Source organism: Magallana gigas, chromosome 3 (assembly GCF_963853765.1).
Source record: "Magallana gigas chromosome 3, xbMagGiga1.1, whole genome shotgun sequence".
Taxonomy (NCBI): domain Eukaryota; kingdom Metazoa; phylum Mollusca; class Bivalvia; order Ostreida; family Ostreidae; genus Magallana; species Magallana gigas.
The window spans coordinates 14931570-15072316 of NC_088855.1; the positions used below are offsets into that span (position 1 = coordinate 14931570).

Genomic DNA, 140747 nt, shown 5'->3' on the forward strand with positions numbered 1-140747 from the left:
TGTTTCCTTAGTTGTTACCTCTCCGTTCTCTTTGTGTATGTCGGATAAACTTTCGACTTCTGATAAATTTCACACTTGTATCTAAAAATTTGTTATCGTTAGATTTAATGTGTAGTTTGACAGATACCGATATTTTCTGAAATATCTCAATACGTGACAATGATCAAAGAAGGTTACAGGAACAGTCTGTGTCCGAAATCTTCAAATTCACGGGTTGATTAAAATGTTTGCTCTCATTTTTAGTCAAACACATGTCTATAATTCGAAAATGTACAAAATCTCACAATAATATGAACACAACAAATACTTGCGATATACCGTATCTTAATTCATCAAATTGTTTTTTAATATATCACATTGAGCTTAACAATTTTATGATAATAAATCGTTATATCTAGATCAGGTATCCATCAAGTAAAAGTATTTCGATAAAACCATGTATCGTTTTTAGTGAATTAATATCGATAATATCAACGCATTTTGAAATATTTTGTTTTCAGAGTGCATTGACTTAGTCTCGATATTAACGCACTTTTAACAACATTTTCAATGTGAATATCTTTTTTAAAGTGCTTTGTAACAATGCACAGACGAAGAGGGGTTAAAATTTGAACCACCCACTCCCTCCTGGAAAATTAAAATAGAGAAACTTATAAATTGTCTATGATGAATTACCAAGCACGATTTTGAACACAGTTGCCCCTGGAAACCTCTCCCCCTCACATAGAAAACTCTTTGGATCCGCTCGTAACATTATTCTTCTATCAGGATATATTTTACTCATATATCAAGGGAACGAATTCCTCCTTATTTCCTTATGAAAAAAATTGGAAAAAATCTTTACAACATTTTTGTACTTAATTTTCTCGTCAAAAATCATGCTTTTCACAATATAATACGTTTTGAAAACCTTTCATGATATTGTCAGAAGGGATGCATGTACTTGTTCTAAATGATAAATATCCTTGTATGTGTGTTTCATATAAAAAATAACCAAGCTTTAATATATATTTGATTATCGAGGAAATTCATTAAATTAAGCTAGGGAACATGTTCTCTCGTTCTTTAGTGAAAATCCGGTTTTGGTAAGCTGTTCAAATAGTGTGGCTTTATAATAGTTATTTCAAAGATGTATATATATATATATATATATATATATATATATATATATATATATATATATATATATATATATATATATATATATATATATATATATATATATATATATATATATATATATATATATATATCTTGAGAAATTACCATTTATTATTTTTTAATGATATACATAATCTTGATTGATAAAAGTGACGGAAGGAAATTAAATGCTATTTAAGTGTAATGTTACTGTTTATATATCATGTGATCTATCGATATAATTTATATGTAAAAAAAGGAAGGTTTTGTTTTTATTTTACAGTTTATTTACACCACTGTAAAATACGATGAAAAGGTGATTGATATTTTCCTGGGTGGTACTACAGTTCATTCCGGATACAAAGGTAATATGTTATAGAATAAAGCATGATTTTGACTATTAATCGAAAGATAAAGATCGGTTTGCTTCCCTTGTGTTTTAATGAACAAAATCATATGCAAATTATTTAAATTTTTGTTCACTATTTCAAAGTTTATACTGTCCTTAATAAAAACTAACAACAATTCTGATTCTGAAGTAAAATAATTAATTTCATATTAAAACGAATGATTCGTGTTTGAATTTAGGTGTACTGGTAAACTTTCCATGCACGAAAACATCGGATATACTCGGCAAAAATTTGCGATATCAATACACTTTATTCATATTCCGTGTTTATATCCCCTTATAATTGCATTGGAAATCTGTGATGTTCAATTGCCTTTGAAAACACTTAGGCGCATGAGTACAAAAATAAACATCAACACGCGTTTCGAATATATTTATTATTGTAAGATTAAATGAAACTTCACAGAACCAAACTGATGTGTACTGATGAAATCTAATGTTATCGTTAAATCATGTCTATTCGTTGATTAAAATTATTCTCGACAAAGTTTCTTGCACATTATTCATAGTTGCGGAAGCCGACTAAATAACATGTTAATATGACTGTTCCATGTATGTTTCGTATCCCTGACTAAGAGCGTTAACTTTATAATTGCTTTCAAGTGACGATTCACAAATGCTTCATACAAATAAAACAACAAAATGAATATAAATAGGGTTGAGCATTGAATGATTATTTTTGAATGTCCTCTGTCATATAATACACCAACGTTGTGCAGACAAATTGTATACCGCGCGTTAGCGTAAACCTTGGTGTGTTTTACAACCGACGACATCCAAATATAAGCATTCAGTGCTTCACTGTAATATTGTTTCATGGTGCCAAAACTTGGCCCCAAAAATTGAACAAAATATTTAAAGTATATAATTTCTGATACCCTGGTAATTTTTTTTAAAAATCAAACTTATCAAATTTTCTTATTATAATTCCAAAATGATATAAAATACATTCAACCCTTGAAATCCCTACCATAAAAAACTTCCTAGACCCGTGCGTGGAAATAGTTATTTTTTTTATCGGGATGAATTGTATTATTATACTAGTATATCAAGAAAACGATAACTTCTTCGTTTCACAAAGGCATGCTTTTACAAAATAATACTTCTTGAAAACCTATTTTTATTTAAACAATATTTTATTATGTAAAAAAAATATTACATAATAGGATTGGGCAGCAGGCAATCTGCCTATTTGAGCCCTCTCCTTTGTATCTATCATGATGTTGTCAAAAGGGATGCATGTACTTGTCCTAAATAATAAATATCCTTGTATGTGTGTTTCATGTTAAAAATAACCAAGCTTTAACATCACAATATTTATGTGATTTTCAAGGAAATGCATTAAATGGATCTAGGAAACATGTTCTCTCTGTTTTGTTATGGTAATCCGCTTTAGGTAAGCTGTTCAATTAGTACAATATAATAGTTAATTCAAAAAAATATATGCCTTATTATTTATCTTGAGAAATTACCGTTTAAACAATGTTATCCATTAAAAGTTCTTATTTCATAATGAAATACCTAATATTTACTGATAAAACTGACAGAATGAAATGTAGTCCTTTTAAGTCTATTAATACGGTTTATATTTCATATCATATATTGATATAATATGTATGTGAATAAAAAAGGTTTTTGTTTTTTATTGTACAGTTTATTTACACTGCTGTTAGATACGATGAAAGGGTGTTTGTTCCTATACTATGTGGTACTACAGTTCATTCCTGATACAATGGGTAATCTAGATCTGTAACTGTATAGCATGATTTTGACTTTACATCGCAAGATGGAGAGACGTGTTTTGTTTGCTCCTTTTATTCTGATAAACAAATTCATATGCAAATTATCTAAAGTTTTGTCTATCATCTTACAGATCATGCTGTTCTAATTTTAAACTAAAAAAAATTCTGAAGTAATATCATGTGCGTATTAATTGAATTTATATTAAAATGACCGATTTGTGTTTGAATTCAGGTGTACTGTTAAACTCTCCATGTACAAAAACGTCTGATTGGAGTAACTACCACATCCTCCGTTGTCCCACCAATCACACGATTTATATCACAAAGCAAGTGATTGAGGATGGATTTACCAAACTGGCCTTCCCATCTATTGGGTGTAGCGTCCGTGATGCTGTTTACTGTGGTGTCGAACTACCAACTAACAACATCAGTCTTAAAAACTACCACATTATGGACTCAGTCGTGAATACGTGCAATGGACGAAATGAGTGTAATCTGACCAGACAGTATTTTCTGGAGGCTGAAGCGGCTCTAAAAAAGTTTTGTAATGCTTCACTACGACCCGAGTTACAGAAAGCAACTTTTCGACACAGCATTGACTATGAATGCATTCAAGGTATGTAAACATGTTGAGTTTTAATAAACGGCACATTTGTATCCCAAGAGTTGGTTCTTACGATGTATTCATCTTGTGTATTTTACATATTTGTAGATTCTCAAATCATAGACATGTGTTTGATAAAAAATGAGAGCAGACATTATCATCAACCCGTGTATATAAAGACGTCGGGCGCAAACTGTTCTTGTAGTCTTATTGGATCTGTATCACGTATTAAGATATTACAGACGATGTCTGTCAAAATACTGATTCAATCCAATGATAGGAACCTTTGGGGTATAAAAATGATGTTTGAATATAGAAACAATATCTTGATCATTTTAAAAGAGTTGGATGTAGTTTAAAAGTAGTTGAAAGTTTTCAGAGCATGAACATTCCTTAGTGTATACTACTTTGATATACCTGTACGAGCAAACAATCTGATGAAAAGTCTTAAGTTTATCTGAGTTGTACAAAAATAAATATGCATATTAGACCACTAATAAGATAACCAGTGCCATATAAATATTGATCAAGTGAAATGTCATTAAAGAGTAATGCAAAAATATGATTATTGGACGGCTAATTAGTAAATCTCCAGTGCCACATTTACATTGACTAATGAATTGTGTTAAGGGTGTAATTGAAACTTTGACTTTTTTTCAAGAGCATCAAAACACTAACGTTGGTTTGTATGGTATTGATATTCCTGTTCAAGCAGACAATTTATTTATAAGAATACAAGAGGGATCAAACAATGGCTTGATTCTGATGAAAGTTCTCGGTAAAGGTAACACTTTCCCTCCTATAGTATTACATATACCTTCTGAAAATATATAAAACCCAAAAAACCTACATATCATTAACAACTGAATGATAGACCTACATTGTAGTTCATTTTCCTTTAGTTAATAATTGCAAAATTGGTAACTGTAAAGCACTAAAGTCGATATTACAGATTTTTAAAAATCATTGTCCTCACGATCTATTATATAATCATAATACATGTAAAGATCTATAAATATATGATATCACAATGTTAAAATATATTTTTTACAGGAAATCTAGCCATACGCTGTTATAAAAACAAAAATGTTCGAAGATCATTGTCGACTGTTAACACTCTTAGAGAAGCATTTCAAATTGAAATGACAGTTGGAACTTCATTATTCACACAGTCAAAAACAAGCATGTTTATTGAAACAACCCCAAACGATCAAGTACCTGTGTTCAAAGAAAAAATAGGTAATTATGAAATTTGAATCAATAACCATTAAAATTCAAACAATACGGTAATGACTGGGTATTTGACATGTACTGTAATGATTCTCAATTTAATTTGAATAGATTTTTCTTTTCTTTGTAGAAAGTTCCAATGTTGTATTTACGCAAGGTGTTTTAAGTTGGATACAGACCTTTTCGATAATATTTCTCTTAATCTTTGCTTTTTTTATTTACTACAAAAAGAGGTAATTTTCTTTCAAAAAAAACTTGATTGTCCAAATTGTCTCTTGAACTATTACTATCATAAAAATAAAAAAAAATATATCGATGTTGGATTTGTTTTAAGAGGAAGAATAATGAAACATTGATATTCATTTAGTTTATAGTTTATCCAAACAGGTTTTAATTATATCATGAATATTTTATTTTATAAATGCGCTTTAATTATAGGACCACAGACCATAATTCAGTCGAAATCAGAATAAAAGACAAACAAGAGAAACTGATACTTGTTTGTCGCCCTAGAAATGAAAAGAAGAAGACAAGTATTGAGATTCACAAAGAGGATTGTATGTGTGCCAGCAGCAATGAGCACAAGGAGACAGCCTCTCAATACACACCGTTACAAATTGTAAACGAAGTCGAGAGTAATATTAATACAAGTAGCAATAATGACTATCTTGACGTTATTTAATCATGTCACAAATATCTTTCAAGTTCAATGCTGAATGAAAATAATTTTGAGGTTTAATTTGCTGCTCAAACAATTTATGGTAAATTTGTTTTTTGAAAACCAACAGGACTGCGCTGGTTCACTGTGATTTGTTTTTATGTGTTTAATTTGTAATTTGATATTTTGGAAAGGTTGTACACTGTAATTAAATGATTACATGAATGGCAAGATTATCTTTTTTGATGATAGAACAAATAGTTATTTTACAAGAGATTGTTTTACATGTAAAATGATAAAAAGAGTTCATTTGTACAATTACATACTTTTATTCAATCATTGCTCTGTCCATGCATATATTTTTTTTGTTTTTAAACAACTTATCTATTAATCTCCATCAAATCTCCATAATGATTTGAGTGTAGAGTTGCTGATTAACTTTAAGGCCATCATGCATGTATACATTTAGAATGAAAAAAAAATGCTGACAAGAAACTGTTTGTTAGATATCATCGAATAATATCAAAATCTTATCTCGAGATTAGTTTCTAACCAAAGACTTTTTGTGCAAATCGATTGAAATTTAAAATGCGCCACTTCTTTTGAACAGGAAATTAAGAGATGGAATTTTTATTTGCAGAATCATTTTACATGTACATAAATGGATTTTTTGTTTGATTTGATAATAATTATGTAAGAACTTTTTGAGTTAAAACGAAACCTTTAATAAAAGTACATTGCACGTGAAATTGTTTTAAATGCTTTTCAAGAAAAACACCAGTCTTTGAGAACATCTTTATATCATGCAACATATGGCGAATGTCCTATCTCAGTGACCAAATGGGAAAATACAATGCATCTGAAGTTGTTTTGAATGTTATACAAGAAAAACACCAGTCTTTGAGAACAACTTCATTTCATGCAAAATATGACGAACAGCCGCAACTGAATATAAAGCTAGACAATCAGAAAGGAAACAGGTGAATGTATTGTAGTGGTTTTGAGAGTTTTCATTGTGACAAAAAGGAAGACGGAAATAATGGTACGACAATTTATGACGATATTCAGTGTAATATCTCAGTTAACCCATACAAGCATATAGGCACCATTCTCACGAACAGACATATTCAATTTCAAGTGATCGATTTGACAATGCAATGTACTTAAGTTACTTTGATCTGTGCACAATACAAAATAAACACATTTACTCCCTGTTACACTTCATGCCATTATAATTAACTTTTGTTTAGGATTAAGGCCGTTATTTATTGAGACTTGTGTGTAATTATTAAGATTGAAGGAAGAAAACATGTATTAAGATCAATCAAGTGGAATGTATGTGTGAAGCCACCAACAAGCAACATGCGTCAGTCTTACCGTCTTTAATTTGGATCACAAAATGACTGAATTTTGCAAATGCACATTTCCTTCTTTTTTTCTCACTTGAATTATCTACTACTTATTTTTTTATATCATCCACAGGCAGAGGCATTATCCATTTAACTGTTTTATTTTTTTATTATGAATATAGCATATCAATTTACAATTCTTACTGTAAACTGTCAAGGTTTAGGAGAAACTAGCAACAAAAATGGTGTTAACCTTTTCAAGGCCAAAAATTACAAGATATACATGTATCTTATACAAGATACACATTTTATAAAATACAAATAAAAAATTCAGGCCCAATGGGGCTACAAAACATTTTGTTTAAATCATATAGATAAAATTCAAGAGAAGTAGCCGTTCTACTCAACAATCATTGTGAAATAAAAGTTCATAGTTAGTTTAATGATAACAATAGTAACTATATTATCATAGATGTAACAGTTGAAACTCTAAACTTTACACTAGTAAATACATATGTCCCCCATGCAGACTCATCAATCAGAATTTTATAAGGAGCTTTCAAATAGAAAATGTTTACTCTCCTCAACATTTGATATTAGTTGGTGACTTTAATTAAGTACTAAGTAAAAATTTAAATTTCATGATTTACATATATTAAAATAATCCAAAGTCTAGACAAGAGTTTCTGATTATCATGGACAATTTTCATCATAAGGATATTTACTGAAGCAAAAACCCAGAATTTAAAGATAAAAATGGAAACGAAAAAAATCTAATAAAAAAAGCACAACTATATATTTTTTTTAAAATCTAAGAATCTTTACAAGCAATTAGTCTATATATAAAATTCGAAAATAACTATCGCTCAGACCATTTATCAGTAGTGCTTTACTGCAAAATAAAAATTGAATAGAGGCAAAGGATTCTGAAAGTTCAACTTCACAGATAAAGATTATGTTAATGCAGTTATGAAAACAATATATGATATCAAAATACAATATTCATTTCATTTCCAGTTTATGATGCAGAAAACGTTTCAAATAGAAAAATGATACAATACAGCTTATTCTCAGAGACCAAACTTTCATGGATATTTCAATAAAAGAAATTAGAAGAGGGAAAACAGTTTCTTATGCAACTTTTTAAGAACAAAAAATAAATTAAAAAGAGTCAGTTTTTAAATAAGGGATAACAAAAATATAACAAAACATAGTGAATGAATCCACAGAATAGCTAACAAATAAACAAATATAGCTGGAAGCTATCAGAAATGAAAAGATGCAGGGGCAGTGTATAAGGGCAAAGATAAAATGCATAGAAGATGTACTAAACCCTTTTTTGTTAAAAGAGCAATCAATAACTCTTAAGATTTAAAGCAATTTTCTGAATTAAATAAATTAGGAATAATAGCTCAAATACCATAGTAAGGAAAATCTAAACAATTTCTGAAAAGATTGTCTGCTGCTGTTGATGGATTTTAAAAGGCTTTCGATTCGATATCAGGGGATTTCATCGATCACTCGACATATTCAATTTAAGTTAACGTATCATAGACTGGGTTTAAACATTTTATAATGATATTAATTCATGTATATTACAAAATGGACTATTAAAAATATTTTAAACTTCAAAGAGGCTGTAGGCAGGGAGACCCAATATCACACTATTTGTTTTTATTATGTGCCGAAATATTAGGAAGACAGATAAATAAGAATATGAAATCTCTCAATTTGTATACAATACATTTCTTGTAATAAATAAATCACTAGAATCTTTAAATGAAATTATTATAGAATTGGATAATTTTGCACCATGTCTTAGAATTAAATTTACCAAAACAAAAATGGTCTGGATAAGCAGTAAAGAATTTTCAAAAGATGTTTGTCATCATTCGAGATGAAAACTGACCTGGGACAATATAACTTTTGATTTGTTAGTAATTTTAATTTTCAGTTAACTTGCATGAAATGCCAGAACTCAATTACAAAAGTAAACTTTTGGAAATTGAACAAATAACCAATGGAAATCAAGAAAACCAACTCCAACTGGAAAAATATCTGTACTAAAAACTTAAATTTTACCCAAAATGAACCATTTGATTTTAACCTTACCACACCATGACCATGAATTTTTACAGAAGTTTGATAAAGTACATGTATTATTCGATTACCTCTGGGATTTAGATATAAACAACGTTAAGAAAAATACAATCATTCAAGATTACAGTCATGGAGGACTAAAAATAATAGATTACAAAGAATTTAGGTTACCACTAAAATCAACCTGGATACGAAGACTTAATTATGGATACATGTACATAATTGAGAAGCTAAAATATTGAATCACGTGTGTACACAGCAACCAAACCCTAATAAATAAGGGCTCACCCAACACGTGCATTGTCTGTTATGAGCATTTTTCATTAAACTGTTCTTGTTTATGCAAAGCAATGATAATACAATACCAGGGCCATTAAAATTGAACTTTGTATAAGGTGTTGGATTTACAATGGTTCCTGCAAAGAACTGGGTACGGTAAATATAACAAATCAGCCCTATTGAAATGTGAAAAATCAAACACTTGCAATCTGTAATCTATCCGCTGAAATAATTCGAGTAGGCTACCGCGTGTAAGGAAATGACAGTCGTTTTGTTAAAATTCACGAGCGTTTGGTAATTTTAGGATCCAAAACCGGACATCGGTTACGGGTTTTGCGGACTGTGTTTTGGTAGCTTAGCTACGAATACCCGGAAGTGACCCGCAATAAGAGGCGGTGTCATTAGTGTGGGCAGATTTAAAATTTACAATATCCAATTACTAATCAAGTTACGCTTGTTCTTGGTGTCCAAGTAGCGTAGTGGAAAATGCACTCGCTTGTCACCGCTGCGACCCGAGTTCGATCCCCGTGATCGACAGTGGTGGTATGTGATAGGGTATGGTGGTCGCCCGCTTGGACACGTGGGTTCTCTCCGGGTACTCCGGCTTCTTCCCACACCAATGACCCCCTCGCGCTAACATCTGTGCCAACGAGAGATATTAATATAAGTTGTAGAACTTGCTTATCAATAGTTGTAAAATAAATAAAGTTCAGTTTCAGTTTAGCTTGTTCTTGTGTGCAGGTGGATTGAATTTGAGAACACTTTCTTTACTTTTCTATTGGCCGTTGTTCCCATTGGCTAGTATTATCGAATCAGATCATTTCTATTATTATAAAACCGGTAACTTTTGATTTTGTTTCACTGTGGGTCCGGCGATATTGTACACCAACACATCGCACAAGGTATTTATTGTATTAATTTATATAACATAACTTTTCTTAGTGTCTACATAAAGTAAACTAAGATTATAATAAAGTTTAAAATTTATTTAAACCGTAACGAATTACTGTGTATAATTTGTATATATATATTTATATGTGTTTATATTTATTTACAGAATTTACATATTCACCTTTTTGTACATATAAAACATCCTGAACACAGAACCTTGTCTTTATTATTTACTCGGTCACATTAGAAACCATGTCAATGTCGTAAATGTAAAGTTAGAAATAGTTTTGATACGGATGCATTTGTTACATAATCTTCTATTTTTTATTTCTAAACTACCAGTTATATAGCTATATTGAGACAAAGTTGTAAAAAGTTATATAATTTCGAATACCATATGCATACATGTAAATTACTGTATTTACATTTAGATTTCATTTTTGGGGTACTGTAAAATTACTGTTCACGCTCAGAAAAAATAATATTTTAGTGTAGCACAAGCGAAAATTCTACCTTTTCTGGAACACCAATGTGGTTTTTGTGAATTAATTTGAAAACTAGCAAATCAAAGCACAAAATTTTTAAATGTTTACCCATTGCTGAGATTAATGATTTATGAAAACAATTGTTTGAAGTTTGAGCTCATATTGTGCCAAGTATAGACCTACATTTTTTAAATACTCAAATTTCTTTTCCGGTACGATAACATAAACGATCGAGGGATCCTATACCCCGCTATTTATACTTTTTTGAGATTTTCTATAAATTGAAAACCAGTGATTCAGTTTGAACTCACAAATTATTGAATATAGGATTCCATTATAACATAAAAGATAAGGGGATCCAATCATACCGCCATTAATGTTGTATTTATGGCGTTTTTTGTGCGAGGTTAATCAAAAGCTCAATAAAGAATGAAGTAGAGAGTAAAATATACACCCGTCATCGGTAATCACCTCCATTTGATCGCACACAATGCACATCTAATTGCATTTTTTTTAATGTAGGAGGATAACGGTGGTGTCAACATTTTTCAATCACACATTTGTATAGTTAAGAAACTAGATCTAGAATTAGGATTTTTACACGAACTATAGAATGTATCATTAGGCATGTATATTTTCGTCACCGAATGACTGATATTTTTATTTCAAGCATAGTTCTAATGCAACCAAAATTAAAGAACGATGACCTTGTATGACCCAGTGTACTACAATATTACTTTTTTCGAAATTATTTTCATTTCAACTACTGATCGAATAAAAGTTTGTCATTAAATATGTCGTTTCATTGTGCAACTCTAAATAAACACTCAGTAAATGTTTCATTAAAATGAGCAATTGCTAATATAGAGTGTAAAATATGTAACTTTAAATTGATGTTCAAAATATGTTATAAACACACATCAAACTAACCCAGCTTTCTGTATTCTCAATGCTTTGGTTCATCATAGGCAGCGCCTTGACTAACCATCGTTTTGCGTAATAGTCTTGTTTGCCCCTTTTATTTAAAAATTTAGAATATACATAAACACACAATCTTCTCAGTATTTCATATGGCGCCTATGTGTGCATTCTGGTACTGTATTAGGAAACTTGAGTCTTTCCGCATTTACTTGTTTTGTAAATTCGTATTTGCTTAATTAGTTCCTTCATCGTTGGGTTTATGATAATAATGTTCTTTGAAAAATACTTTGCAGACGTTCCTATTTATCCTACCAATGACCTCGTATACCATAAGCAGAACTGTATTGAATATTTTCGGGAAGTAAATGAATGACAGCTGAATTTTACATTATTTCTTGTGGACGAATTTTTTTCAGATTATCAGGCGCCATAGTTCATAAAATCACATGCACGTGTCTAATTTATAAAAGCAGTCGAAACTGTATTCTACAAGGAAACCTAACAAATCTCTTATTCCGAAGTTAACCTTACATATTGATTTAAATCATCCAAGTAAACAAGAAGTTTGAAAAATGATAAAATCCACATGTTTTTTTTTAATTTTGTTATGGCGTAGTGAAATATATGTACGACCAGAAATTAAGACTCAACACAATTAAATACTGTAACATTTGATACTCATCATCTTTTATAGGACTGGTTTATTTGCCCTATTATATATGTATATTTTTTTTATTTTTTCATCTTACTCCATCTCACAACGTCAAAGTTTTGTGAAAACGGAACTCCACAGAACGTCTTGACATAAATCGTTATTTAAAAGTCCTGCTCATCGTTTCTGATATGAATGAGAACCGCACTATCATTGGCTCCAAATTGAGACTTGGAACCAATGAAATACGACGGCCTGAGTCCGACTTTTGTCAAGGGCTTGTGTGGAGTTCCGTAATCACAAAGCCTAGACGTCGTAAAGATGATCTTACTCAGGCCAAAATAAAAAATTGATTTTTTATGTACTCTGACCGACCCATCAAAATTGGCCCTACCTAAAAAATGTTCAGTTTTCTGAATTTGATATTTTAAAACATTGATTGTCCATGTCATATTAACAATACATTTAGAGTTTGTACCAATACATATTGAATATGTTTAGCTTTCTAAGTATAGAAAACCAAAAAAAAAATAGTTAGATTATAAGATTATTATTGTTCAAGAACCAAACAATGGAGTCACCTACCTACCCACTATGAAAAACAATTTTATTATCCGGCCTCATAATTGTATATCAATCGTTAAGAAAGTTAAATTTCAATAATTTCTGGGGGATGTCTTTTTAGATCAATATCAAAAAGTAAAAATTGTTGAACAGTTTCTTGAAAACAATCTAATATAACGCAATAAGTTTTATCTTAATACAGTCAAAATATGTTTGAAGAATTTACAATTAACTGCATCGACGAAAAGTTTTACAACGAGAAAGAATTTATAAAAATAAACCAAAAAGACACCACAGTTTCGAGAGTGTAATTGCAACAGGAACGATAAAATCAATTCGTTTTTTTCCGCAGGAAATTATACCATATATAGCAACAGTGATCAAATAGATAGAGTAAGTCGACGGCAATGTCCAACAGTACTATCGCGTCATTCACGTTCAACTCTTCAACATATGAGTTGACTAAAACATCAAATGAGTTGACCAATACAATTGAGTTGACCACTACAAAAAGTAAGTGAACCATTAAAAGTATAGAACTCAAAGAGAAACTAGGTGATTAGATTAAAATTCACAATTTTAGCCCAACTTACAGTACCTGGCCATAATACATAAAATGGCCGCCGTGTCAGTAAAACTTTTTCAGATTTGGAAGATTTGTTTGTTATTTTTTCACATGAATTAAAGAAAATTTCTCTTACCTTATCAGTACTTGGTAAGATATCCTTTTGCCGTTATTACAGCCCTTAATCTTTTAGGAATTGACATATACAGACTTTTTATAGTGTCGGAAGTGATCGAGGCCCATATTTCTTTAACAATGCGAATCAAGTCCTGTCTATTTTTGATTCCATGTAAGCGGTGTTCTAAACGAATCTTAATTGTTCTCCATACATTTTCAATAATGTTAATATCTGGTGATTGACTTGGCCATATAAGTGTATCTATATTATTTTCATCTTTCCATGCAACTGTCTGTCTAGACTGATGTACGGGGCAGTTATCTTCTTGCAACATCCACGGACTGTCACTGAATTCTTTCGCAACAATTGGCCACAAATTGTTATCCAAAGCAGAAATATACTTCTCGGAATTAATATTCCCCTCAACTTCGGTCAAAGTTCCCACACCATTGTATGATAAACAGCCCCAAAACATGGCTGATATGCCAGAGTGGGGGAGTGACTGCTGTACATACGAAGATATGCGGGTTGAAATCGCTCTCCAGTTTTCCTCAAAGCATGAACTTTTTTGTCCTTGCCCAAAACAACTTTCATTTCATCGCTAAAGATGACTTTAGACCAGTTTTCTTCAACTGTCCAAGCTAATTTAGACCGACACCAGGAAACTCGGGATTGACGATTGTTCTTTGATATCGTTATTTTCTTGGAAACAGAGCATCGCTGATAACACTGCTCCTTTAATCTACGTCGAACTGTTCTGCTAGAAACTTGTTCGGGTACAGAATCATTAAAAACACTGGTTAAATCTGACAAAGTCTGTCGCCGGTTTTTCTTAACCAATCTTTCCAAAACACGATCCCCCCTGTCCGACACCAATCTCTTCCTTCCCGATCTTTCCTTGTTTTCCACTGAACCTCTATCAGAATTACGTTTTAACACCTTCTGCACAGTATTTGGGCTAATTCCAATCAACTCTGAAATTTTACGGCTACTTAATCCATTTTTACTCATACTAACAATCGTCTGCTTTTGCTCTGTTGATAGGTCTTTCCCTCTAGGAGCCATTTTGTATGACGTATTTTTTATTATAAGAATAGACTAGTGGAACCCTTATTGCACGTGACGTCAGTTATGACGCTAATGTATGGATGCGTGTGACTGTCAAAACTTGTTACTCTACAACAACCGACAAATCAAGAAAGGAAATTTGTGTATATTTGTTTTGATTTTACGGCGGCCATTTTGCGTACTGTATTATGGCCAGGTACTGTAGGTTTCTGTAATTATTGAACCTTTTATGATTATCATTTTATTCAGCGCCTTCTTATTCGAACGAACCGTTTACACATGGCGATGTCTTGGACGTGATACAGACCCTTCTCATTATCATCTTGATCGTTTTTGTACTTTTCATTTACTGCAAATGGAGGTGATATAATTTATCTTAAAACACACACATAAAATAAAGACTTAAAGATAATATCAAGTATTAAAATATCAGATATTTTTCATATATATAAGCCTGTATGAACAATTCAAACATTTTAAGCCTCTGGATTTTAATGAATTTCATTTCAGAACGTCAGAAAATGACTCAGCCGAAATAAGGATAGAAGATAAAGATCAGCGACTTGTACTTATTTTTCTTCCGAAAAACAGGAAGAAAAAGAGAAATATTGAGATCCATCAAGCTAACTGTATGTGCTCCGCACGAAGAAGTGTTAATCCTCTCTACACTCCATTACAGACTCAAAACGAAGTTCAAACTGTTAACCAAACAAATGAAAACACAACTTATATGGAAGTTGTTTGATAATGTTGCTGCTTTATATTTGGTTTGAAATGTGCGGGATTGTTTTCTCCAAATTTGCGTTTATTTGTTAAAGCTACAGTATTTTGCGCATTACAACAAAGATTGGTTTTATAAAGGAAATAATTAAGCTTACTATAGATTACCTATCAATAGAATTATGAATATTCTTTTAATAAATTGTCATGATATTACATTTTCATATTATTTTGATAGATTAGTTATCGTTTTATATTTAAAAAAAATAGGTGGAATTGAGACTAGTATTCAGATTGCAAAAGAAACAGTCGACGAAGTTAGTTTTTGAATGTATTCTAAGTCCAAAAAGCTAAAAAAAAATCTGAATGATGCAATGTTGCTTTTTCTACAAAGAACCAGTTCTTCAAAATGTTTGTTTTTCTATCAGATGGTCATGGCATGTTTTTATTCTATTTTATTAGGCTATGCTTTGAGGTAATTCAAAATAAGAAATAATATTGCAGGTTGTCAATTGACTGACAGGTTATATGAACTGTAAGTAAAAGGTACTGAATGTAATAGAAACTGTAAGTAATAGAAACTGTAAGTTATAGGAACTGTAAGTAATAAAAACTGTAAGTAATGGAAACTGTCAGTAATAGAAACTGTAAGTAATAGGAAATATAAGTAATAGAAACTGTAAGTAATGGAAACTGTAAGTAATAGAAACTGTAAGTAATAGAAACTGTAAGTAATAGGAAATATAAGTAATAGAAACTGTAAGTAATAGAAACTGTAAGTAATAGAAACTGTAAGTAATAGGAACTGAAAGTTATAAAAACTGTAAAATAAAGGAACTGTAAAAAAACTGTAAGTAATAGAAACTGTAAGTAATAGAAACTATAAGTAATAGAGACTGTAAGTAAAAGGAACTATTAGTAATAGAAACTGTTAGTAATAGAAACTGTTAGTAATAGAAACTGTTAGTAATAGAAACTGTAGGTAAAAGAAACTGTAAGTAATAGAAACTGTAAGTAATAGAGACTGTAAGTAAAAGGAACTGTTAGTAATAGAAACTGTTAGTAATAGAAACTGTAAGTAAAAGGTACTGAATGTAATAGAAACTGTAAGTAATAGAAACTGTAAGTTATAGGAACTGTAAGTAATGGAAACTGTAAGTAATAGAAACTGTAAGTAATAGAAACTGTAAGTAATAGGAAATATAAGTAATAGAAACTGTAAGTAATAGAAACTGTAAGTAATAGAAACTGTAAGTAATAGGAACTGAAAGTTATAAAAACTGTAAAATAAAGGAACTGTAATAAAACTGTAAGTAATAGAAACTGTAAGTAATAGAAACTATAAGTAATAGAGACTGTAAGTAAAAGGAACTATTAGTAATAGAAACTGTTAGTAATAGAAACTGTTAGTAATAGAAACTGTTAGTAATAGAAACTGTAAGTAAAAGAAACTGTAAGTAATAGAAACTGTAAGTAATAGAGACTGTAAGTAAAAGGAACTGTTAGTAATAGAAACTGTTAGTAATAGAAACTGTCAGTAATAGAAACTGTAAGTAATAGAGACTGTAAGTGAAAGGAACTGTTAGTAATAGAAACTGTTAGTAATAGGAACTGTAAGTAAAACGAACGGAAAGTTATAAAAACTGTAAGAAATAGGATCTGTAAGTAAAAGAAAAAGTAAGTAATAGAAACTGCAAGTATTAGTTACTGTGAGTAATAAGAACTGTAAGTAATAGAAACTGGAAGAAAAGGAAATGTTAGAAATAAAAACTGTAGGTACAATGCAGGCTTGAGGTAATGCTAAATGTAATGGTAATGCATTGCAATGCATTGCATGTTTTCAAAGTAATGCTAGTAATGTGTAATGCCACAAAATTAGCATTACAAGTAATGGTAATGTAATTCATTACTTTCCAAAATCTAGTGTAATGCTGGCATTACATGGCATTACTTTGCATTATTATGCTTATTTATGCATGTTCACTTTAAAAAATGTGATGAATAAATGAATAGTTGAAATAGAATTTGATTAAATTTATTTTTAAAGAAGAAAGAAATAATTATTGAGATAAAAATGTTTTAATTGTATTATTAAAAAGATTTTTAAAGATATATTTTTGAATTGTTAATATTACTAAATATCACAGCACAATTTCATAACATTTTCAAGAGTACTAGTGTTGTTATTAAGAGTTTTAATCATTTAATCAATTTACTCTAATTAGTCTGCACTTCAATAAGAAATGTGTCAACAACACACTATGCCCCCCAGGATAATCTAAGTATCAAAACAATCTATTGTTATAAGAAGTGCTAAACACCCCAATCCCCTTCCCTTCACTATGTCCCAATAGAATAGGAGACAGACATGCACCTTTAAAATCAAAATGAATGCACTGTCCATCCATGATGAAAATCAATATCACTTCCAGTATTATAACCCATTTGAAAATATTTTTACTTACTTATTCTCTCTCTCTTTCTCTCTTTCTCTCTCTCTCTCTCATCTTAAGTACATTGTACATTAGTTTGGACTGACAGAAATTTCAAGATTCATGTATTTTTTTCTATTATTGCAATTAATATATTCTAAGATAAAGATCGTCAAACAGTACTTTACAGTCCAAGCTTCGACTGCTCCTGTAAAAATTTATTTAGTATAGCTGGGAAGATTTTCAAACTAACAGGATGCAGTTAAAAGATGAACCCTTTAAAACTTCGATCATTAAGTGCAACGTCTTAAAGTGTCCTCAGAAGAAAGAAATATGATTAAAATACCGTATCTTAAGAAATATAACTGTGAAAAACCATCTGTTTATGAATTAATACAATTAAGTATCCAAAATTATAAAGATTTGTGTAATCTTTAGAGTTATTTTGGGAAATATCTCTATCGAGCTTTTGATAACCGCAACATTATTCCATAAATTGTTTTTGTTATGCATGTAATTCTGTGTCTCTATTTCGTATCCTACATTGTATCATGCCAAATGGCTATAGATATCATTTTACTTATGTAATATGTTGTTCATAATGCCACAAAATGATTGTATATTGAACAAATAAAGAATGACTCTTGTATAGTCATTGAATTTGAACCTGATACTGAACATGAACCGGTAGATATGTTAAAGAGTGTTTTATATTTGAAACATTTGCAAAAACTCTTTATTAGCTTTACTTTTTAAAACAAAGTAATGGTAATGGTAATGCATTACTTTACTCATGTAATGGTAATGTAATGCATTACTTCAAGAAAATCAAGTAATGGTAATGGTAATTTAATGCCCAAATTCATGAAGTAATGGTAATGTAATGCATTACTTTACAATGTAATTCGCCCCAAGCCTGGTACAATGTAGATGGTTGTCTATCGCACAAACGCTGGTGACAAGTTCACCGCAATGACTTTGGCATATCAACGTTTGATGACTGTATCACTTATAATTAGTCAATTAGTTGTTACAATTATTGATTAAAGGAAAATTTACTTTGTGCATTACTCAATTACATGTATTTATTGAAGTATATTTCATTTGTTTTACTCATTTTTAGAAGGTAATTTGATAGGAACAATAGGGGTTAACTTTACTGAAAACTTTCATCAGAGTCAAGCTTGTGATTGGTTCCTCCTGTTTTTCTATTATCAGATTTTTTGCCGTAACAGGAACAGCAACACCGTATAAACTTACGCCAGTGATTGATGTTCGGGAAAAAGAAGTCAAAGTTTCAACTACTCCATATCATATTCACCTGATTAATATAAAATGGCACAGGACGTTAAGGATGACGTTTACTCAGAATGAAAAAAAATTCCACTGATGATAATGAAACCCCATCTATTGTATGCTAAAGACCTTTGATTGTAGTGTTATTTTTCACTTTCAAAAAAGTAGGTCAATGACCTACTTTTTGAGTAAATGGTCATTGAATATTTTTTGAAAAATCAAGAAAAATCCCATAAAATTTTACACTACAATTGATATTTTCTTAATTGTAAATATATTTCAAATAATAAAACACTTTAAAAAATGTAATACATTTTATGAATGGCAGTTGCACTAAATAGGTACAAAACATTAAGATTTCAGCGACAATTCGATAAAATATTCCAGTCCGAATTTCCTATATCAGTTTTCAAATTCCTACCCATTTTTGATCTAAGTTTACAAAAAAATGAATGATGATAATACAAAAACGTTTATAGCATTGAACTACTTATATTGACCTTATTCTGTTGGCATAAAATTTATATGAGGTCAATGATCAAAACTTTGAGATATGGTGTTTTTCATCGTTTTTAAGCATTTTTTAAAATATTTTCGCAATTCGTGCCATACAATTATTTTAATGAATAAGTAAGGTAAAACCAGTAGAAAATATGAAAAAGTATATAGACTAAAATATAAAATCTTAACTTTCAATATTAGAGTACTGCCTAAATTTTTTTAGCGAAAACCAAAATCTCCTAAATTTAGTCCGAATTTCCTCTGTTTGGCTAAAAGTCTATTTTTGTTGGAGCCTAATTCCGTAATAAAGTAAAAATATCAAATGTTTTGTCAATAATAATTTATTTTATTAATACTTTTTTTGTTTTGAACAAATTTTACTCATTACATTGAACTTTATAACAATCCGAATTGGAGAACTCAAACACTGAGTAAACAACACCCTTAACTAATTAGTTGTACAAAATTCATTTTTAATTTTGTATAACTCAGAAAAACTTCCGACTTTTCACCAGATTTTCTGATTGCACATATATATCAACGCCGTATAATCTAATGTCATAATATTGATGATCTTAATACATAAATTTATCTATCAAACTTTTCAAATACTTCATAACCACAGCGTTGCTATCATGAAAGTTGACAAGGATAGGATAGAATGCAGAATACACGATACATGATAGAAATATAAAAGTAAAGATCAATCTTATCCTATCCTTTCCTGCATCCTATAACCAATCAGATTCGAGTGTAAATTTCTGAGTGATTTTGTGAAAACACCGTTACAGCAACAGTGCTTTTACAATATCATTTCATTCGTTTTACATGTTTAAGATATACTATTTATGCAGGCACGTAGCATCAGGGGGGCCAGGGGGGCCTGTCCCCCCCCCCCCCACTTTTTCTCGCAGCAACAAATTTTTTTTAATTTACATATAAAAGAATGAATTATAATGGAGTTGGACCCCCCACTTTTTTGGAAGCAAGTAAAAAATTTATATGAAAGTAAGGAAATGAGGAGTCAAAGTGAAGTTACCTCCCCCCCCCCCCCCCCCCCCCATGGATTAGGAATTTCATGATTTGGAGGGAATTTTGGTAGGGAAGAATTTTTTTTTTTTTGGAAGTATAGTTGAGTAAGTGAGCTTTTCTGATCACCTTTTGTCCGTCGTCCGTCTGTCCGTCTGTCCGTTTGTAAACTTTTTACATTTTGAACTTCTTCTCTAAAACCGCTTATCCAATTTCAACCAGATTTGGCACAAAGCATCCTTATGGGAGGGCGAATATAAATTACAGAAATAAAAGTCCGATCTGTATTCAAAGCGGAGAAAACCTTGAAACTGTAGAAAAAGGGGGGTGCATTTTTAAAAATCTTCTTCTCAAGAACTACTGATTCCAATTCAACGTAGTTTAGCATAATTTATCCTTATGGGGAGGAAAATATAAATTGCAAAAATTAAGGCCTATTTCTGTTTCAAATCTGAGATATTACGAAAATAATAATAAAGGAAAGGCGTGTTTCAACCAGTTTAATAGCTTCGGGTTCGGCATACGATAAAATGGGGCAGGTCTATTGGTCACATACCACTATTTTTACCCCGTGCTCATTGATCAGTCAAGTAGTTCTATTCTAAAAATGTATGTTTTTTTCCAAAAATTCCCAGGGGTGCTAAATGGGCGAATTTGGCGCCTTTTAGGGCATGGATGGAAAGAAGAAGGTTTGAAAAAAATACTAGCTAAAAATAATTGGGAAAATCGATCTTTAAAGGCGCAATAGGAAGGGTGTAAAGAGGTCAATGTTTACAAATATTCCGAAGTGAAAGTGGATATTGCAGGGTAGGGGTTATTGTAGGGGCCATATCTCAGCCCCCTCTCAATTGATTTTCCTGTCCTTTGGAAATGTTGTTGGACTAATGTTTGTCTGTCATTATGCCAAATTTGAATAGATTTGAGCTGGTGGAATTTTTTATATGAATTTTTGTTTTATAAAGGAATAAGAGGGAAAAATAATTGTGGTCTGTGTCCTATTCGCCGGAATGGCGATGTAATATACGTAGTGACATGTATAAAAAGGTCGATAACTTGTGTTGTGTATAAGCTATCGCCATTCGGTTTTCAGTTTTTTCGTCTATGGATATAGGGCTATCGAAATATTTATATATTTATATAAAAATATTTTAGATAATTAAATGTTTAATATGCAAACCTTTGCCGGAATGAGCTATGAACGTAAAAACTAGGCGCCGGAATGAGATAGTCGTCTTCATAGTCGTCTTCATAAAACAGTTAATATCTCAAACATTTTTTCATTCGGACACGATTTTTAAAATTATTTCGAGCATATCCTTGAAATAGGTAAAAATTGAATCCATATGTTTTGATTTGATATATAAAACATTTGCCGGAATGAATTTTTTTCGTTGAAAAAGAATGCCGTTATCGTGCCGTCATTCCGACATAATCACCGGTATCGGTAATACCATCGAATATTTTTTTATTCGGTAAAGATTTTTTTCATCCTGAGATATATACCTTTCAGAAAATATATAGTTTTATATGATAAAGTAACTTTAAATGCACAAAACCTTTGCCGGAATGAAAATTTTACACACCAAAATTTACAAATCTTAATCGATTCACTCAGGTATCGCTCAGGTAAAGAAGCCATAATACAAAGAGGTGTAAACAACGCCTGTAATTAAAATACATGTACAAGATGAACTCTTCAACATAGACCATCTATAGCATCAAGTGTTTAAAATACAATATTTCATAAATATATAAATATGCAAATTTAACATACCCACATTAATGGTGGTTATTAGAATTAATAAAGTCATCATGTCGTTCATTATAAATAATTATCTATAATTGCTTTGCTGAAGTTAGTAGGACAGTACCAAAGCTAAAAAAAAATAGCTGTTTGTCCATGTAAGCCGTGATGATGATTTAATTGTTTAAATATCAAAGTGAATAAGAATGTACCAAAATTAAATATATAGAAGCTGCTTGTCCATGTAAGCCGTGATAATAAGGATCGAATGATGATTTAATTGTTTACATCAAAGTGAATAAGAATATACAAAAGCTACATAAAAGCTGCTTGTCCATGGAAGCTGTGATATGTAAAATTTATGGATAATTAATTGCTACAATTAAGCATTGATGATGAAATATTTCGATGTTCATTGGTTGAAAAGAAATTTAGAATCATATATAAACCCCTGTTAAAGTAAAACTCTTCACCTGCTATTATCAACCTGCCTCTTACAAGTTATAATAGTGCTCTCAAAAGTGCGTGATCTCTTGTGAAATTCTGTGTTTGTGTTAAAGTGAAAAAGTGCGTGATATATTGTGAAATTGTGAGTTTGTGTTAAAGTGAAAAAGTGCGTGATATATTTTGAAATTGTGAGTTTGTGTTTAAGTGAAAAAGTGCGTGATATATTGTGAAATTGTGTTCAAGTGTGTAAAATGTCTGTCTTATTCGTGGGAGATTCACAGCTGAAGTATCTTCACCATGTTCAGCTGGAGGACAACACCGCCGTCCGTTGTACCTCAGGATTTCGCGTGGAACAGATGTGGGCCCTCTTCTCCGGAATCGTCAAAGACCACATCATCGTCCTTCATGCCGGAACCAACAACGTCCCCAGGGAGGAACCATCGACAACTCTTCATCGATACCAGCACCTTCTCAAGATCATCTGGACATCAAACCCAACAGCGAGGATCATAGCGTCGGCCGTCTTGCCCAGGGCTTATAACGTCTTCGAAGGAGCAAGGAACAACGTTGGATTCATCAATGAATGAGAATAATAAACATTTATAAATAGCAACAATGAATATTTGGACGTTGTTCGATTACATTATACATGTACATATAGTTTCAAGTCCAATGTCTAATGTGCTGAACTTAAATAGTATTATCCAAGCTTCAAAAGAGTAATACATGCAGTTCTCTTTAATGATCACTTATATGATGTTATTTGAAGAACAGGACTAGCACAAGGAAAAAGCTGATTGAATGCAAAAAGCTATGGGTTTTTGGAAATGCTTTTTAAAACATTTTATTTTGTGGCAAATTAATTAAGTGGCCAGTTGGTTATATAAATCAGTGTAGCTAAAATTTTCCTGGATGATGGAATTAGACTGCAGTGATAAGAAATTGCTAAGGAATGACTAAATAATGGGGATGTGACATTTGTTTAATCATCGATATACTCGATTATTATTAATTTTTTCTTGATATCATTTTTTAAAGTCATCTTTCACTCTCAATATATGATGATAGAATTGCTGATAAACTTCTAAACCTTTATGCAAAACATTCTGCGATATTAACAGAAAAATATAAAAAAAATTATTATTTAATTTGTAAAAATTAGATTTCTGTGGTGTTAAGTAAATTTAATCCAACCACTTTCATCGAAAACAACATTTTCCTGTGTTTTTTTAAATATATAAATTGACAATGGTTTTTGCGTATCGTTATAATATGGCATTGCCAAATGCCAGCCTTTGGCATTTCGCTTTTATGGTAAAACAAAGACTTAGAACATACAGAACTATGTTACTTAACAGTTAACGTTTGCTCTAGGCTATATCAATCATGTCTAGTCACATAACATTTTCCAAAGTTTGATGAAGAGTGTACAGGGATTTAAAACCACTCATTGCATTTCATTTGTCTTAATTGAGGGTACAAGTAGAAGTTAACGTTGAAGTTAACATTGAAATATGAAGAACTTTTCTGGAAGAATAAATTAGTTTGTTAACGGTAATTGTTGCATATCAGGATTTCAAAATAAATATATGGTACACCTAAATAAGACAAGCATTTTTAGTTATGGTAATTACCTGCAAAAAAAAGTTATCATTATTAAGCAGTTAGCGTCATGATACCAAAACTAAATAAATTTTACGCAACTGGGTGATTAGTAAACACAAAGAATATGGAGATCCAATAATACTGCTATAAATGATGTATTTTTATTCTATTTTGCAATTGAAAAAAGCAAAATAAAAACAGAAGTAGATAGTAAAATATACCGTTTTCAAAGATACATGAATTAAACTCGAGAAAAAGTCGATAAATGCTGTAAGAATAATAAGTAGTGCAAAAAATATGTAAACAAATATGTGCACATTTGGGTTTAACTGAAATGCATTATTTTGTGGTTGTTGTTGTGACTTCGAGGGTCAATCAAAAGATACGAAGACTTTTGTCATAGCTATGTTACTTAATGTCATATCATTACTAAATTTGGTAGACATAATTTAGCAACAGTTTCAAACAGTTTCCAAGAAAAAAAGTTAATGAATTCCTTTATTTCTAAGAATTATTTAGAATCTAATCCTGCAAAAATGAGGTCACGGCGCACGGTCAAAATTTGTGTAATGTCAACAATAATCCATATAATGTTGAAAGTAATATCTCTATAAATTGGGCTTAAAAACAAATTATATTGAAACCGCAAATTAAGTTTTGTCTTGGTATTCTAAGTTCCAAACAATGACAGGATATATTGTTTTGTCGAACAGATATTAGTAACTAAAGACAGATAGTCCTCTTTAAAATTGACTAAAAACATCGACATCGCCGGACGTCATGGCGCAACGAGAGGTACAAACAAAATGGATTTAACCCAGGAAAAAGCCGACACAAGCTGTGAAAATGCTCAATGGTGCAAAAAAAAGTCAACAATTATTTGCAAGTTTGTGTTTAACTGTAATAAATTTTGTGGGGGTGGTGATAATAATTATTGTATTTTGAATATAAAACAGTCCGAAAGAGAGTAGAATATCTGTAAATATTTGGTCAAAAAAATAAGTAACGTCAACCGACTTCTAGGGTTATCCTTGCTGTAAACTAAGAGATACACGGTTAGAAAATGAAAACTTTGAAGAACAGATGTGTGCAAGTAAGATGTTAAGTGGTTCAGTGCCATTTTAAATTGTAAGGAGAAAGGCACAAGAGACTAAGCGTGATATGAAGATTGGGTATATCTATAACCTGTGCGTGTTTAATCTTGACGTCATGTTTTGAACGATACCGTGCGCCGTGGTGACAGAACATGTTGTTTTTAAAAAGGGGTAACAAAAATACCGTTTCATCAAATGGACTAAAACTTCGCATATCAATAACATAAGTGTTGGTGCTCAGAATCTTTTAAGTATGACTCTCATTAAAAATTATGATAGCCAGCCACATTGTCTTCGTATTTTTTGATTGACCCTCGTATATAGATTTTGTAAATCAAACAACCCGGAAAAAAGAATAACAGTTAATATATCTTTAAAAGGACAAGTAACGCCATCTGATGTTTAGTGTTTTCCTTACTGTAAACAAAGAGACAAATTGTAAATGAAAGTAGTGAAGTACTGAGGGGAGTTGATTTTATCGATTATCATTTATTTAAAAATTAACTTATCTTGCATGGCAATTAGTTTCTAGTCTGTATTTGAATTACGCGCTATTTTATAATATAGATTTTTAGACCTTTCTGACAAGATTTTCGAGAAACCCCATATGAATCATGTTGTGTAATATTTAAAGATGGATTTTCAACTATGTATTAGTAATCAAAACAATTCTAAAAATGGTATGGACCCAAGCACTATTGAAATCGAAATTTCGTCTCGTTCAACCATACGTTCGGCTGTCTCCGTTAATCTTCGACAATCAAGAGAGCCTCTCTGCTTTTCGGAGATTTACGGAGACAGCCAAGTGTTTGGTTGAACGAGACTATTTTAAACTCTGGCGTAGGAATATATGAGACTACAAAAATATCTAACTTGTTCGTATTATATAAAATCTGATTATTTTCAACGTGTTTATAGATAGGTTTCCTTGAAAAACAATGCTTCAGCATACATTACATCGAATTTTTCTATTATTTTCAAGACCTAAGTCTTGTCAGCGGTGGTGATTTGTGCTTAGGTCCAAACACTGTTTCACTTTCGGTTCGCCAGAGTAACTGCATAGAAGAGTTGATTAAAATCAACTCCCAAAATTAAGCACTGTCTTATGATTCTCAAACAAATGTGAGCAAATAAGATTACAAGTGGGAGAGTATCGTTTTAAATTGTAAATTCAAAACGATACTTAAATTGTAAATTGAAAGATATAAAAGTCTAAGCGTGATATAAAGGTTGGGTATTTTTAATAAAAGTGCGTCAACTTGATATCATGTTTTAAACTTTATCATACTCCGTGGTGACAAAACGTATTGTTTTCAAAAATCAGGAAACAATAATATCTTTTCAACAAATGGAATGGCACTTCATATTTTAATTAATAAAATAAGTGTTGATGCTTAAAATAATCTCGACTTTTAGTATTGACTTAAAAAAAAAAATTCATGATAGACAGCTGCATTGTCTGCGTTATTTTTAATTGACTCTTAATGTGAATGAGATAACCTTGTACATTTGATATCTCAAAATATCTCAACATCCTGAGTTCGGGGAATCAAATAGGACGGCGTCGTTTGTTCCTGTTGTCTCAAACTGTAATTATACAACAACACACGCTACTAATTATTTTAGTATGATGCTAATCTGTACTTCCTGGTAATGTTTAAGGAAAATTATGTCCTTTCCGCATTTACATAGTTTTTCAATTCTTATTTAACTTAATTATTTCGTTGTCAATTAAGTTAAAAAGTCGTGTTCTTTTACTTTTTGTGGTTTGCAGACGCTTTTGTTTATCCCGCATTTTACCTCATATCACATAAGCAGAGCTGTATTGATTAATTTGGGTAAGTAAATGAATGAAAGCTGAATTTTATGTGAATATCATGTCTTGTTGACGCCTCTTTTTCAGATCATAAGGAACCGAAGTTCATAAAATCACGTGCACAAATCTTCAAATCTTTCAAGAAATCGAAATTGTATTTCACAAGTTAACCTTACATATTTAAGTAAACATAAAGTTTGAAAAATGATCAAATCTACACGTTTTTTTTTAGATATCTCGCACTGAAATATATGTATGCTCACCAAAAATTAAGACGCAACAGAATTGAATACTGTAACATTTGATGCTCATCATGTTTCATAGGGACTGATGTATTTGCCCGAAAATGTTTATTATTTTTTCATCTTACTCAGGCCAAAATTAAAAATGGATTTTTATGTACTCCGACTGACCCAACAAAATTGCCCCTATTGAATACTTTTTTCAACTGTTTGATTCTGATTTTTACAAAAAATGATTGTCCATGTCATATTATAAATACATTAAGTTTTTGTATCAATAAATATTGAATTTCTTTAGCTTTTTTATTATAGAAAACAAAAAATATAGTTTGATTATTTACATCGAAAAAGCATTTTTAAAATATAACCCAAAAAGACACACAGCTTCTCGAGATTTATTACAACAAAAACGATAAAAACTATTCGTTTTTTTTTCCATAGGAAATTATAATATCTAAAACAACGGATCTAAGTAAATTATGAGGTCGACAGCATCCGGCACTACCGAATTATTCACCTTCAACACTTCAACATATGAGGCGATCAATACAACGAATGACTTGATCACTATAAAAAGTAAGTAAACCATTAATGGTATATGACTTAGAGAGAAAATAGGGGATTAGATTAAAATTAACAACCTTAGCCCAACCTTGGTTTTTGTAATTATTGAACCTTTTATGATTATCATTTTATTCAGTGCCTTCTCATTCGAACGAACTGTTTTCACATGGCGATGTCTTGGACGTGATACAGACCCTTCTCATTATCATCTTGATCGTCTTCGTACTTTTGATTTACTGCAAATGGAGGTGATATAATTTATCTCAAAACACACATACAAGTGAAATAATGACTCAGAGATAACATGAAAGTATCATTAAACTATCAGATATTTTTCTTATATCTAAGCCTGTATGAATAATTCCAACATTTTAAGCCTCTTAATTTTTAATGAAATTCATTTCAGAACGTCAGAAAATAACTCAGCCGAAATAAGGATAGAAGATAAAGATGAGCGACTTGTACTTTATTTTCTTCCGAAAAACGGAAAGAAAAAGAGGAATATTGAGATCCATCAAGCTAACTGTATGTGCTCCGGACGGAGAAGGGTTCATCCTCTCTACACTCCATTACAGACTCAAAACGAAGTTCAAATTGTTAATCAATCAAATGAAAACACAGTATATATGGACGTTGTCTAATGTTGTATGTTGTAGCGTCAGTATATCTTTGTTCGAAATGTGCCCGTGCTTTTATTTATTCGCGTTTTTGTTTTAACGACACTATTTTTCGCATTATAAGAAAGTTTGGGTTTTATAAAAAAATTATTTTAAAATTTACAACCACAAACTCTTCGATATATTATTTATAATTATTTTTTTATTTTTATTGTTTCCTATTATTTTATATTTTATATTTAATATTTTGATAAATAAATTATCGTTTCTTTAAAAAACTAGCTTAAGCTAATTGTCATTGTTTAGAATACAAAACAAAATATCACGATTGTTTGTCTTTTTACAAGGTAAATGGAACTGAAAGTAATAGGAATTGTAAGTAATGTGAACTGTAAGTAGTTGGAACTGTTGAATCATTTTTATTAGTGATGGTAGATGTTTGTGGGTAGCGAATATTTTTCTGGTTTGGGGGGGGGGGCGTAATTTCGTTTTGTTGTGTATTTGGATTATCAATTCAGAAAGCTGCATGTTAAGGGGGGTTTTTGTTTTTGGGGGGGTAACTCTGTTTGAACCCCGCATAATAGTAGAGTGTGTGGCGTCGGATTGTGCAGGATTTCCGCGCGGTGGTATCGATTTTGTGAACAGATTTACTTTGGACTGTCCGTGCTGGATCTTCCGCACGTTATTTATTAGTCCTGGAATTCTGAGACTCGATATCACATTGAAATACCATACATGTATATTTTCACCATCTAAAATACAACCTATTGAACTTTTGTTTCATTTTGGAGTTTTTATTCAGCGTTGACTTGAGCAATGGTAACGAACTGAGCTTTCTCCCTAATTTATCATATAGATTTTAAGAACCTTTTTGTTACATTTACAGTATTACAAGAAACGTTTGAGAATATTGGGCATTTTTTTAGTAGAAAAACGAGATGTGTCCTACCGGGCTAATCACAACTTCATGATAAAAACTTCAAGCTTAAATGTTAATGGTGAAACTATTATTGGAACTAAATAAATGCACTTAACTGAAATATTTATCATGTACATGTATTTTCCCAAAAAATGAAAACAAGCTTGTTGACCGCTTTCCAGTACTTTCAGGACTTTGATTTCTATATATTAAGTTTCGTTGCTGAGACTGGATATCTTTTGATAGAGAAGTTATCCCTCTTAATGCATTTTAGACGTTCATGAATAATATGCTTATTTTAAAATCAAGAATTTATTAACTTATTAAACCAATTCCTTAAAAGCTGAATGATTTGTTTTCATTTTGAAATTTTATAAATATAATGAACAGTTAGTTACAATTGAAATTAGCCGAACCTATAAATGCAAATCCTTTTTTTTTGTATTACTGTAAAACGAGAATATATGGCGCACTACAAATTTTAGCGTCTTTGGCGCAACTGCATCTTTGCGCTGAAATTAATAGTGTGCCAATAATATTCCAAAAGCATTCAATGTTTGATGCTTTAAACACTCTCTTTAACTCAAATTTTACGTATAAATAACTAATTTAAGCTTGATAATTATAACTATTTCATTTTGAAATTTTATAAATATAATGAACAATTAGTAACAATTGAAATTGACCAAATCCATGGATGCAATTCCCTCTTTTTTAGAACTGTAAAACGAGAATAAATGGCGCACTACAAATTAAAGTGGTTTTGGTGCAACCGCGTCTGAGCGCTGATATTAATAGTGTGCCAATAATTTTCCATAAGCATTCAATGTTTGATGCATAAAACAATCACTTCAATTCATATTTCATAATGTACCCTATGTAAGCTTGATAATTATAACATTTTTTATCATAACTAATGACCCATTTGTCACTGTGACAGCATAACACTAATAAAAATTATGCACGAAGACAATGTCCAAAATAAGTATATTGGTAAAAGGCTGAACAATATCAAATACAAAACACTGCAGTTATATGTTTCCATTCATTTTTAATTTATGTTGCTTAATAAACACTAATGAAAAAAAAAATACACGTACACTCATCCCATACATTTTTTTCACACTGAAACTTAAATTTGTGTTGTTTTAATGTAATTATGCAGTGATCATGAAATAAATAAAAATTGTTGTGAATGCAACCGTATCTAGAAATATTGAAATGCTTTAAATGTGTGCGTTCAACAAAAGCGATGCAATCTTTATTTTATATTCAGAATTTCTTTTCAATTCAAACCACCTCTTTCGGGTAACTTTTTTCAAGCTTGAAGTATTGACCATTACCATCAAGTGACGTCACTTCGGCGTCGTCTTGTCCTTTTCCAGTGTTTACAGATTTCGGACAGTCTGTATCGTACCCTGGATTAGGGCAGTCTGTATCGTACCCTGGATTAGTGTGTTGCTTTGTTGTTGGATTGTTATTGAGATTGTTTGGAATTTCCCGATAGTTTGGATCATCATCGGACGGCCGTGAAGGACTATTAGGGATTTTAGCTGTTTTGAAATGTGAATCATCTGTATTGATACATCCATCATTTAATCTTTGAAGTATTGTCAGCAGCAAATTTCTGTCTTTTCTGTAAACAACGATATTAATAACAAATATACTACCAACATAATGTCTTACATTTGAATTTTTCTAGAGTACGGATCCTAAAGATGACAATATAACAGCAAATACATATTCTACAATGTCTTACCTTTGTTTAATGCAATAAACACAGATCAGGAAGATGATAAGCGAAACAAAAATAGCTAAAATCACAACCACGATATAAATCCAGGATGTAACTAAAATAGATAAATCACATGATTTAACGAAAATAATACTTAAAGGTCGTTATGCTTTCATCTAAGTAGAGAATAATGGTAACATACCTTCAACACACACGCATGCACCAATCAACGTTAACAACCAAGTTCCTCAAACTCGGTTTTGTTTTACAATCAAGACATTTAGATTTCAAACAGCCAAACATGAACTATACATTCATATGGTTAAACAACAGTATCTTACTATTTTCGATCAGGTCGTTGCTGGAAGGTTCTTGTCCCGTCATACTGCTAAAAATATTCTCGGCTGTTTGTGTGGTAGTAGATTCCTTGGTTGTATTTGTTGCAGACATTTCATCATGAGTGTGACCTCTACCACTTGAATGAACTGGGAAGTGTGTAGATGTAAAGGTCATGTTTTGCGGGGAAGTTGTACTCAATGCACTATATTTGTTACATATAGTGGAATAACTTCCTACATAGAAAAAATCTGCATTTTTAAAAAAAATTTTACGGAAATTTTCTCTTAAATTAATCCGCATGTCATTGAAATCGTTATATCGATGGAACTGTTTAATTGCACAAACGATATCGTTATACATACCAAAAGCTTTTATTAAAGCAAAGCTGGCATTTGATCCATTCATTATCATTATGACCAGGTTCTCTGCTTGAATTGGAACATCTACTCCGTATAGACCAACGTCAACATTTTGATATTCTTAAAAATTCAAATAACAATGATCATTCCGTCATTTTCTGTTTGGACATAACTAACATTTCTTCAATTCATTTTTACTCATCAATAAGCATTATATGAAATTTATATATCTATAATTCTATCGAATTTTGGATCAATTTCTTGAGATAAAATGATTCGAAAGATGTTTTAACGAAACATTAAACTGTATCATACCAAAAATGTTGCTCTCATTGGATTGAATCAGCACAGTAACATATGCTGTTTGTAAAATCTTTAAACGAACAAAAGAGCCAGTGATACGACACGAACAACTGGCGCTGGAAGTTTTTAGATACAAGTGGCCATATTGACTTTTGATCACGCTAGTCGTCAAACACATGTCTATCATTAGAGAATCTACAAAAATAGAATAAATTTATTTCATTCTCCTTACCAAATATATCAACATGTGCATAACATTTTAATGTAAGGTATGTTGTTCATAGAAATGTTTACCTTGGATACATTCATACAAAACGCTTTGTCGAAACGCCGCTTTTTCTAACTCCGTTAGTCTTGAGGCACTGCATACCCTTTTAACGGATGATTCGGCTTTTAGAAAATAATCTTTGTTTAAAATACATTCAGTTCGTCCATTACATGCGTTCACAGCTGATTCAAAAACGTCGTGGTTCTCGAGATTCATGGTGTTGTTTATAGGTAGGTCGCCACCACAGTAGATAGCATCATTGGAGCTACATCCGAGGGCAGGAGATAGAAGTCTGCTAAAACCATCCTCAAGAACATGCTTTGTTATATAAATCGTGTGATTGGTAGGACAGCGGATGTTGAGGTTACTCCAATCCGACGTTTTCTTGCATGGAGAATTGTTCAATGAACCTAGGATATACACAAAGACGATGTATTGTTTGTTATTTGACTTCTTATCTGCAATTAAAAAAATAAAGGCAAAAACGAAGGATGTGATTTTTAAATTACTTACTTTACAGTTGTATACAGCTTTGAAATTAGATATTTTGTCGTTTGGTATACTTATATTACAATTATGTTACAATAAGTATCTACAAAAAAGTATCTCTAGCAATTGTTTATTGGAATTAAACAATTTGAAACATTCCAGCCTTTTAAAATGTTTAATCATGCTGATATTATGTAATACATTACACGTACCCATTGAAATTGAGATGAAACATACTACCATAAAGCAAATGATCACACTTCTTTCATCGTTCATAATTGTTGGTTTCATGTACTAAAAACAGAAAGAAGAGTTGGGTTTTTATTAATAGATCGGAGGAAAAAACTTCGTTTAACTTGAATTTTTAGATTTCCGTTTTAAATTTTAAGTGTTTCCTTTTGATAAACATCATATATACACGCAGAGTATGTAATACAGTCTAAATAAACGAATTTTAAAATGTTACAAAATACACAATCGGCTATAACATTATCGAAAATTTCTGATATATTCCTGCAATAAATTATAAAACAAAACTGCTTATTAACACTGATCCTAATAGATAGATATCACTGCATGTATGGCGTAACATCATTTAACAAACAAATTACTAGTTACATTTGTATTTTTTTTTTTACATGACTTCTGTTTTTGCAATGGCATATCCCTAAAATCGCAATTTTCGGCGAGTTCATATGGGTGAGAGAGTTGCCACGGATGATGATTTTTCTTAATGCGTAATTAAGTTTGGGTAAACTTAAATAAGTTTTTGACATACAGGTAACTCTCGATGGCTCGAAGTCCATTGGACCAGGGAAAAACTTCGAGGTATCAAGAGTTCGAGCTTTCAAGAGTTCGGAATTTTCCGGGTTGACCGACGGGTTTTGAAATAAGTCTAACCGGATGTAATGAATAAGCCATTTATTTAGTGCTAAACTTACGCACGTGCTTAAACAACGTTTTCTTTTCAATTAAATATACAGACCTGGACATTTTTTAAAACTATATACAAACAAATATTGATTAAATTCATGATACACTATAATTATATATTTTATGATGATCCGATTGCTCAGTACAAGTTGCCCATGACGACATGTCGTAAATTGGATACATAAGTGTCAACATGATCACCTATTCCTACTGTGCGGGTCTTTCACCAGCGGTGAGAACTTGTTCAGCAATAATCATTATATTCCCAATGATACTGATAAGTATATTTCTATAGTTTAATAATTCTAAAATTTTGATCATGGCTCAAATTTTTTTATTAACTCTTCGTCTGAATTTATTTCTAATTTTCACCGCATCTCCAAATTATCGTAAAACGGTCAGTGTTAATTATAGATTAGGTATCAATATGGTCAATTATGAAACAATTATCACATCGCAGGACAAGTGTCGCCTGAATAAACAACCCGTGACACGGGTCCCGCGTCTAACGCCTGGAGCCATTTAAATGACCAAGTAGGTGTTAATTAGGTAACGCTTGGATATAAAGAACCACTTCGAGGTATCGAGAGTAAAAAACTATACATTATGAATAACGGGACTGTAGTTTGACTTCGAGAGATCGAGGGTTTCCAGAGATCAAGAGTTCAAGAAATCAAGAGTAAATTTGCTTACGAGTTATATAGGGAACAAAATCGGGACCCTAGACTCACTTCGAGCGATCAAGAACTTCGAGCGATCGAAGTTCGAGCCATCGAGAGTTACCTGTAGTATAATGTATTACAGTGGTACCCAAGAAAACATACTAGATTATTATCAATGGTAAACTTTTGCAATTTGACTGGGTCCACTGAACATATTATTTTACCAATGTAGTCGTTCTATACCAAAAAGGCAGAAGAAATTTCAGAGGACTGGAATATTCTCTTTGATCGTAGCAGATACTTGTGATAAAAACGCCAAGAGGTCAAAAACTTCATACGGATATTGTAATAATGATATGTAGCAACTTATAATTATACAGTATCTACTAATGATATAAAGTCGCCTTAGTAGTCAGATTTCTGAAAGTAAATAAATTTCATCAAATTATGAACTACCTAACCGTCCACTTATGATATAATTTTGAAATTATATCATTAAGGATCAAAATTCTCGTCCATCAATGATGTGAGAAAAAACTGCAAAATAAGTACATTGTTGACCTTTAATAATAAAACTTGTATTGCATTAGAGGATTAACTTCAACTGTTAACAATACAATTATGTATACTTTATTACTATAATATCAAATTTTGCATGTACCTCTGCATACATAAGAGTGTACCATTAGTGGTTGAAATCCGTCCATTAGGCAACACCATCCGCTAGGACTAATGATATACATATATACAGGTACATCATCAGTGATAACGCCAATGATGTACTCATTTAAATTGTTTTATTTTTAAATAAACCATCCAATACTTTTTTAGCCAACAGAGCGAGAAGTAGACAGAGTGGCATGCATAAGTGCATGAATTGTCCTGTGGATAATTTAGACAAGACTATCCACTAGACCTAATGCAATAGAAGGATTCATCGTTTATTTGTCAACAAGGTACTTATTTTTAATTGCCTTCTTTGTTGATAATCCATCGAACAAACTATTTTCAGCCAACAGAGATGTAGATAGAGCGGTACAAATAATGTTTCAAGTCCACCAACTGATACAATAGAAGCCATATCATGAAACAATTAATGTGCTACATAAGTTTTCATTTGATATTATTAGAATGTTGACCATATTTAACTAATATTTTATCATGCAAATACATGTAAGTACATAATAGGATTGGACGTCAGGCTGTGTCTATGTTAGTCCTCTCCCTAAGGATCAAAGTAACGACTGATATTTTAATTACATTTCAATTATATAAATATACCAGGTATATAATATAATAAGTTTATTATAATATATGAAACATGTCATTGCAGAATTAAAGAAGTTTGAATTTATGTAGAATTAAGAACAGAGAAAGAAAGTAAAAAACAAACAAATGGGATAAAATAATAACAAAAAAGGTCGTATAGACAATTGAAAATAATAAACATCGTTATGATAGTGAATATTATACATAAAATATATGATAAATATAAGAGGTATCGGATATTGAACGCATGTTTTCTATCACCGGAAAGTAAAACAAGTAATACTTGCTCAGGAAAAAAATTGAAAACTGTAAATGAGCAATGATGACAATATGTTCTGTAATTTTGAAAGTCTTGCACGGATCTAGAAAGTGGATTAGGGTACTGACCCCCTCCCCTGAAGTCTGCAAAAATTAAAATTTTAATATAACAATTTCTAAGAAGAAGAAGAAGTTGATATCATTAATGTGAAAGGTAAAAGCCCCCCCCCCCCCCCCCCCCCGGGTAGAGGGAGGGTTCCGCTCCCGAAAGTGCATCAATGACTGAGTAGTTAGTTATACTTAGTACCTTTATGATTAAACAGCAATTTTATATTATTTGAGGATGAATCATTAGAAGTCATTACAGTCATAGGTGCTTGCTAATAAGAAACACGACTTTTTGTTTGCATACGTTGTTTTTATTTTGCGTATCATGGACCTATTCTAGTTTTTATGTCTAATATCAAGAGAAAAAATGGATCTAAAATAAAGTTTTATAGTTTACAACATTGTATTGAATGTTAAAGGTCACCTGGATCTGGATACCTCATTAAAAGAAATTTGAGATATATAGAATATCACACAGTTGTTTTGATCTCGGCCCTGGTATCGGCCCGAGCCATCCGAGCGCTTATACCAGGGACGAGATCAAAACAACAGTGTGATGTTGTTACATGTATATCATATATCTAAAATCAAAGACTTTTATTCAAATTCCAAATAAGGAATATAATTTATGATGAAGAAGCTACCGTACATATTTTTTTCGGATTTACAAAACTCGTTCGTTTTTATTCTTTTTATATATGTGTTAAGAACTGTAAGAGTTGTCGGACTTTGTTGACAAACCATTGTCGTTTGAAACACAGTAGAAGAGAGTCTATCGTCTGAAATGAAGCACTATCTTCTAGAATTCAAAATAATCGAGAGAGACATTTCCATCCTTCGCAACTTCGTAATGAGTCCTTCACAGGGATTTGGTAAGTTTCCTGTCAGATTCCATTCATGAAAATCCATAATGTTATAGCATAACAAGTTGTTTGAGAACGTGCATAAGCGCGTCCGTTCATTAATCACTTAATTTTCACAGTCTAATATCTGGTTTTCTAAGATTAAGTCTCGTTCCAACCTTCTCTATATCCTCCATAATTTAAATGTTGATTGATATTTAATAAAGCGTGCTATTGTTCTTAATACACAACCGTTGTATAGGTTATCTCCCCTTGTTGAGATACATATCACTCTTTGGCGCTATTTTTGATATATTATTTTTCAATTTTCAGCAATAAATAAAAATATTCAGACGTTTCGGGTGATGCTTTGTATTATATATTTGCCATTCTATCGTTATTTTACAAACTAGTCTTAATTTAAAGCAAAGATATTTGGGAATAAGCGATTTTAAATTTGAGGGCAATACACCCCCTTGACGACAGGCCGAGACAAAGAAATATCAGCCCCGAGTGCGATACAGCCCTAGCTTCCAGTTGCTGTCTCACCTAGTCCAAAACACATGTATCAGGGCTGGTGCACTACTAGGTATATGATATACAATAATATCACATATGCTTTTTCTGACCAATAAGAAAGGCGTCAAAATGAGCCAATTCTATAAATTAAACGTTTTATGAACATTTCTTAAAATATTCTTTAAAGGGGCATGGTCACGATTTTAGTCAATTTTTTTTCTGTTATTATTATCTAAAATGCTTTAGAAATGCATTTCTAATGATCAAATGAAATTTGGGTGCCAGTCGATGAGTTTTAAGCAAGATTCAAAGCTCACAATTCTTCGTCATGTAAACAAGGCTCTTGTCCTGTTTTTGTTTACATAAGTTCGATATACTAGTAGAAAAATCTGTTTCAAGCTGATTCGTTTATCTTCTTATTCATTTTAAGCATAAATAAACAGTTTCTAACGATTAGTACATTCATTATAGGTCTAAGACGGGAGTTTTCACTTCAACATTCAAAATGTAAACAAAAGATTTGTTTACATAGCGAGGAATCGTAAGCTCTGCAACTCGCTTATTACTAAACAAATGACCCTCAAATTTTGGTTGCCTATTAAAAATGCCTTACTGAAGCATTGTAAACATTAACATCGAAAAAAATGATTTAAGACCAAAATCGTGACCATGCCCTTTTAAAAAGGTTTGATCCTCTGCTTCTAAATTTTTTGTTTACCTCTGGTCCGAATATTCTACACTACGTATAATTAAGATTTATCATATGTTTATATTCTACAAAGCTAAATTAACATTATTAATTAACCATGAATTGCATGTAGCAGTTGAATATAGACTTGAAAGAAGTAATGGATTTTATTAACTTGCATCTAATAATATTTACAACACTTTAATAGACTTTTTGTCTTATTTGTTCCCAAACAAATTTGATGTCAGTGGCAAAGCAAGAAGGGGATACAACATTCACATTCGTATGATATTGAAACAAGGCTCTTACCGTGTTTTTGTTAACGAGTGTTGCATATTAGTAAAAGCTTCCTTATAATCATTTATTTCTATTTCTATTAGTTCTAAGCACAATTAAATAGTTGTAAGGGCTTGTCTCATATCATTTAATCCTAAATATGGTATTTTATATTCAACAATCTACATGTAAACAAAAACATTACAGGAATCTTGTTTCTAACTAAAGAATTTGAAGCTTTGTATCTCGCTTGAAACCTGACACCTGTCATTCAATTTGGGTTATCATTTAATGTATTGTACATACCTAAAACAATTTATAAATAATGGAAAACTTAGCAAAGAACGTAAAAGTTTAATCACTCACCAAACTCAGATTTTGTTTTGTTAAGACGACGACTTCTACTCCAGAAAATGTTCCCCTTTATAATAAACGTTTTGACTTCCTGGTTTGAAGCTATGTACTGTTATGTTCAAGCCGTTTAGATTTAATGTTAAAAATAAATATATAATTAGTTAACGAAAGAAAAAACCCAACTTTTTGTAAGAAACAGGATTTTTAGAATTTCCAAGAAAAGTCAGATTAGTAATAGATAGATTGTATCTGTTGAGTTGAATTAAATTAGAAATAAATTTAACTCAAAAAATTGACGTGTGACTACATGTGTATATTACCATTGTGTTTATATATATGAATGCAGCCTGGCAAGTGACGTCATACAACAATATTGCGCCAAAAAATATAAAATAAAGGTGAGAGTCTATAATAAGCACATATATAGCCGTAATTAGTACATAAACAAATTATATATGGAACATGTATAGATAACGGGACATAAAATAAAGGAAATGTCTATACAAACTAGTAATAATGTAGTCTAAAGACAATAATGTTCCCTTTTGTTTATACCAAAAGGTATGTAAGTATTTAATTTTTTCTTCCACAAATTTTCTCTGAATTTTCTGTAAGTTTCATCTTTGTACAATTTTTCGATACCTATTACAGAATAAACATCAACAGTATGTTCGTTAGTATAAATATGCATTGCTAGAGGGTCGTTAGTTTCTCTCCTTATCAGTGATAAATTTAAAACATGTCTTTAATATAAAGTCAACCCGTTTCCCCAACATATAGAATTTTGTTACACTTTTTACAAAACACCTCATAAACAACATTACTTGACTTGTAATCGATATGATTTTTAACTTGATACGTTTTGCCCTTAGAATCTTGAAATTGGCCAGAACAAATAATATATTTACACACAACACATTTTTTGCACCACACGGCTCGCATAAGTGTTCTTTCTAAAAGAAGAGGTTATTATGTTTCTTATGGACCAATATGTCTATCAAGCTTTTGTCTCTTCGAAATGCCACTATAGGTGTGTTATGAAACGCAAGATTTAAGGCGGTCGGAATTTTCGAGAATTTTTTGACGTTTCTTTAATATTTGATGAATATTTGGTAGTCCTCTGGAATAATTTAACACAAACGGAACACGGTTACACTCATTGTTATTTTTTCTGTAGTTCAATAAATTCTAGCGGTTGAGTTTATCCACCTTCACCAGTTGATTCTCGACCTCCTTGTTGGAATATCCACATTTGCTTGAATTAGTTTTAATTTTCTCCCGTTGTTTGAAATATCCCTTATCTGTTGAACAGATTCGGCGCGCACAGATACCCAGTCCAAACGGTATAGATATTTTTGTAGATCCAGGATGGCTGGCTTTTTTATTTAGGTACATATGTTTGTCAGTGAATTTACTGTACAGGTCGGTAGAAAGAAATCCTTTTTCAAGAGAAATATTTACATCTAGGATATATATAGATATAGATATAGATATAGATATATATATCTATATATATATATATATCTATATATATATATATATATATATACATATATATATATATATATATATATATATATATATATATATATATATATATATATATATATATATATATATATATATATATATATATATATATATATTAACCAATATATACGTGTTGAATCTGAAAGATTTACGATTAAAAAATGAGATAACCAGAGATAGCAAACAACACGACCAATAAAGTAAAGATTAATTGTCAAATTTTTGGGACGACCCATTCCTTCTTCAGAATGAAATAAAACCTGCATAAGAACGGAGAAAAACATCAATAAAACAAGGTATAAATATATAACACAAAGGTAAAGTGAAGTTACTCGTCGGTTTATTTTAGATTACAGAGCTTATGGTATTTTAAGTGAACAAACTTGCATGATTAAGACTAAAAATACTTGTAATAATCATGTTATTGCAATTTAATCACATTTCTAAGATTGTCGTTTAAGCTTGTTGCTAAAGTTGCATTGGTAATTACATTCAATGTTTTCTTTATTCAAGCTTGTGAGATGATAGTGTGGTAAATGTATTGTTTTTATCCTTGTCGCGATCATGACTGTGATATTTTTAAGAGGGATCACGACTCTCTGAAAAGAATGAATTTGACAGTTATAATTACCTTATATCAATTTTAATCGAAAGATAAAATTACTTTAAAACAGTTACAATTAGTCCAAGCCGTACAAAGAGAAACGTTTCACACAAACCTCTAAACTTAAACTCTACGTATTTAAACAACATCGGGAAGTTCATCCTCATAAGCACTTCAGATTCTTAATTATCATCTTAATAACTTTATTTTTATACGGCAATACGACAATTGAAGTGGTTGTACGTGTAGAGTATTGATGAATACACACTTTTACTTAACTTGATTTTTCTAATGGGTTGCAATATCCTTAAAGGCTGTTCGACTTGGTAAAAATGAAGAAGAAGAAGAAGAAGAGAAGACTAATTGTTTTCGTACAATTCGAGGTCTTTCCACCTTATCATTTTTTTATGTTGTACAATTGTAACAGTTGTATGTTATGTTGCAAAGAGATATAAAAACTCATTAATACACAGATTTTCGAGTGACCTTGACCTTTGAACTATATGTCATTTAGATTGGCCAAGGTAGACGCTTTTATCCCAAGAGATCCGATGTTTCTACAATATTTGGCTCAAAAGTTGTGTTTTAGGTCACATGCCACTATTTTTATCCCGTGCTCATTGACCACGCAAGTATTTCCATTCTATAAATGTACGATTTTTTTTTCAAAAGTTCCCAGGGGTGCTAAATGTGCGAATTTTTTTCTTTTTAGGGCATGGATGGAAAATATAAAGAAGAAGGTTTGAAAAAAAATACTGGCTAAAAAAGTGAAAAAAAAATATCTTTAAAGCCGCAATAGGAAGGGCGTAAAGAGGCCACTGTTCAAAAAAATATTCCGAAATGAAAGTAGATATTGCAGGGTAGGGGTTATTGTAGGTGCCATACCTCAGCTCCCTCTCAATTGTCTGAGTTTCCTGTACTTTGGATATGTTGTTGGACTAATGATTGGCTGTTATTATTTTAAGTTTGAATAGATTTGAGCAGGTGGAAGTTCTTATTTGAATTTTTGTTTTATAAAGGATCAATCATTTAATGTTCTGGTAAATGAATATTCTACATGTGTCTCCGGTAAATCGCAAAATAATGTCGTTCGGAATAAAAGTTAGTTTACAGTATTTGTTAAGTGCGAACATAATTATCTCGTATCCGATCCTTTTAATCGCTTAGAGGTGTGAACAGTATGCTACATGTATACGAAAGTAAACCAAACAATATTCCCTAAAATATTAACGTAAAAAAACTTTGGCACAAGTTAGTTTTCGAAAAGCAGAGAGAGAGAGAGAGAGAGAGAGAGAGAGAGAGAGAGAGAGAGAGAGAGAGAGAGAGAGAGAATGAATGATATCGAAAGAAATCTCTCTTAATAGATGCAGAATCTGTTCAAATATTGGAAATAAAAAGGGGCTATTTTAGTTTTTTAAAATTCCATTAAATATAACAAGTTTTTAAGCATTAAGCGTTGCAATTGAAACGTTTAATGATATCAATGGCACTAAGAGGTGTTGTATCATTAACGGTTGTTACAGACCAGAGCTTCCCTACCGGCACTCTCACCACAAACTTCTAGAGCAATAAGCAGTTATAAGATGAGGATGTACGTCGAGTTGTCCAAATCCTGAAACGCAATTTTCGTTCCAGAGGAAGAAATGTGTAGAAGAAATCTTAAGAGGTTCAGAGGTAACTACGGATTTTAAAAAAGCTATAGATAGTTAATAGTATCTTGTTTAAAACGGATTTCATGATGGTAGCAGTTGGATGTCCCACGGTTATCGAGCAAACACACTGCAAGGAATACACGCCGATGTATGACACCCCGGGAAGGATAAGACCTATGGTTAGCCAGACAGCGTGCTTATTGGTCGGGGATGGAAAGGTAAATCAGCAATCATATAGAAACTTGTAGGAGATGCATATTTGATTAGACCGCGGTTATGCCTGCAGCTGAGCTTACTATAGTATTTCATTTGAGTCGACTTGACTCATAGTATTAGTTTAGAGCAATCAAAATGAGAATTTGAAAATAAATCAGTAATTATTTCTTTCCATTTGATCAGAATTGATCATGCCATACCTTGCAAAAATCAAACATCTCCCAAAGAACTTTCTCCATTATAGCTTTCCTGAAAAATTGCACAAGTGAACAAGGGCATATTCTTCTTGAGTATCTTTCATCATATGTTTAATAACATCGGATTTGCCGCTAATAAAGACACGATTATGTTCCCGCCACCTTCATTAATAACATTGTTAACACATAAGCTAACAAAAAGCCTTTCGCTTGTTTTCTTATTTTAGTTTGTGGACATTTTCATTATGTAAAATATTTTAATATTACTAACAAATGGTCATATATTTTAAATGTTGAAGCAATTAAGAATTATAATTATATAATAAGGTGTAAATGTATCATGAGTGTATCTGTATCATATGACAATTATTTGACCAATTAATTATGAATTTATCTGAATTCAGATATATTGGTAAACTTTCTATTCAAGAAAAAGTCGGAATGAAATACCAACATCGGGTGTCCCGCCAATCACTCGATTCATATAAAAACGCAAATCATTAGGGATAGTTTTGACAGACCAATGTTCCCTGCCTTCGAATGTACATAGCGTTAGAAACGCTCAAAACTATGGTGTTAGTGTTCCCACTAACATCAACATCAGTCTCAAGAAGTACGACATTTTGGAATCAGTTTCTTAGACATGTAATGGAAAAGGTGGGGTTTCCGAACTAAACAATTGTTGTCTAATTTTGTAGATTTTTAGATAAAGGATATCTGTAAGACGCAAAATGAGAGCAGACATTCTACTCAACCTGTATATTTGAAACCTTCGAACACAGGGTGGTCCTGTAACCTTACTGGATCTGTTACACGTGTGGAGTATCTGTCAACCAACTTATTAAATCGAACGATAGCAATTTTTTTCACGTAAAAATGTATGGAAAGTTTGAAGTTTTTCTGAGTTACACAAAATTAATTAAAAGTGAAAAAGTATTTTCGACCACTAATTAATTAACTTCTAGTACCATATTTATTTCTAAAAGTGGATGAGGAAAAAAGAAAAACTTTTTTCAAGAGATAAACAAAACCCCAACTGACGTTGGTTTATATTATGTTAATATCTCTGTTCAAGCGGAGAACCTGACAATAAAAAAACAGGTGGGATCAAACTTGATTGGCTCTGATTAAGGTTTTCAGTAAAGGTAATGCTTTTTCTCCTTAATTTTATATTTAGAAACTAAATAACTGAAATAATTTATCAATTGATCAGGTACAAAATTTGAAACAGAATTATACTTTACAGAATGCTGAATTTTTATTTTTTTTATTATGACTTATATGTTTTAATCCTACTTACGAAAGGTAAGCATTTCACAGGATGAAGCTCTGCTATTCAGTCAACTGAATTATAACTGAATGGTCTGAAAGGTGACTGAATGGCACAGATATGCCATTCAGTCACATTTCAGTTCCCTTTCAGTGACTTTTCATTTGACGGAATGGCAGAGATTCATCCTGTGTTTGATAGTGTCGACTGATTAGGACACGGTAGCCAAATGTTCGAGTCAAGTCTATTGCTTTCGTGGTTACATTGGAACACTCGGAAAGTTACTTTAGTCTACTTGTGCACTCTCTCAACCCAAGGGTTAAAACGGGTACCTAGCACATGATACGATCTGGTTATGTGAAAGTAAAGCATTAGCGCCGTAGTTTGGCAGTACTGCTTGTATGGTCCCCAAGGAGATGAGAATGCTATGAACTGTACTGGTCTCGCCAGAGGGTAAGATTTAGAAGTCGTGCGAGATACTGTCGTGGCGTGATCAAATACCGTTAAAAGGGTAACGTCACGAAATAAACTGAAACTTTTTAAAGGGGCATGGTCACGATTTTGGTCAAATTTTATTTTTCTGTATTTAGTATTTACAATGCTCTAGGAATGCATTTCTAATGATCAAATGAAATTTGGATGCCAGTCGAGGAGTTTTAAGCAAGGGCTCACAATTCTTCGTCATGTAAACAAGGCTCGTGCCCTGTTTTTGTTTACATAGGTTGGATATACCAGTAACAAAAATTTCAAGCTGATTTGTCTATCTTTTTATTCATTTTAAGCATAAACAGTTACTAACGATTAACACATTCATTTGAGGTCTAAAACTGGAATTTTCACTTCAACATTCAAAATGTAAACAAAAACTTTGTTTACATAGCGACGAATTGTAAGCTCTGTAACTCGCTTATAACTCAACAAATGACAATCAAATTTTGGTTGCCTATTAAAAATGCCTTAATGAAGCATTGTAAACATTAAAATCGAAAAAATAATTTTTGACCAAAATCGTGACCATGCCCCTTTAAACTGTATTTCCTCTATTTATAATAAACAAAGCTTTAAGAGTTTTTCCTTATATGTAGCTAAACAAATTTCAATCTCAGTTATCGAGTGAATAGCATCACGTGGATACTGGGATATAGGAAGAAGGCTCGTTCCGGTTTTTTTTGTTTAACGAGTGTTATTTGGTTTGTTTATCACATTCTATTTTCCAGATTTCTAGACTATTTCATATAGTATAAATCTCTCATATCTAAATATATGTAATAGAAGAAGAAGAAGAAGAAGAAGAAGAAGAAGAAGAAGAAGAAGAAGAAAAAAAAAGTAGAAGAAGAAGAAGAAACTAGTGTTAACGAGTCTTGCATATTAGTGAGAGCTTCGTTGAAGTCATTTTCTCTCCGTTTTATTTAGTTTTGTACACAATAAAATAGTTGCAAGCTTTAAGCTCTTATCTCATCTCATTTAACCTTTAAACTAGTATTGATACTCAACAATCTGCATGTAAACAAAAACATGGCAGGCATTTGTATACTAAAGAATTGGAAGCTCTCTGTACCTTGCTTCAAACTTGACATCTGACATTCGAATTCCGGATTATCATTTTAAAGTATCGTGCTTTAGTATTAAAACAAATTTATAAAAATAGAAAACTTAGCCCACATCGTAAAAATTAAGTCATTCAGCCAATTCGGATTTTGTTTTGTTTAGACAGCAACTTCCACTCAAGAAAATGTTGTCTTTTAAAATAGACATTATGACTTAATCGTTTGAACTCATGTACTGTTACATATGCAAGAAAAACAATATAGAAATAAATACTTCTTTGTAATAAACAGGATTTGAAGCAGCACGTTCAAAATTGCCAAGGAAAGTCAGCTTAGTTATTGATGGATTGTATATGTTAAATTCTATAATGAATGAAATTTAACTCACGAAATTGACTTGTGCCTATATTACCGGACATATGTTAACAAAGTGCCAAGTATCATCCCTAAAAAAAACATCAATTTAAAACAACGGAGTTCATCTGTTATATTTTGAGTTCTACTTAACATACGCCCAAGGAACTTAAAAGAGAGTGCAGTGAGAATGAGATTAGACAACCCTTGTCCACTGCTGGCTCTAAAAACAGATTTAGTAGCCCCATTTAGGACAGATTTAGTAGCGGCATAATGGGTCGCACCTACAAACTATAGGACAACACTTCTTGTCGAACAGACAACTGCATCTATCTTTTCATATGCAAGGTTTGCTAAAGCCCCTTTCACAATTGGCACACGAGCAGAAGCGACCAAATATTCGTGCGACCGAAAAAATTAAATATGAATCGTTAATTGTTGCCGAAATAATCGCATATGAAAAAAGTATTCGTACGAATTTCGCACGATCTAAGCGAGCGTTGTGCGATGTAAACACATTGAATCTTGCGATATATCTTGCGTCTGTATGCGATTGTGGTACAATAAAAGCAACCGTTGAAAGATAATACGATAGGAACGCACGAGAGACTAGGTGAACGGACGATTAAATGTATATTGTAAATGTTGTTCTGAAACAGAGATACTTATACTGGGTATATATACTAGTAGCAAAGCATGGCATATTGAGGCTGATAAGTCGTGCAATGATTGTAAAACGTTGCAAGATTACATGAGACACCTTGAGCAACAGTCTCACGGTCCCAAAACAGACGCATAAACACCAGCGATTTATCTTACGATTTTTTTAAATCGTGTATCACTCTTGCGAGTACACAAAACGTTGTAAAACGTTCGTACTATTGTTCGTGCGTTGCACTGCGATAATTTGGATCGCGTTCGGTTGCGTCTGGATAGCGTGCATGTCCACTATTCAGAGGAGACTTGAACCGAACAGTAAAACGTATGCAACGAATGCGAGAGCTCGTGCAACGTAAGTGAGGGCTCGTGCAACGTATGCGAGAGCTCGTGCGAAGCTCAAAAATTTCGATCACAAAGTGGTGTAAAGTGGCCGTCTGCCAATTGTGAAATGGGGCTTAAAGTAATACGTTGTAGAAACGGAATTAACAACTACCCTTCTATCATAAAGATAAAAAATCAAGGAACATTTCAATCTCAGTGGTCACGAATGGAAAGACATGACAGTAGTGGTTATTGGCCATATCCGCATTGGACGGACGCGGAGATGAAAAACAAGAAATAGTTAAATTCTTGATGCACATACTCAAATCATTCAGACCTAGACTAAAACTAGTTCTAAAACAGTTCTTTAAAAATATCAAATTTACCAAATAAGAGTTCTAAGTTTTTATTTGAAAAGTTAAAATTATGTGTAATCAAAAAAGTTATTCAAAAAGTTTCTATACTGTCAAGATTATCAGGAAAATTCCATATTTAGGCATTATTTTCCTTTGAGATTATACAATGAATTGAGTGAAGAAAAGTTCATAATTGAAGCCGGGTTGGTATCATTTTACTCTGGATTTCCCCAACATGAACCTTTTTGTTTTACGTTGAAGAGTTCTTTCCCTTTGGTTTATGCTGTATTCATAATCGCGCATACCAGACAGGCTTTGCCAGTCATTATTCATAATTAATATCAAATTTTCTTACGCATTTTTTACAATTTGTTCACTCATATAAACATTTGAATGTGTATGTAAACAAGAAAAAAATGCATCAGTGAAAAAACGGCATTGTGGCATATTATGACTCATACTAGGAACTCGCGCCTGTGACAACATTATGACAGCTGATAAAGCGAAGTAGACATACGGGTTTTTCGGAATTTATGTTTACATTTAAATAATTTTCCCTGAATTTAACCTTCATGATAAAATATTATGAAACTGTGTATTAAATTAATTCAATTGTGTACAACGAATTTTAATTCAAAATTAAACCAACAAACACTCGTATTTTTATCAATTGTATGAATATCAGCTGAGATTCTATCGTATCAACGATATTTTGTTTACTTATTTAACTATTTTAGAATCTTTTTTTATAAATCATAAGTCTATACTTCGACCTCAGACCTTTCAACAAAATACTTACATAGTGGGGTTGTATATTATTTCTTCTTTCTTCTTTAATATTTTGTTGCAGAAGTTAGTTCAAATCCCGATATCAATCGTAAAAAAACGATAAAATCGTCAAACTTTTAAAATCTTATTCTTATGAAATAGAGACACAGCGCACGTTTGTATATTTTTAATATTTGCACAATTAAAGTATGCATCAAATGCTTTCTGTTTACAAATGTTCATGGATAGGCAAAGATGCGCTCATAGTTTATTTCACTCATATATATATAGAATAATGGTAACATACCTTCAACAAACACGCACGCACCAATCAACGTTAACCACTAAGTTCCTCAAAATCGCATTTGTTTTACAATCAAGACATTAAGATTTCAAACAGCTAAACATAAACTACACATTCATAGGGTTAAACAACAGTATCTTACTATTTTCGATTAGGTCGTTGCTGGTGAGTTCTCTTCCCGTCATACTACTAAAATAATTCTCGGCTGTTTGTGTGGTAGTAGATCCCTTGGTTTTATTTGTTGCAGATATGTCATCATGAGTGTGACCTCTACCACTTGAATGAACTGGGAAGTGTGTAGATGTAAAGGTCATGTTTTGCGGGGAAGTTGTACTCAATGCACTATATTTGTTACATATAGCGGAATAATTTCCTACATAGAAAAAAATCTGCATTTTTGTAGACTCTAGGAAAGTTTTCTCTCAAATTAATCCGCATGTAATTGAATTTCGTTAAATCGATGGAACTGTTTAATTGAATAAACGATATTGTTACACATACCAAACACTTTTATTAAAGCAAAGCTAGCATTTGATCCATTCATTATCATTATGACCAGGTTCTCTGCTTGAATTGGAATATCTACTCCGTATAAACCAACTTCACCATTTTGATGTTCTTAAAATTAAAAAAACAATTATCATTACGACATTTTCTGTTTGGACATAACTAACATTTCTTCAATTTATTTTTACTCATCAAGAAGCATTATATGAAATTTATGTTTATTTAATTCTATCGAACTTTTTATCATTTCTTTAGACAAAATGATTCAAAAGATGTTTTAAAGAAACATTTAAATGTAACATACCAAAAATGTTGGTCCCATTGGATTGAATCATCAAAGTAAAACATGCTGTTTGTAAAATCTTTAAACGAGCAATAGAGCCAGTGATACGACACGAACAACTAGTGCTGGAAGTTTTTAGATATAAGTGACCATATAGACTTTTGATCTCACTGCTCGTCAAACACGTGTCTTTTATTAGAGAATCTACAAAAAAGGATTAATTCATGTAACTCTCCCTAACAAACATATCAACATATGCAGAACCTTTTGAAATGAAAAATATGTTATGCATCGAAATGTTTACCTGGGTTACATTCATAGTAAATGCTTTGTCGAAACGACGCTTTTTCTAACTCCTGTACTTGTAAGGAACTGCATGACATCTTGACAGATGATTCAACATTTAGAAAATAATTTTTGTTTAAAGAACATTCAGTTCGTCCATTGCATGCGTTCACAGCTGATTCAAAAACGCCATGGTTCTTGAGATTCATGGTGTTGTTTATGGGTAGTTTGCCACTACAGTATACAGCATCACTAGCGCTACACCCGAGGACAGGATACTGAAGTCTGTTAAAACCATCCTCAATCACGTGCTTTGTGATATAAATAGTGTGATTGGTGGGACAACGTATGACGTAGTTACTCCAATCAGACGTTTTCTTGCATGGAGAATTGTTCAATGAACCTAGGATGTACACAAAGACGATGTATAGTTTGTTATTTGACTTCTTATACGTAATAAAAAAATAAAGGCAAAAACGAACGATTGGATTTTTAAATTACTTACTTTACAGTTCTATACAGCTTTGAAATTAGATATTTTGTCGTTTGGTATACTTATATTACAATTATGTTACAATAAGTATCTACAAAAAAAGTATCTCTAGCAACTGAATATTAGAATTAAACAATTTGAAACATTCCAGCCTTTTAAAATGTTTAATCATGCTGATATTATGTAATACATTACACGTACCCATTGAAATTGAGATGAAACCTACTACCATAAAGCAAATGATCAAACTTCTTTCATCGTTCATAATTGTTGGTTTCATGTACTAAAAACAGAAAGAAGAGTTGGGTTTTTATTAATAGATCGGAGGGAAAAACTTCGTTTAACTTGAATTGTTAGATTTCCGTTTTGAATTTTAAGTGTTTCCTTTTGATAAACATCATATATACGGATACGGATTCATATGGATGAGAGAGTTGCCACGGATGATGGTTTTTCTTAATGCGTAATTAAGTTTGGGTAAATTTAAATAAGTTTTTGACATACATGTAGTATAATGTATTACAGTGGTACCTAAGAAAACATACTAGATTATTATCAACGGTAAACTTTTGCAATTTGACTGGGTCCACTGAACATATTATTTTACCAATGTAGTCGTTCTATACCAAAAAGGCAGAAGAAATTTCAGAGGACTGGAATATTATCTTTGATCGTAGCAGATACTTGTGAAAAAAACGCCAAGAGGTCAAAAACTTCATACGGATATTGTAATAATGATATGTAGCAACTTATAATTATACAGTATCTACTAATGATATAAAGTCGCCTTAGTAGTCAGATTTCTGAAAGTAAATGAATTTCATCAAATTATGAACTACCTAACCGTCCACTTATGATATAATTTTGAAATTATATCATTAAGGATCAAAATTCTCGTCCATCAATGATGTGAGAATATACTGCAAAATAAGTACATTGTTGACCTTTAATGATAAAACTTTTATTGCATTAGAGGATTAACTTCAACTGTTTTAACAATACAATTATGTATACTTTATTACTATAATATCAAATTTTGCATGTACCTCTGCATACATAAGAGTGTACCATTAGTGGTTGAAATCCGTCCATTAGGCAACAGCATCTGCTAGGACTAATGATATACATACATACAGGTATATCATCAGTGGTAACGTCAATGATGTACTCTTTTAAATTGTTTTATTTTTAAATAAACCATCCAATACTTTTTTAGCCAACAGAGCGAGAAGTAGACAGAGTGGCATGCATAAGTGCATGAATTGTCCTGTGGATAATTTAGACAAGACTATCCACTAGACCTAATGCAATAGAAGGATTCATCATTTATTTGTCAACAAGGTACTTATGTTTAATTGCCTTCTTTGTTGATAATCCATCGAACACACTATTTTCAGCCAACAGAGATGTAGATAATGCGGTACAAATAATGTTTCAAGTCCACCAACACATACAATAGAAACCATATCATGAAACAATTAATGTGTTACATAGGTTTTCATTTGTACGAGAGCCCATTGAGCTCATTTTCGTAGGAAAAAAAATATTTTTTTCGCGAATAAACGCGAAACTTTCGCGATATAACGCGTTAGTTTCGCACATAAACGCGAAACTTTCGCACATAAACGCGAAACTTTCGCGAATAAACGCGAAACTTTCGCGTTTATTCGCGTAACTTTCGCGATTTAACGCGAAACGTTCGCGAATAAACGCGTAACATTCGCGAATAAACGCGAAACTTTCGCGAATAAACGCGTAACTTTTGCGAATAAACGCGTTAGTTTCGCGAATAAACGCGTAAGTTTCGCGAATAAACGCGTTAGTTTCGCGAATTAACGCGAAACTATTATATAAATATTGTCATTTCATACAGAACCCATATGAAGAAAAACGATGGAAAACAAACACATTTTAAGTTTTATATATTAAAATACTAATTATTCATTATCATTATAATATCCGTGTTACGTTGATTTATGAAGCCAAAATTATCTTTTTTGCATATAGATATTAACACATCTGATAAAACTTTATCATAACATTTTTATATGTTATATGTCCAAAGTAGATAATAAGTTTGAGCATCATATTACGATTTTCAGTTGTTCGCCGACCCTGTGTTCGAACAGGCATTCATTGATGATCTTTTTCTTATAAAATTGATATAAATTTAACCATCACAAACCTTTTAAATCTTAGTATTAATTTTTAAATGACATATGTGATAAATTTGGAGGACAAATTTACGTCATCTAGATTTGAACAAAAGCTTGAAAATTTCAATTCACAGCTTGACTTATCTTTCTGATATAACCCCCCCCCCCCCCCACTAGACGTTAAGTTATGTTGCAGCGATATAATATATATTATAACGTTTTAAACAATGATATCCTTTAAATCATAAAATGATACCTAATTAAACGTTTAATTCGAATTAAAATTGTTATAATTAAAATATGTTGCTGCCTCATTTTCAATAATACAGCGCCCATTAGAATGTGAGAAGCGCGATGCATTTTGTTCTTTGAAAATCAGTACTAAGATTTTAAAGATTTCCTACGTTTGAATTTATGTTAATTTGTATAAGGTTAAATCTAATTCATTTACATCTTTATATAATATTATTTTGTTTTATTTAAATTAATATATTTGTTTTCAATAATTATTCTTCATAGGGTTTCTTCTATGAAATAACACTATTTATATTTAAGTTTCGCGTTATATCGCGAAAGTTTCGCATTTATTCGCGAAACTAACGCGTTATATCGCAAAAGTTTCGCGTTTATTCGCGAAAGTTACGCGTTTATTCGCGAAAGTTTCGCGTTTAATCGCGAAAGTTACGCGTTAAATCGCGAAAGTTTCGCGTTTATTCGCGAAAGTTGCGCGTTTATTCGCGAAAGTTGCGCGTTTAATCGCGAAAGTTTCCCGTTTATTCGCGAAAAAAAATTGTTTTACCTACGAAAATGAGCTCAATGGGCTTTCCTACATTTGATATTACTAGAATGTTGACCATATTTAACTAATATTTTATTTTGCAAATACATGTAAGTACATAATAGGATTGGACGTCAGGCTGTGTCTATGTTAGTCCTCTCCCAAAGGATCAAAGTAACGACTGATATTTTAATTACATTTCAATTATATAAATATACCAGGTATATAATATGATAAGTTTATTATAATATATGAAACATGTCATTGCAGCATTAAAGAAGTTTGAATTTATGTAGAATTAAGAACAGAGAAAGAAAGTAAAAAACAAACAAATGGGATAAAATAATAACAAAAAAGGTCGTATAGACAATTGAAAATAATAAACATTGTTATGATAGTGAATATTATACATAAAATATATGATAAATATAAAAGGTATCGGATATTGAACGCATGTTGTCTATCACCGGAAAGTAAAACAAGTAATACTTGCTCAGGAAAAAAATTGAAAACTGTAAATGAGCAATGATGACCATATGTTCTGTAATTTTGAAAGTCTTGCACGGATCTGGAAAGTGGATTAGGGTACTGACCCCCTCCCCTGAAGTCTGCAAAAATTAAAATTTTTATATAACAATTTCTAAGAAGAAGAAGTTGATATCATTAATGTGAAAGGTAAAAGCCCCCCCCCCCCCGGGAGAGGGAGGGTTCCGCTCCCGAAAGTGCATTAATGACTGAGTAGTTAGTTATACATGTACTTAGTACCTTTATGATAAAAAAGCAATTTTATATTATTTGAGGATGAATCATTAGAGGTCATTACAGTCATAGGTGCTTGCTAATAAGAAACACGACTTTTTGTTTGCATACGTTGTTTTTATTTTGCGTATCATGGACTTATTCTAGTTTTTATATCTTTTATCAAGAGAAAAAATGGATCTAAAATAAAGTTTTTAGTTTACAACATTGTATTTACTGTAAAAGGTCACCTGGATCTGGATACCTCATTAAAGGATATTTGAGATATATAGAATATCACACAGTTGTTTTGATCTCGGCCCTGGTATCTGCCCGAGCGGTTGGTATCGGTACCATCCGAGCGCTTATACCAGGGACGAGATCAAAACAACAGTGTGATGTTGTTATATCATATATCTAAACTCAAAGACTTTTATTCAAATTCCAAATAAAGAATATAATTTATGATGAAGAAGCTATATATTTTTTTCGGATTTACAAAACTCGGTCGTTTTTATTCTTTTTTATATGTGTTAAGAACTGTAAGAGTTGTCGGACTTTGTTGACAACCCATTGTCGTTTGAAATACAGTAGAAGAGAGTCTATCGTCTGAAATGAAGCACTATCTTCTAGAATTCAAAATAATCGAGAGAGACATTTCCATCCTTCGCAACTTCGTAATGAGTCCTTCACAGGGATTTCGTAAGTTTCCTGTCAGATTCCATTCATGAAAATCCATAATGTTATAGCATAACAAGTTGTTTGAGAACGTGCATAAGCGCGTCCGTTCATTAATCACTTAATTTTCACAGTCTAATATCTGGTTTTCTAAGATTAAGCCTCGTTCCAACCTTCTCTATGTCCTCTATAATTTAAATGTTGATTGATATTAAATAAAGCGTGCTATTGTTCTTAATACACAACCGTTGTGTAGGTTACCTCCCCTTGTTTAGATACATATAACTCTTTGGCGCTATTTTTGATATATTATTTTTCAATTTTCAGCAATAAATAAAAATATTCAGACGTTTCGGGTGATGCTTTGTATTATTTATTTGTCATTCTATCGTTATTTTACAAACTAGTCTTAATTAAAAGCAACGTATTTGGGAACAAGCGATTTTAAATTTGAGGGCAATACACCCCCTTGACGACAGGCCGAGACAGAAAAATATCAGCCCCGAGGGCGATACAGCCCTAGCTTCCAGTTGCTGTCTCACCTAGTCCAAAACACATGTATCATGGCTGATACACTACTAGGTATATGATATACAATAATATCAAATATGCTTATTCTGACCAATAAGAAAGGCGTCAAAATGAGCCAATTCTATAAATTAAACGTTTTATGAACATTTCTTAAAATAATCTTTAAAGGGGCATGGTCACGATTTTAGTCAATTTTTTCTCTGTTATTATTATCTAAAATGCTTTAGAAATGCATTTCTAATGAAGTTTGGGTGCCAGTCGATGAGTTTTAACCAAGATTCAGGGCTCACAATTCTTCGTCATGTAAACAAGGCTCTTGTCCTGTTTTTGTTTACATAGGTTCGATATACTAGTAGAAAAATCTGTTTCAAGCTGATTTGTTTATCTTCTTATTCATTCACAGGACGAATGACCATCTTTAAGTCCTCCTTAAAGATAGCTTAAAGGTGTTTAAAGGTAGCTTAAAGACGATCTTTAAGCCACCTTTAAGCTACCTTTAAGCTATATGTATTGCTTAAAGGTGGCTTAAAGAAAGCGTAAAGATGGCTTAAAGGCAGCTTAAAGACTATCTTTAAGCCAACTTTAAGCCACCTTTAAGGACAACTTATAGGTCCTTAATGTCCAAACTTCTTTAAGCCACCTTTAAGCCACCTTTAAGCTACCTTTAAGCCACCTTTAAGCCATTAAAAAAAATTTAATTCAATATTGTGCTTAATTTCCAACAAAATGTATTAACTTTATGAAAGAAAAGGTATTAAAACGGTTTTTGTTCGAGAAAGAAAAATGAAAAAAAAACATAAAAAAACCGCCCGCAGTGAGAATTGAACCCGGGACCCTTAGTTTATTAGCATCACCAAACATCCTCTGCGCCACGGCAACTTACACATATATGAGCGTTTTTATATCCTATATATCAGTGGATATTGAATCACTGTATTGAATGTGTTTACTTGAAAAGATTTTGACAAACCATTCAGTTTGTAACAATCAATTATATCTAATTTATAAATTATATGCATGCATGTATTTAGAATGAAATACGGAACTTGGTCTTCAGTGAACAAAAATATATTATACCTAAATGGAAACCGTTAGGTTCACTATAGTAGGCTTTCTTACATGTAGTTAATAAATTTAAACCGAGTAGATATACGTTTATCTTATTTATAGCTATAAAAATGTGAGAAAGAAAATGAAATCATTTCTTTTATTAAATGCATTGATACTATTAGGGTATTTGTTCAATTTCCCGCAATTTCCCGGTTTTCATGATCGCGGCGCCTTTCCAATATGTTTAAATATTTACATGTAATTGTATGTACATGATTTATAAACTATCAATTCTATAACAAACAAAACTACCAATTACCGGTGACGTATTTACTGCATGTGGCAATTGCAAATGACTTGTACATACAATTGTATGATGTGCCAGGCCGGGTATATTTGACATGTTTACCCTTATACATATATTTAAATAATCAACCCCTATTTATGATCACCGGTGTTGTATAGCAGTTTTTCCCCCATAGTAGCTTTTCCCCCCGGAAAACCTACTATATAGTAGCCTTTCCCCCCGGGGGGGAAAACTACTATATAGTAGCTTTTCCCCCATAGTAGGGTTTCTCCCTCACGTTTTTGGTTCAGATTTTATAAAAAATATTTATGGAAATCCAGTAAGGATTAAAATCAATGTTTCTACACTCCCAGGTTGCATACATGTATATCTGCATTCATCTGTACAGGCTAAGTTTCGTTTTGCTGATTTATTATTTTTATAGACAATGCTGAAAGTTGAACATGTGTGTAACGGAATTACACATAGAACTTAATTTACAACAGGTAATTTATTGAAAAAAGTTTTACAAGTTATACACTTATATGCATAATTCTGTGTTTCTGAAATTGAATTAAACGAGAATGTTTTAAGAATTTCTTGATAAATTTATCAGACTGTTTGTCTGTTTGTGAAAATTTCATCCAGGCTAAACCTCTGTTTAGAGAAATTTTGTTTCCGATGTTTCAGAGCCCGATTTTTAAAATCCTATTATAATAATTATAGTGCATATTCTTTAGGGTCCAATGTCTCATAAACTAGAGATGACTATATCACCATATTTTTATTGTGGCAGTGGTTTACCACTTGAAGATGACTCTGAAAATTTCAGCCCTCAGGGTAGGGGCCCTTGATGTTTCAGGGCCTGATGTTTAAAACCCCATTATAATGATTGAATAGTGTTCTATAAGTGTGGACCCGAATCTCAAATTCTAGAGATGACCACTAAACCATATTTTCACAGTGATAGTGGTATACCACTAGTAGGTGACACCGAAAATTTAAGCCCCCATGCAGGGTAGGAGCCTTTGTTGTTTTCGAGCCCGGTGTTTGAAATCCAATTATAAAGAATACATGTATGTATTTTTTTGGGCCCCATATCTCAAAAACTATAAATGAGCACATGAACATATTTTTACGGTCATTTAAAAGTAAAATTATCATTTAAAAATACACAATCACTCATATATTTCTTTATCAAAATGATTGAAAATTACATTTAATTCTGCTGCTTTTTTTTAGATTTACAAACAAATTTTTTTAAAAAGGTACGCGGGTAAAATTCATTATTCTTCAAAACATTTAATCAATTCATAAGATGACTAATGATATAATAAATAATTATGTAAATAAATCAATGAACTTTTATTCCTAAAAGGAGAAACCGAAAATAAAAAATAAATAACCAACCTAAGCGCATATACGACTTTTTTACTTGTAAGTTGATTAGAAGAACAAGCTTATATTTTAAAAAAGCCAGCTCATCACAATAAATAATATGGTACACAAGTAAATCTTTATTGCAAAAATATGAAACAAATAGTATAATTTTTTTAGGTAATTGAATCGTATATCTTGATTTATATAGCATCGTTTTTCAAAATTGTATATTTATAAATCACGTTGCAAACTTAAAAGTGGAAAAATTAGCAAATAGTGAGTGACAATATAAACATAAAGTTAGTTCAGGCTCCATTTCACATTTTCCAAAGTAACCAGCAAAGATACCGACATTGTTCTGGTTGTGAGGACATTTCATTGTTTTTTAAAATGTCTACATCATAATATCTCGCGTTTCGTAGAAATGTGCTTAAAAATATGAATATGTGTAACTTTAAAACGAAATGGTAAACACTAACTTTACACATGCTTTTAATACATAATTAAAATACCCCTTAACCATGATTTAGAACCCCATCAATCAAAGTAAAACTAAAACATTTCAGTTTCCCATTATATCATTGCATCCTGTCTCCCGTTTGGTATTGAGAAGAAGAAATATATAATTGTTTTTAAGATCGTCAATTCTAACGGTATTAATTTAAAATTGATAGCCTTTTGGACGAAGGGAGTAATACATTTCCACTTTTTATCCCCTTCCTCTACAAAATTAAGTCAAGATTGGTCAGTTAGTTCCCTGGGAGAAGCTTATACATTGATGGTAATACATTGGAAAATTAAAGGACAAGAGCGTATACAAGGCCTGACAAATCCCCCCGTACCCAGGATTTTGAAATGGCATATGAACATATAAAAAATCTTTATATTTGAAACTGTGCATCAGTACATGCACATGTATAATATGGAACTGCATTCTCTTACAAATACATAATATACAATGATACATGCACTTGTTACTTATCTCCTTTGTTTTATTTGATGCTTTATAAGTATTACAGCATGATCTCACATCAATGCTAGCGCTATTTTTATCCGACATTATGTGTACAGATTATGAACATTACGTAATTGTTGTCATTATATAAATGGTATTAAATATTTTCTTTCATAATAATCCAATAAAAAAGCAAAACATGTTTTACTTAAAAGCAAATGAATTGAAAATAAAACGCCGTCTATACGATTCGAACACCCTCTCCATGGAGAAAGATGGACTATGAGCCTCCGCTTATCACAGTGAGCTACGTTGACACATTACAGTACGGGTGAATAAATTTAACTCTTTTACAATTATTAATAAAGTAAAACGTTTTAGGTGAAAATCACAAATTTGACCCATTATGGGTCTAGACTCCATTTTAATAAAACAATAATAAAAATCAATATACACTAATTCTTTGAATAAAAGTACTTTTAGGATGGAGTCAGGACCCATTCATACCTACTTTTGCAATTAAGAACAATGAATGGTTCAAGATTTAGGCAAAAAGCGATGTGCAGCTTAGTTTTGAAACCTATACCTGTCGTGTTAATAGAATGAAATCACAATATTGACTTCCATCGTGTAATTCATAATGAAAACAATGCATAGAAGTCAAAAATTAATATTCTAACTTGAATTGAACTTCTATCGTCTTCATTGCTCCGAGTGGGGGATTTACAACGCCTTGTACGCCCCTGTTCTTTCCAAACCGGCGTATTTTCACTCAAATGTGTTCTCACGTGTTCATAACGTCGAAGTCAAAACTGTAGATAAGCATCGATTAGATGAAAAAGATTCGAGGTATTCCAAAATCCGTGTAAAAGGTGTTCCAATAAGGGGTGAGAAGTGAGAACAGGTGAATTAAACGATGATGACACATGCATGTTATGAAGACGCATGCCTTAGTTCATATTTGGGGTTGAAAAACGATGTATTTTATTCTATGTATTAATAAATGCCATAATTATCTTTTTTTGGTGAGAAATTAATATCATATCAGTTATTGCTAATTATTGTCACGAATGGTCCGCAATAAACATGGCCGGAAAGTAAAAATGGGGGAAAATACACTATATAGTAGGTTTTCCGTGGGGGTAATCTGGCTATAAAAAGGGGGAAAGCCCACTATATAGTCAGCTTTCCGTGGGGGAAAAACTGCTATATAGCCATTTTTCCGGGGGGAAGAACTGCTATATAGCAATTTTTCCGGGGGGAAAGATGGCTAGGGGGAAAAGGCACTATATAACACCGGTACATTAATTAATTAGCCTCACGATTTTACTCTTACATACATGTATCGTTAATTTGTAGACGTAACATCTTTGAAACCCAAAGCTAAGAAATAATACTTTGAAAATAAATTACAAATGTAAATTAACTGTTATTCATTAAACTTATCGTATACTCGTACATACTAAGATTCAACGCCTTTAGAAACCCTGACGTACACCTGGGCACACGACACACCTGTTGTGTATATCTTGTATATTCTGTGTTAGTTCCAGGGGTTTTCTTAAGTTGGACAAACAATAGACTTTAATTAGATATACACAAACATGCACCTGGGCACACGACACAACTGTTGTGTATATCTTGTATATTCTGTGTTAGTTCCAGGGGTTTTCTTAAGTTGGACAAACAATAGACTCTAATTAGATATACACAAACGAACAAAACTATGTCTAGACAAACAAAGCAGTAATATCCTGCCCGATATAACAAAGGCAGTTGAGAGTCTTTTCATCTTTAACATGTATCTAGCAGATCTAGAGTTAGAAATAATGAAAATTGAAAAAAAAATACAAACCTTAAACCGATTAACAAATTAAATCATGCATTTTTGGTTCATTATCTTTATTTTGTTTAATAACCGGATGAACTGAGAGAGAGAGAGAGAGAGAGAGAGAGAGAGAGAGAGAGAGAGAGAGAGAGAGAGAGAGAGAGAGAGAGAGAGAGAGAGAGAGAGAGGAGAGCTTTTTTTCACCGATTAATTTATAATAGGAAACAAACATACTTTAATTAGTTTTATGCACATATTAAGATACAAGAGACTGCGCTCATCCCTACAATAATTTTGAAACCCCCAAAAAATTATAAAGAATTTTATAACGGCAATCTGTGTCCATCGGAGCGGTGCTGATGAGAGCGATCTGTGTTTAATGGAGCGACGATTAAAACCGCCTGGAACACACCCCCCCTTCCTTGGAAATTATATTATCACTCGGATGACCCCCTCCTATCTCTATAAAAGAGCTTTTGCATTTAATATATGTTTTTATTGTTCAGCTTGATCAATATTGACTTAAAGGCCACTTAAAGACAGTGTAAAGGCAGTGTAAAGAGAGCGTAAATGCCACTTAAAGATGCTTAAAGGTGGCTTAAAGGTGGCTTAAAGAAGTTTGGACATTAAGGACCTATAAGCACTTGCTTAAAGGTGACTTAAAGGCGGCTTAAAGGTTGTATAGCCTTTAAGCTCCTTTAAGTCACCTTTAAGCCACCTTTAAGGACTTGCTTAAAGATGGTTTTTCGTCCTGTGATTTTAAGCATAAATGAACAGTTTCTAACGATTAGTACATTCATTATAGGTCTAAGACGGGAGTTTTCACTTCAACATTCAAAATGTAAACAAAAGATTTGTTTACACAGCGAGGAATCGTAAGCTCTGCAACTCGCTTATAACTCAACAAATGACTCTCAAATTTTGGTTGCCTATTAAAAATGCCTTACCGAAGCATTGTAAACATTAACATCGAAAAAAAAAGATTTGATCCTCTGCTTCTAAAATTTTTGTATACCTCTGGTCCGAATATTCTACACTATATATATATATATATATATATATATATATATATATATATATATATATATATATATATATATATATATATATATATATATATATATATATATATATATATATATATAGCTACGTATAATTAAGATTTATCATATGTTTATATTCTACAATGCTAAATTAACATTATTAGTTAACCATGAATTGCATGTAGCAGTTGAATATAGACTTGAAAGAAGTAATGGGTTTTATTAACTTGCATCTAATAATATTTACAACACTTTAATAGACTTTTTGTCTTATTTGTTCCCAAACAAATTTAATGTCAGTGGCAAAGCAAGAAGGGGATACAACATTAACATTCGTATGATATTGAAACAAGGCTCTTATCGTGTTTTTGTTAACGAGTGTTGCATATTAGTGAAAGCTTCCTTATAATCATTTCTTTCTATTTCTATTAGTTCTATGCACAATTAAATAGTTGTAAGGGCTTGTCTCATATCATTTAATCCTTAATTTGGTATTTTATATTTAACAATCTACATGTAAACAAAAACATTACAGGAATCTTGTTTCTAACTAAAGAATTTGAAGCTTTGTATCTCGCTGGAAACCTGACACCTGGCATTCAATTAGGGTTATCATTTAGTGTATTGTACATACCTAAACCAATTTATAAATAATGGAAAACTTAGCAAAGAACGTAAAAGTTTAATCACTCACCAAACTCAGATTTTGTTTTGTTAAGACGACGACTTCTACTCCAGAAAATGTTCCCCTTTATAATAGACGTTTTGACTTCCTGGTTTGAAGCTATGTACTGTTATGTTCAAGCCGTTTAGATTTAATGTTAAATATAAATATAATTAGTTAACGAAAGAAAAAACCCAACTTTTTGTAAGAAACAGGATTTTTAGAATTTCCAAGAAAAGTCAGATTACTTATAGATAGATTGTATCTGTGAGTTGAATTAAATTAGAAATAAATTTAACTCAAAAAATTGACGTGTGCCTACATGTGTATATTACCATTGTGTTTATATATATGAATACAGCCTTGCAAGTGACGTCATACAACAATATTGCGCCAAAAACATATAAAATAAAGGTGAGAGTCTATAGTAAGCACATACATAGCCGTAATTAGTACATAAACAAATTATATATGGAACATGTATAAATAATGGGACATAAAATATAGGAAGTGTCTCTACAAACTAGTATTTATGTAGTCTAAAGACAAAAATGTTACCTTTTGTTGATACCAAAAGGCATGTAAGTATTTAATTTTTTCTTCCACAAATTTTCTCTGAATTTTCTGTAAGTTTCATCTTTGTACAATTTTTCGATATCTATTACAGAATAAACATCACTAGTATGTTCGTTAGTATAAAAATGCATTGCTAGAGGGTCGTTAGTTTCTCTCCTTATCAGTGATCAATTTAAAACATGTCTTTGATATAAAGTCAACCCCGTTTCCCCAACATATACAATTTTAATTTGTTACACTTTTTACAAAACACCTCATAAACAACATTACTTGACTTGCAATCGATATGATTTTTAACTTGATACGTTTTTGCCCTTAGAATCTTGAAATTGGCCAGAACAAATAATATATTTACACACAACACATTTTTTGCACCACACGGCTCACATAAGTGTTCTTTCTTAAAGAAGAGGATATTATGTTTCTTATGGACCAATATTTCTATCAAGCTTTTGTCTCTTCTAAATGCCACTATAGGTGTGTTGTGAAACGCACGTTACAGGCGGTCGGAATTTTCGAGAATTTTTTGACGTTTCTTTAATAATTTAACACAAACGGAACACGGTTACACTCATTGTTATTTTTATACCCAGTCCAAACGGTGTAGATATTTTTGTAGATTCAGTATGGCTGGCTTTTTTTTTTAGGTACATATGTTTGTCAGTGGGTATACTGTACAGGTCGGTAGAAAGAAATCCTATTTCAAGAGAAATATATATATATATATATATATATATATATATATATATATATATATATATATATATATATATATATATATATATATATATATATATATTAACCAATATATACGTGTTGAATCTGAAAGATTCACGATTAAAAAATGAGATTACCAGAAATAGCAAACAACACGACCAATAAAGTAATGATTAATTGTCAAATTTTTGGGACGACCTATCCTTCTTCAGAATGAAATAAAACCTGCATAAGAAAGGAGAAAAACATCAATAAAACAAGATATAAATATATAAGACAATGGTTAAGTGAAGTTATTCGTCGGTTTATATCAGATTACAGAGCATATGGTATTTTAAGAGAACAAACTTGCATAATTTAGACTAAAAATACTTGTAATAATCATGTTATTGCAATTTAATCACATTTCTAAGATTGTCGTTATAGCTTGTTGCTAAAGTTGCATTGGTAATTGCATTCAATTTTTTCTTTATTCAAGCTTGTGAGATGATAGTGTGGTAAATGTATTGTTTTTATCCTTGTCGATCATGACTGTGATATTTTAAAGAGGGATCACGACTCTCTGAAAAGAATGAATTTGACAGTTACATTATATCATTTTAATCGAAAGATAAAATTACTTTAAAACAGTTACAATTAGTCCAAGCCGTACAAAGAGAAACGTTTCACATAAACCTCTAAACTTAAACTCTACGTATATAAACAACATCGGGAAGTTCATCCTCATAAGTACTTCAGATTCTTAATTATCATCTGAATAACTTTATTTTTATACGGCAATACAGGCAACTAAAGTGGTTGTACGTGTAGAGTATTGTTGAATACACTCTTTTACTTAGCTTGTTTTTTCTAATGGTATGCAATATCCTTAAAGGCTGTTCGACTTGATAAAAAAGAAGAAGAAGAGAAGACTAATTGTTTTCGTACAATTAGAGGTCTTTCCACCTTATCATTTTTTTTATGTTGTACCATTGTAACAGTTGTATGTTATGTTGCAAAGAGATATGAAAACTCATTAATACACAGATTTTCGAGTGACCTAGACCTTTGAACTTTATGTCATTTTGATTGGCCAAGGTAGACGCTTTTATCCCAAGAGATCCGATGTTTCAACAATATATGGCTCAAAAGCTGTGTTTTAGGTCACATGCCACTATTTTTACCCCGTGCTCATTGACTACGCAAGTATTTCCATTCTATAAATGTACGGTTTTTCCAAAAATTCCCAGCGGTGCTAAATGGGCGAATTTTGTTCTTTTTAGGGCATGGATGAAAATTATAAAGAAGAAGGTTTGAAAAAAATATTGGCTAAAAAAGTGAAAAAATTGATCTTTAAAGTCGCAATAGGAAGGGTGAAAAGAGGCCAATGTTTTAAAATATTCCGAAGTGAAAGTAGATTTTGCAGGGTAGGGGTTATTGTAATTGCCATACCTCAGCTCCCTCTCAATTGATTTTCCTGTACTTTGGATTTGTTGTTGGACTAATGATTGGCTGTTATTATTCTAAGTTTAAATAGATTTAAGCCGGTGGAAGTTCTTATATCAATTTTTTTTTATAAAGGAATGAAGGAAAAATAGTTGTGGTCTGTGTCCTTTAACAGAACTAAGAAATTTCAGGGGCAATAACTGAAATTTCAATCATTAAATGTTCTGGTAAATAAATATTCTACATGTGTTTCCGGTAAATCGCAACATAATGTCGTCCGGAATAAAAATGAGTGAGAGAATGAATGATATCGAAAGAAATCTCTCTTAATAGATGCAGAATATGTTCAAATATTGGAAATAAAAAGGTGTTATTTTTAGGTTTTTTTAATCCATTAAATATAACAAGTTTTTAAGCATTCAGCGTTGCAATTAAAACGTTTATTGATATTAAAAGCACTAAGAGGTGTTGTATCATTAACGGTTGTTACAGAGCAGAGCTTCCCTACCGGCACTCTCACCACAAACTTCTAGAGCAATGAGCAGTTATAACATGAGGATGTACGTCAAGTTGTCCAATTCCTGAAACGCAATTTTCGTTCCAGAGGAAGAAATGTGTAGAAGAAACCTTAAGAGGTTCAGAAGTATCCACGGATTTTAAAAAAGCTTTAGATAGTTAATAGTATCTTCTTTAAAACGGCTTTTCATGATGATAGAAGATTCCTGCAGTTGGATGTCCCACAGTTATCGAGCAAACACACTGCAAGGAATACACGCCGATGTATGACATCCCGGGAAGGATAAGACCTATGGTTAGCCAGACAGCGTTCTTATTGGCCGGGGATGGAAAGGTAAATCAGCAATCATATAGAAACTTGTAGGAGATGCATATTTGATTAGACCGCAGTTATGCCTGCAGCTGAGCTTACTATAGTATTTCATTTGAGTCGACTTGACTCATAGTATTAGTTTATGTAAATTGCTTAGAGCAATCAAAATGATAATTTGAAAATAAATCAGTAGTTATTCCTTTCCATTTGATCAGAATTGATCATGCCATACCTTGCAAAAATCAGACATCTCCCAAAGAACTTTCTCCATTATAGCTTTCCTGAAAAAATTGCACGTGAACAAGGGCATATTCTTCTTGAGTATCTTTCATCAAATGTTTAATAACATCCTATTTGCCGCTAATAAAGACACGATTATGTTCCCGCCACCTTCATTAATTACATTGTTAACACATAAGCTAACAAAAAGCCTTTCGCTTGTTTTCTTATTTTAGTTTGTGAACATTTTCATTATGTAAAATATTTTAATATTACCAACAAATGGTCATACATTTAAATGTTGAAGCAATTAAGAATTATAATTATATAATAAGGTGTAAATGTATTATGAGTGTATCTGTATCATATGGAAATTATTTGACCAATTAATTACGAATTTATCTGAATTCAGATATATTGGTAAACTTTCTATTCAAGAAAAAGTCGGAATGAAATACCAACATCGGGTGTCCCGCCAATCACTCGATTTATAAAAAAAAACGCAAATCATTAGGGATAGTTTTGACAGACCAATGTTCCCTGCCTTCGGGTGTCCATAGCGTTAGAAACGCTCAAAACTATTATGTTAGTGTTCCCACTAACATCAACATCAGTCTCAAGAAGGACGACATTTTGGAATCAGTTGCTTAGACATGCAATGGAAAAAGTGGGGTTTCTGAACTAAACAATTGTAGTCTAATTTTGTAGATTTTTAGATAATGGATATCTATAAGACGCAAAATGAGAGCATACATTCTACTCAACCTGTATATTTGAAACCTTCGAACGCAGGGTGCTCCTGTAACCTTACTGGATCTGTTACACGTCTGGAATATCTGTCAACCAACTTATTAACGAGGCCGAGTACAGAACGAGTACGCACGCTTTCGTGCAGCGTTTCATTTGTATTGTGACGTCATCTTTTTGCTTGGTTGACGCCATGGCGTGATAGTTTCAACTGCAGATATTCAGCGAAGTTTGATGAAAATAGCTCGTTTGATGCGTAAAATTAATGTTATATTGTGGAATAAACATAAATGTCTCGAAGTATAAGCTATATTTGGGCTCGGGTCGAAAACGTGAAGTGGTTTCAGCAAGCCTAGCCTTCTGTTGCGTTTTCTTAACCCGCCTAAGTATAGCTTAATTCATATATTTCAAAACAGTAACCATGTATTTTATATTAATGACCCTTAATATGTGATGTTATATATTCTTTTATTACTTAAATATGTCTGAATGTTTTAATTATACTATATAGATCATCTTTTCCGCCTTTGTCAAAAAAAAATAGCCATTCTTTGACAAATCTGGGAAATTTGGCATACAAAAATCAACTTTGATAAGACCCCTGGAACAAACCAGGAGGTAAACGGGTTTTTTTATTTGACCATTTGATGTCTTTTAGCAATAACTTAAACACGTAGAGCAGGGAAAGGAATCCCTAGGGCAGAAGTTTAAAAAAAATGTAAAATTGATACATTTCAAGCAAAATCCCATAGGGTCCTATGTTAAAGATTAACAAACTTTGACATGACCCCCTAAACAAACGGTGTGGTAAATGTCTTATTTTTTAATCTTAAAATAATAATTATATCAGCAGAAATTCATGTAAAAAATTTCGTCCAAAAATCTAGGGCAGAACAAATTAGACCCGGCCTCGTTAAATTCAACGATAGCAATTTTTTTCACGTAAAAAATGTATGGAAAGTTTGAAATTTTTCTGAGTTACACAAAATTAATTAAAAGTGAAAAAGTATTTTTGACCACTAATTAATTAACTTCTAGTACCATATTTATTTCTAAAAGTGGATGAGGAAAAAAGAAAAACTTTTTTCAAGAGAAAAATAAAATCCAAACTGACGTTGGTTTATATTATGTTGATATCTCTGTTCAAGCGGAGAACCTGACAATAAAAGAACAGGAGGGATCAAACTTGATTGGCTCTGATTAAGGTTTTCAGTAAAGGTAATGCTTTTTATCCTTCATTTTATATTTAGAAATGCAGGTAAACTAAATAACTGAAATAATTTATCAATTGAACTGGTACAAAATTTGAAACAGAATTATACTTTACAGAATGCGGAAAAAATATTTTTTTTATATTATGACTGATATGTTTTAATCCTACTTACGAAAGGTGGGCATTTCACAGGATGAAGCTCTGCTATTCAGTCAACTGAATGATTACTGAATGGTCTGAAAGGTGACTGAATGGCACAGATATGCCGTTCAGTCACATTTCAGTTACCTTTCAGTGACCTTTCAATTGACGGAATGGCAGAGATTCATCCTCTGTTTGATAGCGTCGACTGATTTGGACACGGTAGCCAAATGTTCCAGTCAAGTCTATTGCTTTGTGGTAACATTGGAACACTCGGAAAGTTACTTTAGCCTACTTGTGCACTCTCTCAACCCAAGGGTTAAAACGGGTACCTAGCACATGATACGATCTGGTTATGCGAAAGTAAAGCATTAGCGCCGTAGTTTGGCAGTACTGCTTGTATGCTCCCCAGGGAGATGAGAGTGCTTTGAACTGTACTGGTCTCGCCAGAGGGTAAGATTTAGAAGTCGTGCGAGGCACTGTCGTGGCGTGATCAAATCTGTCATACAGCCCTCTTAACTTAATTGGATTTGACCACGCCCGACAAAAGTTATCCCCTCATAATAATCAATGATTCCTCAAATAAAACAAATACTAATGATTCGTGTAAGTTAAAAATATTGATTAATTAAGGATGCTTACTAGTGGTAATAAAAATAAAAATAAGTTTTGGTGTATAGAAACACCATTGAACCGTTCCTATTTTTATCGCGTCGTCAGGATCTTTTATAGCGTGATTTGCACCTACATGTACATACATATGTGTTTTCCCTCAATTATATTTCATTAAAATCTTCGACAAAATCCATTTTAAATCAATTTTTGGTAAGAGAAATAGTAATGGGGCATATATAGGAATATATTCGAAAACTTGGTCCCTGAAGCGTTGAAGCGAGAGGATGTGTCAAAAACGTTTGGACCGGATAAGACATTTAATAAGGCAAAGGTTATCACATGGATATACAAATGTGTAGTATACACCACACGTATGAGATATATATATATATATATATATATATATATATATATATATATATATATATATATATATATATATATATATATATATATATATATATATATTTATATATATATAAATATTTATATATATATAAACCATGTACCTTATCAATACTTTGTATTGCGCAGACGTACCCATATATGCAGAGATTACCTCGAGCTCGTATAACCTAAGCCGAGCTGTATCGAGAGTAGTAGTAAAATGTTTCAAAGCTGTATTCTTAAACTTTTTTGTGAACGCCATTTTTTCAGATCGTGGAGCATCTTAATTGATATTATCATTGATCTTCAACATTTAATTCATTTTGAATTAATATTTATACAAAATCAATTGTAGTTTACATAGAAACCAGACAAATGTGTAAATGCGAAGTTGACTTTACACATTCATCTAATCAACAGAAAAATTAGACAAACCAAAAAACACAATAAAATCTTTTTGTCCCCCCCCCCCCAAAAAAAAAAAATAATTAAAAATTTAAAAAACAACCACCCCCCCCCCCTCCAAATAACAAAGACCCTCCCTCTTAAAAAAAAGATAAAAGCTGTTCGTTTTTTCTTTCAGGATATTGTACTATACATAGGAACTGTGTGCTTAGTAAAGTATGTTAACACCAACTATGAGTACAGAATCATTTGTTAAAGATGAAAACAATGGGTTGATCTACAGAGAATATAAATCGTCTGGATGTTCACGTTAAGGTGATTAGTTTAAAATTTAGAAATTTGGACCAATTATTCTGTTATTACAATGTACTCTTATTAAATTATGTAATGTTTATACATTATAATTTTTTCCAGTGTTTTCCTTTTATTGGGATTATATTTCCGCCTGGTTTTACTCTTATTTAACGTTTAAACGTTTATCTGTTTTTCAGTGAGTCCCTCTTATTGGAAATACCTATTTACATCTGGCGCTATCTTAAACTGGATACAGATCCTTCTTATAACTATCATGTCCGTTTTTATACTTTTGATTTACTGCAAACGGAGGTGACATACATGTAATTTATATTAAAAATATACACATACATCAAATATTTACTTATGGGAAAATATCAAAAATATCGTTTATGTTTCAAATGTTTAATGATATGAAACCTGTATAAATAGTTTAAGTCTGTTGATTTAAACGAAATTCATTTCAGGACGTCAGAAAATAACTCAGCCGAAATAAGGATAAAAGATAAAGATGAGCGACTTGTACTTTATTTTCTTCCGAAAAACGAGAGGAAAAAGAATCAGATTGAGATCCATCAAGCTAATTGTATGTGCTCCGCACGGAGAAGTGTTTATCCTCTCTACACGCCATTACAGACTCAAAACGAAGTTCAAACTGTTAACCAAACAAATGAAAACCATGTATATTTGGACATTGTTTGATTGTGTCGTAGCTTTAAATTTGTTTGAAACGTGCTAGTTCTTTTTTTAAATTTGAATTTTCTCTTTAAACAACAATATTTTGCGCATAACAGAAAAGTTTCGGTATTTTAAAGGAAATAGTTGTCTGAGAGTAATCACATACAAACTCATCAATAGATTAATTATTCTGCTTTTAATAATTTGTTGTAATATGAAATTTTCATATAATGTTGATAAATGAGTTATTATTTCCTTTTAAAAAAAACCAGTTGAAGGTAATGTGATGTTAATTAGATAAAAAAAAAGTCGACGTAATTTGTTTTTGAATGTATTCTAGAAATGTCTGTATTATCTGACCCAGTAGGGGAATTTTATTCTAAGTTTAAAGGTTAAGGCTGAATAAATCTGTTTCATTTTAACTTCAAATGATGCAATGTTGTTTTTCTACAAAGAAATATTTTTAGAACGTTTCCTTTTCTTATAAGATGTTTAAGAAGTTTTTTTTCTCTTAGACCAGGTTTATAAGTACAAGTAAAAATAATATTGCAGTTTGTTAGTACTGATTAAAAGTAAATTTACACGGATATTTTTTTCCTGACTGCTCATGCTCGTTCTGGAATTAAACGTGAAATTTCATTGAAATGTCATTTTATTTCCTAACTTCTGGTAGGAAAAAAGAAAATAATGTTTGAAAAATTATTTCAAAAAATTAAAAATGTAATAATCTAATTAATTAGAATACGAAGTCCTATCCCAACAACGGTATGATTGTGAGGTCATTCAAGAGGATATTACAACTCCTAGGCATGAATTCGAGTAAAAAGGACGTAAATTAATAGGAACTGTAAGTAATAAGACGTTAAGTTTTAGGAACTGAAAGTAAAAGGAATTAAAATTGATCGAATTTTAAATTTAATTAGAGCTTAAAGAATTTAATTGTCCCTTTTATTTTTTAAAATGGTTAAATTGCTGAAATATTTTTTTTAAAATGGTTCAGTTGCTAAAATCAGATATCATTTGATAGAAGAAAAAAATCATTTTCATGTGTTTTATACGTTCGTGGTAAATTTGGTTAAGTTGAAATCAAGGATTTGTTAGTTTTCTAAATTATTTGTTAAAAGTTGAATATATATCTATTTAAGCATAAAGTTTATTGTAATTTTGTGAATTTATTGAGTGGTAATGTGGAAATCATTCAAATAACAGGAATTCCTATAGCCTGAATAAATAGATGGTCACTCGTTGAATAGCTGGTGACAAATCAACATTTGGTGACTGCATCACATTTAGATCAGCTAATTAGTTGTTTTTTGCATTTTATGACAGATTTCAAAATAAAACAAACAAAACATGGAAGTGAATTATTTTAAACCAGACTGCCCACACAACTTGTTGACCTAATTAGATTGGTTTTGTAATTTGATTTTGTCAGTAAGTTTTTAACATGAAGTTTACCTTATTAGTTTTGAAATAAATGATTTCCAAATACAATCGAGTAATATTTAGAAAATTACAATTAAATGAATACAATGCTTTGTAACTACAAATTTGAGTGCCTTTGGCGCAACAACAGCGGAAGGCTAAACTTAATAGTGCGAAAACTTTTTTCCATAATATTCATTTTTTTATGCTTAAGAATTACTTCAGTTTTTTTTCTAATTCTGAAAGTGTGCGTTTACGTATAAATTGCTAATACTAGTTTGATATAACATTCTTAATCATAACAAATCACCCATTGGCCACAGCATTTGCATAAAAACAGTGTCCAAAATAAATATATTGCTTAAAGACCGAGAAAAGAAGCACTGCCTTCAAATTTACCTGGTCAATGTACCCCTGTCAATCAACTAAATTGAAGCCCTATAATGGATGTTTGAAAATGATTGACATTCGTATACTCTGCTTGTGTATACCGTGTCTAGCACTCGCGACGATCGTTCAATTAACGTTTGTCTTTTGATACATACTGTAAACATAAATCAGTTCAGTTCGATTCGCCATGTTTATCAGCACTATGAACAAAAGAAACAACTTTTGGCAGAAATTAAATTTTCTACTCTTGAATATTTAATAATATGAATTAAAAATTTACTCGTACTTGGTTTATTTATCACACCAAACGCGTTCTTTTTTAAATAAAGATGTTTGTGAATAATTGAGATTAGATTATAAAATAAAATGAAATATTGCGTCCAAGATTTATATCGTTATCACATTTCTTTCAGAAATTTCACGAGCCGAAACCGGAAGAGAAACAAGTACAGACAACTCTGGTACATGCGCAGCTGGTACATGTAGAATTATTGTACATTTAAACAGCTGATCTGAGATGTTATACCAGCGTATGTTGCATAAATGTTGCGTTAGTATTTGAGTATGGTGGGATGGTCGTATAATGCATAAAACATCGCAATAAATTCTAAGTAAGGCCATCATTAAAAATATCTATGTTTCCCCTAACCCAACTCTAAATTTTAAAGTTGGATAGGTAGGTACATGTAGGTAAATATTTTTTTTATGCCAGGGCAAAATATAAAATACATTATACATGTAAAATAAATCAATGCTTCAATTGATTACAAAACTAAACAAGTATGACCAGCTGTAAACCAAACTGATGGAATGTAAAACAAATTTAATGTAGAATTCACAATTTGATATTGTTCATCTTAAAACATGTTTGATTCAATGACAGCATGTGCATGAATACATTAATTCATTATCATTGGTATATTGAGGTACATGTAAGCCTAAATTTAAATAAAATTTTAATGATCATAATGTACCTACTTTAAAGTATCAATTAGATTTTTTTTTTTAATTTGGTTTATAAAATGTCTAAAAGTACATTAAAACAATAATATGATAAACTTAACGTAGTGTAATAAATGTAAATATTTGTGAAGTCATTTTAATTGATTCTACAGAACATGCTTTGTTATATAAATCGTGTGATTTGTATTGTGTTTCTTATGTGGCTCCTTATACTAAATAAAAAAAACTAAAGGCAAAAAGGGAGGATATGGTTTTTAAATTATTAACATTACAGTTGTATAAAGCTTTGCTGGTACACTTATATTTAAATTTTCTTACAATTATTATATTTTTTGCAAGAAAAATACATTCAAATACTTTAAATTATTGAAATAAAATTATTCGAGACATTCATGCCTTTTAAAATATTTAGCCATGCTTATAATATGTATATCAAGTGAACGTACCTAATGAAATCGGGATGTAACCTATCACCATAAATCATGCGATCTTCTTTCATCGTTCATATATAATTGTTGGTTTTGTGTACTAAAAACAGAAAAAGAAGGGATTCTTATCAATAAATGGGGGGGGGGGGGTTTAAAACTTGACTTTAATTTCTGATTTTCGTTTTGAATTTTAAGTATTTCCTTTTCATAAGCATCATATATAGATGTGCATTATATAATCTAGGAAAATGTACAAAATATAAACAACATTATTGGAAATTTCTGATATATTCCTGCAATTAAATAAAAAAGTACTAATTAACATTTATCTTAATAGATAGGTATCACTACATATATTATGTAACAACAAATAAAAAATGAGTTAAAACACACTATTTGACTTTGACATGTCCACGATTTTCGTCGATTTTTGACATTCTATACCAAATTATGCAGAAGAAATTTCAAGCCCAAACCAGGATTGGGGTTCGTTCTTGTACATGTAGCACTTACTTGTGATAAAGGCAGCAACAGTTTTATATGTACACATGTTGTAAATATGCGATTGCAGTAGCTTGAAAGGGTACAAATCCCGTTGTTAGGCCCCATGTCATTATACAGCGTATATATATGTGCGATTTTTTTCCACAGACAGAAAGACGGACAAAATACCAAAAACACCACGAAGAGAACAGAACATCCTTCCAATCCTTGATCGTTGTGGGAGGGGCATGACATTATTAATTCTAAGATTTTATCTCCTGTCACAGGAAATAAGTAAGCTATAGTGCAATGATGTAAGATGACTTTTATACACTGCATTACCGTTAAAAGGGTAACGTCACGATATTAACTGAAACTTTTTAAACTGTATTTCCTCTATTTATAATAAACAAAGCTTTAAGAGTTTTTCCTTATAGGTAGCTAAACAAATTTCAATCTCAGTTATCGAGTGAAAAGCAACACGTGGATACTGAGTTTACAAAACTATGATATAGCAAGAAGGCTCTTACCGGTTTTTGTTTTGTTTAACGAGTGTTATTTGGTTTGGTTTTCACATTTTAATTTCCAGATTTCTAGACTATTTCATATAGTATAAGTCTCTAATATCTAAAGATATGTAAACGAAGAAGATGAAGAAGAAGGAGAAGAAACTAGTGTTTACGAGCTTTGCATATTGGTGAGAGCTTTGTTGAAGTCATTTTCTCTCCGTTTTATTTAGTTTTGTACACATAAAAATAGTTGCAAGCTTTAAGCTCTTATCTCATCTCATTTAATCTTTAAAATAGTATTTATATTCAACAATCTGTAGTAAACAAAAACATGGCAGGCATTTGTATACTAAAGAATTGGAAGCTCTCCGTACCTCGCTTCAAACTTGACATCTGACATTCGAATTCCGGATTATCATTTTAAAGTACCGTGCTTTAGTATTAAAACAAATTTATAAAAATAGAAAACTTAGCCCAGATCGTGAAAATTAAGTCAATCACCAAATTCGGATTTTGTTTTGTTTAGACAGCAACATCTACTCAAGAAGATGTTGTCTTTTAAAATAGACATTATGACTTAATCGTTTAAACTCATGTACTGTTATGTTTAAGCCATTTAAATTTGATTGTTCGTGGATCTAGAAGGGGATTTAAAGGGATCAGAGGTTCCGACCCTCCTCCTGTAGAATTCATTTCTTTTTTAATTTACATTATAAAATTACCAAAAATATGCGCCTCAGACCCCCCTCTCCCTGGAAAACTCACATAACTGTCGGTCCCCCCCCCCCCCCCCCGGGGAAAAAAAATTCTGGATTCGTGCATGTTGATATGTTGATGATGAAGATGAATATAAATACTTCTTTGTAATAAACAGGGTTTGAAGCAGCACGTTCAGAATTGACAAGAAAAGTCAGGTTAGTTATTGATGGATTGTATTTGCTGAATTCTATAATAACTCTATAATAATTCGATTTTCTTTGTGTTTATCAGTTTTGTCCTATCTCTCACCATAGCGCTCTTTCTCATTCATAGCTCGATGAATGAGAAGATTTTGTACTATTTTCTGCACAGACGCAATACTAACTCATTGGCTGTGCATCACTACTTAAACGATTTTTAGTTGTATATATACAATACAAAAAAAGAAATACATGTATGAATGGTGCAGAAGATTAACATTAGCTATAGTAGTATATTTTAAATTTTGTATTTTAAACCCCTCAAATTTTAATTTTAACAATCATTCATGATGTGATTTTATACAATTTTATTTATTGGATACAATTAATTAATATCTATTCTTAAATTCTTTAATTAGATACAAATTTAATCAATATAATGAAGAAAAATCAAGAACTATAACTCCAAATGACAAAGAAGGGTAACTCTAAATATTTTTCTGTCAAAGTGTCAGGAAATGAAATATACATAAACGTCTGCAAGAATAATTAATCGTTTTCTCGATGGCATCGGATGAGCACAGAGATACCAAAGTAAGACTAGAAATGGAAGAAAATGGTGAAAATTTTAGATTTTCTGCAAGAAATTGATGAGGATTTTTTGATTGATGAAATGGTTGATCCTTTTTCCACAATCAATGATGCTGGTGCGTCCGAAAATTCAGAAAAATTGATTGCTGAAATGAAAAGAACTCTAGAAAACGCAAATTCTGAGAACACATCGATGAAAAGGTTTATAACAGTTTCCGAGGACGAGATTAAAAAGTTTCGGGACAGCCAGCAAACGGAATCCACAAAACGCAACACAAAATGGGGTATTAAAATCATACAAGGTAATCATTTTTCTTTTAAAACATAAAAATATCTCCTAAAGTTAAAATTTGGTGAAATTTATAATTTAATTGAACATATCACAGCAGTATCTGTTTGAACTTTGTTATATTACCAAAAATGCGAAAAGGTGGCCAATGCGAATGAATGGAGGGGGGGGGGGGGTCAACTATGGAAGCTTGAAAACAACCCTAAATTTTGAAACCCCTTAATTAGCGTATTTTTTCTACATATGAAACATATTAATATTTTAAGATTAAAAATATACATACAATGTATAAATGTTGTTTTTTTTAGAATGGAGTACAGAAACGTTTGGCTTTGAAATCGATTTTGTCACTATTGAAGCAGCCGATCTCAACTCCAAATTATCCAAATTTTATGCTGAAGCCCGACCAAAAATTACATCAGAAAATACTCAGTCTGAATATCACAAAAATACCATGAAAAACATCCGAGAAGCCATAAACAGACACCTTTCAGACCTGGAAAGAGACAAACATCGTAAAAGATAAAGAATTTAAAAGTGCAAATGATACTCTGGATGGAAAATTGAAACATAATGTGAAATGTGGAATTTCTAAGCCTACAAAGCACAAGGAAGTCATTACTCCTGAAGATCTGATGAGAATCCGCGAGTACCTTTACTCCGTCGACAACCCAGTAATCTTGAGATACCGTGTCTGGTACGATATAGCAAATACATTTCGTAACCCGCGGCCTAGAGTTTCATGAACAGCTGAAACAAACTTCATTTGAATTTATTACCGATGAAAATGAACATGAATATGTCGTCCTGTCCCATGAAACAAAACAAAAAACCATTCAAGGAGGGTTAACAAACGAAGAAGCAAACAACGATAAAAGAATGAAAGTGTAAACAACGGTACACAGCACACTGCCTCCGAGCAACTAGCATTCAGGCGCTTAGTGATGCAGGAATAGAACTTCGTCACATATTGTTTATGAGTGGACACAGAAACGAAGGTTCTATCCGCAGTTATGCGAGAAAATGCTCGGGAAACCAGAAACTCGCAACAAGCAAGACTCTCTCCAGCTTGGCATCAGCGAGCGATGGCGGTGCGGGGCCCAGCTATCCCGACGACCAGGGCAGTGAGGGTGCATACCTGTTTCAACAATCGCTGTTCAAAAAACAAACCTCAAATGTATCAGCAAAATCTTTTATAAACAATTCTGTTTTTCAAAATTGGTCAATCAATGTAAATGTAAAGCCAGATCAAGAGTAATACACAATAAACAACTCCTCGAGTAAATCACTCCGGGTGTTAATTTCATGACCTTGTTTGTTTCTTGTTAACTCTTGCTTTTTACAAATAAATTTCGCTTAAATATACAACATTTGTGTTTGAAATTGAATTATAAGCATTGACAGTATAATTTTTTTTTGCTCATCGACAAATGAATCTAAAAACCGCACCGCAAACTTTTTTATGAAAGCCTTGGCTTTCATAAAGTTTGCGATGCGGTTTTTAGATTCATTTGTCGATGAACAAAAAAATTTATACAGTCATTCCTATAATGAATAAAATTTAACTCACGAAATTGACGTGTGCCTATATTACCGGACATATATTAACAAAGTGCCAGTATCATCCCTAAAAAAACATCAATTTAAAACAACGGAGTTCATCTGTTATATATTGAGTTATACTTAACATACGCCAAAGGAACTTAAAATAGATGGCAGTGAGAATGAGATTAGACACCCCATTCTCCACTGCTGGCTCTAAAAACAGATTTTGTAGCCCTATTTAAGACAGATTTAGTAGCGCCATTACGGGTCGTACCTACAAACTATAGGGCAACACGTCTTGTCGAACAGACAACTGCATCTATCTTTTCAGATGCAAGGTTTGCTAAAGCCCCTTTTACAATTGGCACACGAGCAGAAGCGACCAAATATTCGTGCGACCGAATATGAATCGTTAATTGTTGCAATAATTGCATATGAAAAACGTATTCGTACGAATTTCGCATGATCTAAGCGAGTGTTGTGCAATGTAAACGCATTGAATCTTGCGATATATCTTGCGTCTGTATGCGACTGTTGTACAATAAAAGCAACTGTTGAAAGATAATACGATAAGAGCACACGAGAGACTAGGTGATCGGACGATTGAACGTGCGCCAATGCGATTGGACGTGCGACCATGCGTTCCATGGTACGAATGATCGTGCGAGTCAGAGGGGGCATATACACCGCCCATATTCAGTAGAAATAGTTAAAAGCGAGAAACGATGCCGCCCAAGAAGATACAGGTGTGCAGCAGCATTTATTATTATACCTCAATATGATTATTCTATTATATCTGATTTGTCTAGAAAGTCACGTGACAGGGCGATGTCATAGGAATGAAAAAGCCGATATGAACATACGATGTAGACAAATATGATTAAATCAAAAATATTTAATCATTATGATTCTCTTTATATATCAGAGCCAACTTAACTATCTATGATTTATGAAAGAAAAGTGAGACAGTTACATGGGAAATCAAACAATAACGAGGTTAATGTTGCGATTGTTGAAAAGTCAAACATTATTAGAAATTAACGTATTTTGTGTAATCATACATGTATACATATGTTGCTTACCATAATAAAACGTTTATTGCATTAATGTTCAGGGAATATGAAGATTTATTCCCCAGAAAAAGAAATCTCTCGGACAAAGACCTTTGGAAAACATGATTTTTCTTGAGGGAATAAATCTTCATACATGTATTTCCCTCACCATCATGCTATAAATGTATATTGTAAATTTTGTTCTGAAACAGAGATACTTATACAGGGTATATATACTAGTAGCAAAGCATGGCATATTGAGGCTGATAAGTCGTGCAATGATTGTAAAACGTTGCAAGATTACATGAGACACCTTAAGCAACAGTCTCACGGTCGCAAAACAGACGCATAAACACCAGCGATTTATCTTACGATCTTTATAAATCGTGTTTCACTCTTGCGAGTACACAAAACGTTGTAAAACGTTCGTACTAATGTTCGTGCGTTGCACTGCGATAATTTGGATCGCGTTCGGTTGCGTCTGAATAGTGTGCATGTCAACTATTCAGAGGAGACTTGAACCGACCAGTAAAACGTATGCAACGAATGCGAGAGCTCGTGCAACGGAAGCGAGGGCTCGTGCAACGTATGCAAGAGCTCGTGCGAAGCTCAAAAATTTCGATCACAAAGTGGTGTAAAGTGGCCGTGTGCCAATTGTGAAATGGGGCTTAAAGTAATACGTTGGAGAAACAGAATCAACAACTACCGTCCTATCATAAAGATAAAAACTTAAGGAACCCGTAGGGGAACATTTCCATCTCTGGTCACGAATGGAAAGACATGACAGTAGTGGTTATTGCCCATATCTGCATTGGACGGATGCGGAGAGGAAAAACAAGAAATAGTTCTTCATGCACATACTCAAATCCTTCAGACCTAGACTAAAACTAGTTCTAAAACACAGCTTTAAAAATTTTAAAATTTGCAAATAAGAGTACATATTTTATTTGAAAAGTTAAAATTATGTGTAATCAAAAAAGTTATTCAAACAGTTTCTAAATATACTGTCAAGATTATCAGGAAAATTCCTTTTTTAGGAATTATTTTCCTTTGAGATTATACAATGAATTTAGTGAATAATAGTCCATAATTGAAGCCGGGTTGGTATCATGTTACTTTGGATTTCCCCAACATGAACCTTTTTGTTTTACGTTGAAGAGTTTTTCCTCTTTGGTTTATGCTGTATTCATAATCGCGCACACCAGACAGGCTTTGCCAGTCATTATTCATAATTGATATTAAATTTTCCTACGCATTGTTTACAATTTGTTCACTCATATAAACACTTGAAATGTGTATGTAAACAAGAACAAAAATGCATCAGTGAAAAAACGGCATTGTGGCATATTATGATTCATACTAGCAACACGCGCATGTGACAACATTATAACAGCTGATAAAGCGAAAGTAGACATACGGGTTTTTCGGAATTTATGTTTACATTAAAATATTATTCCCTGAATTTAACCTTCATGATAAAATATTATGAATCTGTGTATTGAATTAATTTCATTGTGTATAACGAATTTTCATTAAAAATTAAACCAACAAACACTCGTATTTTTATCAATTGTATGAATATCAGCTGAGATTCTATCATATCAACGACATTTTGTTTACTTATTTAACTATTTCAGAATCTTTATTTTATAAATCATAAGTCTATACTTAGACCTCAGATCTTTCAACAAAATACTTACATAGTGGGGTTGTATATTATTTCTTCTTTCTTCTTTAATATTTTGTTGCAGAAGTTAGTTCGAATCCCGATATCAATTGTAAAAAACCGATAAAATCGTCAAACTTTTTAAATCTTATTCTTATGAAATAGAGACACAGCGCACGTTTGTATATTTTTAATATTTGCACAATGAAAGTATGCATCAAACGCTTTCTGTTTACAAATTTTCATGGATAGGCAAAGATGCTCATAGTTTATTTTACTCACATATATATATAAAACACCGGTAAAATGACAAAATATGGAAAGCATCGGACATTTGACGTTCAGAATAAAAGTACTTGATTCGATAGAGTAAATCCTTGCATAACAAATTAAAAGGTGCATACACTATTGATTATATTTCAACAAAAACATTATGAGTCCTTTTCAGTTAATTTCACTGAAATGCAGGGGTCAATAATAGCCCTTACCCTACTTGTTCTTTTGTAGATAAAAAGTTCTTGTTGTGCGGGGAAGTTGTACTCAGTATATCATATTTACTGCATAAAGTCAAATAACTCCCTAAAAAGAAAACAAATCTGCATTTTTGTAGACTCTAGGAAAGTGTTCTCTCAAATTAATCCGCATGTAATTGAATTTCGTTAAACGATGGAACTTTTAATTGCATAAACGATATAGTTACACATACCAACAACTTTTAATAAAGCAAAGCTAGCATTTGATCCATTTATTATCATTATGACCAGGTTCTCTGCTTGAATTGGGATATCTACTCCGTATAAACCAACGTCAACATTTTGATGTTCTTGGAAATTCAAATAACAATGATCATTATGTCATTTTCTGTTTGGACATAACTTACATTTTTTCAATTCATTTTAATCATCAATAAGCATTGTATGAAATTTATATATCTATAATTCTATCGAATTTTGGATCAATTTCTTGAGATAAAATGATTCGGAAGATGTTTTAACGAAACAAGAAACTGTATCATACCAAATATGTTGCTCTCATTGGATTGAATCAGCACAGTAACATATGCTGTTTGTAAAATCTTTATACGAGCAACAGAACCACTGATACTACACGAACAACTGGCGTGGGAAGTTTTTAGATACAAGTGGCCATACTGACTTTTGATCTCGCTAGTCGTCAAACACATGTCTATTATTAAAGAATCTACAAAAATAGAATAAATTTATTTTAATCTCCTTACCAAATATATCAACATGTGCATAACATTTTTTTAATGTAAGATATGTTGTTCATAGAAATGTATACCTTGGATACATTCATGGTAAATGCTTTGTCGAAATGACGCTTTTTCTGACTCAGGTAGTCTTAAGGCACTGCATGACCTCTTAACGGAGGATTCAGCTTTTAGAAAATAATCTTTGTTTAAAAAACATTCAGTTCGTCCATTGCATGCATTCACAGCTGATTCAAAAACGTCGTTGTTCTTGAGATTCATGGTGTTGTTTATGGGTAGTTCGCCACCACAGTATACAGCATCACTAGCGCTACACCCGAGGGCAGGATACTGAAGTCTGTTGAAACCATCCTCAGTCACGTGCTTTGTGATATAAATAGTGTGATTGATAAGACAACGGATGTGGTAGTTACTCCAATCAGACGTTTTCTTGCATGGAGAATTGCTTAATAAACCTAAGATGTAAAAAAAGACGATGTTTAGTTTGTTATGCGACTTATTATACTGAATAAAAAAAAACTAAAGGCAAGACGTAAAGATAGGTGTTTTAAATTGCTTACTTTACAGTTGTATACATTTTTGAAACTATATAATTTGTCGTTTGGTACACTGACATTACAATTATGTTACAATAATTATCTACAAGAAGTATCTCTAGCCATTGATCATTGAAATTAAACTATTTAAGTCATTCCAGCCTTTTAAAATATTTAATCATGCTTATATTAAGTATATTACGCTTACCCATTGAAATTGAGATGTAACCTACTACCATAAAGCAAATGATCAAACTTCTTTCATCGTTCATAATTGTTGGGTTTTTTTGTACTAAAGACAGAAAGAAGAATTCATTTTTATTAATTAATCAGAGGGAAAAACTTCGTTAAACTTTAATTTTAAGATTTCCGTTTTGAATTTTTTAAAGTGTTTCCTTTTGATAAACATCATATATACAGGCATATTATGTAATATAGTTTAAATAAACGAACTTTAAAATGTTACAAAATAGACACAATCGGCTATAAACAGTGCGACATTTAAGTCCGGACATGACAAAGTCCGGGCTTTTAGCTACCATTTCCATTGGACATAGCTTACTTTTGTTTATATATCTTGGTGGGACATTTTCCTTTGATCCTATCATGTCAGCATGAATGTACACATTGCTCTAGTTTTCTTGTAATTGTCTCTCAAATATCAAAATCCCATGGGATTTTGGTGGGATTTTTCATCCCATCTCAAACCCCACTAAAATCCCATGGGAGAAAAAAATCTTTGTGGGATATAAACTCCCGTGGGATTTTTTCACCCATCATTGGTGTTTATAGGATAAATAATCCTCTAAAAGGCTTTTATAGGATTTAAAATCCTATGAATCACCATGTTGGGATATTTTATCCCAGAGGATAAAAAGTCCTCTAAATATATCATCTTGATTGATTGTATGTTGGGGTTAACTAAACACTTATGATTCAATTGTCTGATCATATAGTCTAGTAAAAGCAATATTCAAACAACCAATGTATTAATTTATTAGATAATGTCATTATATCCATCTAATGAATTACACGTGCTAAATTATATGTACCATCAATAACATATTCTTCTTGAAATGACTTAATAGAGCTTATAACAATAAGATCTAACAAATTCTGAGAAAATAAATACCAAGAATTACCAATTCTATTGAATATTAATAAAAGTATTTCTGTTTATGTAAACCCACAAACTCTTATGATTCAATTGTCTGATCATATAGTCTAGTAAAAGCAATATTCAAACAACCAATGTATTAATTTATTAGATAATGTCATTATATCCATCTAATGAATTACACGTGCTAAATTATATGTACTATCAATAACATATTCTTCTTGAAATGACTTAATAGAGCTTATAACAATAAGATTTAACAAATTTTGAGAAAATAAATACCAAAAATTACCAATTCTATTGAATATTAATGAAAATATATCTGTTTATGTAAACCCATAAACTCTTACTATTCACTGCTGCAAGGAGACTCATTTTTGTTTAAAATTTTGATTGATTGATATGATTTGATTTGATACTGTACATCAGGTGAACCGGCATGACCCAAGGAACAAGAAAATATATGATTAATGGGGGTCAGGAAAACCCCCAGGGCCCATAACCTACATACCATTTGATGCCCCTTAACGCAAATGACAAGAATATAAGTAGTCTGGGGTTGGGGATCTCATAGGAATTTAATGAGATATTTAAATTAGGGCACTTCCTGTGTCAGGGGTAGACGGAACCACCCCCATATGGCCATAACCTATATACCATATGATGCCCCATTACACAAGGAACAAGAATATTTATGGTTTAAGGGTGAGGAGTCACGGTTTTTCAAATATTAAGTAATTTCCCATTAACCTGGGGGTTGGGGAATATATATAGTCCCCAGAGATCATATCTATAATGTACCATGTATTGACCATAATTAACACTCAATATATTTAGCATTTGAAAAATCCATGTCAATATCTTTAACGGTTTTCAAGTTATAACCATTTACAATATAGTGTATAATTTTTCCCTAAGGATTCAATGTTAGACCCCACCCCTATTTGACCCCCCAAAACTATGGTTGCCCAACCCCAATTTAAAAACAATAAATTCAAAATTTAAAACAGGGTATGCAGGCCTATCATATCCTTGAGTTGTGTACAACTCTGTTCAACCATCTCTGAGAAACGCGATGGACAAGTTCAAAGGCAAGAAAGAAGAAAAAGAAGAAACCGCTTTCAAAAACAATGTCTCCAAACTTCTTTTGGGAGACTTAATTACAAAAGGTACAATGTAAACAATTATTTTTATATGCATACAGAAGGAGAGTTTATAAATACTCCCTCTTCGGTTACATGTGTAGAATGGCCACCACTTGAGTAAAATTTGGCCTACCCAGAAAGTTGGAATTTCCTATCCTGATGACAATTTATAGGCTTAAGTTAATTACTGAGATAAGCGATAAAAACAGTTTTTATCAATTTAATCATTAAATTTATAAATCTGCAGTGAAGTTGCTCTCTGGTTTTATGAAATAACATTTAGAAACCTGACTAATTATAAATACCCATTTTTTTTTTATAAGAATATGTCTCTTTCAAATGTAGTAATTACATGTAAACAAATGTAGTTATCATAGTATCAACCTTAAAAACCCAAGTGTATGTATCCTGTGCAAAAGTAATACATGTATTTAAGATGTTTTTACATTAGTTAAAAAATCATCTCTCTTCTTTTATTACGCATATACATGTATGATATGTAAAGGTACACTTGACCTTCAAATAACATCTAGCTACTATATTTATGGTACTTCTATTGAATCGAACAAGAATCAACATATTTTTACCCTTTTATTGTATATATGCGTCAAAAATGTAGAAATACATGTAAAAATTGAACATTTTTCATGAAATTCTTATCCATCTCCAGCTACCCTGGTGTGTTTGAATTTTATTTAAATTAAAGGTAGGCATATCATACTTGCAGGTCCTACTGTTTTAGCATGCATATGGTTTATCAAAAGCAGACTAGAAACCAGCTAGAATAGATAAGATATTCACTAAATATGATTGTTAAACTTCCATTTTCATGGGAAAAAAAAAACACATGCAGGATGGCATGTCTAGTTGTGAATAAAAATGCTACAAATCATCCAATTTACCAAATAAAGAGCAATTTCTGAGCATCAGTGATGATTATTTCAAATATGTGTAAGAAATGACCCTAGAAAATTGCCACAAATTTCATAATATTAGGTAAAATATTTCAAACTATAAATGCTTTTTATGACAATCAAAATACGGGGAGTGTAATACATGTAAGAGTATTTCTAAGTGATTTGATGCTTTTATCATGGTAATATTATGTAGATGTATGTAGTACTGAATAAGGTTTCTTATTCAAGGAGGTTGAACAACAATTGATGTCTAAAAGATTAAGTTAATATGTTTTACTAAAGGAGAGCCACATGAATCTGTGTTAAATAGAGGAGTGGGGAAATGGTAGGTTCACTTAAATGGCTATTTTTTTCTTAGACCTCAATGGAATTGGCAATATGATGCATATTTTTTCTCAGAATTGCATAAGCTTTCTAATTTCATCTTTTCATAGAATTTTAGTGTAAGTTAAAGAGAGCAAGTCACACAGTTTTGGATAATAATGAGAGTAACTCCCTCCTAAATGATTATTTTTTTTTAAATAAAATATGTTTAAAGATATTAATTGTTCCTCTTGAGTTGAGAATTGTAACTCATTTTTAAAGAAGTGTTCATCCCACGGGTACTTAATTAATACTAAGGAAGTTTTTGTCCCATGCTTTTCCTTTATGAAAAAGTAATTGTCCCATGCCTGTTAAATGAACTGGGTCCCATAATAGTGATAAATTTAAGGTTCTCAAAAATTATAGCTCATACAGCCTCAAAACATTAGATTTGCTCATCTGATCGACTTATATTGGAATCATTATTATATGACTGACATTTATTAGTCAAGATTGTTTTAAAATATCTACTGAATGGCGGATCATGCAGAAGCTGGAACCCATTAATTTCTTAAATAACATTTATTTATTATGCAGTTGTATTATGTTGGTCTCAGTGGTACTTTTATGGAATTGTGAGGTTATACTATAAACACTTAAATGTTTATTCAATTGTTATGTTTCATATTAAATTTTTCCTAATACTCTAATTTAAGCATATTTTATTGAGTAATCAAATGGATTAGGCAACAGGCAAAGCCTATATAAACCCTCTCCAAAATACAAAGTCAAGAAGTGGTGTTATAAAATAATCATAGAATATAGTATAATATAGTATGTAGTATAATTTACCAGTTTACAGAGTGATATATTATTGATATATTTGTATACAAAACAAAGGATAATTGGATAATAAATAATAAGCTTGACTTTTGTCATATGATGATAAATTAACTTGTTGTTTAGCATATACATGAACACATTCATTCCTACATTTATAAACCCATCACCTCATTCATTCATACCGACAGACAGACATAGAATATTGGTCCTAATACTCTGCTCAATGAGCTTAAATAAAGCTCTGAATACATACATGTATTTTTAACCAGTGAACCCTAATGTTCAACAACTCTCTCTCTCTCCCCTAATGAATGATTTCGGTTTGTTTCAAAGTTAATTAATATGAACATGATTATATATATATACCGGGTTTGTTTTCTTTCTTTCTCTCTGAAAATTTTTGGCCATAGGTTTTAAAGGATTAATTCTGATTTTTAACTTAATTGCAGTTACCTACATGTAGTACTTAATTATTTCTGATCGACTTCTTCTATTCATTGACAAGATGTTTTAGTAACTAAAAGCCTTGTATTTATGTTACTCATTATTTACTGAAGTTGTTGTCTTTCTGGGCAGTCATATGGTATATCATGTACATGAATATTGTTGTTTGACAATACACTTATTAAAATGTACATGTAGTAGTGTAACAAGGACTATTCATAAAACCACAATGTCTATTCTAGATGATGTAGATATACTGGCAGCCTATGGAAATATGCCCCCATGTACTTCATGTATATATTAACTCATATCAGTAAACAGCAGATAGAACATGAACTAAGATGGCAAATTGGATATCCACATTAAATACTCCTAAATTAAGAACATAAAAACTATCAAAGGAAAATTCTTGCCTAGAAAATTATACATCTCAATGAACATTCCTAAACATATTGTTAGCTAGATCAACAATAGCACATGCAGTTTCGATGTGGGGTACTACCCCTGAAAATAGAGACTGCACCATTTCAGGGTGAACTTGTCTAGACTGAGTGCACATGAAAACTCTGTAGATGAAATACATGTAGAGGACACATTCCAATTTCTTCTGAAATGAACTTAGATTACAGTCTCAGAAGAAAACTTTATCAAAGTGTTATTTTTCCAAATAATCTCTCTAATTTCTCTAGTTTCTAAATTCAAACTCTCATTTGTTATTTTCCAAGACATTTGCTGCAAATTTTATTCATTCTGCATTTTAAATAAGACATATTAATTAAGTTCTTGCCCATGCATAAAATCATAACTTAGTGTTAACAGTGACTTATCATAAGTCCAATGGGCAGGTGTTTGATTTATGTAATTGTTTACTACTCAGTTGTAAAAGATACACATGTCACCAAAATAAATGATTTACTTACTTACATATAACTTAAATTATTCAACGGACTTATATAAATTTGAATTAGTTTGGTAAGACTATCTTAGATGTCCAGCTCATTCAATTAAGTTATTCAAGGTTTTACAATCATCATATGGTATATGATATATTACATCAAATTAATAATTTTTGGTAAAAATATGCTTTGCATAAAGACATTAATAATTGATAATTTTATACACATGTATAATTAATATTATTCGAAGAATATAAGTTGATATATGAGTTTACTTTGTAATAGGAGTAGTAAAATAATTTGACTATAACAATAGAAACGGTTCCTAACAAAAGTCTTCACTCCCCCCCCCCCCCCCCATGAGAGAATACAACAGTGCACAGTCTATAATAGACATGATGCCAGACTATATAATGTTTTTTAAAATGTTGCCAATTGTACTAATGACAAAATTAAAACATGGATCTGTTCATATTACTTATAAATATTTCCTTAAAATGAAACAATACAAGAATAGTAACAAAACTGTATTTAAACGTTATCAATTTAGATCAATGCATATAGTTTTAGGAATGCAATGATTTGTATTACATTGACTATATATGATAATATACTTTTTCAACATTTTATTACTTGCACATTCATTTCATTTATAATATCTTTTTAATAACTTTTAAATATTGTGTTGATGTCAATTACAAATAAGCTTTACATGTAGCATCAAAAGTCTTTGTTGTGTTCATTATGAATTCCTTATAGATATTCTTTAGTCAACTGACCAAGGAGACACATTCTGTGTATACCTAATAACTATCCTATTGTCCTAAAGCATCTACCAATTTACATGGCAGTATCTACAGGTGTCAGTCTGTGTATATTAATTAGCACCCTATTGTTCTACAAAGAATGGAGATATACACGTGTAAGACACGTGCGAGCAGAAACCAGATTGAACAGAAACACGTGACACAGGTGAACTCGCTTAGGGCTAAAATTGGGTGAAGAAAATAAATAAGAACAAACATGTACTTACTGCTCATGATAACAAAATTATTCCCCTCGTTTTTCTTCACTCCACTTCCGAGTTTTGGAAACTGTGAACCAGTTTATCAAGTTGCATGATAAAATGGAAATGGCACATACAAGGAGTGAATTGTGAACCTTTAGATTAATTTTGGAGTGTTTTTCATCCATTTTTAAGGTTCTGCGTTCTTATTTTTTTTTTACTGGAAGTTCAGAAGCGAGAAAGTTTTCACCGAACACTGTCTTATCATTAAGGTCTTCCGTCTCCACGAAACAAACACAGGTTTTATTACGTGAATGTAAACATTATTAACCAATTTTGTTAACTTTAATCGTTACTAGCATTATTAATAAATTATTTAATTAATTAATCAGATAGCTTTTGGCATAAGATATTTACGTGGATCAATGCGACATATATCATTTTAAGTAAATGGTAGTTGTTTTGCCATTGAGACACCAACGTCCCTGGTTTTGCTAATCCCGTTACAATGCTATCCCGAAACGAAGATTATTATATTCACATTTTGCCAATCAATACAAGTGTGCGTATGTTTTAAAACACTGTTAATTATCGGGCTTCTTAACCTGTATTAAACGGAATCCCACAAACTTGGGCTGATCATTCAATTAAATTATTTCGTGTAAATCCAAGTTAAATGCAATACATGCGTGATTTTGAGCATCATTTTCAAGACATGAACAAGTGCTTCGGCTATAATGAAAAAAAATCATTGGTTTCTAATTAGAACGTATAAATGATCATGAATTTCAAAGCTAATGCTAAGCTGAGTATCAAAAGTAAATCTAAACCGGCAGTGACAAAACGCGTATCATTGACCGGACGGACCCCCTTGAAAATTTAAATATACATAAAGAAATATTGAAAATATGCCTCTGACCCCCTGGCAAACTAAATTGTCACTCCGAACCCCCCCCCCCCTCCCCAAGGAAAAAAAGCTGGATCGGTGCATTCCGTGTCCATAGCACCGGTGATACATATATACATAAATGTCCCTGGTAGTACATGTACTATAAAACATCGAAATGTAATTATTCAAATTTTGAATAAAGAATCATAACAAGGGGTGAAATACTCTATATCTTTAAGAATATATTATTCCGAAGAAAAAATTAGCTTCACTTTAATCGAATTTCAGTTTATTTCCTTTTTAATAAGATAGCCTTACCTTATATTTAAAATAAAATACTTTACACTTGAAGCGAGAGTGGCGCAGTGGCTGCGCGGAGGGCTGTGTAAGTAGCACTATTGTACCAGCGTGGGTTCAAATCACGCCTGCGGCGCTGATTTTTCCCCAAAATTTCTTCATAATTAATACAACTTTATAATTGAGAGCAAAATTAATCACTAGCTAATCAAGTTGAGAGAAAACAAAAATCTAGACAAAATCCACTGAATTGTGATTGACTTGTGATGTGTACACAAAGACCTTCTCGATTTACATGTACTGAATACAAAATACAAACAGATATACAAAGCAAATATATAGGAATTGGTGAATAATATATTTACTAATTCAGCATCACAAATAAAGATCTATGAAATGGAGTATTTACGGCATGAATGCTATCAGTTTGATATTATTGAAAATTATTTGTTCTACTTACATAATATAATTATAGTTAAGGCGACATATTTAACATTATTTGATTAATTTGCTTATTCAACATGCGGAAAAGAGGTTACGAGATCAACAGGAAGGGAATTACCTTAAACAGCTTTACAAAATAAATACCATTTTGCAGTAAAAAAATTACAAAAAAATTGATAGAGCTCTGATGTTTTGACGTATCTAGTTATTTTAAGTATTGTAGATTTAGAAATTTGTATCCGTAATTATTTTGGCACAATCAAGTTTCTTTATAAAGGATTTTGGCTATTCTCGTCGCCTTTTTTTTACCGATGATTACGATATCTTAAATGCTTGCATGGACAGATTGATGTTCATTATTCAGTTGTTGATTACATAATCTCCCTTCACACTCGAATGACCCGAGACGATGTCACCGGTAAACTAACGAAACTACTGCTCCAGACACGTGTGTGTCTGGGGTATGTATACACATGGTACACGAGTCTGGAGAACAAAGAGGAGGTTTCACACCTCTAGACTGGTAAATTGATTTGTGTATAATTAGCTACTCAATTATTATCAGCTAAAACATAAATTAAATTAGACTGTGTAAAATAAGCATTCATTAGCTAATACACGGGTATAGTCCGTCAATCAGTGGTTAAAGAATCATGCATGAGACTATCAAAAAGAAACTAATGTTCAAAATATGCCTTAATTGTTACTTATCTTATCATTTAAAAAATGACAAAACTCACAATTCAGCAATTTAAACCTTGTTTAAAAAATGCAATCAAGTAATAATGAAGTAATAATTTCGGAAGTAATTACGTCCCTGGTCTTAATTTCTTGTCCAATAAAGAACACCTTTCTTTCGAGCGCTAAAGTCAGCAATTTAACTCCAAATAGCTTAAATTAAATTGTTATACTGACACCGAATCATTATTAAAACTGAAAGAAACTTTAACATATCTTGACAAAGGATGTAAATAAGTGTAAAATAAAATTCCATTATCGTATTTTCAAAGAAGTTAAGAGACAAACTTCATCATGCAGCCATCTTGGACTTAAATTTCGCCTTGATCCATTAATAATCCCTCGATTGTTTGTTAAAATGTGCATGCTATTTTGATTGTTAATAGTCCGAAATCAATATTAAAATGAATAATCGGGCAATATTGATGTAATATCGGGCAGGTAGCATCGTTTTTGATTGCCCCCCCCCCCCCCCCCCAATTCAAAAAGGATGCTACCTGCCTGAAATTACATCTCAGACTCATCCAAAAAATCTTGACAAGCAAGCAAAAAATAAAAAATAAAGGGGAAATTGAAATCTTCAATATCCTTATTCGTGGGGGGAGGGCGGGAGCTGGCGTGGTATTTACTGTAACTTCGATTTCACTCTTAATTTCCTTAATTAATACTTACATACTCCCCCAAAAAGTGGGGGGGGGGGGGAGGCTCCATGATAATTCAATTTTTTATATGTAAACATGGTAAATGCAAGCTCCCCCCCCCCCCCCCCCCGATGCTACGTGCCTGAATTTTATGTCTCATACGAGGAATAGACCCCCCACGTTACCTTTTACAAAAAAATATTTCAAAAAATATTTCTTATAACAATAGTGCCTTGATTGATTGTCAATTTGCTACATTTGATACACATGTGATGCAAAATGTGTCACACATTTGACTAAATTCATGAAGCAAACGTTAACAAGTTTCCAAATTCGGCATTTTTGTTCAATAAAATATGGGTTTAAACTCAAACAACAGTATATTTAGTCATTCAGGGTCGATAAAAAAAAAATGTTCATATATAGAAAATGCAATGCAAGAAAACAAACAGTTTTCATACGATATTCTTGTTTCTCATATTATAGTAGTTGACCCAGTGACGCCACAGTTCATCCCGCGCCAAATCGGCTTGATTAAAAACCGTTCTGAAGGTGTGAAATCGGGTTTCCCCCAAATATCTCGAAAAGTACTCATGCGACCGCAGTTAAATTTTCAGGATGTTTTCACATTTGGATCTCCATCATATCAAAAATTGACCGCACTTTACATGTAGGTAGTCTAGATACCGTTTGTCCCTGGTGTACTTTAAAGCAGTAAGCAAGCAAATAATGAGGAGAGAGAGAGAGAGAGAGAGAGAGAGAGAGAGAGAGAGAGAGAGAGAGAGAGAGAGAGAGAGAGAGAGAGAGAGAGAGAGAGAGAGATTTCCAAAAATAAAATGAAACATTTGGTAAATGGTTAATTCATATATAATTTCTTTTATAGGGAAATAATATTGTAACCCGTTAATTGAATTTTAAACAAAAATTTCACTTTTGTGTTATCCTAGAACCGTACATCTCGGATTTAATTACAGGTAACAAGTCTTAAACAGTCGGGGATATAATTACATGTATATATAAAACGAACCACCGAGGGATAAGAATTTTAATCAAGGTGACAGTCTGGCAATTAACGGGTTGATGTATGCAACATTGCCACCTTTGATCTTCTGTACTATGTATGTGCATGTATTTTCAAAATACACTTATTTGATATACTGTTACTTACACGTATGCAGGTAATGTACACAAGTACAGAAACTCGCTCAAGCTGAGCTCGGTGCAACCAACCAATAGAAATAGCGTTTGTGAAATTTATTAAACTCAGCGACAATTTGAAGTCTTGTTACCTTCTTACATGTATCAAAACAACAACAATCACATTGAAAAAAAACCCCAAACAGTCTCACTATAATGACTTAATCAAACTACAAAACTTGATACAGTTATTTAAGCATGGTTTTGAACTCAATATAAAACATTTTTTTTCAAAGGTTATATTTTACTCTCTTTTATTAAAAAAATCCGTACAATGGGTAACAATGCGGCGTAGACAATCGCCGTTATTGACGATGTGGTTCTTGTTCTGTGCACCTGACTCCATGAAACATGATATGAGATTGTCCTAGTATTCCGAATTCTTTTAAAAGGGGGGGGGGGGTGTATTTAACAATCGGGTTCGCAATTCAACATAATTATTACACTCCAAGATGGAAACTGGGAACATTGAGAAATGAGTACATGAGAAATATGAGAAGTTTATGAGCATTAGATATGAAAAAAACGTCATCATTGGGTAAACATTTCGTTGTTTACAATCTGCATAAGGTATTTTTTTAGCGTTGCATTAGTACTGCACAGCAACATTTACAATGGTCATTCTTATCTGCTGAGGTAAAGAATTGCACCTGTTAGACGCTCACTATCTATACATCATTGTGCGAAATCTTCATCTCTTTTCGGATGGATTTTTGATACACTGATTTTAGGTGGGAAGCGCCTATGGTAATTACCAGAAAGAGCTATATAATATGTAATGAAATTATTAGTTCCTAAGAAATAGATAACAAGAAAGTCTAATTAGATGGATTAAAAATGAAGAACCAAATAACTATTTATTTAGGATTAGAATCTGCATTTTATAGCAAACATGCACCTACAGTATTTTGAAAAATCAACACAATACAATCTCTCATGTCTTTAAAAGATTAATATCAGATGAAAACATGAAATGTCTGTACAGTTGTTGATCCAATCAATTGCCATGAGACAGGGTTTAATGTTATGTGCAAATTAAGGTAAAATAACAAAAGAAAATAATTTATTATGAGAAATCATGAGAAAGATATCTGTGATATATGGGAAAATTTATCCTATGTGAAAAATCATGGGATATATCCTATTTTCTTTATTATGTGGGATTTTTTGTCCTGTATGGGAGAATTAATCCCATCTTTTATGAATGATGGGATTTTTTCTCCCACATGGGACAATTTATTCCACAATACTTTTTCTCCCATGGGATTTTGGTGGGGTTTGAGATGGGATGAAAAATCCCACCAAAATCCCATGGGATTTTGATATTTGAGAGACAATTACAAGAAAACTAGAGCAATGTGTACATTAATGCTGACATGATAGGATCAAAGTAAAATGTCCCACCAAGATATATAAACAAAAGTAAGCTATGTCCAACGGAAATGGTAGCTAAAAGCCCGGACTTTGTCATGTCCGGACTTAAATGTCGCACTGTTTATAACATTATTGAATATTTCTGATATATTCCTGCAATAAATTAAAAAACAAAACTGCTTATTAACACTGATCTTAATAGAAAGATATCACTACATATATGGCGTAACAACAAATAACAAACGAATAATTAGTTAATTTTGACATGACTGCTATTTTTGCAATCGCAATATATGGATAAAAAAGTTGCCACGGATGATGATTTTTCTTACTGCGTACAGTACCCGCAACGTTATTTTTTACAATCCTATCGTATCATGTATCAATCCTATCCTATCGTGCGTGTATACTGTTCTAACGTGCATTAATCCTATCCTATCGTGCGTGTATACTGTTCTATCGTGCATTAATCATATCCTATCGTGCGTTAATCCTATCAGGTTTATCGTTCAATTTTAACAGTTTTCCCGTTTATCCTATCATGTTAATCGTTTCTTGCCTTTTCACAAGCAAGTAAATTTATTGTTCAAAGTTGCAAGTCGTTCAGTGCGCCATATACGAAAATTTATTGAACAAGGATTGTAAAATCCTTTCCATGATTCTATTATGATACTAATTTCTTAATGTTTTAGATCAAAATTAACTAATATTACATGTTAATGATTTAAGAAATGAAGATAATAATTTTTCTATTGATCGACGTATCAAAGAAAAAATTGACCGGAAAACTTCATCAATGCGCGTAGCGCATTGATGAAAAAGTTTTCCGGTCAATTTTTTCTTTGATACGTCGATCAATAGAAAAATTATTATCTTCATTTCTTATCATTTAATATAACATTTTTAAATCAAAAAATGTGAAGTGTCATTGATCAAAAATGTAAATAATGTAAATAAAGAGGCGCGTATGAATACAAAACAACAACAGCAACAATATTCAAAATGGATGCGCCTTCAGCTGATGCAGAGCTATTGTACTGAATTTAATGGATTAAACACAAATAGTGAGTTAAAATCTGAACCGACTGAATTGAAAACGAAAGGAAAATACATGCGATAGCTTGTGATAGTATTCACTGTGCAGAAAAATTCGTAATATAACTAGTTTTCATGTGAGATCGGTGGAAAATGCAACTGGACATAACCATCCAAGGAGAGGCGATCGTGGACGAAAATAGTTGATATGTCGACAAAGTATGTATAAGCGACTTTTGTAAACGTTGTGGTAACTAGATAGCCAGTGATGTACTTAAATGGTATACTAGTATCTGTCGCTTGGAATGCGGCGAAGGAGTTGATGCATTGTACTCATAACGATGCTTATTCTGAATTTCTGATGACCGATCATGTAGGGTACTGTGTAAATTTAAAAATCATCGTTACCAAATTTGAACAGCAGTGTTACTGTGAAAGTGTATGGGCCTATATGTTCGTTATAATTATTCTGGAAAAGGAACAGCCAGCCTCGCAGTAATGTTGATTGATCTCAAGCAGACGAAATCGTGAGAAGACGCTTAATTTTCTATTTCGTGAATAAGATATTGTGTTTTGTTTATTTTTGAAGGTGAGACTTTCAAGTTTTTATGTTTATAAAGTTGTATTTTGTTTGCTGACAATAAAACAGACACAACTTTACATTTTGTTGACAGTGTTTATCTTGGAAATTCCCGTTCTATAAATAGTGTTAGATCAGAGCAGTTGAGAAAAGTAGATCCGGCGAAAATTTTATTGATGCAGGTATCAAAGAAATTTTTCAACCAATCAGAAGCGCCGATATCTCATCAAACGAATAAATATTAAATGATATCTGTAAGCATTTAAAATAAAAATTCATGTAAACTATCGATGTTCTTAGTAACAAGGTAACATATTTACCTGTATATCGAATATATTAAATCGTACGCGGAGTGTATACTTGCGTAAACATTAACTTTTATGCAATATAACTTGTGTTTTATGCAACATGTTTTACAGAAACAAATGTATTTGTGATATTATTTATATTAAATAAAAACCAGAGTTGTAAATAAATTAAACCCGTTATTTTTTTGTGTGATAGTTTAATTTGGGCTGTTATGTTCTCGGCAATCGGCAAGGGTGTGTGGTAATAAAAACAAAGTTAACCAATCGTACGCAAACTGTGAATCTGCGTAAATATTTATTTAACTTGTATGTTATATCATTCGTTTTTAATGCATCATTTTCTTACACAGAAAAGAAATGTAATTATGAAAGATTTACTTAAACAAGAGTTGGATTTTTATGATTGAACCCGCTATTTCCCGTGTTATTAGATCTCGGGCTGAAATATTGCGGCGATCGGCTAGGATGTTCGGTAGTGAAAACAATGTTAACAATACAGAAAATTTATTGATTATTTAAGCTCATAATTTTTGTAAAAAAAATAATAACTGGTCATTTTTATCCATTCTATAAACAATGCCTCGACATTTGTTACTAAAAAGTAATTCCGCGTCAATCTTTATTCGTACGTGTTCTTGCTCAAATTCTGTCATAATCAGTTTATTCGTGAAGATCGTTTAAAGCGATTATCATGAACATCGTTTATCCTTTCCTATCGTGTATCAATCCTATCCTACCGTGCGTGTATACTGTTCTATCGTGCGTTAATCCTATTCTATCGTGCGTGTATACTGTTCTATCGTGCGTTAATGCTATCCTATCGTGCTTGAATCCTATCCTATCGTTTATCTTGTAAAAAATAACGTTGCGGGTACTGTAGACAAATTTGGGTAAACTTAAATACGTTTTTGACATAGTAAAGAATAATGTTTTACAGTGGTACCCTAGAAAACATAGGTTATTATTAGGTTATTATTAATGGTAAATTTTGCTATGTGATTGTGTCATCTAAACTTTTTTTTTTACCAAAAGAATGTAGTCGTTCTATATTGAAACAGGCAGATGAAATTTCAGACCCAAACCAGGACTGGAATATCCTCTTTGTATGTAGCATACATGTACTTGTGATAATAACGCCAAGAGGTCAAAAACTTCTTACGGATGTTGTAATAATGTTATGTAGCAACCTCTATTGATACAGTATCCACTAATGATATAAAGTCGCATTAGTGTTCAGACTTCTGAACGTTAATGATCTAATGTTATCAATAATGAACTATCTAACCGTCCACTTATGATATAATTTCAAAATTACATCATTAAGGATCAAATTCTCGTCCATCAATGATGTAAGAAAAAAACCCGATAAATAAGAATATCGTTGACCTTTAATGATATAATTTCTATTGCATTAGAGAATGAACTTCAACCATTTACAACACAATTATGCATACTTTTTTATTTTTATTATTTTAATTTTTGCATGTACCTCTGCATACATAAAATTGAAGCATTAGTGTTTGAAATCGTCCATTAATCAACACCATCCACATGGACTAATGATATATATGTATACAGATAAATCATAAATGATAACGTCAATAAAGTATTCTTTTAAATTGTTTTATTTTCTAAATAAACTATCCAATACTTTTTAGCCAACAGAGCGAGAAGTAGACAGAGTGGCATGCATAAGTGCATGAATTGTCCTGTGGATAATTTAAGCAAGACTATCCACTAGTCCTAATGCAATAGAAGGATTCATTGTTTATTGGCAACAAGGTATTTATCTTTAATTGTCTTTTTTTATAGTTAATCCATCTAATACACTATTCTCCGCCAGCGGAGATGTTGACAGAGCGTTGCAAATGTTTCCAGCCCACCAACTGATGCAATAGAAACCATATCATAAAACAATTAATAAACTACATGCGTTTTTATTTGATATCATTAGAATGTTGACCATTTTTAAAAAAATATTTCATTATGCAAAAAAGTACATAATAGGATTGGACGTCAGGATATGCCTATGTTAGTCCTCTCTCCAAGGATCAAAGTTACAACTGATTTTCTATTAAATTTGAATATTATAAGTATACTGGGTATATAATATAAGTTCATAATATAATATGAAACATTATTGCAGCATTAAAGGAGTTTGAATTCATGTAGGATTAAGAACAGAGAAAGAAAAATAAGAAGCAAGCAAATGGAATAAAATAATAACAAAACTAAAGGTCATATAAACAATTGAAAATAAAAAGAATTGTTATGATAATGAAAGGTATCATATGAAATGTGTGATAAATATAAGAGGTATAAAAAGATATTGAGTGCAGGTATAGGTATACGGAGGTAAAGTTTAGGATGACATAATGTAAAATTATTAATAACATAGGTATCAATTAGAATCTTTTTTGACTTGATATATTGTTGAACTGCTTGAAAAATTGTGCAGTTGGTTTCAAAGGGATTTTGTCTATCACCGAAAAGTAAAACATGTAATACTTGCAAAGGATTGAGATTGTTTTGGTCCATATTATTTTGAAGACTGTTAATAAACAATGGTGACCATAGGTTATATAATTTTGAATGTCATGCGCGGATCTAGAAAGGGGATTGGGGATACTGCCCCCCCCCCCCCCCCCCCGGCCTGAAATTTGCAAAGATAAAAATTTTAATATAACGATTTATAAGAAAAATGAGTTGACTGATATATTAATGTGAAAGGGGGCGCCTGAAAGTGCAAAGTCAATAACTGAGTAGTTAGTACTTAATACTTTTTGATAAAATGCAGCTTTATATTAATAGAGGATGAATCATCAGAGGTTATTACATTGGTATAGGTACAGGTGCATGCTAATAACAAACACGACTTTTTTGTTTGTATGCTTTGCTTTTATTTTGAGTATCAATGGCCTATTCTAGTTTTTTATATTTGTTATCAAGAGAAAGAATGAATTTAAAAATATAGTTTTAGTTTACAACATTGTTTTTACTGTTAATGGTCAGCTGGTTCTGTTTGCCTTATTTATGGATATTTGAGGTAAAATAATATCAGATGCTTATTTTGAACTACAAGAACGGCGTCAAATTGAGCCAATTCTATAAATAAAAATGTTATATGAACATATCCTAAAATAATCTTTAAATAGGTTTGATCCTCTGCTTCTGAACTTTTTGTTCTCCTCTGGTCCGAATATTCTTCACTATTATTTTTATCATATGTTAATATTCTACAATGCTAAATTAACATTTTCAGTTAACCTTGTACAAGCAGTTGAATATTTAGACTTGGAAAAAAATAATGGCTTTTATTTGCTTGCATCTAATATTATTACAACGCTTTATTTCACTTTTAAATTTATTTGTAACCAAACAAATTTTAATGTCATCTGTTATTGAATCACAAAGCAACACAAGGATACAGAATTCACAATTGTGTGGTATTGAAACAAGGCCCTTACCGTGTTTTTGTTTACGAGTGTTGCATATTAGTAACAGCTTCGTTGAAATCATTTTTTTCTGTTTCTATTAGTTATATGCACAATTAAATATATGTAAGTGCTTGTCTCATCTTATTTAATCCTAAATATAGTATTAAATTTTAAATTCAACACTCTTCGTGTAAACAAAAACATGAAAGGAATCTTGTTTGTAACTAAAGCTCTTGAAACCTGACATCTGACATTCAATTGCAAATTCAGATTATCATCTAAAGTCTTGTAATTTAGTATTTAAACCTAATCTAAGCCTATCTAAATTGAGAACTTAGCCCAGAACGTAAAAATTTTAATCACTCACCAAACTCGGATTTTGTTTTGGTCAGACTGCAACATTCTATTCAAGAAAATGGTGTCCTTTATATATATATATATATATATATATATATATATATATATCTATATCTATATCTCTATATATATATATATATACACATACACACACACAGAGAGAGAGAGAAGAGAGAGAGAGATAACCAACAACACGAACAATAAAGTAAAGAATAATTGTCAAATTTTTTGGGACGACACGTTCCTTCTTCGGGATGAAATAAAACCTGCATAAGAAAGGAGAAAAACATCAATAAAACAAGATATAAATATATAATGTTATAAATAAATATATAACACAAAGGGAAAGTGCAGTTACTCGTCGGTTTATTTTAGATTACAGAGCATATGGTATTTCAAGAGAACAAGCCTTCATACTGTACTCAAGTTTATTTATTTTCGCCCCGTGTTATTTTTGCCATTCTGCACTTCCAAACTGTTTTGCCCTGTCTTGAATTCGCCCCAACAAATATATGTTACAGAGAGATAATTTGAAACATTGGAATTCGCTTGTCTTAAATTCGCCCACAGGCAAGGAGTGCTAAACGGGCAAAAATAAAACGGGGGCGAATATTTCCATGCATACAGTAATTAAGTATTTGCAATTTGATCATGTTAGTTTGTTGCTAAAGTTGGTAATTGCAATTCTCCTTTTGGGGTTAATCGTTTACAAAAAAAAATACTGTGTTTGGTTGAATCAAGCTTGTGAAATGATAGTGTAGTAAATGTATTATTTTTTTCCTTGTCATGACTGTGATATTTCAAAGAGGAACTACGGCGCTCTGAAAAGAATGAATTTTGACAGTTACATCATATACATTTTATTCAAAAGATAATTAAAAATTGCTTTAAAACAGTTACAAATAGTCCAAGCCGTACAAAGGGAAGCGTTTCACATAAACATTTTAACGATAACTAATAATTTAAACAACATCGAGAATTACATCCTCATAAGCACTTTAAATTTTTAATTATCATCTTACATTTTGTAATATATTTATTTTCATACGGCAATGCAGGCAACTAAAGTGGTTGTATGTGTAGAGTATTATTAATTAGACACTATTACTTCGCCTGTTTTTAAATAGGGTGCAATATGCTTAAAGGCTGTTCAACTTGGTAATTTACGGTTTATCATTACGGATAACTTTAATATAAATTACAGTTATAATTCATGATACGTTATACAGGCCTGGTGAACCTCTTTTCTTTTGATTAAACGAAATATTACTTTTTTTAATGAAATAATCGTTTTATTTAAATCAAATGACACAAGGTTAAAATCGTTTGTTATGTCACTCTTTATAGTTTGTTATGACGTACGAAGAAGCCCATTCTCCTTTAGACTATCCATTTAAATTACTTATATATGTCCTCGGACTAAGTGTCTCAGTATTTTGGTACTTGGAAACATCCAAAGGTTAAATTAAATAAAAACTGCAGTGAATATGTCCTTTTGAGGAACACCGAACAAACAACTGTCCATTTGGGGGATTATGTACAACAAATTCAACGCATTAGTCATTTACAGTGTGTTGCTATACAATTCGCGAATATAGTACATTCAGAGTACCCTGTTATAAGAAGACTTTGAGCCAAAAGCATTTCATTTAGTAGGAAAGAGACCTAACATTGGGCACAATGACCTTAAAACAGTTTTTACTCTTTCTTTTTTTTGATGATAATTTTCGGCATGTGACCTTTAACTGAATGTAAACATTTAGATAACTTTTTTGTGTAACAGTGATGAAACATTCATATCAAATATACACAGTCTCCGATGATCAAAGCGCGTACTCTAGCTGGCCTTGAATATGTACATTTATCACAGTACCAAATTAACTGGTATACATAATGCTTTTCCGGAAATTATTGGGTTGAGCATATAAAACCTTGCAACTTACTTTACCTAGCTTCATCCCTTTTAATCTAGAGTATACCAGGGCTGGCTTCTTTGAATTTGCGTCAATCAATTTCTTAGATATTTTTAAGCCCACTCGTCTTTTGCACAAAAAGATTTATCCTTTCCTGACATAACTGCTTTATATAAGTTAGTTTGATATTACAATTCATAGTTTATTCCCCATAAAATCTACCAATACATGTATAAACTCAACTATATCTTTACCATTTAAAATAAAAGTATATCCCTTAATAAATGAGTGTTGATATTTTCTTGTCATAGAAAATATATACAGTGTATTTTCTGTGTGTCTTGGTTTGTAAATTCATGTTGCAGCTTTGCATGTGGATCCTGGATGTCCATCAGAACAAACGTCGCAATGATGTTTTGATGAAATTATGCAGTTCATGGAATGGCGTTATCGTTAAAAAATTGTGTATTGATATCATAACTACATTGTCTTATACATACAGTATTAACTTTAGCAAATAATTTATTTTTTGATCTTTGGGATTGGTTTTAGTAATGATATTGCATTGGTATTGTATCATGTATATTGGTATTACATATTTAATTTCATATTTGTAATTTAGACATGTGTGACCTATAAATAAACAAATGCAAAATTTATCCATACATAGAGTGTCAAACTTTGTTTCTACTCTATTGGTTTTTGGCGTGGGCAGCCCAGTGGTAACCCCCATATCATCACCGCGGCCGGTAGCGCCAAACATATACGATAAAAATATTATCATCTATCTATAATTATGTAATTTTGAGTTGATTTGACAAAGTTTTAAATAGCAATATAAACGTAAAAGAAACAAATACTCAGTACCACAATTGCGCAAGGTTATGCATGTACCAGGTGCAAAAGAGCAGCCAATTAAATGTATACACAAAGTAAAATTACATAAACTAATTTCGTCCATTTCATAACAATATTTTTTTTAAAAACAAGTAGCAACGGAAGCAACAAGGAACTATATTTTTGCCTGTGTATTTAGAATATTTATGTATATCCTTGTCTTCATTATCCTACTCTAGTTTTGGCAGCTGATTATTTTTCATTGTAGCAATAAATAGTATAGTTAATCCGTTGAATCCGTTAATATTGAGTACTTTGGGTGATTTCTTTTAGTCTTGATATCAACTCAACATTTACTCAACTCACAAAAAATGTTTTAATACGGAAGAATACACACATATTTTCCGCATTTATAAAAAAATCTCCGCCTTGTAAATGCATTTTTAATAAACACGGTAAAATAAAAAAACAGCCTACAAAACTGCTCTGTTTGCATTTATGAATAGACGCTTTACAATTCATTCCTTTGAATGTCGGTGGGATTACACACACACGTCGGTGGGAGTATAACACATTATAACATAATTAAAACGTTTATAATTACCATTTTTTCCTTGATACCGATATGTTCCAAACCAAGATAACCATTTATTCAGAATCTGGCTGGATATTTACAAATTATATTTTATTTAACTAGGCTTCATATGCACTGTATATTTTATAACGTAACTGTGTGTTTTATACCAAGACAAATATACCGAAATGAAACATAATACTGCTGTCCAAAACATTCATTATATAACATTTATTTTATCAAATGATCATTAGATGTTTCATTGATATCCATAATTGTAACAAGTGAGGGAAGCAAGTAAAGAAATTTTATTGTACTCTATTTTCAGTGCTTACATGTAATACCAGGTAGATTGATTTCCAAAATTAATTAAGAAATAAACAATATTACATGTACTTCTCCTTTTTTTTACACAAATTTTGCGGTGCGTCATTTTGACTCAAATTACAAAACAATACCTAATAAATCCCAATGATATCCATATCATATCGTCTTTTTGCCCAATCTTGCATGTACATTAATGATGAATGAAAGTACCAAACTGATACAAAAAAAACCCCAATAATATTCCTTGATACTTCATGGTACCAAGTATTAAAAAAACTCCTAAAACGCCAGATTAGTATTTCAATATCCTTAAATAACATCTACTTTTTGATTTAAGTCGACAATGTTGGAAGGAAATAATATATTTTGATTTTTTTGATTAATAAAATGAATAGGTTTAGCTTTTAACGTTTCTAACTATTCTATTTTCGGGCCCTAAAATGGTTTATTTCAACGACTTTTCAAACAGGTACAATACAATATGTACACCCATAACCCATAATACCAATTGAAAAAAAACCACCATCCTGCAGTAGCGTCGGAAGCAAATTGATAAGATCTACCTTTGCAATAAAGTGGGGGGGGGGGGGCTAAGCCTGAACTCACTATTACTAATATTATCCCAACGATGGCACTTTAAAAAATATAATCCAAAATTCAAGAAAGCATTTAATAACCACTATTACACGTCAATAAAAATGCGGGGGTTTCATTAACCTATCATTTTCCTTCATTTTGTTTTGGGTTTTTTATTCATTATTTCAAATATGAGATGATGATGTTCGCTATCTACAAAAATATTGCTTCAATATAGGCCAAAAAAAGTATATTTCTGGAACAATATTAAAGTTTGGTAACTGTTCTTCACAATTTTTCAACCGATGATCTGTGATGATCTGGGTTCATTTGGATACAAAGACAGGATAAAAAGACGATATCTCTGGTGTATCATTGGGGTTCATTAGAGTATCATTGGACTTCACTAGAGCAAAGAGACACCCCTTTATAATACTTCTAAAAACTAAGAACTTCACCTTTGTTTCAGTATTGAATATAAACTAGATGGAAGCTTTTCATCTTCCATGTGTGATGCATCGAACTGGATGTAGACCCTGATCTTTAGTTTGACATATTTTATTTTGGACTATTGCCAAACAGCCATTGTTTGCATCGTGTGTCAGCCCCTTATTTATTTGCAATAAGATGAATTTAATACAATTATCTCTTCCGGATGTTGTGGAACAGATACGCCCTGACAAAACTGGCATCTCTATTTTTTGTGCAAATCAGTTCCATTTTGAACGATGGAACGATATTTGACGTTTTTCGTCGTTATAACTTGTTTTAATCACAATTCAGAAGGTAATTGTATATATTTTAAACGAGATAAATATATCTAAATAAACCTTATCTAAAATTATCATGAAAATAATATTTTTCTAATATCACGTTTTAAAAAACTGACTGCTTAGTTTTAACACGGAATTTACTGATTATTACTGTAAATGTATTGATAATTATTATATTTTTCATTTTTTTCCTCATTTTTTGATACAGATGATTAGTTTTTACACATTGATTGAATAAACCTTTTTATTGATTTATTATTTTATCGATTTAGGATCAATAATCAATTCCCCATGCAAAATATCGTCGGATTGGAGTAACCATCACATCCGTTGTCACACTGATCACACGATTTATATCGCAAAGCATGTGATTGAGGATGGTTTTAACAGACTGGTGTCTCCTGCCCTTGGGTGTAGCTCCAGTGATGCTGTTTACTGTGGCGTCGAACTACCAACTAACAACACCAATATTAAAAACTACCACATTATGGACTCCGCCGTTAATGCATGTAATGGACGAAATGTGTGTACTCTGTCCAGACAGTATTTCCTTGAAGCTGAAGCGGCTCTGAAGAAGTTTTGTAATGCCTCACTACGACCCGAGGTACAGAAAGCAACTTTTCGACAGAGCATTGACTATGAATGTATTCAAGGTTTGTAAATACTTATAAAAAGTTCTTATTTCTGTTTTTGATAACAGTTAATTATTTGTAGTTAATTTTTTCGAATTTTATATTGTGTTGCAGATTCTCAGATAATCAACATGTCCGTGGTCAAAAATGAAAGCAGACCCTTTGGCCCCGTGTATCTAAAGGCCTCAAGCGCAAATTGTTCTTGTGACATCTCCGGAGCTATGTCAAGTATTGAGATCTTGCAAGCAAAATCAGTTTTCCTGCTGATTCAGTCAAAAGAAAACACCCTTTTAGGTATGAATACTTACACTATCCCTAAAACAGTTTTACATGTAGCATTGCTTATTGTTTTTGTTTAGTAATATTTTTTTACTGTATCCATACATTCAACATGAAAATTTTCGGATGAAATGAAAATGTCTTACTAAATTTTTAAGAGCATCCTGACACTAGCGTTGGTTTATACGGCGTGCGTATACCTCTTAAAACAGAAGACATTGTCATAACAATACTGAATGGTACAAACACAAGTTTGGCTCTGATGAAAGTTCGGAGTGAAGGTACTGTCTTCTTATTGCATGTTTTCAATACAACCTGTTTTAAAATTCGATGTTAAAATGATTGCGTTAAATTGGGGCATTGATTATAATAACTTTTAATAAACAATTTCAAATTGTAAAATGGATTTAAGTACGTTTTCGAACCTATCATCTTTTCTTAAGTCCATTAATCTACAAAGGTATGTTTCTAATCAGGTGTCTCACTTCATTGTCCTTTTTAATCACATAACAATTAACCGAAATAAAAAGAATTATATTTCACAGGTATTCTTAGAATTCGTTGCTCAAATTATAAAATTCTTAGAAGAGCTCGAGAATTTCGAGTTCAAAAAATGATGGAATCTCGATTATTCCAATCGTCACGTTCATATGGAGCTTTGGAATCAACCACCAGCCAACAAAATGATCAACAAGGTAATGATATATTTTTAATAGTTCGGGGACCTATATACAGTTTTTCTACTTTTATAGTACTAGTATTTTATATGTTTTACAGATTTCTTAAAACTATTTACACTATTTCTGTGTTTTATTTGCAGTAGGGACCGTTAGACCAGACGTTAGATTTACGATTGGTGGGAGCCTTAAACCAAACTTTAAATTTACAATTGGCGATGTTTTAAATTTGACACTGTCCTTCTTTATAATTTTCCTCTTTGTTCTTTCAATTCTCTACAAACGAAGGTAATTCTACTTCTTCCTCAGTATCTTTTATAATAAATTCATAATTGTTTTAAAAAATGTTTTTGATATTGTTTTGATATTGTGTTTTGATATTGTGTTGCATTTCTTTAAATAATAATAATAGGCATTGTACATAACTAATGTTCATGTTATTAATATTCGCATGTCGACTTTTATTCCAGGACTAATGGTCATGTCTCAGCCGAAATCAAATTGAAAGACAAAGAGGAGAAACTTGTGCTTGTGTGTTATCCAAACAACGGGCAGAAGAAAGCAAAGGTTGAGATCCATCAGGCGGACTGTATGTGTGTGTCTACTACAGGTCGCCCTGTTAGAAGGTCTAACTACACATCGCTGCAGATTGTAAACTCGAGTGAGGGCACTGATCAAAGGAATAAAAACAGTGCAGATCTATATTCTGACGTTGTTTAATCATATCACACATATGTATACATGTACTATAACAAGTTTTAATTCCTATTCCTTAGTTGTCTTTGCAGATAACCAATGCTGAGTGTGTGTTATAAGCAAAGGAATGGACTGATGTAAATCAATATTTTTTCAATTTGATACTTTGCTCGAAAAAGCCAGAATGGAAAACGCTGTGATGAGAATTATAATGCACGGTTTTAAACTGTACACTCTTACCTAGAAATCCTATCTAAGTTAATGCAAACGAGGTTCCCATGAAAACTCCTGAAAAATCTTAAGAGATTTATTGTTACCTATTACTTGCGTTTTGTGCATTTTCATGTGTCATGTGTCATTTGCTGCGTTTTGAAGTTTTTCTTATAAGATTATTTTGTTTATTTTGTTGTATTGCAAGAGCTTATATTAAACTGGAAACTTTAATAGTACGGGATGCAAAATTATTATTTATATTTAATCATTTATAAAGAGTGTTATAGTTGTAAATGTGATAGGGAAAAAGATAAAAGTATTATTTAAATAAAAAAAAGTATTGTACTTTGGGGATAATGTGGTTAAACCTAATTTTTTTTTCTGAAAACATGACTTCCTTGTTCTTCACCGTTCGAAAATATCAAAATAGCTCACAAAAAGCATATAAACAAAATGTATTTTAATCATATTATTTCCCACTTAACATGCCACATCATTTCCATCGGCAACCCACAACAATCCGAAAGCTTTGGGGGAAATCCAGATATTCGTGATACCCAGCAAAAGGTCCCGGATTTGTGTTGTGACTAGAGGCCCAAATTGTTCGTCGTTCTTGATCGTTTAAACAATATGTGGAAATAAGTCGCCTCAACAACAAAGAAAACAAAGATATCAATGACTGATTGATATCACTTAAACTAATATGCAACATCCCTAAAAGAATTTCCTTTTCTGGATGGATGGACAAAACTAATTTAAAAGTACTCAGTCTGGCTCAAAAAGATCGAACCGCACGTCTGGCACGAGGATAAAGACATCTCAGACTTTTGATTCCACAGGTGCTTTAGGACAGGACATAGATATGAATCGTAAACTATTGCTGAAATAATCGCATTTGAAAAAGTACTCGTACGATATTCACACGATCTTAGCGAGCGTTGTGCGTTATAAACGCAATTAATCTTGCGATATATCTTGCGTCAATATGCGACTGTTGTACGATGAAAGCAACTGTTGAAAGATAGATCGCGCGAAAGACCAGGTGATCGGACGATCGAACGTGCGCCAATGCGATTGGACGTGCGATCATGCGCTCCATGGTACATGTACGAATGCTCGTGCGAGTCAGAGAGGGTATATATACCACCTATTTCCGACGCTCTTCAGTAGAAATAGTTGAAAGCGAGAGAACATGCCGCCCAAGAAGAAACAGAGATACATCGGCATTTATTATTATACCTCATTATGATTATTCTATTATATCTGATTGGTCTGGAAACTCACGTGACAGGGCAATTTCATAGGATTGAAAATGCCGATATGAGCATATGATGTAGACAAATATGATTAAATCAAAATTATTTAATCATTATGATTATCTTTATATCACAAAACCAAATTAACTATCTATTAATATATTCCTGCAATAAATATATATATATATATAGGAGCAACACACACACAGCAGCGATTCATCTTACGACCTTAAAAAATCGTGCATCACTCTTGCGAGTTCACAAAACGTTGTAAAACGTTTGTACTAATGTTCGTGCGATGTACTGCGATGATTTGAATCGCATTCGGTCGCGTCTGAATAGTGTGCATGTCCACCATTTTGAGGAGAGCTCGTGCAAATATGAAAATCCGATCGCAAGTGTTGTAAAGTGCTCGTGCGCTAATTGTGAAAGGGGCTTTACGAACATCGAATTTTCAATATAACACGTACGCACAATCGCTAAACACAATGTAAAATTGCCTTTGACGCAATAGATAGCTGTTCTAAGTCATCAATACATATGGAACGCCTCAACTGCCTTATGTACATGTAGATAATCGTCATAATATGATGATACTTTAACATAACAGGCTGATGCTTTAACATTACATGTTGATACTTCAACATTACGTGCTGATATTTCAACATTACATGCTGATACTTTAACATTACGTGATGGTACTTTGACATTACGTGCTGATACTTCAACATTACATGCTGATATTTCATTATATGATGGTACTTCACCATGCAGTGGTTCCAAAAATAGGGAAGCGTCGCCTCGGGATCGAAGTACGCTAAAACTCGGAACACGTGGATGCCTGTAGTTTTTAACACGGTGCTGTTTCTCTGTTTTAGAGATTGATCAGATTGGACTAAGGTCCACCGAAACTAGTTTAGATCAAGATGCTCAACAAATGCTAACAGATTAAGTGTTGTCTTATAAAAGGATCATTTTAAATTTTTAAGTATGGCTGTATGGTGAGACCTTTGAGGCTCAGCGCATTTGGCGCTCAGTCAGAGCGGACAGCTTAAAATTTTAGAACCACCGCATATCAAAGTACCATCATATAATGAAGTATCAGCATGTAATGTTGAAGTATCAGCACGTAATGCTAAAGCACCATCATGTAATGTTAAAGTATCAGCACTTTAATTGTTGTTTTGTTTCATAAATCAACCTCAAACTGATGTACAGTTTTTTTTTTTGCGCAGTACTTTTCATGAAAATTTGACGACAAATAACGACACACCACATTTCGGCATATGCCCCCGTTAAAACGAAGTCGATGACTTGTCATTTTTTTTACGCGATAGTAGTTCAAAATCTTCATACAAGTATCATTTTTCATTGGACAGAAAATCTATTGCAATTTTTGCAAGTGTTTTCCCCATTTATGTTCAGTTGAAAAATAAAAGTAATGCAAACAATTTCTGAACTGGTCCCTTCTAACAATCTTATTGGATTTTTTAATTTATTTTTTTATTTATTTTGTTATATCTTTAGTAACTCTAACTCATGTAAAATTTTCATGAAAATCATTATTGTAGAAAAGTTTTGTAAAGTTGTTCTTTTTGACAACCATCACGGCCAACCTAGTGTGACAGCATCTAACAATTTTTTTATATTTAACCTTGCAAATTACTTTTTACTTTAAACCCCTTTCATAATTGGCCCACGAGCAGAGCGACAAAATATTCGTGCGACCAAAAAATTTAGATATGGCTCGTAAACTGTTCCCAAAATAATCGCATATGAAAAAGTACTCGTACGAAACCTGCACGATTCAGAGCGACTCTTGTGCGATGTAAATGCATTGAATCTTGCGATTTATCTTGCGTCTATATGCGACTTTTGTACAATGAAAGTAAATGTTGTAAGATATTGCGATATGATCACACGAAAGACCAGATGATCGGACGATTGAACGTGCGCCAATGCAGTTGAACGACCGGCGCTCGTCCGATCATGCATTTCATTGTACGAATCAGAGTAGGTACATGTATATATACAGCCCGTTTCCGATGCTCGTCCGTAGATAAAGCTAGATGCATGAGAGAATATCGCCCAAAAAGATGACACAAGCAACAACCAAAATCAAATCAATTGTGGCCCGAAACAAATATATTTGCTTATGTGTAGCCTGTATAAGGGAACTATTCGCATCGTTTTATTTTCGCTTATATTACTTTTTTGCCCGATAATGTATTAAGGCTTTGCGAATTCTGTTATCTCACATTATCCCTTTTTACCATAACGTTGCTGGGGCGAATTCAAGACGAGGCAAAACCGTGTGTAGAAGCTCAAATATCTCGACGCAAAAAGAACCCTGTATCCAGAGTACATATACCAGTGGCAAAGCATGGAAACTGAAACTGATAAATTATTTTGCACTGATAGTAAAACGTTGCTAATGATAGAAATACGTTGCAGGATTACACGAGACAAGCTGAGCAACAGTATCATTGTCACACATGTCACACAGCAGAGATTCATCTAACGATCTTAAAAGATCGTAAATGCTATTGCGAGTAAACACAACGTTAAAAAACGGTCGTACTACTGTTCGTTTGTTGCTATGCAATAATAAAGATCGCATTCGGTCGCGTCTGAATAGTGTGCATGAACACTATTTTGAGGAGACTTGATGCGATCACAAAACGCATGCAAGGAATGCGAGAGCTCGTGCAACGAACGCGAATGCCCTTGCAAAGCCAACACTTTTCGATCGAAAAGTGTTGTAAAGTGCTCGTGCGCCAATTGTGAAAGGGGCTCTAGAAAATAATCTTGTTTACCTATCTTGAACTCTCATCTCGTTCTTTTGTATTCATTAGCAACATTGCCATTCAAGATAAGATTTTTTTCATTTTTAGGTTGTATCAATAGTTATACTGAAATGTAGGACGCGATTAAAATATCAAAATGCATGGACCGAAGCTGAAAACATTTAACGGTGACTGAAAAAGCAAAAATGACGCTGTTTTTTATTATATCAATTGTTTTTGTTTACAAAGTGTATTGCATAAACGTTCTTGATGTTATGAAAGAATTGGACTCCTTAAAACAAGAGATACGCTCCCAAAACCAACGATTGGATCGCTTGCAACACATAATGATCTTTCCAAAGGAGACATTGTGAACAAGTCGCTACCAATCAAACCCTTTGAAACTCGGATAAAGATAAATGGTAAAGTCATTTTATTGAGCTAAATTGTATAGATGACGATCTACGAATTTGTTTTACAAGTCATAAAATATATTTATTTTACGAATCGGAAAGATTATCAAACGAATGACAAACTTTCTTATGAGTAAAAAGACGTGTTGAGATATTACTAAGAGTTATATTATTAAAAAAAATCGTTTAACTGAACATCATAGTAATGTTCAAATATTTACTGTTTTTTCAACATATTTTACATATTGAGCGATTACATATTATTCTATGGACGAGTTCCCGTTTCATATTCAAAGAATCTTTAAATATAACCACTATAATGATTCTTTTGCTGTTTCAAACAGGTAATTAGAGTTACAATAATTGCAGGGTTTTTAGTTTGGGTGTTAGGTTGCAATTTCTGCATCGGTTATGTCGTATAAAACAACACAAAAAGCATATAATTTTAGTTAAGTAAAAGAGAAAACCATAAACATTTTTTTAATTTAAAAGGGATAATCTTTATGACAAACAAATTTTATAGCAATTTTGTTAGTTTTATATATTAATGTATTGCAAGTGTGACGGCAAATCGCATTTCCCAGAATAATCCTTAATAATACAACTATTAATGACACTTTATCTATAAATCAACATCAGTAACGAACATGTATGTTTTTTGTACACAATGGATCTTCTTTAAGGTGGCTCTATGCACCCACAATTTATTCCAATTTTCAACAGAATACCACAAACATATAAACAAATACTTTTCAAAAATACAATGGTGATATATAGTGATACTTCTGTTATTATTAAAGATTTTTTTATGGGTTTTTTTTTCAAGTTTTAGTAAAATAATTTCTAAAAACTTAAATACTGACAAATTAAAAGAAAATTGTTTGTCAAATGAAAGTTATTTTCTTTAAACACATAAAAAAATATAACACTTCATAACATTCAAAAATATTATTGCAAATTTTTAAATATTCCCCAAAACGTAAATTTCATATCTTCTTACTCTGCTGACAAACACCTGAAAAAGTTGCTTGATGTAATAAAGAAAAAGACTATATATGGTTTGAGCCTAAAATGGCCCCCTTAAATGAACATTGTCATTTTACTGTAATCCTTTGTTTAATTTGTACAAATATACATTTGAAGTTTTTTCATAATTTTCATTTTGATTTTAGTGCCCACAATTAAAAAATATGACATCATAAAGTTTACCTTTTCCCGCCATTTTCTCATTTTTAGCATAAAACGGCTTGTTTTGAGGCAGTTTTTCTTTAAGTAAACAGTTAGCAACTACTCCAACAAACAAAATTTTTTCACCAAAGATGTATCTTTCCAATACTTATAAGTGACAAAAAGTTCGTTCTTGTTCAAAGAGTCGCTCTATATTTCCCATTCGAAAAAAGATAAGAAAAATGTCAATTTTTGGTTGATTTTGATTGAATTATAAAAATAGCGTCACTTCTGACGTCATATACTGCCAGTGAGTGCATATAAATCAAATAAATGGGTGAAAAACATATTTCATGTCAACTCTTTTATAAAATAACACAACAAGTTAATGTACCTGAATCATTTTAAAAATAGCGAATTTTTGGGGGCCAAATTTGACTAATATCATATATAGTTCTTTCAATAAATGTGACATAAAAAACTGAATGAAAAATGAAAGTTCTTCAAGTTATCGCTCCTATGTTCCAAGGCCCAAACACCTTGGAGACTTTTAAATTTCTGAGTTGAAGAAAATTTCCTCAATATTGTTTTGGAATTATCAATACATACATATTTCAATTTAGGTCTATATAAGTAAAAATTATCGCTTTAACGCAAAACTATTTAAATAAAATGAAGAGGATTTATTCATCCAACCTACGAAAAATATATCTACATGAATGATATACATATTAAGGTGGTTGGGACATCTGTCGATATTAATGTGTATTAAAGAACATTATAATTGAAATACTTTTGCCGGTTTAGAATTGTCAAATTTCACAATATTTAGTCAAATAAAACGTTTTAGATATTTTTGAAAAGGCAAAAATTTTAAAATCCCCAGTGAGAATCGCACTCATGACTTACAGATCCATAGTGAACCATCAAACCCACTGCATTATGCTGTAGGATGACAATTTTGGGAAAGAAACAATACGTAAAATAATGCTAAAAATTGGTGTTTAATTCGATAAATAATACTTCACAACATTGAGGTGTCCCCTATCAATTTTCCAATTTTTCAATTTTAACATAATTTTCAAAAGAGCGGTTCCCATGCAATTTGACCCAGTTTAAGTCAGCTAGTACCGAAAGTACATGCTTCCAGATTTACGTTTTATCGTACTGCGTCATCAAAAAGTAGTGTTTGGAACCACCTTAAACTTTTGAAAGCTTAATGTGTTAGTTTGGCAAGTTACCTTAATGCCTTAATGTCCGAAGAAATACATACATTTGTATCTATACTACTATATTAAAATAATAGACTCGAATTTTTAGTCTTTAATACCGAGAAATCGGAAGAATACTGTCTTTTGTTTTATATATTTTAAACATCTTTGGTACTTGAAGATTACCAATTTGTTTTTATTTTTTCTCAGTTAAGCTTCGCTAATTAATAATCAACGAAAATTCCTCAAAAAATCCCGGAAATCACCTGGATTTTTTGGATTTTACAATCTTGCACTTGCGCAATACATTCACACTAACGGGATCTTTAGTTTATATTTGTTTCCACAATATCACATCTGCCTGAATAAACTCAGAAATGATAATACAAATACGGGTAAATTTTCATTGGACTTTCGCTATATATTTTGTTCATTTAAATTAATGATTTCTTATGAGAGAAAGTATACATTTCAACTAAGCACTTACTTTCATCTTCGTGATGACAAAAAATATTTGATTACATGCAAAAATGTTACATTATATTTGTTAGGAGAGTGAAGATAGAATATGTTTTATCGTAAAAATGAATAATGTCCTACAGACCCAGTTTTACAAAGAATATACGATTACGTTGGTGAAAAGGTGTTGAGTTCTTCCATTCTATGGATTAAAATTTTTAGTTGAAAGGTATTTGCAGTCTCAAAAAGGTTTGTTGTGATATATTTGACTGTTATTTTCAAGGCAACATCATTCATTAACTTTCTCCAAAATCGTTCCAGAGCGATTCTGCAATATTCTGCTACTTTACGGGTATAAGTAAGGGAGGGGCTTTTCCCGAGACACAGTTAGGTTATTCAAACTAAGGAAAGTGTAGTGAAATTAATAGCATCATTGTAGGCTTATAGCTTTGTTATGTAAATGTCAATAATAAGGTGTATCGATGTACCTATTTCTAAATGTTCGATATGCAATGTCAACCCGTGCACGCACGGGTCAAAGTCTAGTGATTTTAAAAAAAAAAAATTTTAGTACACTGCTCTTTAATTATCTATGTTTTAATTGATGTTCGTTTTTTGTTAACAGACAACTTCAAAAGAATGATTTCTACGTCACAAATTGCATTTTAAGCGTCAATGTCAAACAATGAACCCACCATTGGTACATATCATTTGCTCATTTTTTATCATGCATTACTCAATGTCGGGAATGGATATCATCCGAATTCCGGGGTGTTCATAGCCCCAAACAGTGGAATATATGTGTTTATGTGGACCCTTCGATTATACGATCAGTCGATTGTGCTCGTGGTAAATGGCATTGACTACACTTCAATCTTCAATAGATCGTTTGATCATGACAATACTGTGCATGTCGTGGGAGCAGATGAGTCCGAGACAGGGTGTGCCGTCGATAGGGTCAATCAGGGGGAAGATGTCTTTCTTCGATCACATTTAGCGTACAAAGGCAAGGAGGGAATATTCAGCAATGGTTTTGGCGTTTGGTGGCTGGATCTTATTTTAGACAATTTTTTCGACTGAAAGTGTTAAAATATATTTTAACAGCAATCAAATATATATGAACAAAGCTATTATTTGATTAAAAATCGAATTCCTTAAATTAATTTCTTACAATGCGTCAAAATGAATATTTGAAATTTTGTAAACATCATGTTATTCAAACAATAAATCATTCATTCCATATATAATATAAAACAACTCAAACAAATATATAACATATGCAAAAAGAGTCGAATATGCGAACAGAAATACATTAATTCAAAACAGGAGGAAATCAGAGAGATCTTACATCTACAAATATATCAAATGCACAAAGTGGATTTTCAAAAACGAAATAAAATACTTTAATTTGTCAAAAATTATCTGAGTTTAGTACACTTTTAATCTTCTATATTCGTATAAAGAACCGTTTTAAGCACTTGGCAACATATCTATGTATAATTCCTCTTCTCCTCGAGGTGCCTCACATTTGACAGACGATGGACTCTGTTGTTCCTTTGTTGAACTTCTTTCGGGTTCCGTTAAATATGGAACACTATTATGGTAGTGTGACTTTTTTCCAATCTCTAGTTTACTCGGCTGGTCACACATACATTTTGCGTTGTGTATTTCTATCTTTATGTCACCACCGTATGTCAATCTGTTCCTGAGTACAAAGTTTTTGTCTGCAGCTTTTACATGGATCTCGGTGGACTTGCTTTTCAATAATCTGTAAAAGAAATTGAAAAGACAACCTTCTCTATTTTATTTGTTTTCAAGTCCCATTACATTAATACAATGCATTTATTTCATTGCAGCTTTTTAATGCTCGAATCAATACCACATAAAACTGAGACATACCTCTGTTGTTGAATAATAGATAATACCATCAGAAGTGATATCATAATAGTGATGACCGTACTGACCCATATCAAAGGAGAAAAGTTAGATTGGTCTGGATTTAAAAAGAGTTCGATTATTTTTATGTGACATTTATAAATGTTAGTTCTAAGAAGTGTTTTATGAGCGTATTATCCTTCTTGTAACAATACCTCTGAATCCTGTATCTTTTGTGTTCTCTGTTGTCATACCATGACTGTATCGCCAGGTTTGAACATGACTAGCAGTAGCTCCTACTACACATCGAGAACTATTAAACGGAGGATTCTCCACAATTGTTTTAACGAATTATTTATTGAGTCTGTATCTCGCTTACATAAGATCAAGAAAGATGACTTATTACATAAATCTCAACATATCAGATAGTACATAAGATATATTGCTTAAGTTAACGGAGGGATACTTTTTAGTCATTTTCATATGTATTGCACTATACAGATCATCATAATAGCTTAAAATAGGAAATAATATATTTCATAAAGAAATAATTTTCTTCTATAGGAATGCTAAACATAAAAGAAGAAAGCAATATAACGTACATTGTACTTTGAGAAGAATGTAGCTATATATTATAGCATCCTGTACTTCAATAGTCAACTGGTTGGTTAGCAGCGAGAAACTTTCTCCATACACTCCGGTATTGATTTTTTGATGTTCTGCAACACATTATAAAAATTGTATAGTGCCATGACTACCGCTGTAACATTTATTGCATTATCTAACTTGTAGTTTTAATTGAACGGATATCCATGCATCGTCCATGCTACTAAGTTAGTCGGATTGGGAACAACAAGAAAATCTAGATTTTAAATTGTGTTCTTTTTTTCGATATATTTTTTTATATCTTAGAAATTTAAGAATATACATGTACAAGTTTTATTGGTTTATAAGGCATGCAAATGTGATGATTGTCTTTCTGTTCTATTTTTTTATATCTTAGAAATTTAAGAATATACATGTACACATGTACAAGTTTTATTGGTTTATAAGGCATGCAAATGTAATGATTATCTTTCTGTATTCTATTGTCAGATAATGTTTTCCTATACTTACCATAAAGCAGAATGCCGTTGGATGATATGCGTATCCCTGTCAAATGCGTCTGCAATATCTCAATTCCTAATATTCTACCTCCTATTTGACAAGAAAAATTGCCTTTGACTCCAAGCAGCTTAAAAAAGAATTGTTTATATTCATTGCCAACTTCATGTTTGCAGTTCTGCACAACTTCAAAATCTAAAAAAAATAAAAAGCATTTTAAAATCAGAAAACAATAATAAACCTTTTTTTTGCCAATAAACAAATTTAATTTTTACAGTTACAAGTATTACACGGTTCAGTAAAATTACCCGGTATGCATTCATATTCGACGCTGTGACATAATGAAACCAAATGATAGGTAATGGAAGAACTAGGCAAACTTCCTTCCATTTTTTCAAAGTATGTTCTGTGTAAAGTACATTCCCTCTTGTTGTTGCAGCTGTTTACAGTTTGGGCAAACATTGATGAATGGTATGTTATTTCTTTGTTCAGAGGCAAAGTAACTCCACGGGAACCAATTCCCTGGCCATCACAGTCTGTCGTGTAATTTGGTGTCTTGTGGGCATTCCTTATGTGATGGTGTTTAACATATAGTGTCTGATTTTGTCCACAAAGAAGTTTGAACGCTTTCCATTTTTGTGTTTCCAAACATGGGGATCGGTGTGTACTAGCAGTCACTTTAAAAACAAATTTTATCTTAAAATACATGTTTACATGTCTTAAAAATCAATTTCGTCAGAAATTGTCAATTAGGTTATTCAAAACGTAAACTAGAGGCCGTTTACAACAGTATTCGAATAAAACTAGTATGTAAAACAATCATGTTAGAAAGAATAACAAAGTATGCTAAAAGTCAACCACACGTTGAAATAAATGTATTATTTCTTATCTTAAGTAAGGAAAATACAAGAAATCATACAGGATACTAAAAGATAACAATAATTGTAATTTTTAAATGATCTAAAATGACGTTTGTATATTATTTTTGTTAAAAACATGGTATTTTTGATTACCTTTGAGGTCAATAAGGTGGTAAAATAAAGCCAGTTCCATGAAGTATAATATCATTTTTAGTCAGTTGTACCATAGTATATGAACGTACATGTATTGATTATAAGAAGATATAAACAATTATGTTCATTGTGTACTTTAAATTGTTCCTTATTACAGGAAAAGACCATTGAAAATGACAAGTCTAAAGTCTCATTCCTCTGTACCTCTTCGTTCTCATGGGAAAGCTCATATTCTGTGAAATAAATAATTATGTATCAATTTTAGTTATTACGTTTCACAAATACATGTAGTTAGTTTCCTTGAGAAACCAGTCAATAATTTATTCTATTTAAGGAAACTCTAAACAAAAGTGGGAAATTATGTTTATGTTTTAGGGAAAATGGAACAAAATAATGACGATAAATAACTTAATCTATTGAACTGTAAGTTTATAATAAAAGGATGCAAGGTACAATCAAGTTTGCCTTTTCTCTTTAGATAGCAATTTTGTTTAGACTTGATAAATTTCGAATCTAAAGAATTTATTACAAGAATATTATTATGTAAGAGTGCATTAGAAGTATTTCTTGGTCGCCATGAAAAAAAATTAGCATGGTTTGAATTTACCACATGTAAAATCAAACAGAATTTAATACAGAAGTCATTTTTATTTTTATGAAAATAAACCAAACAAAAAACAATAAATGTTCATAGGAACAAAAAAGCAAACACTCATATTAATCATTATTATATTAATTCTCATCAGACAGACATAGAGATATTTTTGGAAGTCACGTTTAAACCAATTAAAAAAATCAATTTGTAAAAAAAAAATACTCTATTACAAACAGAATGCCTATAAAACTTTTTATTTACATGTATGCGTCAAAATGAAATTTTGTAAACAAAAATCTTGCTATTCAAATCATAAATTATTCCTTACTTATTTTCTCATTTTTTTCTTTGCATAAATGTTTACAAATTTACAAAATTATGTTTACTAATGTTTACAAAAAAAAAACAACTTTGCGAAGATAATGGTAAAGACCAAACAACATACAGAAAAAACAGCAAAAAATTTCCATGTTCATATATTCCAAAATGTTAATGTCCTTTCTTTACAGAAGAGCCCATTTTGTATTTTTAACGAACCACCGAGTAAATAAAAAAGCATCTACATAAGCATCCTTAACTAAAAATGCAAATGAAAAACTGAAAAGTAGCTTAACTGATGAGGGGCTGTTGGACTTCTACCGCATGCGACAAAATGTTAAACCAATATCTAAATAACGCGTTTAAATGTCATTTAATACTCGTAAATCGGAATCAAACAAATACTGTTTTCCCATACTATTTTTTCTTTTTTAAGAAACCAAATGAAGTAATCAGATTCCACAATACCAATCAGATTGTTTTATAACCAGTTCTAGAAAACAAATTTCGTTTTGTGCTAGACCAATAGTAACACTGATATTTTTGGTAAGAAATTGTGTCGGTTGTGGGGTATTTGCAAGCAATAATGATCTCTATTTGTATACAGCAATGTTTTAAGCACGTGGCAGCATATCTATGTACAATTCCTCTTCTCCTTGAGGTGGCTCACAGTTGACAGACGATGAACACTGTTGATCTTGGGATTCCGTTAAATATGAGACACTATTTTCGTACAATGGATGTTTTTCAGTCTCTACATGTACTTTACTTGGCTTTTCACGTTTACACATACATTTTGCGTTGTGTATTTCTATCTTCAAGTCACCTCCGTGTGCTTGACAACTCCTGAGTACAAAGGTTTTGTCTGCAGCTTTTACATGGACCTCGGTGGACTTGCGCTTCAATAATCTGTAAAATTAAAATTCCACTCGTCCTTATTTTATTTCAGATTTCAAAATACACCACATTTTTACAAAAATGTACTTTAATTGTTCTGCTTAAATTAATACCCGAAGTAACTTTAAGCTATATTGATTCGTGTAGTTTCTACCTTATAAAATCATGCTTTCCAACGCCAACGAACAGTATAAAACTAAGATAATCAACTACAAGTATATTATAGTAAACATACCTCTGTTGTTGAATAATTGATAATACCATCAGAAATGATATCATTATAGTGATGATCGTACTGACCCATATCAAAGAAGAAAAATTAGATTTGTCTGGAATTAAAAACAGTTCGGTTATTTTAATAACATTGATAAATGTTGGTTCTGGTTATAGAGCATATAATCCTTCTTGTACAGGCACGTAGCATCGTTTTTGAAAGTGGGGGGCCAGACTCATCCAAAAAAATCTTGACAAGCAAAAAAAAAAAAAAAAAAAAAAAGGGAAATAAGACTTTCCCAAAATCTTCAAAATCCTAATCCGTGGGGGGGGGGGGGGGGGGGGGGGGGGGGGGGTTGGCGTAGTATAACTTCAATTTCAATCCTAATTTCCTTATTTTCATATCAATTTTTTACATCCTCCAAAAAAAGTGGGGGGGGGGGCCAACTCCGTGTTAATTCAATTTTTTATATGTAAATTTAAAAAAATTAGTTGCTGCGAGAAAAAGTGGGGGGGGGGGGGGCAGGCCCCGGCCCCCTGCCCCCCCCCTGATGCTACGTGCCTGTTGTAACAATACCTCTGAAGTCTTCATTTTTAGTGCTTTCTGCTGTCACATCATGACTGTATCGCCTGGCCACAACATGTCTGTCAGAAGTTCCTACTTCAAGTCAAGATATATCAAAGTAAAGGATTATTTGAATCAAACGAAGTATCATGCTAATAGAAGTATCAGGAAGTAAATATTGTTGCGTGCATTGATGTGGTTTAATTAAGCAATTTTGTAAAGTACAATAATGTTCATACATATTGATATGCTAGTATAAGCTAATACAGGAAATCGTATTTCGTGGATGCATTTGTTTGTTATTTTCATATTTAGAAAAAGCATTTGCATTTGATTAAACAATGTATTGTACTATGAAGGATATTGAATTGATATATGATGACGTATATGATCTAATAGGAGAGTACTCTGTTCTGACTTATTTATCATTTATCAGAACTATACAAGAAAAAAACTTTTATTCACTACAGAAACATATATCCTTTATAGGAAAAGCGAAGGGAGACAAAATTAACAAATAAAAAGAGAGTAACATAACGCACATTGTACTTTCAGCAAAATGTAGCTGTATATTCCAGCATTTTGTACTTCAATAGTCAACTGGTTGGTTAGCAGCGAGAAAATTTCCCCATACACCCCGGTATTGAACTTTTCGTGTTCTGCAATAAAAATTAGAATTTGTAGTTTGCCATTGACTAGCGCTGTTTCATTAGTTGCATTATCTAACATAATTTGCATTAAATTGATACATAAAAATTAAAAAAAACTCTGTCCCGAGTTTTTGCTTCCGCCACTTTTCGCTTGATATTTCGATAATCATAAAATAAATGCCTTTGTGCTCAAACAACGTGAGTCCACCAACATGAAATGTGTCCAGATTATCTATTTTGAAACGCCCGCTCTGCCACTTCAGAATTCAATACACAACCCAAAAGAGAAAGTCTACGGGGATTTTGCATTACATCAGCCATCAAATAGCCCGCATGATAACGTTGTAAAATTGTGCGAGGCATTCTGAGTGAGTTCCGAATGGTGAAAAGATGAAAACATTTCCCATTTTAAATCTCCTTTAAAAAAAAATTTTCGTTCCTGTTTACTTTTTTGAGTGAAACATTTGTCAATGAAGATATCTTGGATATTCCCCTTTATAAATTTTAACTTTGTTTAATTCACAGGTATAATTATGTATTTTAATTACCATAGTAAAGATCATCAAAAAGTGATGGAAGCATAACTTGGGACAGACTATAGTAGTCGTGCAGAGTGTCTAACGTTGCTAAAGTGGTCGGATCAGGAAAACATTTAAATTAAATTGTGCTTGCATGAAGCTTTACTGCAATGGCAATACTAACCATAAAGCAGGATGTTGTTGGATGATATGCGTATTCCTGTCTGGTATGTCTGCATTATCTCCATTCCTAATATTCTACCCATTATTTGACAAGAAAACTTGTCTTTGTCCCCGAACAACTTTAAATAAAAGTGTTCATAATCTGTGTCCACTTCATGGCTGCAGTTTTGCACCACCTCAGAATCTACAAGAATTGATTATAACGATTTTAAAATCAAGAAACAAAACTCATACATTTTTTAATCAATAAACAAGATTTAGATATTTTTTATATCTAAATGTACATTTACTTTTGAAGCATCAATTGTAAAATTACCCGGTATGCACTCATATTCGACGCTGTGACATAATGAGCCTACATAATCAGTAATGGAGGAACGAGGCAAGGTTTCTTCCGTGTTCTCAACGTATGTTTTCTGTAAAGTACATTCCCTTTTGTTGTTGCAGCTGGTTACAGTTTTTGCAAATGGTGATCCATAGTATGTTATTTCTTTATTTAAAGGCAATGTTACTCCACTTCCAATTCCCTGGCCATCACAGTCTGTCGTTAAGTTTGGTGTCTTGTAGGCATTCCTTATGTGATGATGTTTAACATATATTGTCTGATTATCCCCACAAAGAAGTTTGAATGGTTTCCAGTTTTGAGTTTCCAGACAGGGGGATCGGAGTGCATCAACAGTCACTTTGAAAAGCAATAAATGTTATTATAATTTTTGTACCTATGATAAAGATGCTGTTTATACCAATTTCATCAGAAATCTTGATTGGTTTCAGCTTAATAATTAAATGAATGCATTTTACAACAGCATTCTGATAAGGTTACCGAAAAACGTGAAATATCATGCTAAATGTCAACAATACGTTTAAATAAATGTATGATTTCTGAACTATAGTAAGGTATAGTAACAATCAACCGCACAGGGTTTCAATTATGCGTTGCATATGTTTTAAAATGACGTTATATATATCATATTTGTTTTAAACAAAGTGTATTTGATTACCTTTGAGGTCAAAAAGGTGGTAAATTAAAGTCAGTTTCACGAAGTATATCATCATCCCAGTCATGATTTACCATGATGTATACACGTTTTGATCACGACTAGAAATATACAGTAATGTTCTTTTTGTAACGTAACATGTTCCTAATTACAGGAAACGATCATTGAACATTGCGTCTAAAGTCTCATTGCGCTGTGCCGCTCAGTCTCATGAAAAAGCTAATATTCTGTAAAATCTCTGATTGTTTCCCAAAGTTCTTTCACAAATAATTAGTGTCCTTGAAAAACCAGTCAGTGATGCATTTTAATTAAGGAAACTCTATACAAAAGTGGATAATTTATTTGTTTACGCTTTCGGGAAAATAAATCAAATAATTTTTTAAAATGGTTTAATCTATCTAATTTTAATAATACAAACAAAGTTTGTTTTTCTTTTTTTTTCTTTTTTGGTAATAATAATGTTTAAAATTCATAAATTTTAAATTGAAAGAATTTATCACAATGATATTATTATGCAAGTGTGATTAAAAAGAGTTTCTTGGATGCAATGTGGCAAATGAACATGGTTTTAATTTACCATGTGTAATATCAAACAAGAGAAAAACAGAAGAAATAAAAAAAAAGAAAAAACTTAATGTTCAGTGGAAGACAAAACTTGAATTTTGTTCCATTCACAGTCCCCCATTTTGAATACTACTAGGTATAGTATCTATGCAAAGGGATCATATCACGAACTATTATATATGTACACATAAGAACATGTATATAGATTGTATTAATTTAATTCTCTGTATGTAATTGATGCCCACTTGTTCATTTTTAATCATACAAAGGTTGCTTCCTTGATTTGTGTAACACCCTGCATTAAAAATTAAAGACTCAATATTGGTTAATTCAGAACAATAAAAAGTCAGTAGCAAATATTCACATCACCATTATTAGATACCTTTTATTTATTGCCAAGATCTAAATCTGTGCTATAGCAAAGTCTGTTTTTAATTCAAGAATAATAGATATTAGTATATACAAGAGAGATAATTCCAACTTGGATTAATCACATGTAATCTTCAGCAAAACAGTAAAAAAAAATTATTATACCTTTTTTTTGACAGTCATGTGATAGAACGCAAATTAAACACAGAGTCTGCATAGGCTGCGTTCAAGATGGTACATGTAGCAGCCACCGAGCTCTATATAGCCGCTATCATCATGAACGATACGCTAATTTAGCAATAACAGCATTAATTCATTCAGTGCATTCAACAGGACCTAGCATCGTTAGATATAAACTTTTTAAAATAAATTATGCTTTAACGACTTCTATTTGTACGCCTTACGAAATGCATGATTATAAAACTGCAACTTATTTTTTTCCCCAAAAAAGAACTATATATGATAAGAGTTAAATTTGGCCCCCATAATTCGCCATTTTTTAAGTGTTTCGGGTACAATAAAATGTAATCTAATTTCTTAGAGGATTTGATATAAAATATATTTTTCATCTATTTATTTGATTTACTTGCACTCACTGGCAGTATATGACGTCAGAAGTGACGCCATTTCTATAATTTAATCAAAATCAGCCAAAAATTGACATTTTTCTTATCTATTTACGAATGGGAAATATAGAGCGCATGCTTGAACAAGGAAATCTTTTTGGTCACTTATTAGTCTTGGCTAGATACATCTCTGATTAAAATATTTTATTTGTTCAAGAATGCGCTCTATGTTTTCGGAAGGAAAAACTGCTGAAAAACAATCTGTTTTACGCTAAAAATGCAAAAATGGCGGGAAAAGGTTGTCTTTACAGTGTCATATTTCTAAATTGTGGGCACTTGAACCAAAATGAATATTATGTAAACACATCACATACATATCTGTACTAAGAAAACAAAGAATGATAGTAAAATGATGATGTTCATTTTAGGGGCCATTTTAGGCCCTTATCATATATAGTTCTTTCATTGTTATTTGGGAATACATGTATCGTATTCTTCACGTGAAAAGAAATACCGATAATGCTTAATGTCCGATCAATAGCGTGGTCACGAAATTAAATAACTACTGGAGTTAACTAGAAAAGTGTACAGTTCACTTTATCGATATGCTTTCTTTAAACCGTTTACACAAGACAATTGATCAAATTAAAATGTTCATGCTGTCAATAATTAAAGAAACAGCGATGAACAAAGAACAAATTCGATCGGCTGATCTTATGAAAAAACCTTTTTTTAAACTAACTTATTATCGATGGAAATTAAGTAAGACCTGCGTTCAAATTTATTTCGTCCAGAAGATTCGGGTGGAAAATGGATGACGACTTGTTTTTGAGCGGGCGGGAGCATACCTCCATTTCGATGCGGTCCCCCTCCGGTATGGACGGGGGGCTGGTCAAGTAAGTAACAGGAGAGGTAGTGGGGGGGGGGGGCAGAAAACCCATACATTTTACATGTCAAAGGTGTTACGATCCGGCAAGGTTCGCATTAGTCCCCATCTACGTGGCGGCGAAAAACGGGGGGGGGGGGGGGGGGGGGGGGGGGGGTTAATGTTTCACATGCCCAGTAACAAATAACTAACATCTTAAAAATAGATACTTGATAAATGCAAATTTTTTTTTATCTTAATTGATTTTGAGCAAGCAGTGTTTTGTGAATTCAAGATAATCGAATTATCATTTTCACCGTCATATTATAATTGATTTGTTTGTTGAGAAGGTGGCGTCAGTAGAAATCTACATACAGTATATTTCAGGCTATTAGAAAATTTTAAGCGTCAACGAATGTGTGAAAATGAAAATAAGACTCTTACCACATATTTTTAGTTTTGAACGCAATTAACCATTCATTACTTGGTTTGTCCCGGCAACTTACTATAATAACGTACTGCGAATTAGAAAATTACTTTTTCGTTTATTTATTTGATTACTTATTAAAAATTGTACAAAGTGTGTATTAACATAAGACAAGACATAAACATGAGTGGGTAATTGTTATGACCACATACCTAGCCAGTAGGCTATATGTACATACAATATAGTACAATCACACTCTTTCTTTGGTGTGTGTCTTTTACCAGTGATCACAAGGATACCCAGTATAACTTTCTGGAGCCGTTGGATAAGGCCTACGAATGCCCCGTGTGTTGCGAGGTGCTCAACCATCCAGTGTTGTTCGAAAAGTGCGGCCATCGATGCTGCGCCAATTGTTTGGGCGAAGTCATGAGGTAAGTTGTATATATCACAAGGATGTAAATGTATTTCAATGTAAAGAGGGTGCTGCAAAAAAGCGGGATTATTATCTAATGTAGAAAGGACCTTTAAATATTCTGATCGCTTGAAGAGTCATATCTAAATAAAGACACAAATAAATTACAGAGACGACTATTTTTACATAGAGGGTATGTTCCGTATGTCGGCAAACTACACAAACATTTTACGCGTGTTCTATCCAACAAGGCAACCACACTTAGTATTTGTTTTTCATAAAAACAGTTAGCAAGATATTTTCTGTATTTTGATGTTAACATAATATCACTTTGATTTCTACTGCCCAGCGTGTTTAAAATATCATTCTTTGGGGCTACATAAATAAATCTGAGTCTGACTCTTCAAAACCGCCAGAGTTGTAATTATAACCATTGCTTGTTTCTATTGCATCTAAATAAACGCCTTTAATAAAAATTGGAAATCTTATGGCAGTTTTCAAGAAATTGACTGACTAACGTTACGATTTAATTCATTTTGTTTCGGGGGGGGGGGGGGGCAGTTTTTGACAACAATGAGAATTCCCAATTTATAAAGCATAAAATCTGCCACATTTGCCTGTGTAACCATTCTTAAATTTATTTTATGGTCTTATAGTACAGACTTTCTAGATAAAATTCTACACTGCTTTATGTACAATGTTGCATGAAAAAAAAGATTTACATCTAATTCTGTAACTTTGATTTTTTTCATTTTATATGCAACTCTTTTAAGAAAAATAGCACGTGAACTGTAACACCCTCTTTGCACGTGTATCTAAATCCTTTACACTTATGAAATGCCTGCAATTAGAAAAATATCCACGTGCATTTTAACTTTTTTGAATTCTATTTTTAGAGGCGGAGGCAAATGTCCTATCGACCAAACAGTCATCGACAGGGATAGAGATGTAATTTACTCTCTCTCTCTCTCTCTCTCTCTCTCTCTCTCTCTCTCTCTCTCTCTCTCTCTCTCTCTCTCTCTCTCTCTCTTGGTGAATGCAATTAACATACTAACCGTGATACTGTTAAATTTTGTACATTGTAGGTTATGCCCGACAACGTTTTCCAGCAGGAAATCGACCTCCTGCAACTCAAATGTTCCTTTGTGGATAGAGGGTGTTCTTGGTATGGAACTATGAAGGACATTAAGGTGGGCCCATAAATACAAAGTTTAAACACGTCATAAACATGTATTTCTTATGATATATTTTATATGTCGGGCGACGCTGTTACAATTCGCAGCTACAATAACCAGTTTTCTTTTGCCTATTTACAGTAACTATCTTACATAAAAAACACATTAATGTTATTATATAGTACGATACGTATGGTTAATTTAAAGTTGTATGTGTTTTAGAATTATACAACTAACATGTACAATAGTATATATTAATTACATATAAATTAATATGATATTAATACTTCCAAGTGTTTTGTATGGTGACTTTGTTACATATTTTATAGGCCCATTTGGACGATTGCAAATTCGTCCCAGTGATGTGCCCAAAGCGTTGTGGAAAGGAATTGGAAAAGTCCATGCTGAGGGCTCATTTACAAGAAGACTGTCCTAAGAGAGAGGTCAAATGCGATTTCTGCAATATCCCCATTACTGTGGAGCAAGAGGAATCGCATCTTACGGTCTGTGGCAAGTTTATGATTCCTTGTCCGAATGAGTGCAAAAAAGGGGAAATTCCACGAGAGGAGGTAAGCCGTACCTTCATCGTTAACACATAAATGCGCATTTAGATACGTGTAATGAATTTGAAATTAAAGTGCTGAAGTATAACAGTGTTGAAATTTAATCAAAAGCATGTCTAATATCGACAAAAAATAATTAAAATTGAGATTGGTATGAATTCCAAAATTTCCTTTACATATATGCATGTTTATTAAATCAAGATTTACAATGTAAATAAAAATTGGTTATTCTTTAGCTGCAAGATCACCTGGAGAATAAATGTCCCCAACAGCAGGTACCCTGTCCGTTCCATGATGCCGGCTGTGAATTCATGGTAAGATTTAATTTCCAATAATGGGGAAAATGTGTTCCATTTTTAAATTATTGCTCATGATTTCTTCATATGGATAAAGAAATAAAGTTATCAAGTTTTATTATGAAAAAAAAATCATTCAAATTATTATATAACATTGCAGAGCAAGAGAAAGCATCTTCACAAACACATCAAAGACGACCCCATTCAGCACTTGGCCATGGCTTGTGACGTTATCATTAAACACAAAAAGGTCCTTGATGACAACGATAAGCTACTTACCAAACACTCAGATAGCATTCAGGTGCGGTATGCAAACGTCTTAGTCGTGTGATGCATCATATCATTGCATTTAAGTTTTTTATTGCTTGCTTATATCATTAATTAGCAAAGTTAACCCTTTTAAAGAAAACGATTGTAAAATATTACAATATATTTTTAGAAATACACTAATTAATAAATGTGCAATAAATCGCTTGACAAGAGAGATTAATCTTACTAAATAAAAAGATATTGTACAAACTATGGTTTATCTATTTTATTAAAACAATTTTTAAGATTCTTTCAAATATTCTTTTTAAAAAAATCAAAATCTTAAAATATTAAACTACATTTGCACAAATAAGTGGTTGCATATTAAAGTAAAACCCTGATTGCCTGACCGATGAAATATATGTATTTTTCTTAAAAAGATCATGGAAAGGAAGGTTAGCACTCTGGAAAAGCTGTATGGATGTCAGCTGGTTTGGAAAATCGAGAAATGGGAATACAAAATGGAGGAGGCAAAGTTAGGGAGAAAGACAACCATCTTCAGTCCGCCATTTCTGACCGCTAGACATGGCTATAAAATGGCCATGTCGATATGTCCTTATGGGGATGGACGAGGCAAGAAATGAAATTCGTAAAAATACCGTATATGACTAAAAGACCTTTTAAAAGATGATCCAATTGAACTTAAGTTAAATATCTATTTCAAACGCATACATCAATGAAAAAATATCAAAATATTAAGAGTGTGTTAATAATCTCATTTCAGCACGTGGGAAGTTTCTCTCAATCTTCATTTGTATTTGCAAAGGGGAGTATGACGCTCTGCTTGGATGGCCATTCTGTCATCGGATTTCCTTCACCCTGGTGGACCAATGCCAAGATCCGGCCGCTCGACGTAACGTGACGTATTCCATTAAACCAAACATCATCAGGGACAACAAAGCGTTTCTTGGGCGACCGATCGGAGAGAGAAACGCCAGCTTTGGGGCCCAAAAGTTTGTAGAGCTGGAGGTGATAAAAGAAAAAGACTACATCCGCGACGACTGCGTTTTTATAAAATGCACGATTGATAGTGACGATATGATTCTTCTGTAAAGAGCGCTAGGCGGCCATTATTAGACTCTCATGTCCAGTGTACGACTTACACACTGTACTTTGCTCGAGCTCTTTTTAAGTGATATTCAATTATGTTGCCGTAAATGACCTTTGAAAGAGAACGTCACATTTTGTAACAAAGACGTGTCTTAATTTTCGATATACTGTAGCTGTAAATCACGTACAATGTATATTAACTTAATATGATTTATAGTTTAGCATTTTTCTTTTTAATCATAGTTGGAAAAAAAATTGTTTTTTAAAGTATTTTCGTTGTGTTCTTATGTTTAACGGATTCCCAAGTAGAATAAAATTGTTCGGATTTGACATTTGAAACAATAAAAGACAACTATTTATGGTTATCAATTACATATATCGAGTAGATCTTGTAACCCGTTTTAAAACAACAGTTTGGTTTACAATTCGTGAACTGTCATTGCCCTGAAACAACGCACTTCGGAAAAAAATTTCAAACTGCGTTAAATTTGTGACCAGGTCAACGCACCAGTTAAAGATGATTGTATTTCTAGATGAATTTTGTATACATGTATTTGTCTATTTATTATTAACTCCCCCCCCCCCCACACACATACATACACAACCTCACACCCAGTCATTAGACCCACACACGACTCCCAGTCACTCGATAACAAAGCAAGTACTATCGTTGTTTTTTTATAAAGGGGGGGGGGGGGTGATTAAGTTGAAATCTTGACAAGCAATAAAAAAACAAACAAACAAAAAGAAACCCCGTAAAAAACCGATTTCAGAGCAATTTCCGTCGTATTCCGTGGGGGAAGGGGGAGGGGGGGGGGGAGGGGGAGGGGGTGGAAAGAGTACGTGTACAGTGTACCTGAAACGAATTTCATTTCATACCCCCCCCCCCCCCTTCTTCCCCTAAATTGGGTGAGTTTCAAAATTCAGTTTTCTTTATGTAAAAATAAGAAAAAAGTATGTTGCGAGAAAAAGTGTGAGTCTGTGCAACGACGACAAGTGACCCCCTCAGAATATTGACCCAGGGGTCAAATTTCTTCGGAAACACTGACCCAGGGTCAGTATTTTATGACAAGTAGGGTCCTTTTTCTACAGTAGAAAACCATTCCAGACCTGTAGATATACGACCCCCTGCCCGTTGAAAGCTGACCCCATAGAATTTTGACCTCACTTATAAACTACATAGGAATTATAGAAATTAAAAGCGATACGTTTATATCATTCATGTTTGGTTATTTTCCCGGGGGTGGGGGCAGCGAAAGCATATCAATCAATCATACTTTATTTCCTCTGATATGACAACATACAACTAGCATATGATTATATACAATTTATATATGCACACACACACACGCTCACACACACCCACACACACACACACATTACATGTACACATACATGAAAATGAAAACAAGAGAAAAAGTTATTTACAGTGTCCCATAGGGGTAATAGCCTTGAAGTGGATCAGGTAGTAGCGGAAGTGGCAACTGTTATGGATCGGAAGTATGCTGCCGCTGTCGCCCGAACAAGATTGAAGTTCAGAATGTGGAATGATTTATTGTCCGATTCATGATTTGTACGACGCCCGAGAAGTACATGAAATAGGTCGTTTTCAGAAAGACCACATAATTCCGCGCATAATTCTATGTTAAAACAGTTTGTTATTATGTTCCACCAATTTTCACGTATTACCACAGTAGCTGGGCAGACACAAGAAGAATGTTGAAACACGTCGACAAAGGATTTACCGCACAGAATACATGAATAGGGATTTCCATTGAAACTTACACTTGTGCAGAGTTTACAGATGAACTTGCAGAGTTTGATTTCCGAATAGTTTTCAGGTATATTCCAAATCGAGGAGGGTTTTGACTCTCTGAAAATTTCTGTGAAAACTAGGAAGTCAGGGTCATGAGACATCCGCGCTTTTCGTTGAGAAAGGTGTGAATTAGTAACATTGTTGCGGACAATTTTCTTCCAGCAAGGTTTCTCGGGAAAGGTTCCGTCTTTTAGAAAATCCCACAAGTAAACTGTAAGGTTGTAAGATTGGAGAACCTTTATAATATCAGGAATAAAGCCAAACTGATTTACGGAAAGATCGTGTAAGTAAGAAAATAATCTCGTTAGAAATATCCTTTTTGTTAACGTTTTTGGGTCTAAACGACAAAGTCTCCCAAAGAATAAAAGCTTCCGAACGTCAATCTCTGCGTTGATAGGTAATACATCAAAAAAGGATTCGCACATGTCTGATCTGCACAGTTTTGGTAAATCCAGCGAGTTCTTACAGACAAAGTGTTGAAATGCGTTTAGTTTGTTTTTGTCTGTTAGAGACAAGTTGCACCAAAGTTCGCATCCATAAAGCACTGATGGGAGTACAATTTTTTTGTATAGATGGGATAACGTATTAGGGTTAAGAAATGGTGTGCCAAGATCGGATAATGCAAAGTAGGATTTTCGTCCTTTGTTGCATGCTTCGTTTATTCTATCCGAAAGTTTACACTTGTGGTTGATTACGATTCCTAGATGGTTGTAAGATTGTTCACAAGACACTTTTGCAGGACCTAGATGCCAGTTTGTGTTATCTAGTTTAGCTTTTTTAGCGCGAAACTGTAGAACACATGATTTAGACGCATTAAATGTAAATCGCCACTTGCAGGAATAGTTGTATGCAATATTTAACAGTGTTTGTAGCGCAAGCGGAGAAATACCAATTAGAGCCAAGTCATCTGCTAAGGAAGTGCAGCTGCTAGGTATATTGAGTATACCTGTGTTTGGACTACCGGACTGTATGGCATGGATGAGATCATTTATGTAGACAAGATAAAGGAACGTTGATAGTACGCCACCCTGTCGAACACCTTGTTGTACGGGAAACCACTCTGAACGAGTTTGATTTACGACAATTGAGCTTAGGGTGTTTTGGTGGCATTTGTTAATGAGAGACCATAATTTGCCCTTAATACCAAGTTCATATAGCTTAAACATTAGTCCAGGCCTCCACACCGTGTCAAATGCCTTGCTGGTGTCAAGAAAACATACGAATACATTGCTTCCTTGTTCTAAATTATGTATTATTGTCTCTTGGAGATTAAATGATGCTGTCAGACAACCTAGTTCCTTCTGAAAACCCTGTTGTTGAGAATGTGGAAAATCTTTAGTTTGTAAAAGTTGTTGATTGATTCGATTGTACACAACCTTTTCAAAAAGTTTAAAGAGGCATGGTAATAAGGCTATTGGTCTGTAGTTGTTGCAGGAATCTTTAGACTTGTTTCCTCCTTTATGTAATGGAACTATAAGACCACGTTTCCAACAGCGAGGGATATAGTTATATTGCACAATAGCATTAAACAGCTTCAAAATACAAGCGATAAGTGATGCACCACCATGAATTATGTGTTCATTGGTTACAGAGTCGTCACCGGGTGCTTTACGTAATTTGAGTGTATTTATGGCTGACGTTATTTCTGCTGTTGTAAGTTGACCCCCTGGTATATACCCCGGATCCTCTTCACATTCAGTCGTAAGATGTTGGTACTTATCACTAATCGTGTTTCTGAATGCGTGATCGAAACTATCGTCCTCCAACGGAGTATATAGTTTCCTATAGAACGAAGCGAACGTTTCCGTAACACCTTGTGGGTCTGTATGAGTAACTCCTTCTTCGTCGCGGATTTCTGGGTAGATTCGGGATCTCCTTGGCTTTCTGCGTTTGGTTAATTTCCAAAACAGGCGGACGTCAATTTCTGCGGCTTTGTCAATGTCACTGTATACTTTTTGCATATATTTTTCGTGTTCCTCATTAAGAGCATTTCGAAATTGTCGCTTTGCCCGCTTGTACTCTCGGTATGGCTTAAATTCCATCCCACGGGGTCTTCCCTCGGACACCCATACCCTACGTTTGTTCCGTTCAATTGTATGTAGATTTTTGACAGATTTAGTCCATTCTGGTCTAGTGTAAGGGTTGTATTTAGAAAAGGGGACCGAGTTTTGAGCGCAAGTAATTAATATTTCCGTTACATCACTGACGAATTTATCAATGTCTTTATCCACCCTGATTTCGCTTAGTAGTAACTTGTGTATGTTGCGTTCCACTTGGTTTCTATATGTTACAATGGATTCAGGTGTTGCCTTGTGCCATGCGGGTAATATGGTGTTAGAGTTCATTAGAGAGTGCCTTTGAATTTTAAGGTCAAAATATGCTAAAACCGGTAGATGATCAGATGTGATGGAAAATGCACCCTCTTCAATAATCTTATACCGTTTCAACCCATTGAGGACATGTTTGTCAAAAAGAATATAGTCTAGTGTTGTACTCTTCTGGGTAAACGTGAACTGCTCCCCCTCAACGACAAAATCCTTGTTTTGGATCATAATTGATACTTGGAGACAAAATTAGATAATAATTCCGCCTTAATCAGGTTTGTATCACTTGTGTCAACTAAACTTCCGTTGAAGTCACCTGCAATAATAACTTTACCATAACATGAGTAATATGTGTATAGATTTTCGAGTATGCTAAGTTCTTGCGTGTAAGCATCAATATTGCTATCAGCTGGCAAATAAACACCGATTATGTAGTATGTGTTACCAGAATGATCATCGAGTTTAATTCCTATAATTCGTCTGGTATTATAACAACTGACTTCTTTTACAGAAAACATTAGGGATTTCTTATACATGATAGCGACGCCCCCTTTACCGGTGAACGCCGAATTACCGTGCATTATATTTTCATCGTCAAGTTTGACAAAACAAGCATATTCATTGTGAATAGAGTCAAGATAATTGTGTGTACTTTCTTTAAGTTTATGCTCTGTTATGACCAAAATATCACACTTTTCTTTTTCTAAAAGAGTTGACAAACAAGTTGTAGATGAGATCACACCCCTTACGTTCCATGTCATCAACACAACCATTGAGATAGTAAAGTGTAAAATACTAGTTTTGTTCCACATGTATATTTAGGTATTTGTCTGGGTACGGACGTCAGTGGGAGTTTGATCAGTAGTTGTCATGGACGTCAGTGTCCCAGTCCTCCTTATCAAGTTGGTTCGCACATTTTTCCTCCCATTCCCTATTACTCATCCATCGCCTGCATCGAACTCCTTCAGGCCAAAAATCGGGAGCTTCAACAGTTTTGACAAATTCTAACGGAATGTTTACTTTTGCAGACAGGCGGGATCGGTAATATTTCGGTGTAAATAACATTAAATGGGTTGTTTTTACTCCTTTGCACTCGATAAAGTTAGCTATTCCGGACTTTGTAGATTTTTTATCAATGCCCGATAGATAATATGATAATAAGATTAGACAGAACTAAGTAAGCGCCACCCGTTTTACTCTTTTACATAATTATATAACATCACTTTGAACAAAGCAATGTCTGTGTTCATCTTGAAGTGCATGTTCTTGTCAGCTTACCTTGTGGAGCCCTTCGCCAAAGCTTTTTTAGGGTTGTGCCCCCCCCCCCCCCCCCCGAGGTATATGCATTTTTTTTCATTATGCTCGCTTTGATAAATCGGCCCCATCATTATTGTAGATGAATTAATAGACATACCTAAACTTAATGATTGCGTATTGCATATTTTTAGAAGAAAAAACCCAGAAGAGAGATGTGATATCCCCAAAGACTGGGTGGGGGGGGGGGGGCGCTCCTTATAATTTTATTTTTTTCCCTTTTAAACTTAAAAATGTTGCCATGGAAGGAGAGGTTGGGGATTCGACTGCGTTCTTTTAGCCACAAACAAAACCGCCATCTCTTGTAATTAAATTGTAATTTCGCCTGTACAAAAATTTTTGGCCTCTACAGTTTATTTTCATATTTTATTTACATATTTGATGATATTATTGAATTTTACTGATTTAAGTGGATAAACAAGATGACTTTAGGTGTCTTATGGTGACAATTCTATAGAAACATTCTATTGAAACATATTTATGACTACAGGTGCATGTATGAGTGATTGATTCTAATAGATTTTGATCAAGTCTGCTGTCCTTTCCGATATATTTCATTTTATCAAATAATATATACAACATGAAAGGACACTGCTTTTAAATTCCAAAGTAATTTAAGAATGTTATACTGCCATTGTATTAGCATGGCATGGTTTTTTTAAAATGTACATTGTAGTTTTACTCAGACTGCACTCAGTATCGGTCTATAACTACCGGTATATCAAATACTTGTTTGAGTAAAAAATAATAGCAGAGACAAATTTGTGTTTATTCCAACCAAAGGAAAGGTCACAAAACGTTTTGCGTTGTTTGATGTTCTGATATTGAAGTTCCTAAATTGTTTCCTACATATGCATCAAACTCTATTCTAATCAAAAGGTAATGATTAATGGCATCGCTGAATCAAGTTATTGGAGGATGCAATGTTGCAGTCATTCATGTTTACCTGACAGATGCATTGTGCCTAAAATAAACTTAATAACTAATCAGATCTATAACGAACCGTCAAGTACCTGTACACTCCAATCATCCAAAAATTTTGTTCCATGTTTCTTGTGCATAGTTATGACCATTTTCTCTCCATTTTGATTTAGATGTACATGTTTCTCTCTTTTTATCTAATAATAAGTTGTACATAATTTTGCAACCTCCTTTACAATTTCTAGTAAACAGTAGGATATGATCAGGGATAACAGGTCCATATTCTTTTATGATTTGTTAGTTTGGTATGTATAAATCATTTTGTATGCAACCAGGTCCTCACAGCAGTTCTTAAATCTCGTTTTTTACAAATCAACAAATATATCTTAATAGATGTTATATTTTATCGACACTCACTCACTCAGCTTAGAGATCACTTTTTTGAGAAAGGTAACAAAAAGCAGCTATTTTTCTTTTTCTAAAAACTGTTAATAGTCAGTAAGATTGCCTAGGACACTTATAAATGGGGGATTCAAGAAAAGTTTAAAGTTATTTAAGAATATGCCCGTATTATTAAATTTATTTTAAATGTCGTTTTTAAATACCACAGTTATATTCAAATAAAGTCGAAGTCAATGCCAAAGCATTGTCATTGTTTCTTTGCAATTTGCTCTAACAGTTATATATAACGAAGTTTGCAAGTACATTCTTAATGCAGACACGTTACTATAAGCATCGTTTTTGAAAGTGTGTGTGTGGGGGGGGGGGGGGGGGAGAGACTCATCCAAAAAATCTTGAAAAAAAAAAAAAAAAAGGAAATTAGGAATTTTCCTAAAATCTTCAAAATCCGACTCCGGATTGAAATTTTCTTATTTCCATATCAATTTTTTACATGCCCCCAAAAAAGTGGGAGGGGGTAACTCCATGATAATTCAATTTTTTATATGTAAATTCAAAAAAATTAGTTGCTGCGAGAAATGGTGGGGGCAGCCCCCCCCCCCCCCACCCGATGCTACGTGCCTGTAATGTCAATTTGATTACAACAGAATATGAAATTCATGCAGAATTATTTTTAAAGTTTTCTGTTTCTTGTATTCAATTTTAAATTCGAAGGTTTAGGATTGGTGATGTTTATATGGTTTCAAATTCAAGCATTTTTTTTTTTTAAAATACATTCTTTTTAAGCCTTCCCATAAATATGCCCCCCCCCCCCCCCCCGGATAAAAATTTCCTGAATTCACGCATATGATGAGATGATCATGTGCCTATTTCATACCAATGGTTAATAATAATTGTGAGAGAGAGACCATGATGAATAATTTTGTCTTCCCCAGTAAATATACTGGTATCAGTTCTTGTTTACAATTTGTACGATTTTTTTTTTCATTTAGATTGATATCGTTCCTATTTATTTATGTTTGAACAATGTACTTTAGTAAAAGAAATAAGTACAGTGTACATGTATCTTTTCTTTTCTTTTTAATTTGACAAATTAAAAAACAAACTGAAATAATGATGAAAGGCAATGGCAAGCGATCAGAAAAGCGAACTGAAGCTGGTTATTTGTAAGTACCACGCAGGCAATGCAATCCCCCACTCACCACTATCCCTGTATCCACCCTAAGGAAATAGAATGGACCCAAAACAAGTACTGTAAACATAGAATATGTAATAAAATTTAGTCAATATTCTACGGGGTCAATTTTTCTACAACCCACACGGAAAAATATGACCCTAAGGCCATACATGTAACTACAACTGAGTGGGTCATTTTTCTACATAGAAAAATGACCCTCGGTCAATATTCTACGGGGGTCACTTTTCGTCGTTACATGTGTTCGTTGTTACACCAGCACCCTTAATTACCCCCCCCCCCCACCTCCGATGCTACATAAGAGAACGCTTGCTTCAACGAATGCATTGTGAAAAAATGCTGTCCTATAAGTATAGATATTTTCACACTTTATCTGTTCGTATTAAAAGATTATCTAATTCTATAATTAATTTTTTGATTAAAATTTGCATGGCATAACATGTTCAACTTGGCCTAATTCAATAGTTTTTATTTCAGCTTCAACAAAGGCTTCAAGTTGTTCCAACATAGTTTGTTAAAACATGCTGCAAATGAGACGTTTAATATGTTTTACGGTGCAACCGTTGGGGCGATCGCAGCATGTGATCAAATAATGAATTATGATATATCAATAAAAATAAAAGTATCAACGTAACGTAAATGAATTTGAATGCAAAATAAAATATAAAAATGCCTATTTTTTCTAGTAAATTTTCATAATTCATAATTTATAAGATTGTTTATTTATTTAAAGCTGCTTGGTCCGATTTTTTCATTTATCTTAGAAAGTTATGGACTTTCTCCTATTTACACCAGCAGAATCAGTCTCCTTTCAAAGTTAGAAATATTCAAAGTAAATAAAAATAATTTCTCTTTGGGCAAACGAAAAAACAAACCAAAATGCATCACGGGAATGTTTAGAAAAGGAAACCGCATGGTTCCGTCCCCCGACTGATTGGGGTTATTCAACCCGCATGCTATGCATCGATTGTAAAGAAAGCAGACTTTAGAAATATTAGCTAACAAAACATACACATGTTTATTTGTAATTTGTCTGATCATTTCGACCTTTATTTAAAGCGATGTCAAATTCGTAATACAACCATACCCGTCTCGTCGTCAGGGGTGAAATTTAACACGAGGCGGAATAACGCGGTACCTTTTAATGTCGTTTGTTTTGTTAGCAAATTTTGTACGTATTTTTCTTCATTGAAATTTGGCATAATTGACGGGTAAAACTACTGCAATGTCCATTATTATACATATACTAACCATAGCCATCGTTTAAAAGCGTGCATAAAATTTGATATAAAATCGAACCAAGCAGCTTTAAATAGAATTTATCTCAGATACAATGTTATTGAATAATAAAGATTTTAACATAATGTTTATTGCAGTTTATTTCCTCTTTTCTTGCAGCAGACATTTTTCTTAAAATTTACTTATCATAGAGTCCCCCCCCCCCCTGTTTAAAAAAAATATAATTTACGTATAAAAAAAATTTGCTGATCATATAAGAAAAACGGTTTTGGAACCCCCCCCCCCCGGGGAGGATGTAATAAATGTGAAAATAAAGATACCATTGAGCAGTTAAAGAGCTAAATGCATACTACGCGCTCACCATTCC

The 140747-nt window shown here is 32.3% G+C and overlaps 6 protein-coding genes, 4 long non-coding RNA genes and 1 other non-coding gene across 17 annotated transcripts; 7 read left to right on the top strand and 4 right to left on the bottom strand.

The window, feature by feature from the left end:
• The first annotated feature begins 1371 nt into the window (after positions 1–1371).
• Positions 1372–6523, top strand: LOC136273653 (uncharacterized). Of its 3 annotated transcripts, XM_066078629.1 has the most exons (9): positions 1372–1505; positions 2883–2945; positions 3203–3285; positions 3524–3907; positions 4004–4186; positions 4557–4679; positions 4949–5134; positions 5256–5358; positions 5564–6523. In XM_066078629.1, exons 2-9 carry the CDS (start codon positions 2929–2931, stop codon positions 5805–5807), a joined length of 1323 nt encoding a protein of 440 aa, XP_065934701.1. In that variant the 5' UTR covers positions 1372–1505; positions 2883–2928; the 3' UTR covers positions 5808–6523. The 3 variants fall into 3 exon arrangements, with proteins under 3 accessions (XP_065934701.1, XP_065934702.1, XP_065934703.1); XM_066078630.1 differs by lacking the exon at positions 4004–4186; XM_066078631.1 differs by lacking the exon at positions 5256–5358 and having other exon boundaries at positions 5564–5690.
• A 6867-nt stretch (positions 6524–13390) lies between these two features.
• On the top strand, positions 13391–15602 carry LOC136273377 (uncharacterized). The gene is made up of 3 exons (XR_010711571.1): positions 13391–13537; positions 15025–15136; positions 15286–15602. It is a non-coding gene; the product is annotated as an uncharacterized lncRNA (long non-coding RNA).
• A 12552-nt stretch (positions 15603–28154) lies between these two features.
• Positions 28155–29339, top strand: LOC105336228 (uncharacterized). The gene is made up of 3 exons (XR_901413.4): positions 28155–28277; positions 28402–28513; positions 28672–29339. It is a non-coding gene; the product is annotated as an uncharacterized lncRNA (long non-coding RNA).
• A 1060-nt stretch (positions 29340–30399) lies between these two features.
• Positions 30400–62816, bottom strand: LOC105336227 (uncharacterized). 4 transcript variants are annotated; one of them, XM_066078634.1, is made up of 8 exons: positions 62668–62816; positions 50752–50833; positions 50077–50460; positions 49794–49976; positions 49484–49600; positions 49125–49355; positions 31561–31651; positions 30400–31437 (listed from the first exon to the last, which is right to left on the bottom strand). In XM_066078634.1, exons 2-8 carry the CDS (start codon positions 50828–50830, stop codon positions 31092–31094), a joined length of 1431 nt encoding a protein of 476 aa, XP_065934706.1. In that variant the 5' UTR covers positions 50831–50833; positions 62668–62816; the 3' UTR covers positions 30400–31091. The 4 variants fall into 4 exon arrangements, with proteins under 4 accessions (XP_065934706.1, XP_065934705.1, XP_065934704.1 ...); XM_066078633.1 differs by lacking the exon at positions 49125–49355 and adding an exon at positions 31878–32108 and having other exon boundaries at positions 30429–31437; positions 62668–62813; XM_066078632.1 differs by lacking the exons at positions 49125–49355; positions 49484–49600; positions 49794–49976; ... (1 more) ...; positions 50752–50833; positions 62668–62816 and adding exons at positions 31878–32108; positions 32238–32354; positions 32550–32732; ... (1 more) ...; positions 33507–33588; positions 39216–39286 and having other exon boundaries at positions 30434–31437.
• Positions 62817–70084: 7268 nt separating this feature from the next.
• LOC136273330 (uncharacterized) lies at positions 70085–71003 on the top strand. Its single transcript, XR_010711510.1, has 3 exons — positions 70085–70226; positions 70403–70517; positions 70673–71003. It is a non-coding gene; the product is annotated as an uncharacterized lncRNA (long non-coding RNA).
• A 5584-nt stretch (positions 71004–76587) lies between these two features.
• LOC105320322 (uncharacterized) lies at positions 76588–78258 on the top strand. The gene is made up of 2 exons (XR_010711511.1): positions 76588–76873; positions 77169–78258. It is a non-coding gene; the product is annotated as an uncharacterized protein (transcript).
• A 2923-nt stretch (positions 78259–81181) lies between these two features.
• Positions 81182–82782, bottom strand: LOC136273332 (uncharacterized). Its single transcript, XR_010711512.1, has 4 exons — positions 82426–82782; positions 82141–82323; positions 81830–81946; positions 81182–81702 (listed from the first exon to the last, which is right to left on the bottom strand). It is a non-coding gene; the product is annotated as an uncharacterized lncRNA (long non-coding RNA).
• Positions 82783–105726: 22944 nt separating this feature from the next.
• LOC105336243 (uncharacterized) lies at positions 105727–108649 on the top strand. 2 transcript variants are annotated; one of them, XM_066078636.1, is made up of 7 exons: positions 105727–105871; positions 106131–106511; positions 106605–106784; positions 106928–107050; positions 107315–107464; positions 107593–107734; positions 107917–108649. In XM_066078636.1, exons 1-7 carry the CDS (start codon positions 105814–105816, stop codon positions 108164–108166), a joined length of 1284 nt encoding a protein of 427 aa, XP_065934708.1. In that variant the 5' UTR covers positions 105727–105813; the 3' UTR covers positions 108167–108649. The 2 variants fall into 2 exon arrangements, with proteins under 2 accessions (XP_065934708.1, XP_011438779.3); XM_011440477.4 differs by having other exon boundaries at positions 105728–105871; positions 107590–107734; positions 107917–108646.
• An 8284-nt stretch (positions 108650–116933) lies between these two features.
• On the bottom strand, positions 116934–118807 carry LOC105324118 (uncharacterized). Its single transcript, XM_034482081.2, has 5 exons — positions 118639–118807; positions 118125–118241; positions 117738–117821; positions 117547–117640; positions 116934–117415 (listed from the first exon to the last, which is right to left on the bottom strand). The coding sequence occupies exons 3-5, from the start codon at positions 117772–117774 to the stop codon at positions 117118–117120; spliced, it is 429 nt and encodes a 142-aa protein (XP_034337972.2). The 5' UTR covers positions 117775–117821; positions 118125–118241; positions 118639–118807; the 3' UTR covers positions 116934–117117.
• Positions 118808–120354: 1547 nt separating this feature from the next.
• LOC105348783 (uncharacterized) lies at positions 120355–124705 on the bottom strand. Its single transcript, XM_011458353.4, has 7 exons — positions 124580–124705; positions 123895–124260; positions 123580–123762; positions 122770–122886; positions 122240–122323; positions 121685–121778; positions 120355–121461 (listed from the first exon to the last, which is right to left on the bottom strand). Exons 1-7 carry the CDS (start codon positions 124641–124643, stop codon positions 121167–121169), a joined length of 1203 nt encoding a protein of 400 aa, XP_011456655.3. The 5' UTR covers positions 124644–124705; the 3' UTR covers positions 120355–121166.
• Positions 124706–126806: 2101 nt separating this feature from the next.
• LOC105348784 (TNF receptor-associated factor 4) lies at positions 126807–131481 on the top strand. Its single transcript, XM_011458354.4, has 9 exons — positions 126807–126971; positions 127652–127798; positions 128676–128727; positions 128865–128969; positions 129284–129523; positions 129754–129831; positions 129974–130114; positions 130503–130695; positions 130847–131481. Exons 1-9 carry the CDS (start codon positions 126886–126888, stop codon positions 131173–131175), a joined length of 1371 nt encoding a protein of 456 aa, XP_011456656.4. The 5' UTR covers positions 126807–126885; the 3' UTR covers positions 131176–131481.
• The last annotated feature ends 9266 nt before the right edge of the window (positions 131482–140747 follow it).

Bases quoted from the DNA above. Each gene is read 5' to 3' on its own strand.
- LOC105324118 (XM_034482081.2), bottom strand. From the start codon at position 117,774: ATGACAACAGAGAACACAAAAGATACAGGATTCAGAG. The intron at 117,641-117,737 runs GTATTGTTACAA...TTTTAAATCCAG, and splicing joins AAAAGATACAGGATTCAGAG to ACCAATCTAACTTTTCTCCT. The intron at 117,416-117,546 runs GTATGTCTCAGT...TTTCTTTTACAG, and splicing joins TCTATTATTCAACAACAGAG to ATTATTGAAAAGCAAGTCCA.
- LOC105336227 (XM_066078634.1), bottom strand. From the start codon at position 50,830: ATGAAACCAACAATTATGAACGATGAAAGAAGTTTGATCATTTGCTTT. The intron at 49,977-50,076 runs GTAAACATTTCG...CCTTTTTTGTAG, and splicing joins TTACTATGAATGTAACCCAG to ATTCTCTAATAAAAGACACG. The intron at 49,601-49,793 runs GTATGTTACATT...TTTAATTTTAAG, and splicing joins CAATGGGACCAACATTTTTG to AACATCAAAATGGTGAAGTT.
- LOC105336243 (XM_011440477.4), top strand. From the start codon at position 105,814: ATGGAACGATATTTGACGTTTTTCGTCGTTATAACTTGTTTTAATCAC. The intron at 105,872-106,130 runs GTAATTGTATAT...TTATCGATTTAG, and splicing joins TTTTAATCACAATTCAGAAG to GATCAATAATCAATTCCCCA. The intron at 107,735-107,916 runs GTAATTCTACTT...CTTTTATTCCAG, and splicing joins TCAATTCTCTACAAACGAAG to GACTAATGGTCATGTCTCAG.
- LOC105348783 (XM_011458353.4), bottom strand. From the start codon at position 124,643: ATGACTGGGATGATGATATACTTCGTGAAACTGACTTTAATTTACCAC. The intron at 122,887-123,579 runs GTTAGTATTGCC...TTTTTATTGCAG, and splicing joins CAACAACATCCTGCTTTATG to AACACGAAAAGTTCAATACC. The intron at 122,324-122,769 runs GTGCGTTATGTT...CTTGACTTGAAG, and splicing joins CATTTTGCTGAAAGTACAAT to TAGGAACTTCTGACAGACAT.
- LOC136273653 (XM_066078629.1), top strand. The intron at 3,286-3,523 runs GTAATCTAGATC...GTTTGAATTCAG, and splicing joins GTTCATTCCTGATACAATGG to GTGTACTGTTAAACTCTCCA. The intron at 5,359-5,563 runs GTAATTTTCTTT...CTTTAATTATAG, and splicing joins TTTATTTACTACAAAAAGAG to GACCACAGACCATAATTCAG.
- LOC105348784 (XM_011458354.4), top strand. From the start codon at position 126,886: ATGGATGACGACTTGTTTTTGAGCGGGCGGGAGCATACCTCCATTTCG. The intron at 126,972-127,651 runs GTAAGTAACAGG...GTCTTTTACCAG, and splicing joins ATGGACGGGGGGCTGGTCAA to TGATCACAAGGATACCCAGT. The intron at 129,524-129,753 runs GTAAGCCGTACC...GTTATTCTTTAG, and splicing joins GGGAAATTCCACGAGAGGAG to CTGCAAGATCACCTGGAGAA.